Source organism: Oncorhynchus gorbuscha, linkage group LG11 (genome assembly GCF_021184085.1).
Source record: "Oncorhynchus gorbuscha isolate QuinsamMale2020 ecotype Even-year linkage group LG11, OgorEven_v1.0, whole genome shotgun sequence".
Taxonomy (NCBI): domain Eukaryota; kingdom Metazoa; phylum Chordata; class Actinopteri; order Salmoniformes; family Salmonidae; genus Oncorhynchus; species Oncorhynchus gorbuscha.
This window is the reverse complement of record NC_060183.1, coordinates 35,671,873-35,816,051: the sequence shown is the minus strand read 5'-3', so window position 1 is coordinate 35,816,051 and position 144,179 is coordinate 35,671,873. Positions and strand designations below refer to the sequence as shown.

The following is a 144,179-nucleotide window of genomic DNA, read 5'->3' as shown; positions in this document are numbered from 1 at the left end:
CCACGGAAGGAGTGTTGAATGGCATTGAAGCTTGTTTGGAGGTTTGTTAGCGCAGTGTCCAAGGAAGGGCCCGATGTTTACAGAATGGTGTCCCCTATGTGTATAGGGGACAGATTGGAGTGACTGCAAGCCTCAAACCTGTAATGGTTGAGTATTTGCCATGTCCAAATATACAGTGCCTTCGGAGAGTTTTCAGACACGTTGACTTTTTCCACATTTTGTTACATCCTTATTATAAAATGTATTAAATAGATTTTTCAGCATTTTTCACCCTCATCAATCTACAACACAATACCCCATAATGACGAAGCAAAAACTGTTCAGCTTCACCTGAAATGATCTTCCAACAGTCTTGAAGGAGTACCCACATATGCTGAGCACTTGTTGACTGCTTTTCCTTTACTCTGCAGTCCAAGTTATCCAAAACCATCTCAATTGGGTTGAGGTCGGGTGATTGTGGAGGTCAGGTTATCTGATGCAGCACTCCATTCCTCTCTTTCTTGGTCAAATAGCCCTTACACAGCCTGGAGACGTGTTGGGTCATTGTCCTGTTGAAAAACAAATGATAGTCCCACTAAGCACAAACCAGATGGGATGGCGTATCGCTGCAAAAAGCTCTGGTATCTATGCTGGTTAAGTATGCCTTGAATTCTAAATAAATCACTGACATTGTCACCAGCAAAGCACCCCCACACCGTCACACCTCCACCTCCATGTGGAGATCCTCCGTTCACCTACTCTGCATCTCACAAAGACACGGCAGTTGGAACCAAAAATCTTACATTTGGACTCCAGTCTAATGTCCATTGCTCGTGTTTCTTTGCCCAATCAAGTCGCTTCTTCTTATTGGTGTCCTTTAGTAGTGGTTTCTTTGCAGCAATACGACCATGAAAGCCTTATTCAGACAGTCTCCTCTGAACAGCTGATGTTGAGATGTGTCTGTTACTTAAACTCTGTGAAGCATTTTTTTTGGGCTGCAATTTCTGAGGCTGGCAACTCTAAAGAAGTTATCCTCTGCAGCAGAGGTAACTCTGGTCTGAGAGTCCTTTAGGTGCCTTTTGGCAAACTCCAAGCAGGCTGTCATGTGCCTTTTACTCAGGAGTGGCTTCCGTCTGGCCACTTTACAATAAAGGCCCGATTGGTGTAAAGGCCTTATTAGTGGAGTACTGCAGAAATGGTTGTCCTTCTGGAAGGTTTTCCCATCTCCACAGAGGGACTCTGGAGCTCTGGAGCTCTGTCAGAGTGATCATCGGGTTCTTGGTCACCTCCCTGACCAAGGCCCTTCTCCCCCGAAAGCTCAGTTTGGCCGGGCGGCAAGCTCTAGGAAGAGTCTTTGTGGTTCCAAACTTCTTCCATTTTAGAATGATGGAGGCCATTGTGTTTTGGGGGACCTTTAATGCTGCAGAAATGTTTGGGTACCCTTCCCTATATCTGTGCCTCGACACAATCCTGTCTCGGAGCTCTATGGACAATTCCTTCAACCTCATGGCTTGGTTTTTGCTCTGACATGCACTGTCAACTGTGGGACCTTATGTAGACAGGTGTGTGCCTTTTCAAATCATGTCCAGGACAATTCTGATGGCCAATCACGTGAAGCGGATGTGTAAAGAAATCGTGCCGCCCTTTTCCGCCGAAGATATGAATAAAATCAAGAAGTTGTAGAAACATCTCAAGGATGATCAATGGAAACAGGATGCACCCGAGCTCAATTTCGAGTCTCATAGAGCAAACGTTTTGAATACTTAAGTAAATTATCTTAATATTTTACCATTTTTAATACATATGCAAAAAAAATGTAGAACCTGTTTTCGCTTTGTCATTATTTTGTATTGTGTGTACATTGATGAGGAAAATATTAACTTAATCCATTTTAAAATAAGGCTGTAACATAACAAAATCTGGAAAAAGGAAAGGGGTCTGAATACTTTCTGATAAAACTTTGATATGCTATAATATTAAAACACATTACCTAGCAGGCAACCATGCAATTACAGTCAAATACTGTAAAATACAAACCCTGCCTCCTCTCAATGAATTAACACATTCATCCATTAATTCATTACAATTACAATAAAAGATTACAGTAAGATTATCGGTACCATAAATCTGATTACGGTAACATGGTGTACTGTACATTTGCAACATTATACTGGCAGCAGAGTTGCCAGCAATTAACTGTAATTATATAATACAGCTGTGATGCTGTAATGATTACAATAAGCCCATTTACAGTATACTTATGTATTGTATAATACACTACCCTTTTTCTTACTGTAAAACCTTTTACAGCTTCCCTGCTGTAAAGCAAAAAAACTGTATTTAGCTGGCAACTCTGCTGCCAGTATAATGCTGTAAATTTACTGGGAACAGTTTTACAGTTCAACTGTAAATAGATCCATGAATTGATAGATTTACACAATACATGTTATCGCTCTCTTTCTCTTACTTTACTTCTTTATTTTTTATCGTTCCCTTTTTTTCTGTATCTCTTTCTCTCGAGGCCAACAACTTCAGAAAGAGTTGAAAGTGAAACCTGTCTTTTGAGACCTCTACACAAAGCCATTGTCCTCTATCATAAAGAATATGGCCATATTGAGATAGGCCTTTTGTGTTTCTGAAACTTGCTGCAGGAAACAGGTCTTTAAAAAAATAATAATAATCGATTTAACACTTAACAGCAAGTATATTCTCACCAAAAAAAGCCAGGAGGTTTAGTCTATAAAATAGACATCAAATCAAATCAAACTTTATTTGACATGTGCGCCAAATACAACAGATGTTTCTGTGAAATGCTTACTTTACAAGCCCTTACCTAACAGTGTAGACCTTACTGTGAAATGCTTACTTTACAAGCCCTTAACTAACAGTGTAGACCTTACTGTGAAATGCTTACTTTACAAGCCCTTAACTAACAGTGTAGACCTTACTGTGAAATGCTTACTTTACAAGTCCTTAACTAACAGTGTAGACCTTACTGTGAAATGCTTACTTTACAAGCCCTTAACTAACAGTGTAGACCTTACTGTGAAATGCTTACTTTACAAGCCCTTAACTAACAGTGTAGACCTTACTGTGAAATGCTTACTTTTACAAGCCCTTAACTAACAGTGTAGACCTTACTGTGAAATGCTTACTTTACAAGCCCTTAACTAACAGTGTAGACCTTACTGTGAAATGCTTACTTTACAAGCCCTTAACTAACAGTGTAGACCTTACTGTGAAATGCTTACTTTACAAGCCCTTAACCAACAATGCACTTCAAGAAAGAGTTAAGAAAATTATTAGTCTTTAAAGTATACAAAAAATAATTAAAAGTAACACAATGAAATAACAATAACGAAGCTATATACAGGGGGTACCAGTACCGAGTCAATGTGCGGGGGTACAGGTTAGTCGAGGTCATTTGTACATGTAGGCAGGGGTAAGGTGACTATGTATGTATATAACTTGTGACAGTACGCCTATAGTCAATGTACGGGGGTACAGGTTAGTCGAGGTCATTTGTACATGTAGGCAGGGGTAAGGTGACTATGTATGTATATAACTTGTGACAGTACGCCTATAGTCAATGTACGGGGGTACAGGTTAGTCGAGGTCATTTGTACATGTAGGCAGGGGTAAGGTGACTATGTATGTATATAACTTGTGACAGTACGCCTATAGTCAATGTACGGGGGTACAGGTTAGTCGAGGTCATTTGTACATGTAGGCAGGGGTAAGGTGACTATGTATGTATATAACTTGTGACAGTACGCCTATAGTCAATGTACGGGGGTACAGGTTAGTCGAGGTCATTTGTACATGTAGACAGGGGTAAGGTGACTATGTATGTATATAACTTGTGACAGTACGTCGATACATGACATCTACATTTCACTGTAGTGTAGAGACGTGATATGATACTTGTAAAACAATTGTTTTATTATTATTCCACTGTTAACAATTGTTTTACAAGTATCATATCAGGTCTCTATACTACAGTGAAATGTAGATGTCATGTAAATGGAGTAATGAAGACAACCAATTGGACATTTGTTGACATGGCCCAACCGACAAGATCCTGATGCAACAGGATTGGTGAGCCAGTAGTGTTTGCTCTCGACACAGAACTCTAAGCTGATAGACCTCCATGGGACACAGCATTTATGTCGGCTTCCAGCTCAAAGCAAACACTACACAGCCTCAGCCCACTTCAAAAACAACGTGAGAATGTATTCAGAGATCCTACAAGTTTATAAGTAGTATAACTAGATGTACCGTATGTAGTCATATGCCAGTATATTGAGTGTTTAGACATAATTGTAACTCCAACTGACTATTCTAAGGAAAGTTAACTGCTTATTTTATGGAAAGTTAACTTGTTTATTCTATGAAAGGACATTCAGAAAAAGCTATGCAGAAAAAGCATGTTGTAATGCTGATCTCATGTGAGGCTCAGAAGTAGATTAATAATGTTCTTGTCATACTCCTTCACCGATAACAAGACATGGTGTGAGATCAGCAATTAAACCAGAAGGGTTTGAAAAAGTACAGATACATAGTTAAAATGAAACACGAAGTGATCCAAAACTATTCTAATTTTATGTTTGCTTTATGTATGAGCTGATCACAGACATGGAGTTCAATATGCAAAATGCAAAACTCACCTAAGGCAGGTGCATTGCAGATGTCTGTCTGCAATACTGAGATACTCCCACAAAACCATTTATTGCAAAGTCTCGTCTGATATGCATTTTGGAATGTAAGTCTATTTTACCAGCCATCATTGCCAATTGTACCTGGTCATTCACAATCAGTGACACACCTGTAGTAGGCCAGTGTAATTGTTAAACGCCATTGTATTGCACAGGCAAAGTACACAATGAGGTTACACAATACACACTCAGCTCATAAGCGACACACATTAAGCTAATAATAACTTACCCATATGCTACAATAGTAGGCAACTCTACAAATATTATGTGATAAGCATAAAGAACATTGTAACCTATGCATTTATTAATCAAAGAAATAGCTGCATTCTGTTCCTTATTTGTTACGTTATTATTCACTTAAGGTAATAGGTGCTGAATAATTGTTAGAGAATAATCAGAAATGTTTGAAATGTAAGAACTGTTGGAGCTATCATATTGGAAATCTATAAGGCTATAAGGGTACTTACTGTATAGGCTACTATCACAAGGACGCATAGGCTAGAGTGACAGACAAGGGAATGCCTATACAGTAGCCTAGAGTGGGGAGTCCCCAGTCCTGGGGCCTCATTATCAAAGGTGCTATCTGACAAAAAATACTCTTGCGACACTTTTCCTGCAAAGGTTGGTAGGCTATTTATTGAACTTGTTTGATGCACAGGAATTATAACAATGGTAGGCTAATAACAATATTAAAACGCCATTGGTAAAGAGATTGCATAGCAGCATGTAGCCTAAAATGTTACTTTGAGTTTTAGAATCATATGTTTTTCGTTGTGTATTCCTGCAACACAACAAATACTATTTATCCATTGCTCATTCATTAGCTAAGTATGCTCAAATGTAAATAGACCGGTAGCCTAGACAGTTTGAGTAGGCTTGCAGTATTGCTGTGACTGAGATAGAGGCGTGTTGTTGTATGTGTCCAACCGCTTTGCTTTATCTTGGCCAGGTCGCAATTGTAAACGAGAACTTGTTCTCAACTTGCCCACCTGGTTAAATAAAGGTTAAATAAATAAAACATCATAGCCCATTTAATCTCAGAGCCTATACCAAGACAGGTGATAGAAACACAATCATCTATTAAAAAATACAATATTGAACAATAATTCGTATTTTGTATGTGGGCTGCAGCGTTTACTTTTCAATTGTTTGAAAAGACAATCAATCATGTAAAATGTGAAGTTAGTGTTCTGAAAAAATATTAAAACATTCTGCCCACACCTCTACAGAAGTGAGATCACATTTGCTATTGTGCTTTCTTTCAGAAATGGACATGGCCCAGTTCCAACATTTCCAAATTATACTGCAAATGAGGGTGTTTTTGTTACCATAAAAGGTGAATGGGGGGCGTTTTCCAGGCAGGATTGTATAATAGGCCTACAATATGTTTTTGATTTATCAATGAACATTTTTGCCACACGCAAAACATAGAATCTCCAGGTATGCCAGAATGTAGTAAAACATTTACACTTGGTTGATAAATGAGGCCCCTTGAACACTTGTGTTTTCTGTAGAGGAGCTACAATATCTCGTCAATAAGTGCAACAACAAGTCATTATTCCCATACTAGCCTACTGTGAAACCTATAGGCTATCCCTTAGAACTGAGTTGATCCGGTTCCCCCACATTAGCTCTGGATAAAAAGCTAACGGCTGTGTAAGGGCCTCCCTGTTGCCATCGCTCTGTTTGCATGGATATAAACAGGAGACAGCGCGGAGTTCGTTTTTTTCTGTCTTTTTCAGCCCTGCAAGATGGTGCTGTCGTCATGAACTGCACCTTATTTTTTCTACCTCACCAGCCAGCGAGAAGTGTTGTTTCTGTCCTGCCTGTCTGTTGCTCAGCAACACGAAGGCGTGTCCACATGCGATGATTTAAGAAGTAGGAAACCCTTCTCTCGCTGTCACTTTTTGTCGGTTCAGTCTGTACTCCGGTCCCTGCATGGCAGCGGGATTGCTAGGGAGACGAGGGAATCCCCGGGTGTCGCCTCACTCCTGATCAATTTGCATCAGCGGTTCCATGCCTGGTTGTCCTTCTCAGTCTGCCTGTTCCATTCGCTGCGCCCACAAGCATGGCTTGGAGTGAAGTGTAGCGCAACATCATCTCGGATTGTAAACCGGTGTAAAATAGGCTACGTAACCCATGCTGAAACAACCAGTGTATTTTACAGAATAAATTCATCAGAAGAACCATATTTTCATTGATGAGGTGCGGGCTTTTTTAGTTTGACAAAGCAGCATTTTGGATGGCCAATGCCATTATAAAGTGCGCTTGGATCCGAATAGGCTGTTCCTTATTTTGGAAGTAAACGATAAGGATTTACATTTACATATTTTTTTTGTTTATGCAGGCAACCACCAAGTGACTTCGATAATATGGCATTGAGCGGGACGCTTTTGCCATCCATATCCACATTCGCAAGCGGCCCGACTGTCAAGAATAAATCCACGGGACATGCGAATTTGGTGAGTATGGTCATAGCATTTTTTTTATCTCAACAGTCTGGGCTATAGGCATATTTAATGGTAGGTCAGGTCATAATCGGTTTTATTTGTGTATTTCTATGGACATTTGTTTAATTTCTTGACATTATGTCATTGCTCGTAGTTATTCGTGTTGCTACGTTGTATCATGCCGCACTCTAGTAGGGGCGTGCACCAGTAGATAACAGTAGATTTTTCAGCGTGGCCACTGACTGAATGGATGGTAGTCTACTATAAGAATTTAGTTATAATTTACAGCATATACCCAGCAGTGGCATCCTGTATTGCTTTAATGTGCCTTGAACCTTAGTCACTATTCTAGCCGGCTACCACCTGGTACTATACCCTGCACCTTAGAGACTGCTGCCCTATGTCGGCTACATAGAGTCATTGAATACTGGTCACTTTAATTATGTTTACATAGTGTTTACCCACTTTATATGTATATATTGTATTCTAGTCAAGGCTCATCCTACATAACTACAGCTGTACTGTCATGCAGGTAAAAGAGGACCCAAAAGCGACTTAACAGAAACAGAGTTTAATAATGTTCAAAACGGAATAACTGACATCCTCTAGATTTGTAGAGGGGAAAACAACTGGAGAAGCGGCCACAGACTGCAGGTCGCTTCGGGTAGGCGCAGGCCGTAGTCGACTGAGACACCTGCTCACACGCAGCGTCTGATGAAGGCACAAAACACGACAGGACAGGGTGATACACAATCACGGCAAAAAACACGACAGGACAGGGCGAAACGCAATCACAGCATGGTGAATACAATACAAGGAACCGACGGCACAGGAACGGATCACAAAGGAATAAATAGGGACTCTAATCAGGGAAAGGATCGGGAACAGGTGTGGGAAGACTAAATGATGATTAGGGGAATAGGAACAGCTGGGAGCAGGAACGGAACGATAGAGAGAAGAGAGAGCGAGAGAGTGAGAGAGGGAGGGGGAGAGAGAGGGATAGGAGGGAAAGAACCAAATAAGACCAGCAGAGGGAAACGAATAGCATGGGGAGCACAGGGACAAGACATGATAATAAATGACAAACATGACAGTACCCCCCACTCACCGAGCGCTCCTGGCGCTCTCGAGGAGGAACACTGGCAGCAACGGAGGAAATCATAGATCAAACGGTCCAGCACGTCCCGAGAAAGAACCCCACTCCTCTCCTCAGGACCGTAACGAAAAACGATAAAAAGGGAAACTAGGGTACTACTCTAAAAAAAAAATGAGAACTAGGGACAGACTGAGACACAGCAAGGGCAGGGACAAGAACAGGAGAGATGCGATGGCAGGGAACAGACTGAGACCCAGCAAGACCAGGAGCAGAAGCAGAAAAAAAAATTACCAGACTTCTTCTGCGCGCAGTCTGAACACGCAGCCACGAAACGGCGCGTGTCACGCTCCTGAGTCGGCCACCAAAAGCGCTGGCGAATAGACGCAAGAGTGCCTCGAACACCGGGATGACCAGCTAACTTGGCAGAGTGAGCCCACTGAAGAACAGCCAGACGAGTGGAAACAGGAACGAAAAGGAGGTTACTAGGACAAGCGCGCGGCGACGCAGTGTGCGTGAGTGCTTGCTTAACCTGTCTTTCAATTCCCCAGACTGTCAACCCGACAACACGCCCATAAGGAAGAATCCCCTCGAGATCAGTAGAAGCCACAGAAGAACTAAACAGACGGGATAAGGCATCAGGCTTGGTGTTCTTGCTACCCGGACGGTAAGAAATCACAAACTCGAAACGAGCGAAAAACAACGCCCAACGAGCTTGACGGGCATTAAGTCGTTTGGCAGAACGGATGTACTCAAGGTTCTTATGGTCTGTCCAAACGACAAAAGGAACGGTCGCCCTCCAACCACTGTCGCCATTCGCCTAGGGCTAAGCGGATGGCGAGCAGTTCACGGTTACCCACATCATAGTTGCGCTCAGATGGCGACAGGCGATGAGAAAAATAAGCGCAAGGATGAACCTTATCGTCAGACTGGAAGCGCTGGGATAGAATGGCTCCCACGCCTACTCTGAAGGCCAACCTCGACAATAAATTGTCTAGTGACGTCAGGAGTAACGAGGATAGGAGCGGACGTAAAACGTTCTTTTAGAAGATCAAAAGCTCCCTGGGCGGAACCGACCACTTAAAACACGTCTTGACAGAAGTAAGAGCTGTGAGAGGGGCAGCAACTTGACCGAAATTACGAATGAAACGCCGATAGAAATTAGCGAAACCTAAAAAGCGCTGCAACTCGACACGTGACCTTGGAACGGGCCAATCACTGACAGCTTGGACCTTAGCGGAATCCATCTGAATGCCTTCAGCGGAAATAACGGAACCGAGAAAAGTAACGGAGGAGACATGAAAAGAGCACTTCTCAGCCTTTACGTAGAGACAATTCTCTAAAAGGCGCTGTAGAACACGTCGAACGTGCTGAACATGAATCTCGAGTGACGGAGAAAAAATCAGGATATCGTCAAGATAGACAAAAACAAAAATGTTCAGCATGTCTCTCAGAACATCATTAACTAATGCCTGAAAACAGCTGGCGCATTGGCGAGACCGAACGGCAGAACCCGGTACTCAAAATGCCCTAACGGAGTGTTAAACGCCGTTTCCACTCGTCCCCTCTCTGATGCGCACGAGATGGTAAGCGTTACGAAGGTCCAACTTAGTAAAGCACCTGGCTCCCTGCAGAATCTCGAAGGCTGATGACATAAGGGGAAGCGGATAACGATTCTTAACCGTTATGTCATTCAGCCCTCGATAATCCACGCAGGGGCGCAGAGTACCGTCCTTCTTCTTAACAAAAAGAACCCCGCCCCGGCCGGAGAAGAAGAAGGCACTATGGTACCGGCGTCAAGAGACACAGACAAATAATCCTCGAGAGCCTTACGTTCGGGAGCCGACAGAGAGTATAGTCTACCTCGAGGAGGCGTGGTCCCTGGAAGGAGATCAATACTACAATCATACGACCGGTGAGGAGGAAGGGAGTTGGCTCGGGACCGACTGAAGACCGTGCGCAGATCATGATATTCCTCCGGCACTCCTGTCAAATCGCCAGGTTCCTCCTGAGAAGTAGGGAGAGAAGAAACGGGAGGGATGGCAGACATTAAACACTTCACATGACAAGAAACGTTCCAGGATAGGATAGAATTACTAGACCAATTAATAGAAGGATTATGACATACTAGCCAGGGATGACCCAAAACAACAGGTGTAAACGGTGAACGGAAAATCAAAAAGAAATAGTCTCACTGTGGTTACCAGATACTGTGAGAGTTAAAGGTAGTGTCTCAAATTTGATACTGGGAAGATGACTACCATCTAAGGCAAACATGGGCGTAGGCTTGTCTAACGGTCTGAAAGGAATGTTATGTTTCCGAACCCATGCTTCGTCCATGAAACAACCCTCAGCCCCAGAGTCAATCAAGGCACTGCATGTAGCACCCGAACCGGTCCAGCGTAGATGGACCGACATAGTAGTACAAGATCTAGATGAAGAGGACTGAGTAGTAGCGCCACCAGTAGCCCTCCGCTTACTGATGGGCTCTGGCCTCTTACTGGACATGAATTAACAAAATGTCCAGCAACTCCGCAATAGAGGCACAGGCGGTTGGTGATCCTCCGTTCCCTCTCCTTATTCGAGATGCGAATCCCTCCCAGCTGCATGGGCTCAGTCTCAAAGCCAGAGGAGGGAGATGGTTGCGATGCGGAGCAGGGAAACACCGTTGATGCGAGCTCTTCCACGAGCCCGGTGACGAAGATCTACCCGTCGTTCTATGCGGATGGCGAGAGCAATCAAAGAGTCCACATCTGAAGGAACCTCCCGGGAGAGAATCTCATCCTTAACCGCTGCGTGGAGTCCCTCCAGAAAACGAGCGAGCAGCGCCGGCTCGTTCCACTCACTAGAGGCAGCAAGAGTGCGAAACTCAATGGAATAATCCGTTATGGACCGTTCACCTTGGCATAAGGAAGCCAGGGCCCTAGAAGCCTCCTCACCAAAAACTGAACGGTCAAAAACCCGAATCATCTCCTTTTAAAGTTCTGGAATCTGTTAGAGCAATCAGCCCTTGCCTCCCAGATAGCTGTGCCCCATTCTCGAGCCCGGCCAGTAAGGAGTGAAATGACGTAAGCAACCCGAGCTCTCTCTCTAGAGTATGTGTGGGGTTGGAGAGAGAACACAATCTCACACTGCGTGAGAAAGGAGCGGCACTCAGTGGGCTGCCCGGAGTAGCAAGGTGGGTTATTAACCCTGGGTTCTGGAGGCTCGGCAGGCCAGGGAGTAACAGGTGGCACGAGACGTAGACTCTGGAACTGTCCAGAGAGGTCGGAAACCTGAGCGGCCAGGTTCTCCACGGCATGGCGAGCAGCAGACAATTCCTGCTCGTGTCTGCCGAGCATGGCTCCTTGGAACTCGACGGCAGTGTAACGAGCGTCTGAAGTCGCTGGGTCCATTCCTTGGTCGGTTCCTTCTGTCATGCAGGTAAAAGAGGACCCAAAAGCGACTTAACAGAAACAGAGTTTAATAATGTTCAAAACGGAATAACTGACATCCTCTAGATTTGTAGAGGGGAAAACAACTGGAGAAGCGGCCACAGACTGCAGGTCGCTTCGGGTAGGCGCAGGCCGTAGTCGACTGAGACACCTGCTCACACGCAGCGTCTGATGAAGGCACAAAACACGACAGGACAGGGTGATACACAATCACGGCAAAAAAACACGACAGGACAGGGCGAAACGCAATCACAGCATGGTGAATACAATACAAGGAACCGACGGCACAGGAACGGATCACAAAGGAATAAATAGGGACTCTAATCAGGGGAAAGGATCGGGAACAGGTGTGGGAAGACTAAATGATGATTAGGGGAATAGGAACAGCTGGGAGCAGGAACGGAACGATAGAGAGAAGAGAGAGCGAGAGAGTGAGAGAGGGAGGGGGAGAGAGAGGGATAGGAGGGAAAGAACCAAATAAGACCAGCAGAGGGAAACGAATAGCATGGGGAGCACAGGGACAAGACATGATAATAAATGACAAACATGACATGTACACACCTTTTCTATTCATATACTTTGCATACTGTCTTTACACACCATTATATAGTATGTAGGCTATATATAGTTACATACATTATATGTATATATCAGTGGCGGTTGGTCCAGTTTAAGATGAGGGAGGATTATCATTCTTTTTTTTATGAGCCTTATTTCTATTACAGCATATTGGATGACAGTCATTCATATTCCATTTGCCCAGCTCAACGTAACATCGATAGGTTTAGCCTACTACATGATACTCAAATTTTCCCTGTACCCATCATGAGGTTGCTACAACCTAGCCTATGAATGAAAGTTTACAACGTAGGTGCACACGTCAAGAGACAGACAGTGACACATTCAATACCGACGTGCACACTCTTGCCTGCATCTAGCTGATCTAGGGTGTAATCATTAGCCCAAAAGTTGCAAATTAGAGTTTCTATTGGACAAATGCAGATATCTTTCTCCCCATTTTGTACCATTTGCTTCTGTTTAAGAAAATGTTTTCAACAGAATCGTCGGAATGAATACACCCCTGATCACACACAAACACAGTTAACTTTCATAGCAGCCACATAAAAACAGCGTGATCACTCTGCTCGTTGTACAGTATAATTCCTTCTCGCAACTATCTACACGCTCTCCTCCGATCACCTTTTCCTTTCGCTTGTGGACTTCAGTGCACAACACATCAGCTGCCTGTGACCAGGCAAAAAAAACTTTCCAAGAAAAACCTTCATATCATGACTGCTAACTGCTACACACAGCCTACATTGTTGTCATGTCATAGTCAACATAGCTACTAGACCTAACGCGTTAGTAAACCCGCTACAGTCATGCAGTACTGTGTACAGCCAGAAAGCAGTTTAGCAGTTACACCGGCGGGCCCCAGTGGCAATACATGAATTAAACCAAAAGCTAACCTTGACTTGGACAAGTTCTAGTGCTGGATGGACAGAGCCAGCTAGCTAACATAGCATCCCTTTCTGTTTGAGCCGGGTGTTTGAGTAGACTAAACAAGCTAGCTGCATTTGTTAGCTAAGTGAAAGTGAAAGTTTAAAAATCTCTCTCATGCTTCTCCTTAATTTTGTAAGATATAATTTGTTCAAAACTGTTCAACTATTGTCTTTCTCTCTCTTTGAGTCAACTACTCACCATATTTTATGCACTTCAGTGCTAGCTAGCTGTAGTTTATGCATTAAGTAATTTCATGCTGCTAGAGCTTTGATAGGTTGGGGGAATTATGAATTTGTCATAATTACTGTGTAAATCTATGGAAGTGGGTGAGAACCATGAGCCGCCTAGGTTTTGCATTGAAATCAATGTACCCAGAGGAGGACAGAAGCTAGCTGTCCTCCGGCTACACCATGGTTCTGCTGAGGCTACTGTAGACCTTCATTGCAGAACAATGCGTTTTAATAAATTATTTGGTGACGTTAATATATTTAGTAAAGTTTTATCTAAAAATTATAACGTTTTTTAATGTTGCACTATAAAAAATAAAAATAAACTGTGGAGTATGGTCTTCCTCTTCCTCCTCTGAGGAGTCTCCATTGGATATGTATATATTCTGGTCACTGACATTGCTTGTTCTGTAAATTCTTAATTTCTATTTTTGTGGGATTATGTGTGGATCGTGTTTTTTATGTTTTATTTACTGCTAGGTATTACTGCGCTGTTGGAGCTAGAAACACAAGCTTTTTTCTGCACCTGCGATAACATCTGCGAATCTGTGTACACGACCAATGAACTATGATTTGATTTGAATTGATTTAGGCTGTTGATTTATCTATTGCCAATAATGTGAATAGAATAGCCTACCAAATGTGAGTTGTTCTCAGGAAAAGCTTATCCAAATCTCTTGTGTTATAGCATCCTAATAAACTGGAACTAATCCATACATGTCTGGGATTATCGTACATGTCTGGGATTATTGTACATGCCTGGGATTACACAAGCGTATTTGAGACAGAACAATAGATATGACCAAGAATCACTTTCCCATTTCAGTTAGACAGAACAAGAAATGTACAGGTACTTACATTTGGCAATGAAATGTTTTGACCAAGGACACACAGTCTGGGTGAGCAGATTCACCTCAGCCAGTCTCTCAATGGTTTAGCACCGTTATATCAGGCAGTCTTCAGCATCATGTTGATGGATTACCTATTATCTCGGCTCTCTTTCTGTACTCATACTGATTTTAATGTGTGTTTCTCGTCTTCCCTAGAGATGGAAGGAGGAGCTGTCCCACCTGAAGAGGAGCAGCTGTTCTGACCAGGACATCTCCACTGGAATGGCCAAGAAAGAACCTGAAGATCTGGACCTACTGGACTATGACTTTATCCTGTCCAACACTATGCTACAACAGCAACAGCAGGAACAACAACAACAGCAGCAGGCTGAGGCTATGGCAACGGGCGGGTCCCAGCACCTGTCCCCTTCCCCGGGCTCATACTCCTCCTACCAGCTCCCATCTCCCCAGGACTCTGCTCACAGTGACATGCTGTACACTATCCCTGACATCAGCGACGTGTCCCCCTCTGGGGGGTTCGTGGCGGAGCTGATGAGGCCTGAACTGGACACGGCGTACCTCCATCCCACCAGCCTGCATGGCAAGTTTGTGGTGAAGTCCACCATGGATATGGCAGTGGTTGGCCACAGCATTAATGTGAGTAGTAAAGCTGGTGTTGGTATTGGCGCTGCCACGGACCCCTCCTCCTCTTCGTTGCCCTTTATTTGCCATAGGATAAAGCAGGAGAACCCCAGCACGTGCACCATCACCCAGCCCATGGACCTCCAACTAGGGGTGGTGAACTCACACTCCCAGCCCAGGGCTGGTCAGAGGCCCCACCTCGACAGCCACGGCTTCCCCCAAGGGGGGCGCCCTATGACTGCCAGCCGATCAGCCTCATCTCTGTCTCCGGACCACACACTGGCCAGGGACCACCACCCCTCCAGCCAGGTGTTAACCCACCCCCAAATCCCGCTGCCCAGTCCGGGCTACAACCACACCTCTCCGACAGGCTACTCTCTACTCCCACAGCATCGTGGGTCTCTACAGTACCAAGGTAAGTTCAACTTCAATCTAAGTGTTTTTGACCAAGAGCCTTTTTTTACACAACATTACAATTTTCTGGTGCCTGACTCCGAGGAAAACATTGAGGTGATGAGCTCATCACTTCATCCTCTTCTCTCCTCCTAGAGCTTTTGTCCCCCGGTGGCGATAGTCTACCAGAGGAGCCCAAACCCAAACGCGGCCGGCGCTCATGGCCTAGGAAGAGAATTGCCACACACACGTGTGACTATGCCGGCTGTGGAAAAACCTATACCAAGAGCTCTCACCTCAAGGCACATCACCGAACGCACACAGGTTGGTACACATGTTGGATTTCTCATTGGAAAACATTTCAAAAGGTTTTTTGATGTCAGGAGGATTTTTAGAAGGCACTTTTTAATTCTTATTGCATCGCTTGGTTATGAGTTTCATTACTGTAGTTTATGGTTTATGAAATGGTCGGCCTTTAGTGATTCACAGCAGAAAGCTTTAACATTAAGTTTAATACCGGATTAATATTAACTTTACTTTACATTTTTTATTAATTTGGTAATGATTTGGTATAGAGACAGTCTGTAGAATGGAGACACATTTAATGGCTGGAATAATCCATTTAATTTGTTGAAACGGAACAATTTGTAAGAGGCAGCAATGTGACCCTTGTGTGTTAACTGCACTATAGAGCTACTATATGACAGGATGATTTTACTTATTCATGCATTCATTAATTTTTTATTCAGTAGTGCCAGTTAATGTCCCTCAGCAGTACACTATATGTTCACCTATAACTGTTACCTTCCCTGCTACCTACCCCGTGCTGCTTGACCCTGGCATAACGGCTGTTGTAATGCTAGCAGTAAATTACTCTACTGCGTCATCATGGTAAAATAGCTAAAAAGAGAGAACAGCAGCCCAGTTGGCAGGTGTCATGAACGGGCATTTAAACAGCAACAGCAGGTTTATACTGATCACTTTTCAAATACAACTGTAGGCTGATTTGTTTAACCTTCATGCACTGCAGGACAGGAACAAAATCTGTGCTGAGGAGAGGAGAGTTTGGTCTGTTTTAATTCCAGGGTCAACAAACAATATTCTAACGGCCTTGTTTGTGTTTGTGTCTCTCTCGCTCTCTCTGTGTGTGTGTGCGTGCCTTTGTGCACGCGTGTATTGTGTGTGTGTTGTGTCATTACTAGGAGAGAAGCCTTATCACTGTGACTGGGTGGGCTGCGGCTGGAAGTTTGCCCGTTCGGATGAGCTCACACGGCACTACAGGAAACACACCGGGCATCGCCCGTTCCAGTGTGCCAAGTGTGACAGGGCCTTCTCAAGGTCTGACCACCTGGCACTACACATGAAGAGACACCTATGAGACAGGGCCTTCTCAAGGTCCGACCACTTGGCACTACACATGAAGAGACACCTATGGACTCACTGGACGCCATAGACCAAGACCAAGACCTGACCTTGTAGCTTTAAAAACCAAACATTGCCTTCTAGCCATTGTCAAAGCATTAATAAGACAAGTTGTGTGATTCACAACAAAGAGTGTTACACTCGCTAGGTTCAAACCCTATGACTAAAGACTGTTCTTTGTCCATGTATTAGTGATAAGCGAATAACCCGAAATGGTGGTTATTTTTCATTTTTTAAATAACTAATTGCTCAATGCGCACATTGCACAGTATCAAGCCCAAACTATGTGATGTAGCAGGGAGTTGTAGTTTCCGACAGGACAATATTCTGCATAGTTTAGCGCAGTAAACGTGGTCATTAACTATAATGATAATAATCTATTGCACGCCTACTTAGGTGTGGGGGGCAGACACGGAAAGAGAAAGAAGACAGAAGAAAATGCGATCGAGAGGGATAGAGAGCAATTGCTTTGCAATGTATCTCTACCTGAAAATACATAATCTAAGTCAGGGGTATCAAACTCATTCCATGGAGGGTAGTGTCTGCTGATTTTTGGTTTTGCCTTTCACTTAAGACCTAAACAACTAGGTGAGGGGTTCCTTACTAATTAGTGGCCTTAATTCATCAATCAAATACAAGGGAGGAGTGAAAACTCGCAGACACTCTGCCCTCAGGAGAATGAGTTTGACACGTGATCTATGTAATTGATAGTTGGTATTCAGCAGTCATAAAATAATGCCTTATTTAGTTTAAATAACTATAACAATAGTGATTTTGACAAACATAATAGGCAGTAGCTCTATAAGAGATGAGATCATGAATATCCACAGCGACTAAAATATTTTATTAAAGTGAAGTGAACAAATTATGGTTAATAAGTGATAAGAAGTAATGGGCAATCACTGCTATCACGAGACTTTTTTCATAGTTTTATTCTGTGTTGTTACAGCATTCAACCCACATAATTCATAACATCAAAAATAAATAATCAAAACCAAAATCGAAAACCCTAATTATTAAAAAAAAAAAATTATTGAACCGAAACCGAACTGACCTCAAAAAGCACTAATTGCTCAGCACTACCATAAATGGGATCGTGATATGACGTTTGACAAGAGCCCTCGGAACAAACTCCTTTGTGGGACAAAACTGGAATTTACCATCTAGGCTATTTATCGACAAAACTTGGAGGACCAGGTGCCAACGTATGACTGGAAATGTATTAGTTATCAGGGAAACAAGACTCAGACAGACAGAACACAGAAACAACATAACACATCCTAAGAGGCCTTATATCCATTCTATCAGAAACATTGTTTGTCAAATTCATACTGTGTTAGACATTTATATTACTCTTCCAAGCCATTGATTACAGGTACAAATGAATTGATATGTTACAGGAAACTGCTCAAAGATAATGAAGTGTATTAAAAGGTACCAAAGATTTTTTTTTAAGAAAACATAAAAAAAGAGTATCAAGTATCACATGGTTGTCCGTGAGTTTCTTATCTGTGAGTTTCTTGTCTGTGAGTTTTTCTTCTTCCGCAAATTGAACTTTAATCAGGTGAAAACTTTGCTCCTCAATGGCGATGGCAATCTTTCAATGCACTGTGGTTGCAAAATGCAATAATGTTACATGAGACATTCATATCATCTTTAAAAACTCTGAACAATGTTTTTTTTTGTTCAGAGTCAAAGCATGTAATATAATCTGAAGTTTTGTACATTTGTAAAGAAAATGCTTTTTAAAAACTGCTTAAAATGTTTTGTACAACATAAAGAATAAAATGTATTTAAAATTCACTTTGTATGCACTGATCACTGCTGTTTTGATAGCGCTGTTATGTAAATTCTTCCATACCCGTATTAACCTGTAAAATGTTTCGATAAATGTACTTGGGGTGGCAGGGTAGCCTAGTGGTTAGAGCATTGGACTAGTAATCGGAAGGTTGCAAGTTCAAACCCCCGAGCTGACAAGGTACAAATCTGTCGTTCTGCTCCTGAACAGGCAATTAACCCACTGTTCCTAGGCTGTCATTAAAAATAAGTATTTGTTCTTAACTGACTTGCCTAGTTAAATAAAGATAAAATTTAAAAAATGTACCTCAACAATGTAAATCAAAATGAAGCAACATCCGTATCTAGTTTTATTAAACTATATAGTTTGAATATTTACGTAAGTCATAGCACATTTAAAATAATATGAATGCTTAAAATCTTACTTAAGATGCTTAATAATGCTCATCTCCTTTTCTAAAGCTAGATAATACAAGGAAAGTGTACACACTTCATAATCATTGCAAAACATCCAAGTTGTGGAGTTTCTGTTTTACTAGCAATTTCAACACACTCTTTGAAGTAGCGTAGTGTAGCATAAATATCTTACATAAAATAGTTATTAAACTAGTTATACATAAATAGTTATCAAAGGTAGGCGTCCCCATTTACCTAGTCAAATGAATTTGAAATGAATTCATACAATCCCTTTAACATTGTTATTGTCTGTGGTTTCCAAACTCCTACCTGTCACTAGGGGACCTGATCCTAGATCAGCACTCCTACTCTGAGACGCTTTATGAATACGGGCCTAGGAGAAGATATGTTTGACAACAAGTTCGTATTTAAAAGTTATGTGTAGGCCGGCTAACATGAATTCATTATGATCGTAATCGTATCATTTCCACTACATATTTCATTTTCCAATTAACATGGTTTTATTTTTTTATTTTTTTAATGGATCTGAACTTATACATGACATGTTCTATCGGTTATATTGCTGTTAGGCTGTATTTTAGGTTATTATCACTCAACATTTTAGCTCCCAGTTTGTTTTACTGGTACTTTTCTACCGTGACCTGTTGTAATTCATTGGTACTGTTAAAAGCAAATGAGAATGGGACTGTAATTGATATTACGAGTCTGCAAAGCTGTCATCAAGGCAAAGGGTGGCTACTTTGAAGAATCTCAAATCAAAAATATATTTAGATTTGTTTAACACTTTTTTGGTTACTACATAATTCCATATGTGTTATTTCATAGTGTTGATGTCTTCACTATTATTCTACAATGTAGAAAACAGTACAAATAAAGAAAAAACCTTGAATTGAGTTGGTGTGTCCAACATTTTGAGTGGTACTGTATTATAGATCCTACCTATCTTATAAATCAGTTATAAGTGAAGGTAACTGTGTTTTAAAGATACAGTACATACTGTACGTTACTAGATAGAAGTGGTTGGTGACTCATCCGTGTCTCCCTCCTTTGATAATTATGTTTCTGTACCTCCACACCCCTCTTTGTTATTGGCAGTTAGTTAGTCAATGCTTGACCTACATACCAGGGAGGTTAATTAAATTCAGTTATCTTTACTAACCTATACTATACACTCCAACCTGGTCAGCAGACCCATTTTATGAAGACCCAGGCTCTGATTTCACACTCAGGGAACGTCCCCATAATAAATACCTGCTGACAAGACCAGACAGGGGGGCCCAAACCCACACCACCCTTCCCTCACCCCACCCCACCCATCCCCTTCCTCAAACCCTCCCTGCCCCTTCCCCAAATCCTCCCTACCCCTTCCTCAAATCCACCCCACCCCTCCACCCCCTCACCCCACGGCCTCATCCGTTGTCATGTGTGCGCATAGACCACTGCAGCTGTAGGATATGACTCAGCAGGAGGTATGTAGACACAGCGTTTTACAGGTATTGCCGTGGCAGATAAATCCAACATACCTAGACAGGTGTAGACCTAATCTCTAGTGTTTCTGATTTGTTTTCATTAATCAAATGAATTCCTGTAAATGAAGCCCACTTTCTGTCCCAGAATATACTTGATTTTGAGCTGTGAACTGGACACTTTGTGGTGTGGTTCATGTTGTGATGTAGTAAAATCCCAATACCTTAAACCGTATCCCAACTATTCATGTACAGCACAGTACCAATGATTTTTATAACTAAACCAAGATAGACAACAGCCCGTAGTTTCCAATGGGAAAAAATAAGTCATAGTGGGCAGAACAAGCAAAAAGGTGGGAAGTGCCAAGCACCAGCTAGCATGTATCCTATTAGCCCGTTCTTCACTCTGTGAAGTGCGCTTGTGCAATAACTCAATTCGCCTTTGCACTCCTTCCAACAGAGCGATTTTTTAGGTTAAAGTCTAGGCCACTCTGTTCATAACAGATTCTAGTTTTGGGAACAGAAAACTGTAATAAGATCAAATGTTTCATCAATGAGAAAATGTGCCGAATGTCGGCCAACATCCATCTCCTTCCATTTTCTCCCACTGCCGGCCACTGGACTTCCTCTCACTGCCATATTTGTTAGGGAGTGGAAACGCCAAGCAGATGCTTCTTAACTGACCTGCCTAGTAAAATAAAGGTAAAATATTTTTTTTTAAATACACATCCCGGTGAAATACCTGTCTCATAGTTCGGGTTGAAACAGGCTGGGGATTTTAGGGTCTTTGGCTGCCCTCTAGTGGAAAACAGTACAATCTCGACTGGCCATCTTTACACCTACTCAGGTATACAGTCAGCTTGATTACATTAGTGTATACCCTGGCTTGTCAGTTAAACTGTAGGGTATGTATGGACTAGATAGTGATAACGGACTGTAATGTCTTGATTTACTTGAGCTGTTCTCATCTATCAATGTACCGTATTATGTAATATGTTATGTTTTGTGTGGAACCCAGTAACAGTTTTCGCAACAGCTAATAAAATAACAAATAATTAACCACATTACTTATTATGGCTCCTAGTGGAGCAAAGGGCCTCAACAGTTAACCCTTTTCGGGGCAGCTTTCTTAACACAATTCCAGATATATCCTGCCTTCCCACTGGGCACAAACTGGATGAACCAATGTTGTTTCAATGTAATTTGTCAACGTATTGTGACATGAGATCGACGTGGAAAATGCATTGGATTTGCAAAAAATAATCAACTGTTGTCTTGAGGGTGAAATGAGAGTTGAGAGTTGTCATTATGGTAACCGATTTTCAACATAAACCTTGTATAAAATATTTTTGAATTTGTACCTTTGAAACAACGTCATTTCTTCAATGCTATATCAACTGGAGAGTTGATCTATCTACATTTATCCACGTGGTCTCCCATCCAGGGTTTTAACCAAGCCCTGCATAGCAATGTGTTATCTTGAGAATGATTATTGAGAGATCTCTTAATAACTGACTAAATTGATTCACTGTTGCTATTGAAGTCATTCCAAAGGGAAGTTTTAACAAAGCTAATTAAATTTGACCACAGTCAATCAATTACACTATTTAGGCCTATATAGCACTATGAATAAATTCTTTCATTTAGATTTTTGGTTGAAATTGAGACATGCATCCAACATATGTATTATTAAATCAAATTAAACTTTAATTCAAGTATATTTAAAGTTTTATTTGATTTACTCCTATTCGTTAACGTGAATCCAACATTATTAATTTGTAGACAAACTGGAATTAACGTCAGACTAAGTCAGTGGCACAAAATATACATTCACGCCTTCCACACCTTTCTGTGGTTGCGTTGTCGACCTAACACAATTCTACATAGCCTAAAGTTAAGGCTATCTTACAAACTAACATTTTTATTCGATGTTAAAATTAGCAGCTCATCCATGGCCACATTTTGAGGTTACTGTAACTATGAAACTCTTATTATGTAATCATAGAAAGCTAGCATGTTCACAATATATTTTCAAAATATAAATATCAGAATCTTGAACTGCGGATTTCCGGGGGCATGAATGATGTAACACACATTTCACGGAGCTCCGCCAAGCTGTGACAAAGTTTTGTTAATTTAGAGCAGTTTTATTTATTGTTTTATTAATTTTGGTTTACAAAGTATTGTTGACATAGTTTCACGTCTCAATAGCTCTTCCGAACGGCAATAATGTCAGTGAATTGCTGAATGGAGGATTTCTGAAGTAGGCCGCAGCAGAGGACGGCTATTTGTCTGCTCCTGACACAGTTTCTTTTCTCTTCATAACAGTGAAAAAAGGGATATAGTCGATGTAAACATGACGGACATAAGAAGCCCGCATTCAGTTACCGAACTTGTCAGCAAGCTAGCACATCCACAAATTGAGCAAACGGTCATATTTCTGTTATTTAAAATGTCAGTCTAGTCTAGCACTTGACTTCTATTGCTGAGGTTCATTTCCAAAACATAATCTGACTCTTCGCTGTTCCACAAATCCCGAAAATGGCCGATAAAAGAGACACTCAGTCTAAAAGAGACCCTCCCAAAGGAAGTCCCATTAAAGCCCCAGGCTTGCCTAGGCGAGCATCCCCACCAAGCAACTCGCCAGGGCGGGAGGAGGACAGCGATGGACGTGCCCTTAGTTTTAGGAAGTTCACAGAAGCTGTGGATCGGATCAAAAGAGACATACAGTACCAGTCAACAGTTTGGACACACCTACACCTTCAAGGGTTTTTCTTTATTTTAAAGTATTTTCCACATTGTAGAATAATAGTGAAGACATCGAAGACATATTTATATATTTATATTTTAAATTCTTCAAAGTAGCCACCCTTTGCCTTGTTTACAGTTTTGCACACTCCTGGCATTCTCTCAACCAGCTTCACGTGGAATGCTTTTCCAACAATCTTGAAGAAGTTCCCACATATGCTGAGCACTTGTTGGCTGCTTTTCCTTCACTTTGCGGTCCAATTAATCCCAAACCATCTCAATTGGGTTGAGGTCAGGTGATTGTGGAGGCCAGGTCATCTGATGCAGCACTCCATCACTCTCCTTTTTGGTCAAATAGCCTGGAGGTGTGTTGAGTCATAGTCCTGTTGAAAAACAAATGATAGTCCCACTAAGCGCAAACCAGATGGGATGGCGTATTGCTGCAGAATGTTGTGGTAGCCATGCTGGTTAAGTGTGCCTTGAATTCTAAATAAATCACTGACAGTGTCACCAGCAAAGCACCCACACACCATCACACCTCCACCTCCATGCTTCACGGTGGGAACCACACATCCATTCCCCTACTCTGCATCTCACAAAGACACAGCGGTTAGAACCAAAAAGCTCAAATTTGGACTCGTCAGTCCAAAGGACAGATTTCCACCAGTCTAATATCCATTGCTCGTGTTTCCTGGCCCAAGCAAGTATCTTCTTATTGGTGTCCTTTAGTAGTGGTTTCTTTGCAGAAATTCGACCATGAAGGCCTGATTCACGCAGTCTCCTCTGAACAGTGGATGTTGAGATGTGTCTGTGAAGCATTTTTTTGTTTGCAATTTCTGAGGCTGGTAACACTAATGGACGTATCTTCTGTCACAGAGATAACTCTGGGTCTTCCTTTCCTGTGGTGGTCCTCATGAGAGCCAGTTGCATTGTAGTGCTTGATGGTTTTTGTGATTGCACTAGAAGAAACTTTAAAAGTTCTTGAAGTTTTCCGGATTGACTGGTCTTCATGCCATAAATTAATGATGGACTGATATTTCTCTGTGCTTATTTGAGCTGTTCTTGACATAATATGGACTTGGTATTTTATCAAATAGGGCTATCATCTGTACACCATCCCTACCTTGTCACAACACAACTGATTAGCTCAAACACATTCAAAAGGAAAGAAATTCCACAAATGAACTTTTAACAAGGCACACCTGTTAATTGAAATGCATTCCAGGTGACTACCTCATGAATCCAGTTGAGAGAATGCCAAGAGTGTGCAAAGCTGTCAAGATAAAGGATGGCTAATTTGAATAATATAAAATATATTTTGATTTGTTTAACACTTTTTTGATTACTACATGATTCCATATGTGTTATTTTATAGTTTGGATGTCTTCACTATTATTCTACAATGTAGAAAATAGTGAACATAAAAGAAAAACCCTTGAATGATTAGATGTCTCAACTTTTGACTGGCACTGTATTATTACATACTTCACACAAAAATCGTCATTCCCTCCACAACTCTCCCTCGGAAATGTCCTTAATTAATGAACTGAAATCATCTGTAGCTGCTCTACAGGTAACAGTGACTACCATACGTTAACTAAAGCGCTCTGCTGTGTCTTACAGGGATGACCTAACCACCCTCCAGGCCACAGTGAATTCGCTCTTAGTAAAAATGCGAGGACCTAGACGTCAACGCCACCACAACATACGCCTAGTGGGCATTGCTGAAGGTCTGGCCCAACAGACTTTGTTTCCCAACTATTGCAGGACATGCTTAACCTTGAAGAAAAACCCCTCAGACCGTGCCTATAGGTCACTGCGAGCTAGACCCAGAGAGCGTGACCCCCCCATGGCCCTTCATCATTCGAGTGCATTACTACCACGTCCGGGACCAGATCCTGCACCAAGCTGGAGAAGCATCACCCTTACTGTACAGAGGCAAGAGTCTATCCATTTTCCCAGACTTCACTGCCTCCGTGGCCAAGATACAAGTGATGTTTGGAAACACAAAGCGGCTTCTGCACACCTGTCCGGGAGTCAAGTTTGGTCTCTTCTTCCCAGCTGAGCTCCGTATATCACACTACCAAGCGGAGCTCTTCACAAGTTCAACGACCTGACCGCTGCAATTGACTTTATCAACAAGAACTTGAAGGGAACTGCTCCCCCAGACTGACTGGAGCAACTAGATGGATATGTAGCGTATCTGCAGTGTTTGCTAGGTAAGGTCCGACACATGTAGCCTATCTGCAGTGCAGTGTTTGATAGGTAAGGCCCGACACATGTAGCCTATCTGCAGTGCAGTGTTTGCTAGGTAAGGTCCGACACATGTAGCCTATCTGCCGTGCAGTGTTTGATAGGTAAGGCCCGACACATGTAGCCTATCTGCAGTGCAGTGTTTGCTAGGTAAGGTCCGACACATGTAGCCTATCTGCAGTGCAGTGTTTGATAGGTAAGGCCCGACACATGTAGCCTATCTGCAGTGCAGTGTTTGACAGGTAAGGCCCGGCACATGTAGCCTATCTGCAGTGCAGTGTTTGATAGGTAAGGTCCGACACATGTAGCCTATCTGCAGTGTAGTGTTTGATAGGTAAGGCCCGACACATGTAGCCTATCTGAAGTGCAGTGTTCGATAGGTAAGGTCCGACACATGTAGTCTACTACAGTGCCTCCTGTTTTTTAATTTTATCATTATATGTACATTTTCCTCATTGTTGGCTGAAATAGCAAGCATTTATTCTTATAATATACAGTGGGGCAAAAAAGTATTTAGTCAGCCACCAATTGTGCAAGTTCTCCCACTTAAACAGATGAGAGAGGCCTGTAATTTTTATCATAGGTACACTTCAACTATAAAAGACAAAATCAGAAAAAAAAATCCAGAAAATCACATTGTAGGATTTTTAATGAATTTATTTGCAAATTATGGTGGAAAATAAGTATTTGGTCACCTACAAACAAGAAAGATTTCTGGCTCTCACAGACCTGTAACTTATTCTTTAAGAGGCTCCTCTGTCCTCCACTTGTTACCTGTATTAATGGCACCTGTTTGAACTTGTTATCAGTATAAAAGACACCTGTCCACAACCTCAAACAGTCACACTCCAAACTCCACTATGGCCAAGACCAAAGAGCTGTCAAAGGACACCAGAAACAAAATTGTAGACCTGCACCAGGCTGGGAAGACTGAATCTGCAATAGGTAAGCAGCTTGGTTTGAAGAAATCAACTGTGGGAGCAATTATTAGGAAATGGAAGACATACAGTGCCTTGCGAAAGTATTCGGCCCCCTTGAACTTTGCGACCTTTTGCCACATTTCAGGCTTCAAACAAAGATATAAAACTGTATTCTTTTTGTGAAGAATCAACAACAAGTGGGACACAATCATGAAGTGGAACGACATTTATTGGATATTTCAAACTTTTTTAACAAATCAAAAACTGAAAAATTGGGCGTGCAAAATTATTAGTGGCCTAGCCAGTTGAAAGTCTGTGTTGCCCAGCAACAACCCCAAAACATCCCTGCTCTAGAGGAGATCTGCATGGAGGAATGGGCCAAAATACCACCAACAGTGTGTGAAAACCTTGTGAAGACAGAAAACATTTGACCTCTGTCATTGCCAACAAAGGGTATATAACAAAGTATTGAGATAAACTTTTGTTATTGACCAAATACTTATTTTCCACCATAATTGGCAAATAAATTCATAAAAATCCTACAATGTGATTTTCTGGATTTTTTTCTAATTTTGTCAGTCATAGTTGAAGTGTACCTATGATGAAAAGTACAGGCCTCTCTCATCTTTTTAAGTGGGAGAACTTGCACAATTGGTGGCTGACTAAATATTTTTTTGCCCCACTGTATATATATAATTTTTGGCTTTTTTGGCTTGTGGAACAGGTTCCCTTTGATTTTGTCGAGGCCATAAGCTGTCTATGTTATTTGATTTAACACCCTGTTGTCACTTTACTTGGCACTATTGATAAACTGTGCTTTCAATCATTTTTTTTATATATATATATATATATATATATATCTTTTGTAATATAATTGTCACAGCTCTCCACTTGGTAAGCGTTTAGCCTAGTTGCTTGAACCACTATGTTTCCTGGAGAGTATTTAGGCGCTTGTATACTTGGGGGGATGCGCACATCTTGTTTGGGAAGATGCTTCAGCGGGTGGGTAGAAGTTCAACAGTTTTTTTTGTTTATTTTTTTTCTCATATGTCAGGTTCAGTCTTCCACCATGGTGGAAAAAGTACCCAATTGTCATGATTGAGTAAAAGTAAAGACACCTTAATAGAAAATGACTCAAGTAAAAGTGTAAGTCACACAGTAAATACTACTTGAGTAAAAGTCTAAAAGTATTTGGTTTTAAATATACTTAAGTATCAAACGTAAATGTGATTGCTAAAATATACTTAAGTATTGAAAGTAAAAGTATAAATCATTTAAAATTCCCTATATTAAGCAAACCAGACAGCACCATTTTTTATATATTTTTTAAATTATGGATAGCCTGGGGCATGTTCCACCAAACAGACACAGTGGCGAATTCAGGTATAGGCAATATGGGCGGCATCATGCACGGGGGCGGCCTGGGGCACCCGCACCAAAAAAAAAATGGAATGCTGACATTTGCGTGATCGGTTTTCTATCGCTCATTTGCACGTCACGTCAATATCATGTCACCGTGTGGAACTGTGGGTCAATTAACCTTGTTCGAGTGGGCTCCCTGATTCTAGTTTGTGAGCTAGGCAGGATACTGCCTGGGAAGGTCTCCCACTCCGAAGTACGAGATGGGAAGGGGGCGGAGGTAGGTTGACCTCAGGTCTCTCCACTGGAAACCCGAGGTAGGGGGAGCAGGAGAATCTAATAAATAGCGCACCTCTAACTTTGTACAGTACAAATGCAATTAGTGGGGGGGGGGGTTCGTCCAGGGAGGCATACAAGCTAGAACCACCACTGCTCAGACATAATTTACAAACAAAGCGTTTGTGTTTAGCGAGTTTGCCAGATCAATAGGGATGACCAGGGATGTTATCTTGATAAGTGCATGAATTTGGCCATTTTCCTGTCCTACTATTCAAAATGTAACGAGCACTTTTGGGTGTCAGAGAAAATGTACGGAGTAAAAAGTATATTATTTTCTTTTGGAATGTAGTGAAGTAAAAGTACAAGTTGTCAAAAACATAAATAGTAAAGTAAAGTAAAATACTTTCAAGTATTTTTCCTGAAGTACTTTACACCACTGGTCTTCCGCTTACATTTAAAAGGCTACACTCATTTTATTTTTCTCCAGAGGATAACTCAACAACCTAATTTAATAGTGCAGTCGACTGGGAGTATACTTAAATTGTCTAGTTGGAACTGTAAAGGTTTGAATCAGCCAGTCAAATATAGTAAGTAAAGTACTTCATCGTCTTCAACATCTGGGAACATACAGTAGATTGCTTGTTTACAAGAGAACCATCTGAGAGTTTCAGATCACTTTAGATTGCGAAAAGGCTGGGTAGGCCAACTTTATCACTCCACTTTATCACACTCACAAGAATAAATCGAAGGGAGCAGCAATTCTGACACACAAATCAGTGCCCTTTGTTTCTTCCAATGTTATTTCAGATGCCAATGGCAGATATATTATTGTCCTTGCCAATGTCTATGCGTCAAATTGGGATGAAGAAAAAAAAAGTTTTGTCTTTCTGTCTTCACGTCCACGTCCATATGACTCATACTTATTAATCTTGGGAGGAGATTTTAATTGCTTGCTTAATCCTACTTTGGATTGTTCCTCCAACAAAATCAGCACTCCTAAGTCTGCTAAAGTTACCCAAACTTTTCTTGAAGAGTTTGCCGTTACAGACCCCTGGCGTTTTTTTTCAATCCAACTAGTAGGGAATATTAATTTTCTCCCGTGTCCATCACACTTCCCCACTCTTCCTGTGGGCCCTCCCACTGACACATTTTTCACAGCATCCCCAAAATGAAAAGGTATTATTTCTTATAGCTATGATCAAATTGACTCTCAATCCTTAATTCTCAGCTATTAAATGGTCTAGGTGATGAGTTTACTGGTGACACATGGGAAGATATTCTGCACCGTGTCCACTCCTCTTCTATTTGTGCCAAACATGGTTTGATCCAATGCAAAATCCTACACCGCACTCACTGGACAAGATTCAGGCTTTCTAAGATCTATCCTGATTTCGACTCTATTTGCGACAGGTGTCGGCAAGCTCCTGCTTCATTAATACATATGTTTAGGTCCTCCTGTTGTACATACTGTAACTGTTGGTCTGCCATCTTTGATACCATATCTAAAGTATTACAAGTGCCTTTTGCTCCTACTGCCATAACATCATTATTTGAGGTAATATCTGGTACCATAACATCACCAAAATACACATCTGACTTTGCAGCCTTTTTGGGATTGTTGGCAAGAAGATTGATTTTACTTCTGTGGGAGACACCCACTCATCCCTCTCATTGTGTGTGGATTAAAGATGTCTTACACTTGTAAATTGGAGAATATAAAATATACCCTATGGGGTTCTTCTGACAAATTCCACCGAATGTGGCAACCTTTCTTTACCTATGCAGAGACACTGCAATGTCCCTCTACAGTAAACTGCCTACCTAAACTTTGTATTTAATTGATCCACCTTTGTGAGTGTTTAATATTAGCCTGTCTTATTATAGTTTGTCTCTTCTTTTTGAAGGCTAGCCATGGTTTTTTTTTGTGCACTTTGTTGTTCGTTATGAAAGTATTACAGTACTTAAGTATTTCATGTTTTCGTATGGGCGTATGCATTCCTACCGCATTCAAAAAGCATGTTCACATGGTATATCGAATGTGTAAAAACACATGCAATGTACTGTATTTCAAGCATTGTTTACTGTTAACTGAAAGAAAATACCAATAAAAAAAGTTACAAAAATAAATAAAAATCTCGAACATCATTGATCACTTGCGCTACTTACTTTGAATGTAATCTCAACCACAATCCAGGTCATTTACTTGTGCTGATAGATGAAGCATAGTGATAAAACATTAAGTTGTTGTATAAATATAAAATATGACATTGTATCCCATTTGAACTTTGTTGTGCTTTTAAAATTATTGAAAGTGCAGTGATAACACATTTAGATGAACACTAAACCAAAAAGCTGACATTGTTTTTCCATTGGTTCTGCCTTTAGATGCTTGAAAGCATAGTGATACCACATTGGGAATTCAACAAACTTCTGGTTGTCTTTATGAGTGGTTGAATAATGGTTGAAATCTCATTGATCAACCTCTCAACCAAAAATTACCCATATTTCCACGTTGAAATGACATGGCAGTTAACCCACTGTTCCTAGGCCGTTATTGAAAATAAGAATTTGTTCTTAACTGACTTGCCTGGTTAAATAAAGGTAAAATAAAATTAAATAAAATGTTGAGCCCAGTGGGTTCTTTCTTCATCTCTTGTAAACGGTTCTTCATTTTGGTTCTTCGCTGCTTTTTGAATTATGATTTTTGGACAGAACAGCCTACCTTTCCCCCACTTACAAATCTCGAATCTCTCAGGAGTGTTTCCGGTCCAGCTGCACACATCCGCTGGTAGATTATTATAAAGTGCACGAACCAACACCCTAGCAATGACTAACTGTCCCGCACTCCTTAGAGCCAACTGATGATTCATATGGAAGTTGCCCAGCCGGATGGGATGGTAACCAAGCAGAGGAGAGTTTGCCAGTGGAGGTAGGCATGGCTGATCATAAGGAAGTGACTCACGGAATGGTAATCTGTTAAAAAAAATGTTGGAAATGTACTTAACAGGTCAATCTGTATGATTCTGGTCACTCAGAAGAGCTGGTAGGCTACAACATTGCTAAGAATACCAGACAGTTATTTTATTACCTGGCTGACGAACGATCCACGTGACTACACAGGACGATTTTGATAGCTGGTGACAGCAGACTAACAGTTATGTGCATGTGGCTTATAATATGCTATTATTACAGTATATGACTCCCTTTCCAAACCACACCTTTGACTGAACTCTGTACAGCCTGCGTAACATGTCTATGTCAGATCACAAACTGTGCAGGTGGACTAAATCACACCAACCAGGGTTGTGTTCAGGAGGCACCAAACGGAAGAAAAAAGGTATGAAACAGGGAGATACGCTTTTCCTATTGAACAAGTTTAAATAGTGTTTTTGTTTGTCCTAATGAACATGACTCAGGAGAGCCTTGTGGTTCTACCGTTTGAGAACCCTCTGGGATCTCCTCCAGAGAACAGAGCAGCTACATGACAGTACAATAGGTGGCACTGCATTCCCAGACAGGAACATCACCAGGGCTCCTCAACTAAGAATATAGCCATAATGATAGTAGGTAAATGTGCATGGCACAAATGTGTATCACTCAACATCCTAACACACAAAATAAAAGCAAACGTATGCATTTCACAGTATTTTTTATCTATTTAATATGTACATTTTAGTGTTAGATGCACAGCCACTGATATAAACTGCAAAAATCTTCTCTGGAGAATAAAATCAACAAAATCATTTTACCTCTTCATACCACTAGGGGGTCTGTGTGCTGGTAAAAAGGCAACGGAGTCTTTGTAGTGTTTGGCCTCCCAAACCATTTTCAGTTTAACAATCACTTTGGCACTAATTTCAGAACCTTGGCCATTTTTAAAAACTCTAGACACAAAACGGTCATCACTTGTAACACAGGCTGTCCAATGTTCAAAACATTGCAATGTGCATTCATATCGTTAAAAGAAACCATTGAGCTTGCAGAATCATTGGTTCAAATAACTCATTTATCATGAAATACCATAGGACCATCATTTAGATCACCCACACACAAGATACCTGTCACGCACGTGAAGAGAGACAGACCAAGGCGCAGCGGATGTAGAGTTCCGCATATTTATTATAAAGTGAAACTTTAAAAAATCTATTTAAAAAATCAATAAACGAACAACGAAACATGACTACGTGATGCACAAAACACAAAATAATATCCCACAAACACAGGTGGGAACAATAGCTACTTAAATATGATCCCCAATTAGAAACAACGATTACCAGATACCTCTAATTGGGAATCATACAAATCACCAACATAGAAATAATAAACTAGAACTGAACATAGGAAGAATAAACTAGAATACCCCTCAGTCACGCCCTGGCCTACTACACCATAGAGAAACAAAGGCTCTCTATGGTCAGGGCGTGACAATACCGATAGTTTCACTGTGTAGTTGTTCGTACAATCATTAAATATTGTAGTACAAAATATGTGATACATGTTTCATTATGCTACTACACGTAAATACATCACTGTAAAAGGACTAGTAGAGAGAATACTACAGACACAGTGGAATCATTGAACAAAATATGACATTTATTGATGAAATACAATAAAATCACAACATAGGTTTCTTTGAATCAAAGCAAAAATAATTAGCCACATATATTTTATGGAAGTACATTTGCAAGTCTGAATTGTTTTGAGACTGATAGACACTCTGGTGTAATATGAAAAACAAGTATTAGACTTTCTCTGGTTCTTTATTGTCCAATACCAAGTTTGGACAGTAGTCCTTGCATCAATAACTCCTTCTATGAATTTTAGAGTGGTTACATTCCTCTTGTTCCACCCCTCAGCTTTATAACAAAAAAAGTGGTGGGTTGCCCTTTGCCTGAAAAATAAAACAATTCCAGGTCGTCCCTTTAAAGTTAGAATCCTTGATTGAAACAATAACAAAGCCTCAACCCACCTCTGTTTTGGTATAAAAAAAAAAGCTGAGGGATGGACCTGGAGAAATGTAACCACTCTCAAATTCATAGGCAGAGCTGTGGATACAAAATAGCAGTTTTAACCATGTTTTGAGGCTATACAGTGTTTGTTTACATTTACATTACTTACAAACATTGGAGTAGAACAAGCTTATATTGTTGGTTCAGATGAGGTATAATAGTTGCTCATGAGGCATTTATAAGTTATATTTTTCAAGAAACAATGGGGTTATGTCATTAATTTAGAAGTTCATAAATGGATGTAGCAACCAAGGATTCAAGCTTTAAAATTGGTTGGGGATATAGGCATTATTCTCCTCAACAATGACAAAGCTAAAAACGATTGTAGAATAAACAGATACTTCTTCCTTGCACTTTAGACAGACTACTTATAACACATTAGTGATCCAAGAGGGCGTAGCAGTCAGACGTCTTTGGCCTGTGGTGTCCCTTGTATATATCGTTTGACATCTTTTTCATTGCATATTTTGAATAAATACTCTCCTGCAACCCGCCTCACCCAGCTATCTGCTTGCTTGCTAACCCGGTCTGCTAACTCTTGCCATCTGCTTGCTTGCTAACCCGTTCTGCTAACTCTTGCTAACTGCTTGCTTGCTAACCTGGTCTGCTAACTGCTTGCTAACCCAGCCTGCTATAACTGCTAGCTTGCCCCGGTCTACAAACTGCTAGCTGCCGGCTCCGGCCTGCTAACTGCTAGCTTACCTGCCTGGTCTGTAATTGCTAGCACATGCTAACTGCTTGCTTGCTAACCCGGCCTGCTAACTGCTAGCTTGCCCCGGTCTACTAGCTGCTAGCTTGTTTAGCCCCGGCCTACTAACTGTTAGCTTGTTAGCCTGCTAACTGTCTGAATCGCCGTGTCCCCAGCCAGCCCAACCACTCACTGGACCCATATGTTCACTTGGCTACGCATGCCTCTCTCTAATATCAATATGCCTTGTCCATTACTGTCCTGGTTAGTAATTACTCTTTTTTCACTGTAGAGCTTCTAGCCCTGCTCAATATGCCTTAACCAACCATGTTGTTCCACCTCCTACATATGCGATGACATCACCTGCTTTAATCATCTCTAGAGACTTTATCACTCTCTTCATTACTCAATGCCTAGGTTTACTTCCAATGTACTCACATCCTACCTTACCTTCGTCTGTACACTATGCCTTGAATCTATGCTATCGTGCCCAGAAACCTGCTCCTTTCACTCTCTGTTGTGAACGTGCTAGACAACCAGTTCGTATAGTCTTTAGCCGTACCCTTATCCTACTTCTCCTCTGTTCCTCTGGTGATGTGGAGGTTAATCCAGGTCCTGCAGTGCCTAGCTCCACTCCCACCCTCCAGGTGCTCTCATTTGTTGACTTCTGTAAACATAAAAGCCTCGGTTTCATGCATGTTAACATTAGAAGCCTATTGCCTATGTTTGTTTTACTCACTGCTTTAATACACTCTGCCAACCCAGATGTCTTAGCCGTGTCTGAATCCTGGCTTAGGAAAACCACCAAAAACTCTGAAATCTCCATTGCTAACTTCAGCCAAGATAGAACTGCCAAATGGGGCGGTGTTGCAATCTACTGCAAAGATAGCCCGCAGAGTTCTGTCCTACTATTTAGGTCTGTACCCAAACAATATGAGCTTCTACTTCTAAAAATGCACCTTTCCAGAAACAAGTCTCTCACTGTTGCCGCTTGCTATAGACCTCCCTCTGCCCCCAGCCGTGCCATCGATACCATATGTGAATTGATTGCCCCCCATCTATCTTCTGAGCTCGTGCTACTAGGTGACCTAAACTGGGACATGCTTAACACCCCGCCATCCTACAAACTAAGCTTGATGCCCTCAATCTCACACAAATTATCAATGAACCTATCAGGTACAACCCCAAATCAGTAAACATGGGCACCCTGTCGTGGAAATTTCCTGTATTTACCAAATCATGAGAGCAAACCACACACAAGTCAGAGTTTATCACAAAGTCTGTCTTTAATTATATGAGCTCCATCACAACCCTGTGACTCTCAGATCAATTCAGTGTCTATAAATGAATTATCTGAGAGTCCCTTACACATTGCAACTGAAATCCTTTATAGCAAAGACACACATAGCCAGACAGCATTGGCATAATTTATCGTTCAGCTTAGTCTCCTAAACTATGGCTTTTTCTCAAACTCAGAACCTAAACAATTCCTCACATCAACAGGCATATATCAAATCCATCCTATCTTGACAAGATCACAGAGACACATTGACTGGCACACAGACATTGTGGAGCCAAGAGATACACGCTTGACCTCTCCCCTCTCTCCGGCCCAAGCAACTTAGTCTTGACAGAGAACAGATACTGCAACCCCACCACAGTATTATACAAAAAGAAACATTCTGATGAGAAGTAACTTATAAACATATGATGAATATACAGCATCTTACCTATGTTACCAACTAATTTAGATTTTTCCCCAACAACCCTCAAATACCCTCAAAAATCTGTTTTCAATCAATCATCTTAGCGATCACTGCCTCATTGCCTGCATCAGTAATGGGTCTGCGACCAAACGACCACCCTCATCACTGTCAAACGCTGCCTGAAACACTTCTGCGAGCAGGCCTTTCTAATCGACCTGGCCGGGGTATCCTGGAATGACATTGACCTCATCCCGTCAGTAGATGATGCCTGGCTATTCTTTAAAAGTGCCTTCCTCACCATCTTAAATAAGTATGCCCCTCTCAAAAAATTTAGAACTAGGAATTGATATAGTCCTTTGTTCACTCCAGACCTGTCTGCCCTTGACCAGCACAAAAGCATCCTGTGGCGTTCTGCATTAGCCTCGAATAGCCCCTGTGACATGCAACTTTTCAGGGAAGTTAGGAACAAATATACACAGGCAGTTAGAAAAGCTAAGGCAAGCTTTTTCAAACAGCAATTTGCATCCTGTAGTACTAAATCAAAAACGTTCTGGGACACTGTAAAGTCCATGGAGAATAAGAGCACCTCCTCCCAGCTGCCCACTGCTCTGAGGCTAGGAAACACTATCACCACCGATAAATCCACTATAATTGAGAATTTCAATAAGCATTTCTCTACGGCTGGCCATGCTTTCCACATGGCTACCCCTACCCCGGTCAACTGCCCGGCACCCTCCACAGAAACCCGCCAAAGCCCCCACCATTTCTCCTTTACCCAAATCCAGATAGCTGATGTTCTGAAAGAGCTGCAAAATCTGCACCCCTACAAATCAGCCGGGCTTGACAATCTGGACCCTCTCTTTCTAAAATTATCTGCCAAAATTGTTGCAACCCTTATTACTAGCCTGTTCAACCTCTCTTTTGTATCGTCTGAGATTCCCAAAGATTGGAAAGCTGCCGCAGTCATCCCCCTCTTCAGAGGGGGTGACACGCTAGACCCAAACTGCTACAGACCTATATCTATCCTACCCTGTCTTTCTAAGGTCTTCGAAAGCCAAGTTAACAAACAGATTACTGACCACTTCGAATCCCACCATACCTTCTCCGCTATGCAATCTGGTTTCAGAGCTGGTCATGGGTGCACCTCAGCCACACTCAATGTTCTCTGATAGAGGTCAGTGTGTCAAATCGGATGGCATGTTGTCCGGACCTCTGACAGTCTCTATGGGTGTGCCACAGGGTTCAATTCTCGGGCCGACTCTCTTTTCTGTATACATCAATGATGTTGCTGCTGGTGATTCTCTGACCCACCTCTACGCAGACGACACCATTCTGTATACTTCTGGCCCCTCCTTGGACACTGTGTCAACTAACCTCCAGACGAGCTTCAATGCCATTACAACTCTCCTTCCGTGGCCTCCAACTGCTCTTAAACGCAAGTAAAACTAAGTGCTATTCAATTGATCACTGCCCGCACCTGCTTGCCAGTCCAGCATCACTACTGTGACGACCCTCCCACTCTGTCTGCCGTATTCTGTCTTTGTTCTTGTTTCCTTATTAGGATGCCGGTGGGCGGAGTTGAGAGGGTCGTCAGCTACATGGGAAACACCTGGGCCAGGTGTCTCCCAGGATAAATAGACCTCTTCCACATTCATGGAAGAGACTCTCTCCATGCAGACACCTGTTGTAGATTGTGGTGTGGTTCTTGGTGGCCTTTTGTTTGTGTGCTTTGGCACCTTTCAACACCCTGCATTATCACATTCATGCATGCAAAACACTCACTTACACTACGGACTACTGATTACACACACCATTGGATATTTTCCTTAGTTGCTTTAGTTAATAAATATATCTTTTGTTACTCCTTATCTCCACGTTGTCTCCCTTTGTTACGGGCTTTGAGCCGGTTCGTGACAAGTGGGGGCTCATCCGGGATCTTTGAACTATTGGTTTGGGAGACCGTGGAGGTACGTGTTTGGTTTGAATATGGTGTTTGAGTGTGATCGGCCCAGTATTGGTTGCCTTTGTTTGGTTTGTGTGCTGCGTTGGAGAGAGTATAATGGTTAGTTTCCAGGCCTTGCCTAGCCTGGAAACTGGTTCTACTTTCTGTTGAAGTCAGTCTGAGGTGAGTAAATCGGCTGTGTACCTCGGTAGGAGATTTGGGTAGGAGATTTGGGTAGGGTAGTGGAACTTGCTACCCGGAGCTATAGCCTTTTCCCCTGATAGGCTTAGCGACGTGTTTCAATTTTGAACATGTTGGGCATGGTTAAATGTTTGTTAATTTTGTGTGGTGTCTGTGGACTGAGCAGTTGTCTCGGGGGCACGTCCGTGGCTTGGTGGAATTTGCCAGCATGCTGGGGAGTTCTATTTCCTTGCCAGCGGGCTACAGTGCGTAAATACCCACCGCAAATCTGCACGAAGACTAGGGTTGAGTTATTGTAGGTTTTGGGGAAGCTCCGTATCTCATCTCTCTTCTGTGGTGCTCAGGGTGATTGTCATTTCTCTGGTTGTGGTCTGATGTGCTCAGCAGAGGGGTTGAGCAAGATTACTTACTTATGACTATGGTGTCTCATGTATACAAGTTCATTCGCTTTCCATCAGAGGACCTGTTAGAATTATGTACTTAAGAACAGCTGTTGAAGATCGCTGAACACTACAAGCTTAAATGATTGAAATTAGTGAAATTCTGTTTCGTTGGAAGTGACTATGAATCGTTGGAAGTGACTATGAATCGTTGGAAGTGACTATGAATCGTTGGAAGTGACTATGTGTTATGCAGGTGAATGAGGACCCAAAAGCGACTTGGCGAAAACAGAGTCTTTATTCCAGTAAAGGAAATAGGCAATACTCCTAGACAAATCAGAGCAGAAAACAAAACATAAAAAACTAATTCCACTCGTAGTGACGAGGACAGACTGGAGACTCGACCATAAACTGTAGGTTGCCTCGGGAAGGCACCGACCGTAGCAGACTCAGACACCTGCTCACACGCAGCATCTGAGGGAAACAAGACACGACAGGGCGAGACAAAGACACAGCACGGCGAACAATATACAAGGATCCGACAGGACAGAAACGGAAGACAAGGGGAGAAATAGGGACTCTAATCAGAGGGCAAGATACGGAACAGGTGTGAAAAGATTAGATGATTGAGTAGGGGAATAGGAACAGCTGGGAGCAGGGACGGAACGATAGAGAGAGGAGAGAGAGGGAGGGGGAGAGAGAGGGATAGAAAAAGGGAACGAACCTAATAAGACCAGCAGGGGGAAACGAACAGAAGGGAAAGCATAATGACAAGACAATATATGACAAAACATGACAGTACCCCCCCACTCACCGAGCGCCTCCTGGCGCACTCGAGGAGGAACACTGGCGGCAACGGAGGAAATCATAGATCACAAACGGTCCAGCACGTCCCGAGAAAGAACCCAACTCCTCTCCTCAGGACCGTAACGGAAAACGATAAAAAGGGAAACTAGGGTACTACTCTAAAAAAAAAAAAAAAAATGAGACACGGGTAGAGAACTGAAAGCTTTAGAGCAAACAGGACCAAACAGGCCAGGAGAGTAACAACTAGGGACAGACTGAGACACAGCAAGGGCAGGAACAAGAACAGGAGAGATGCGGTGGCAGGGAACAGACTGGGACCCAGCAAGACCAGGAGCAGAAGCAGAAAAAAAATTACCAGACTTATTCTGCGCGCAGTCCGAACACGCAGCCACGAAACGGCGCGTGTCACGCTCCTGAGTAGGCCACCAAAACTGCTGGCGAATAGAAGCAAGCGTACCCCGAACGCCGGGGTGGCCAGCTAACTTGGCAGAGTGCGCCCACTGAAGAACAGCCAGACGAGTAGAGACAGGAACGAAAAGAAGGTTACTAGGACAAGCGCGCGGCGACGGAGTGTGAGTGAGTGCTTGCTTAACCTGTCTCTCAATAACCCAGACAGTCAACCCGACAACACGCCCAACAGGAAGGATCCCCTCGGGATCGGTAAAAGCCACAGAAGAACTAAAGAGACGGGATAAAGCATGAGGCTTGGTGTTCTTAGTACCCGGGCAATAAGAAATAACGAACTTGAAACGAGCGAAAAACAATGCCCAACGAGCATGATGCGCATTCAGTCTTTTGGCAGAACAGATGTACTCAAGGTTCCTTTGGTCAGTCCAAACGACAAAAGGAACGGTCGCCCCCCTCCAACCACTGTCGCCATTTGCCTAGGGCTAAACGGATGGCGAGCAGTTCGCGGTTAGCCACATCATAGTTACGTTCCGACGGTGACAGGCGATGAGAAAAATACGCACAAGGGTGGACCCCATCGTCAGTATCGGAGCGCTGGGACAGAATGGCTCCCACGCCCACCCCCGACGCGTCAACTTCAACAATAAACTGTTTAGTGACGTCAGGTGCAACAAGGATAGGAGCGGATGCAAAACGCTTCTTGAGGAGATCAGAACAACAATCATACGACCGGTGAGGAGGAAGGGAGTTGGCTCTGGACCGACTGAAGACCGAGCGCAGATCATGATATTCCTCCGGCACTCCTGTCAAATCACCAGGTTCCTCCTGAGAAGAGGGGACAGAAGAAACAGGAGGGATAGCAGACATTAAACACTTCACATGACAAGAAACGTTCCAGGATAGGATAGAATTACTAGACCAATCAAAAGAAGGATTATGACACACTAGCCAGGGATGACCCAAAACAACAGGTGTAAAAGGTGAACAAAAAATCAAAAAAGAAATGGTCTCACTATGGTTACCAGATACAGTGAGGGTTAAAGGTAGTGTTTCACATAATATACTGGGGAGAGGACTACCATCCAAGGCAAACATGACCGTGGGCTCCCCTAACTGTCTGAGAGGAATGTCATGTTCCCGAGCCCAGGCTTCGTCCATAAAACAGCCCTCCGCCCCAGAGTCTATTAATGCACTGCAGGAAGCTGCCGATCCGGTCCAGCGTAGATGGACCAGTAAGGTAGTACAGGTACTTGACGGAGAGGACCGTCTAGTAGCGCTTATCAGTCGCCCTCCGCTTACTGATGAGCTCTGGCCTTTAACTGGACATGAAATGACAAAATGACCAGCGGAACCGCAATAGAGACAGAGGCGGTTGGTGATTCTCCGTTCCCTCTCCTTAGTCGAAATGCGAATACCCCCCCAGCTGCATGGGCTCAACGCCAGAGTCAGTGGGGAAAGATGGTAGTGTCGGAGAGAGGGGAGACACAGTTAACGCGAGCTCTCTTCTATGAGCTCGGTGATGAAGATCTACCCGTCGTTCAATGCGAATAGCGAGTTCAATCAAAGAATCCACGCTGGATGGAACCTCCCGAGAGAGAATCTCATCCTTAACCTTAGCGTGGAGTCCCTCCAGAAAACGAGCAAGCAACGCCGGCTCGTTCCAGTTACTGGAGGCAGCAAGAGTGCGAAACTCTATAGAGTAATCCGTTATGGATCGATTACCTTGACATAGGGAAGACAGGGACCAGGAAGCTTCTTTCCCAAAAACTGAACGATCAAAAACCCTTATCATCTCCTCTTTAAAGTTCAGATAATCGTTAGTACACTCAGCGCTTGCCTCCCAGATAGCTGTGCCCCACTGCCGAGCCCGACCAGTAAGGAATGATATGACGTAGGCAATCCGAGCTCTCTCTCTTGAGTATGTGTTGGGTTGGAGAGAGAACACTATATCACACTGGGTGAGAAAGGAGCGGCACTCAGTGGGCTGCCCAGAATAACATGGTGGGTTATTAACCCTAGGTTCCGGAGGCTCGGAAGACCCGGAAGTAGCTGGTGGCACGAGACGAAGACTCTGATACTGTCCTGAGAGGTCGGAGACCTGAGCGGCCAGGGTCTCAACGGCATGCCGAGCAGCAGACAATTCCTGCTTGTGTCTGCCGAGCATCGCTCCCTGGAACTCGAGGGTAGAGTAGAGAGAATCCATAGTCGCTGGGTCCATTCTTGGTCGGATCCTTCTGTTATGCAGGTGAATGAGGACCCAAAAGCGACTTGGCGAAAACAGAGTCTTTATTCCAGTAAAGGAAATAGGCAATACTCCTAGACAAATCAGAGCAGAAAACAAAACATAAAAAACTAATTCCACTCGTAGTGACGAGGACAGACTGGAGACTCGACCATAAACTGTAGGTTGCCTCGGGAAGGCACCGACCGTAGCAGACTCAGACACCTGCTCACACGCAGCATCTGAGGGAAACAAGACACGACGGGGCGAGACAAAGACACAGCACGGCGAACAATATACAAGGATCCGACAGGACAGAAACGGAAGACAAGGGGAGAAATAGGGACTCTAATCAGAGGGCAAGATACGGAACAGGTGTGAAAAGATTAGATGATTGAGTAGGGGAATAGGAACAGCTGGGAGCAGGGACGGAACGATAGAGAGAGGAGAGAGAGGGAGGGGGAGAGAGAGGGATAGAAAAAGGGAACGAACCTAATAAGACCAGCAGGGGGAAACGAACAGAAGGGAAAGCATAATGACAAGACAATATATGACAAAACATGACACTATGAAGTGACTATGAATCGTTGGGAGTTGTAAAAATTAAGAAGGACCCTGATGTTCTTTTCGTTGGAGTTTGTAGCTGTTGGTCTTTTGTGCCATGTTCCTGAATGTTTACGTGACTGACCATTGTTTCGGGTTGTCATGTTCTATCTTTCCTGTCTGTTCCCTCCTGGTCTTGTGTTCTTATTTCCTCTTAAATATTGCTTCCTATGCGCAAAGGTTGCTGAGGTCTGGGGAGGAGGAGGTTGGATGGGGCAGGTGGAGGTGTGAACACATAACCCCTCACCAATTTGGGACGCAGAGGCCTGTGTCAATTTGGGACGCAGAGGCCTGTGTCAATTTGGGACGCAGAGGCCTGTGTCAATTTGGGACGCAGAGGCCTGTGTCAATTTGGGACGCAGAGGCCTGTGTCAATTTGGGACGCAGAGGCCTGTGTCAATTTGGGACGCAGAGGCCTGTGTCAATTTGGGACGCAGAGGCCTGTGTCAATTTGGGACGCAGAGGCCTGTGTCAATTTGGGACGCAGAGGCCTGTGTCAATTTGGGACGCGGGTGCCTGTGTCAATTTGGGACGCGGGAGGCTGGTATGTTGTTCCGGGGTCCTTGTTGGTCCCCGGTTTTATGGGGGGGAATGTGACAACCCTCCCACTCTGTCTGCCGTATTCTGTCTTTGTTCTTGTTTCCTTATTAGGATGCCGGTGGGCGGAGTTGAGAGGGTCGTCAGCTACATGGGAAACACCTGGGCCAGGTGTCTCCCAGGATAAATAGACCTCTTCCACATTCATGGAAGAGACTCTCTCCATGCAGACACCTGTTGTAGATTGTGGTGTGGTTCTTGGTGGCCTTTTGTTTGTGTGCTTTGGCACCTTTCAACACCCTGCATTATCACATTCATGCATGCAAAACACTCACTTACACTACGGACTACTGATTACACACACCATTGGATATTTTCCTTAGTTGCTTTAGTTAATAAATATATCTTTTGTTACTCCTTATCTCCACGTTGTCTCCCTTTGTTACGGGCTTTGAGCCGGTTCGTGACACTACTCTGGATGGCTCTGGCTTAGAATACGTGGACAACTACAAATACCTGGGTGTCTGGTTAGACTGTAAACTCTCCTTCCAGACTCACATTAAGGATCTCTAATCCAAAATTAAATCTAGAATCGGCTTCCTATATCGCAACAAAGCATCCTTCACTCATGCTGCCAAACATACCCTCGTAAAAGCCAATTCCTCCTTTGGTCGTCTTTCCTTCCAGTTCGCTGCTGCCCATGACTGGAACGAATTGCCAAAAATCTCTGAAGCTGGAGACTCACTAGCTTTTTTGCTATATTTTTAATTACTTCGCCACCATGGCCTATTTATTTCCTTAACTTACCTCATTTGCACTCACTGTATATAGACTTTTTGTTTTCTTTTGTTCTACTGTATTATCGACTGTATGTTTTGTTTATTCCATGTGTAACTCTGTGTTGTTGTATGTGTCGAATTGCTACGCTTTATCTTGGCCTGGTCGCAGTTGCAAATGAGAACTTGTTCTCAACTAGCCTACCTGGTTAAATAAAGGTGAAATAAATAAATAAAAAGTGTCAATAACGTTAATAAGCTTGCAGCACAGCTCCAAGTCCAGAGTCTGCTTCAGAATAATGAATACGTGGTGACATCACACACTGCCCACTTCAAAACACATTCCTTGATGAAAAACATGTCACATGTTTTATAATGTGTTAATAAATGTAGTAGTGTTGGATTTCAAGGTGCTGAATTTGTATGAGACCAGGCCCAAAGACAGGAGTGTCTGGATAAATAATGCAACAGTACAGACAGACTGTCTCAGATCTGACAGAGCCGTGGGGAGATTGTGTAGGAGTCTGTCCACAGAGAGTAGAGGGGATGGAGGGCATTTTCTCTCTCTCTCGCGCTCTTTCTTTCTCTGTCTCGCTCACATTATCTCTCTTTCAGGTAGAATTTGACAGAAAACAACAAAAACCACAACACAAACAATGACACAACTGTCATACAAATGACTGAAGAATGACTGGCCTTATTTGTTTGGTTGTGTATATGATGCCCGAGGGGATGGAGGGCACATTATGTCTGAAATTAGGTGTGAGTTTCATTGGCTTTATTGGCATTGGAAACATATGTTTACATTGCCAAAGTAAGTGAAATAGATAATAAACAATAAAAAATTAACAGTAAATATTACACTCACAAGTTCCAAAGGAGTAGAAATCCCTGAGCTGACAGATTAAAAATATGTTGTTCTGAACGAGGCAGTTAACCCACTGTTCCCCGTTAGGATGTCATGGTAAATAATAATTTGTTCTTAACTGATTTACCTAGTTAAATGTTAAAAATATTTTTTTTATTAAACTCACCGACCACAATTGAATCCCTGCATCTTTGTTACAGTTGCAACGATGTGCAAAGGGAAATAAATATGGCTTGTATTTACAATGGTGATTGTTCTTCACTGGTTGCCCTTTTTCTTGTGGCATCAGGTCACACGTGTTGCTGGTGTAATGGAACACTGTGGTATTTCACCCAATGGGAGTTTATCAAAACTGTATTTATTTTTTTGTGTAATTTGAGGAAAATTTGTATCTCTATGGTCATACATTTGGCAGGAGGTTAGGAAATGCAGCTCAGGTTTCACCTAATTTTGTGGGCAGTGTGCACATAGCCTTGTCTTCTCTTTAGAGCCAGATTTCGCAATAGCATGGCTATGCTCCCTGAGTCTGTACATAGTCAAATCTTTCCTTAATTTTGGGTCAGGTAGTCTACCATTGTGTACTTTCTGTTTAGGGCCAAGGCCAGCATCCCAGAGTCGCCTCTTCACTGTTGATATTAAGACTGGTGTTTTGCGGGTACTATTTAATGAAGATGCCAGTTGAGGACTTGTGAGGTGTCTGTTTCTCAAACTAGACACTCTAATGTACTTGTTCAGTTGTGCACTGGGGCATGCCACTCCTCTTTCTATTCTGGTTAGGGCCAGTTTGCTCTGTTCTGTGAAGGGAGTAGTACACAGTGTTGTATGAGATCTTCAGTTTCTTGGTAATTTCTCACATGGAATAGCCTACATTTCTCAGAACAAGACTGGACTGATGAGTTTCAGAAGGAAGTTATTTGTTTCTGGCCGCTTTGAGCCTGTAATCGAACCCACAAATGCTGATGCTCCAGATACTCAACTAAAGAAGGCCAGTTTTATTGCTTCTTTAATCAGAACAACAGTTTTCAACTGTGCTAACATCATTGCAAAAAGGGTTTTCTAATGATAAATTCACCTTTTAAAATGATAAACTTGGATTAGCTAACACAACGTGCATGTTAAGGGGTGTGTAACTGGTGGCATGGAAGTCAAGCGCAGGAGAGCAGAACTTGGAAAATAGCCGGAGCCATTTCATGTACATAACTACCGGCATACAAAAGTAACAAAACACATGGACACAAAAACCTGTATCACACCAGTCACATAAAGCACACTTACTTACAATAAACAATTCCCGACAAGGACATGGGGGAAACAGAGGGAACATATGCAACATGTAATTAGGGAATTGAAACCAGGTGAGTGGAACAACCAGACAAAACAAATGGAACATGACAAATAGATCGATGATGGCTAGAAGACCAGTGACGTCGACCGCCGAACACCGCCCGAACAAGGAGAGGAACCAACTTCAGAAGAAGTTGTGACAGTGCCATTGGAACACAGGAGTGATGGTTGCTGTACACTGTATTTCTGATCAATTTGATGCTATTTTAACGGACTGACATTGTTAAAAAACAAGGACATTTCTAAGTGACTCCAAACTTTTGAACGGTAGTTTATGTATAGTTTTTTGGGTGCTCTAGGTGTCTAGATGGAATTTGTATTTGTGGTCCTGACATCTGGACCTTTTTTGGAACATCATCATTTTTTCATCTTGAGATTTACTGTCAGGGCCCAGGTCTGACAGAATCTGTGCAAAAGATCTAGGTGCTTCTGTAGGCCCTCCTTGGTTGGAGACAGAAGCACCAGATCATCAGCAAACAGTAGACATTTGACTTCAGATTCTAGTAGGATGAGGCCGGGTGCTGCAGACTATTCTAGTGCCCTTGCCAATTCATTGATAGATATATGATACCTCACATCTCAAAATAGGGCTACTTAATGTTAGATCCCTTACTTCAAAGGCAATTATAGTCAATGAACTAATTACTGATCATAATCTTGATGTGATTGGCCTGACTGAAACATGCCTTAAGCCTGATGAATTTACTGTGTTAAATGAGGCCTCACCTCCTTGCTACACTAGTGACCATATCCCCCGTGCATCCCGCAAAGGCGGAGGTGTTGCTAACATTTACAATAGCAAATTTCAATTTACAAAAAAAAATGACGTTTTCGTCTTTTGAGCTTCTAGTCATGAAATCTATGCAGCCTACTCAATCACTTTTTATAGCTACTGTTTACAGGCCTCCTGGGCCATATACAGCGTTCCTCACTGAGTTCCCTGAATTCCTATCGGACCTTGTAGTCATAGCAGATAATATTCTAATCTTTGGTGAATTTAATATTCACATGGAAAAGTCCACAGACCCACTCCAAAAGGCTTTCGGAGCCATTATCGACTCAGTGGGTTTTGTCCAACATGTCTCTGGACCCACTCACTGTCACAGTCATACGCTGGACCTAGTTTTGTCCCATGGAATAAATGTTGTGGATCTTAATGGTTTTCCTCATAATCCTGGACTATCGGACCACTATTTTATTACGTTTGCAATTGCAACAAATAATCTGCTCAGACCCCAACCAAGGAACATCAAAAGTCGTGCTATAAATTCACAGACAGCACAAAGATTCCTTGATGTCCTTCCAGATTCCCTCTGTCTACCCAAGGACGCCAGAGGACAAAAATCAGTTAACCACCTAACTGAGGAACTCAATTTAACCGTGCGCAATACCCTAGATGCAGTTGCACCCCTAAAAACTAAAAACATTTCTTATAAGAAAGACGATTGGTCGCATATTACGCAGCCTTTCTTTTCGTAACCCTGCGTCTTGGGCAGAACAGCTCCCCTGGGCAGAATACGCTCACAACTCGCTTCCTTCGTCTGCTACCGGGCTATCTCCATTTCAGAGTAGTCTTGGGTACCAGCCTCCTCTGTTCTCATCCCAGCTCGCCGAGTCCAGCGTTCCCTCCGCTCAGGCTTTTGTCCAACGTTGTGAGCGCACCTGGAGGAGGATCAGGTCTGCACTTTGCCGTTACAGGGCGCAGACTGTGAGAGCCGCCAATAAACGTAGGATTAAGAGTCCTAGGTATTGTCGCGGTCAGAGAGTGTGGCTTTCCACTCGTAACCTTCCCCTTACGACAGCTTCTCGCAAGTTGACTCCGCGGTTCATTGGTCCGTTCCGTGTCTCTCAGGTCGTCAATCCTGTCGCCGTGCGACTGCTTCTTCCGCGACATCTTCATCGCGTCCACCCTGTCTTCCATGTCTCCTGTGTCAAGCCCTTTCTTCGCGCCCCCGTTCGTCTTCCCTCCCCCCCAGTCCTTGTCGAGGGCGCTCCTATTTACAAGGTACGGAAGATCATGGACATGCGTTCTCGGGGACGTGGTCACCAGTATTTAGTGGATTGGGAGGGTTACGGTCCTGAGGAGAGGAGTTGGGTTCCATCTCGGGACGTGCTGGACCGTTCGTTGATTGATGATTTCCTCCGTTGCCGCCAGGGTTCCTCCTCGAGTGCGCCAGGAGGCGCTCGGTGAGTGGGGGGGTACTGTCATGTTTTGTCATTGATTATCATGTCTTGTCTCTGTGCTTCCCTTCTATTCGTTTCCCTCTGCTGGTCTTATTAGGTTCTTTCCCTCTTTCTATCCCTCTCTCTCCCCTCCCTCTCTCCCCTCTCTCGCTCTCTCTCTCTATCGTTCCGTTCCTGCTCCCAGCTGTTCCTCATTCTCCTAACTACCTCATTTACTCTTTTCACCTGTCCCCTATTTTGCCCTCTGATTAGAGTCCCTATTTCTCCCTCTGTTTTCCGCTTCTGTCCTTGTCGGATCCTTGTTTGATGTTCGCAGTTCTGTGTCCTTGTTCCGCCCTGTCGTGTTTTTACCTTCTTCAGATGCTGCGTGTGAGCAGGTGTCAATGTCAGCTACGGCCGGTGCCTTCCTGAAGCGACCTGCAGTCTGTGGTCGCGTCTCCAGTCGTTCCTCTCTACTGACAAGTGGATTTCAGTTTTCCTGTTTTTGCATTTACCTAGATAATATCCAGGAGTATCGCTTTTGTTTAAAACTGGAATAAAGACTCTGTTTCCGTTAAGTCGCTTTTGGGTCCTCATTCACCTGCATAACACTTACTGCCTTCCTGAAGACAAACAATGTATACGAAATGCTTCAGTCTGGTTTTAGACCCCATCATAGCACTGAGACGGCACTTGTGAAGGTGGTAAATTACATTTTAATGGCATCGGACCGAGGCTCTGCATCTGTCCTCGTGCTCTTAGACCTTAGTGCTGCTTTTGATACCATCGATCACCACATTCTTTTGGAGAGATTGGAAACCCAAATTGGTCTACACGGACAAGTTCTGGCCTGGTTTAGATGTTATCTGTCGGAAAGATATCAGTTTGTCTCTGTGAATGGTTTGTCCTCTGACAAATCAACTGTAAATTTCGATGTTCCTCAAGGTTCCGTTTTAGGACCACTATTGTTTTCACTATATATTTTACCTCTTGGGGATGTTATTCGAAAACATAATGTTAACTTTCACTGCTATGCGGATGACACACAGCTGTACATTTCAATGAAACATGGTGAAGCCCCAAAATTGCTAGAAGCATGTGTTTCAGACATAAGGAAGTGGATGGCTGCAAACTTTCTACTTTTAAACTCGGACAAAACAGAGATGCTTGTTCTAGGTCCCAAGAAACAAAGAGATCTTCTGTTGAATCTGACAATTAATCTTAATGGTTGTACAGTCGTCTCAAATAAAACTGTGAAGGACCTCGGCGTTACTAAGTTCGAGAGCCGTGCGTCCTCCGAAACACAACCCAACCGCACTGCTTCTTGACACAGTGCCCACTTAAACCGGAAGCCAGCCACACCAATGTGTCAGAGGAAACACCGTACACCTGGCGACCGTGTCAGCGTGCACTGCGCCCGGCCCACCACAGGGGTCGCTTGCGCGATGGGACAGGGACATTCCTGACGGCCAAACCATCCTCTAAACTGGACGAGGCTGTGCCAATTGTGCGCCACCCCATGGGTTTCCAGTCGCGGCCGGCTGCGACAGAGCCTGGACTCGAACCCAGAATCTCTAATGGCGATGCAGTGACCACTGCGCCAACTCGGGAGGCCCCCCTCTTATACCCTCTTATAGCTGTGTGCCATGCCCAGGGATTGTCTATGTGGAAGATTCGGTTGATTGCGTTCCCATTTTTGTAGCAGTCAGCAAAAATGTATCTGGATTGTCCATGGGGAGCTTCTCTTTGTATCACTTCAGTGCCAGTTAATGTTGCAGCCGGGTCTGTTCTTTCCTTGCAAGTTTGGTAGCCTTTTAACTTAGCATTCAGTATTTATAAAGTAAAATATCTAGAAATAATTGTAATGTTGTTTTATTTCTAGGCTTTTGAAGTAGCTTTAGACTGAACATTACTCACTCAGTTCCCGGTTGGGTATCTGTTGTGCTGCTTTTGCTGGTTGCTGGTTTGCCAGAAAGTTTGCTGGATAGTCCTTGGTTGAAAGAATCCTTGGTAATAAAAAGTCCTATTAGTTTGCAAGTTAGTTAGGACACATCCCGATTTCCGGGATGTCTCCTGGTCCGACAAACAGCACTGTAGCTCTGCCATCTTCCAACGCAGATGCAGAAGGCCACCATCGGCAGATGTGGTGGATTGAGACTCATCTCATACAAAACTGATATCTCTAGCTTAAACAGACTTGTTGTGTGTGTGTGCGTGTGTTAATTAGACTCAATGGGGATTAATTAAAGCCTAACATAACATAATTACAGTGCCTTCAGCAAGTATTTATAACCCTTGACCTATTCCACATTTTGTTGTGTTACAGCCTGAATTCAAAATGGATTAAATATTGTTTTCTCACCCAACACAATACCGCATAATGACAAAGTAAGCAATGCTTCTAGAAATGTTTGCATATTTATTAAAAATGAAATATGCATCTCATTTACATATATATTCACACACTGAGTCAATGCTTTGAAGAAGCACCTTTGACAGCAATTACAACTGTGAGTCTTTAGGGTAAGTCTCTAAGAGCTTTACACACCTGAATTGTGCAACAGTGTCCCATTACTATTTTTAAAATTCTTCAAGCTCTGTCAAATTGGTTGTTGATCATCGCTAGACAACCATTTTCAGGTCTTGCCATGGATCTTCAAGTAGATTCTGGAGGAGACGGCACAAATCATTATTGAGAATGTATTCAGAATTCATGGCCTCCCGTTAGAGGACCCGCAATTCATGTCACAGTTTTGGAGGGAGTTCTGTCGTTTGATTGGTGCGTCCGTCAAATTCCAGAAAATTATGTCATGGCTTTAGAAGCTTCTGATAAGCTAATTGACATCATTTGAGTCAATGTGGATGTGTTTCAAGGCCTACCTTCAAACTCAGTGCCTCTTTGCTTGACATCATGGGACAATCAAAGGAAATCAGTAGACCTTGTAGACCTCCACAAGTCTGGTTCATCCTTGGGAGCAATTTCCAAACGCCTGAAGGTACCACGTTCATCTGTACAAACAATAGTACGCAAGTATAAACACCATGGGTGAAATAAATCATTATCTCTACTATTATTCTGACATTTCACATTCTTAAAATAAAGTGGTGATCCTAACTGACCTAAGACAGGGAAGTTTTACTTGGATTAAATGTCAGGAATTGTGAAAAACTGAGTTTAAATGTATTTGGCTAAGGTATATGTAAACTTTCGATTTCAACTGTACAAGGGGTAAATTTTTACTTAACTTTTAAAACTTTTATAAGTGAATTTTTAAATGCAAGCACACGTACGCACAGACGTACATCTGCACGCGAACACACACACACACACACACACACACACACACACACACACACACACACACACACACACACACACACACACACACACACACACACACACACACACACACACACACACACACACACACACACACGTCTTCTCAAATCAGCCCTAGTTATGGTCCTCCAATAATTCTCATGGGTGATGGAAATGAAGAAATGCCAATTTCCTCTGAAATTCACGTTTGTCAACAAAGAAGCACTTCTGTTAAACAGACACAGAGGATTGCTCTTGCAACTAAGCTCAGAAAAGAACGTCTAAACATCACAATTACGTCTTTGGAATCAGGCTAGGAATACAAGTGCCTGTTTAATTGTTATTAGAGTGGAATGTATTAGGTTTTTTCATTTCTTATTCCACAGAAACAAATCTCTATGGCTGTGTCCCAAATGGTTGTGTCCTAAACCTATTCCTTGCGTAGTGCATAGAGCCCTAGTCAAACTATATAGAGAATAAAGTGCCATTTGGGACACATTCTACATTCTCTGTGATGCAACATAAAGGTTGGGAGTTAGAAGACAATATACAGGACATTTTCCATAGGCTTTTTCCCAAGTGTTTGTAGCATTATCTAGAGAGTTTGGTCTTATACGATGTAAACAATGCTGGGAGGGGAGGCATGCAGGGAAGACAAGAGGAGATACTGAATGATGTACAGTCAGATGGCCTGGGACTTTGCGGTGAATCCGGTGTAAATTTTGTGAGCACAAAGTGCACAACTTTACTAAAAACACCCTATTCTATCGTAATTCACATCTTCCTATCCTCCTACCATATGTGTAGTGTGGACCGAGAAGATGATGTCCACAAGCTTTGTGCTGAGCTATGATGGGGGCTAACTGAATGCCCATCCACCCTCCTACTACTGAAGATTAGACAGATTGATGTGATAGTCCTGCAGATGCACACAACAGTCCTTGGAGCCCCTGCCTGCTTATGAGATTGATCCAGCACGCTGCCACCATGTCTGCTGCTGCTGCTGCTTCGTGATAAGTATTATTTCATTGGTATTTCTAACAAAGTGTCTTCACAGTCATTGTCGTGCATGTTATAGAATGCCATTTGGCAACCATTTCTATAATTATGAGAAAGACCACGGTCAAATCCAAGTGTATTTGTCACATGCACAGAATGCAACAGGGGTAAACAATACAGGTACAATTTTGCGTTCAAGCTCTTCCTCAACAGTGCAGTGTCAATGTCAAAGGAAAGAAAATAGAAAATCCAGAATAGGATCTTAAAGAGAGATATACTCAAATGAAAACTAATTAGACATAAAAACACAATAATTAATGCCACATACAAGGCCAGTACCAGTATCATATCAATGTGCAGGGATTAAGTGGTAGTAGAGGTAGATACAATATGTACATGAAGGCATGTATAAAAGTGACTGGACAGCAGTGTTTCTGAGTGACGTTCAATGCAAAAGTGTCAGTGTAAGTGTGTGTGTGAGTGTGGTTAGAAACCTGTGACTCAGTGCAGTCAGTGCTGTTCAACAGTCTCATTGCTTGGAGATAGAAGCTGTCTCTGAGCCTGTTTGTCCGAGCGCTGATGCACCGGTGCAATTTTCCAGGGGGTAGCGGAGTGAAAGCCCATGGCTGGTGTGGCTGACATCTTTGGCAATTTTCAGGTCCTTACCCAGATCAGGTAAAGTAGCCCAAGGTGAATGTAGTTACTGTACCACAAACACATCTTCTGTTGGAAAACTTCCACAGCACAACTGAGTTACACGAGTGAGTGAGTGAGTGAGTGAGTGAGTGAGTGAGTGAGTGAGTGAGTGAGTGAGTGAGTGAGTGAGTGAGTGAGTGAGTGAGTGAGTGAGTGAGTGAGTGAGTGAGTGAGTGAGACAAGGAGAGACAGAAAGAAAGAGAGGGTGGAGAGAGAGGGACTCCGACTGGGCCCCCAGGGTGGTCCACAGGAAGTTGCAGGGCAGGGGTGGAGGAGGGAGACAAGGAGGGGTGAGGATTATGAGGGTGAGGATGGAGGAAGAAATAAAGGGGAGGGAAGTGGGTGATCAGACACAGATGCTATTTGTGATTACAGTGTGTAGCATTCATCATCCTCTCCCATGATGCTTGTTATCCATCCAAGATCCACTGTCACCATAACTGATTGAATGAGATGGGTAATGGAGAGGAGAGGGGAGGGGATGTGTGTGGGGCGGCGCACGAGGTGGTGGGATGCAGACAGTAAAGCAGCCATTCTATCTCGAGCTCTCCCAGCATCAGCACCACGGAATTACGAGCAATCTCTGTCTGCTTCTGAAACAGAGAAGAGTATCGGTTTCAAACCTGCCAGCGCGAAATCTAGACAAGGCAACACGGATTTCAGTGTCGAAAGGTGAAGTTGGAAGGCAAACAACAGATGCGCAAACAATCCACAGGTTTGTAGCTATTCGAATGCCATTTTTTCAACACCAGTCAATTTTGTTTCATAATTCATTATTCTCAATAAACTACAATTGTTATTATTTCCCTTCTCTATGAAAATGTAAGACCGAGCTGGTGTCGGAATTGTTCATGATAAAATTAGGCTTGAGACATCGTTTCTGGAGGACAGATGTGATGTGTGCTGCCAACAGGTGTGGTAGACTAGATTTAACCTAGTCGGAATCACCAAGGCTTCTAACGAGAAATACCTGGCTCTTGTTGTCCATAATCATTGTCATGCATGTAAAAGGGAATTGGAATACATGTTAAAGTGATGCTCCAGAACTTATGTATATATATTTCAGCCAGTACTTTTGAATGTAGTGCTCCCTAGCCTAAACGGGTCCCAGTTTTGTGTGTAATACCTCATCCAATTGTGTACGAAGTCATCCATTTCGTATGATACGTTTAGGTCCAATTCATGATATGTTACGAATCCAATTCGTATGATATGTTACGAATCCAATTCGTATGATATGTTACGAATCCAATTCGTATGATATGTTACGAATCCAATTCGTATGATATGTTACGAATCCAATTCGTATGATATGTTACAAATTTGCTGTGATTAAGATCCCAGACTGCGTCTATAAACAACATTAACCTGCCGGGTCTGTCAAAAGAAAGAGAATGGTGGGAGGTGGCATTTCTGAAAAACCCTAACCTCCTCTTCCTTCCCATCGTAACGCCACCGGTTACCGAGATAGAAGTTCTAGAAGTACTTCACGGCACTGACTGCACTGCCCGGTTTGACATTTCCACAGCTGTTGCTGTGTCATTTTGGACACCATGGACGCGCTAATAAAGGGGTTCTCGAAAGCCAAGGATGGGGTCGTGGCTGCAGCGGAGAAGACGAAGCAGGGAGTAACTGGGGCGGCTGAGATGACAAAAGGTGGCGTTATCTTTGTCGGTAGGTCTTGACAATTGTAGCCGACCTGCTCTTTCCTTTAACTTGCTTTTAAATCATTGCTGAGATGTCGAATGCTATAAGTGTTGCTGAGATGAGATGTTGAGATGTTGAATGTTAGAAATGATGTACGAGCATGGTTAATCAGACTATGTAAAGAGATAATTTTATTGAATGACAGTGGTCCCATTGACATCAATGGGATGTTAAATATTTGTCACCCGTCCTTCACGTTTTTGTTCTTTTTCATAGGCAACAAAACAAAGGATGGAGTCACAACAGGTAGTCTACATGTCACCATTACCAACATTACTCAGTTGAGTACAGGCTTAACTGAATTACAGCAGAGACAGAATACGATATGGAATTGTATTGAATAGTTAGGGTAGGCCTTGTCTCCGAGGAATGGTCCTTAGAACAGGGTTCCGATAATGGGCCTTCAGGTTATTATGCTGGTGGTGGTGGGGAGCTGGAAGGTCGTGGGAAGACTGTTGCTGCAAAACATCAAGTCAGAGACAAGGGATAGGTTGACAAATACGCCCTAGATGTATACCTATTGGTTGACAGAAAAGGAAGTGACTATTGCACAAGTGACCCCATAGGTTAATCAGCAAGCGTGGTGGAATTGTGTTAGTGTGCTATACTCATTGGATGAAGTTAATAGGTGAATGACAGAGCTTTCCACACCTGGATTGTGTAACATTGGCCATTATTATTTTCAAAATTCTCCAAACTCTGTCAAATTGATTGCTGATCATTGCTCGACAACCGTTTTCAAGTCTTGCCATAGATTTTCCTATAAATTTAAGTTAAAAATTGTAACTCAGCCACTCAGGATCATTCACTGTCTTTTTGGTAAGCAAATCCAGTATAGATTTGACTTTGTGTTTTAGGTTATTGTCCCGCTGAAAGGGGAATTCATCTCCCAGTGCCTGGTGGAAAGCACACTGAACTAGGTTTTCCTCTAGGATTTTGCTTGTGCTTAGCTCCATTCCATTTATTTTTTATCCTGAAAAACTCCCCAGTCCTAAACAAGCATACCCATAACATGATGCAGCCACCACTTTGCTGGTATATACGAAGAGTGGTACTCAGTAATGTGCTGTATTGGATTTGCCCAAAACATAACACTTTGTATTCAGGACAAAAAGTTAATTGCTTTGCCACATTTTTTGTAGTATTACTTTAATGCCTTGTTAATTAAAAACAGGATGCATGTTTTGGAATATTTTTTATTCTGCACAGACTTACTTCTTTTCACTCTGTCAATTAGGTTAGTATTGTGGAGTAACTACGACGTTGTTGACCTATCATCAGTTTTCTCCTATTACAGCCATTAAACTCTGTAACTGTTTTAAAGTCACCATTGGCCTCATGGTGAAATCCCTGAGCGGTTTCCTTCCCCTCCGGCCTGTATCTTTGTAGTGACTGGGTGTATTGATACACCATACAAAGTGTAATTAATAACTTCACCATGCTCACAGGGATATTCAATGCCTGCTTTTTTTTACCCATCTACCAATAGGTGCCCTTCTTTGCGAGGCATTGGAAAACCTCCCTGGTCTTTGTGGTTGACTCTGTGTTTGAAATTCACTGCTCAATTGAGGGATCTTACAGATAATTGTATGTGTGAGGTACAGAGATGAGGTAGTCATTCAAAAATCATGTTAAACACTATTATTGCACACAGAGTGAGTCCATGCAACTTATGTGACTTGTTAAGCAAATGTTTACTCCTGAACGTATTTAGGCTTGCCATTACAAAGGGGTTGAAGACTTATTGTCTCAAGACATTTCACCTTAAATATTTGTATTAATTTGTAAAAATGTCTAAAACATAATTACTTTGACATTATAAGGTATTGTGGGCCAGTGACCAAAAATCTAAATTTAAATCATTAGAGATTCAGGCTGTAAACAACAACACACAAAATGTGGAATAAGTTAAGGGATACGAATACTTTCTGAAGGCACTGTAAGTAAGTTCCACCAATTTGGTGCCTTTTCAGAAGTGTTACTTGGTCCAAAAAAAACGTTGATTTCATCTCATTTTAAAATTCTGTCATAAAGAGCACGCACATGTTCAACTTGATAAAAAACATGGTTTACCATCTTAAGAAGTTAAACAAAAAAAAGACTAGTAAATTAGCGTAAATTTATTCTTATAAATCATATCTAATTGTATTTGTCACATGCGCTGAATACAACAGGTGTAGACTTTACCATGAAAGGCTTACTTACAAACCCATACTTATCTGTAAATAGCCCACCCAACTACCTCATCCCCATATTGTTATATTTTTTTTGCTCCTTTGCACCCCAGTATCTCTTCTTGCACATTCATCTTCTACACATCTATCCCTCCAGTGTTTACTAAATTATAATTATTTCGCCACTATGGCCTATTTATTGCCTTACTTCCCTACTGCATTTGCCTTACCTCCCTACTGCATTTGCACACACTGTATATAGGCTTTTCTATTGTGTTATTGACTGTATGTTTGTTTATTCCATGTGTAACTCTGTGTTGTTTGTGTCACACTGCTTTACTTTATCTTGGCCAGGTTGCAGTGGTAAATGAGAACTGGCCTACCAGGTTAAAGGTGAAATAAATTAAAATAAAAAATATTAACAAACACTGCAGTGAGAAAAATGAGTCAAGAAAAAATGTACTTAATAAACTAAAGTAATTTTTTTAAAGTAACACAATAATATAACAATAACAAGTTGACCATTTCTTCTTTAAATCAGACAGAATTCCCCTTGTGACTGGGAATGGTAGCATGTTTTTCAGAAATGACTGTCAAAGCAACAAAATAACTAGGGCTTTACAACGAAGGTGAAACTTGGAGAAATGTTAAGATTAAGTGGGTTAAAATCTATCTAGATGTGACCACCACATATGTTCTCCCTCTCCTGGTAGTTGCAGGTAAAACAGTGTCTGGCGTTTCCCAGGTGGGCGGAGCCATGGTAACAGGTGTGACAGCAGTGGCTCACAGGACTGTGGAGGGGCGGGGAATATTGCTGCTGCGACTGGATTGGTCAAGAAAGACACAGTCAAACAGGTGAGAACCTGAGATACCTGACCCATACTCCTACCTTGTTCGTTATTTGATACCATCACTTACACAAACACTTTACAGCTCTCTATCTCTTAGTTTTAGCTCTGCCTCTCTCTCACACAACATTTAAATTGAGATGAATGACAAACAAGTGGGGGTTACTTTTTATTCTTATACACATATACAGTGCATTCGGAAAGTTTTCAGACCCCTTGACTTTTTCCACATTTTGTTACGTTACAGTCTTATTGTAATAATCCCCTCAATCAACACACAATACCCCACACACAATACCCCACTATGACAAAGCAAAAAACGTATATATATATTGTTTTTTTTTTGCAAAAATAATCATTACCAAAATGCAATATCATATTTACATACGTATTCAGACCCTTTACTCAGTACTTTGTTGAAGCATCTTTGGCAGCAATTACAGCCTTGAGTCTTCTTGGGTATGATGCTACAAGCTTGGTACACCTGTTTTGGGGGGTGTTTCTCCCATTTTTCTCTGCAGATCCTCTCAGGCTCTGTCAGGTTGGATGGGGAGCGTTGCTGCACGGCAATTTTCAGGTCTCTCCAGAGGTGTTTGATGGGTTCAAGTCTGGGCTCTGGCTGGGCCACTCAAGGACATTCAGAGACTTGTCCCGAAGCCACTCCTGCTTTGTCTTAGCCGTGTGCTTTCATTGTCCTGTTGGAAGGAGAAGCTTCACCCCAATCTGAGGTCCTGAGGGCTCTGGAGCAGGTTTTCATCAAGGATCTCTTTGAATTTTGCTCCGTTCATCTTTCCCTCGATCGTGACTAGTATCCCAGCCCCTGCTGCTGAAACCACCCCACAGCATGATGCTACCACATGCTTCACCGTAGGGATTGTGCCAGGTGTCCTCCAGACGTGACGCTTGGTATTTAGGCCAAAGAGTTCAATCTTGGTTTTATCAGACCAAAGAATCTTGTTTCTCATGGTCTGAGAGTCTTTAGGTGCCTTTTGGAAACTCCAATTGAGCTGTCATGAAGAGTGGCTTACATCTGGTCACTCTACCATAAAGGCCTGATTGGTGGAGTGCTGCAGAAATGGTTGTCCTTCAAGAAAGTCCTCCCAACTGGTGCTCTGTCAGAGTGACCATCGGGTTATTGGTCACCTCCCTGACCAAGGCCCAACTCCCCCAATTGCTCAATTTGGCCAGATCTAGGAAGAGTCTTGATGGTTTCAAATTTCTTCCATTTAAGAATGATGGAGGCCACTGTGTTCTTGTGGTTTTGCACATGCACTGTCAACTGTGGGACCTTACAAAGACAGGTGTGTGTCTTTCCAATTCATGTCCAATCAATTGAATTTACCACAAGTGGACTCCAATCAAGTTGTAGAAAAATCTCAAGGATGATCAATGGAAACAGGATGAACCTGAGCTCAATTTCTATTCTCATAGCAAAGGATCTGAATATTTATATAAATATGGTATTTCTGTAGTTAATTTTTAATACATTTATAAAAACCTGTTTTTGCTTGGTCATTGTGGTGTATTGTGTGTAGATTGATGAGGGAAAAATAATAATTTTTATCAATTTTAGAATAAGGGTGTAACGTTACAAAATGTGCAAAAAGTCAAGGGGTCTGAATACTTTCCGAATGTACTGTAAGAGAGAAAACAGAAGCAACCTTTGCTATTCATTTTAGTCTTGATACCGACATTTCATCAGAACCTATTGCCATCTGAATGCTGTCCTTTCCTTTCAGCACAGCATTTTTCAACCATTTTATATGTGACAGCTAATTCACTTCTCCCCCCCCCCCCTGTCAAATGAAACCTGACCTTGAGTCCTCTGGCTTGTTGCTTTTTCCTTTCTTATCCTCTTCCTCCGGCGTTCTTAGTTCTCTGTCATAAAAAGCAGGATGGATTCTCACTTGTCTCTCTGAAGGCCTGTTTATATAAAGGCAGAGAAAGATCCAGACAGACAGACAATTTGCAGCCCTGGTGGTCTCTGAAGATGAAAAATGGATTGTCTCTCTTTCAAAACAAAACTAAACAGAATCGTGGACATATTAAAGTAAAGCTTGCCTGCAATGCTGGCCTTGTAATAGTAGTGATGATTAATCTTCAAACCAACAGCAAAGCAACAGGGTTTCTTCAGTCTGCCCTTCCATGTTCTTCCAATTAATGGGACAATCTGCAATATGTACAGCTGTTCAAATGGTCAATTCAATGAATGACAAAACACCCATTGATGCTTGAGGGAAACAACTTGCCTCAAGAGTTTAGTAGAACTGAACTCAATCTATGCATTTGAGAATGGTTGCATTTCTCCAGCCCCATCCATCAGCTTTATAGCAAAAGAAGTGGAGGGGCTGCCATTTGTATGAAAAACAATTGACAGATTGTTGCTTTAACAGTGTTAATCTGCCATGTGAATTAGCCACCCCAAAGCACCCTGCTGACGTCACAGGTACTCAGCAATCATTGCATTCATTATCTGTATATTGTCCTTACACACACACACACACACACACACACACACACGCACACACACACACTGGCATTATTATTAGAAAAAAATCAATGACATCAATCAGAGAGAAAACCTCACTAATTAGGACAATAACTTTAGCTGCCTTCCTCCTTTGCCTGTGTTCGTTTATGACTAGATTAATAAATTGTTACATGACACACACATCCGCACACACAGAGGTTAATAAAGTGTTAAATTGGACATAATTCTAGAGGGATTATACAATTAGGCTGTGGTTATGCTACTGAGAGGAAGTTATAAACAAATAGAATCTCCCTGGGCAGAGAAGAGAACAGTGTACTGCTCAATTGAAGGTTTGTTGAGGAGCTCCTACTGTATGTAGATTTTAGAAGAGGACTGACCACCCCTCATAGCCTGGTTCCTCTCTAGGTTTCTTCCTAGGTTTTGGCCTTTCTAGGGAGTTTTTCCTAGCCACCGTGCTTCTACACCTGCATTGCTTGCTGTTTGGGGTTTTAGGCTGGGTTTCTGTACAGCACTTTGAGATATCAGCTAATGTATGAAGGGCTATATAAATACATTTGATTTGATTTAGGATTTAGAATTTAATGACTGACTGTTAACGTAAATGTTAAACAAATTGAGTAGGTGGCCAGTGTTCACACAAGATTTGGTTCTGGGTTCCAAGATCAAGAACTTCAGAACAATAATTACCGACACACACCCAGAATTGCTACTGATGAATAAGATAAAAGTAGTGGAATTTTTTGCTGCTAAAGGAATAAATATTTTGGTCTGGACAGGAGGCAATGCCTTGGAACCACTCTGGTAATCCGAGTAATGTCTTCAGCATTATATTACATTTACATTTAAGTCATTTAGCAGACGCTCTTATCCAGAGCGACTTACAAATTGGTGCATTCACCTTATGACATCCAGTGGAACAGCCACTTTACAATAGTGCATCTAAATATTTTAAGGGGGGTGAGAAGGATTACTTTATCCTATCCTAAGTATTCCTTAAAGAGGTGGGGTTTCAGGTGTCTCCGGAAGGTGGTGATTGACTCCGCTGTCCTGGCGTCGTGAGGGAGTTTGTTCCACCATTGGGGAGCCAGAGCAGCGAACAGTTTTGACTGGGCTGAGCGGGAACTGTACTTCCTCAGTGGTAGGGAGACGAGCAGGCCAGAGGTGGATGAACGCAGTGCCCTTATTTGGGTGTAGGGCCTGATCAGAGCCTGGAGGTACTGAGGTGCCGTTCCCCTCACAGCTCCGTAGGCAAGCACCATGGTCTTGTAGCGTATGCGAGCTTCAACTGGAAGCCAGTGGAGAGAGCGGAGGAGCGGGGTGACGTGAGAGAACTTGGGAAGGTTGAACACTAGACGGGCTGCGGCGTTCTGGATGAGTTGTAGGGGTTTAATGGCACAGGCAGGGAGCCCAGCCAACAGCGAGTTGCAGTAATCCAGACGGGAGATGACAAGTGCCTGGATTAGGACCTGCGCCGCTTCCTGTGTGAGGCAGGGTCGTACTCTGCGGATGTTGTAGAGCATGAACCTACAGGAACGGGCCACCGCCTTGATGTTAGTTGAGAACGACAGGGTGTTGTCCAGGATCACACCAAGGTTCTTAGCGCTCTGGGAGGAGGACACAATGGAGTTGTCAACCGTGATGGCGAGATCATGGAACGGGCAGTCCTTCCCCGGGAGGAAGAGCAGCTCCGTCTTGCCAAAGTTCAGCTTGAGGTGGTGATCCGTCATCCACACTGATATGTCTGCCAGACATGCAGAGATGCGATTCGCCACCTGGTCATCAGAAGGGGGAAAGGAGAAGATTAATTGTGTGTCGTCTGCATAGCAATGATAGGATTATCTTTCAGCCAATTACAATCTTTGTTTTTCTCTGTTAATCGCCTGTGTGTCGACACAATCCCCTGTCCATTTGATTTGTTTTTAAAGACGTTTGAATGTGGCATTTCCTGTGGCCATTGATTGGCTACCTAGCGGTTTATCTCCAAACCCTGTCTAATGCCTAATCCGTCCTCTGTGTAACACCTTAACGTGTCCTCCGAGTTTGACAGAAGAAACACAGAAATACAGAAACTAAGTCCCAAATGGCACCCTAATTCCCTACATGGGTGCTGTTCAAAAGTAGTGCACTACATATATAAGGAATAGGGTGCCATTTGGAACGAAGCCAGAGATGGTGCACAGAATTGGATTGATCTCATTTAGACAGAGCCTTAGTGCCTGTCTGTCCCTGCTTGAGTTCTGAGCCCCAGTCATTACAGTGTCATTGATATCGACCAAATTCAAAAGGAGCCCATCAAAGGAGCTTCTCTGCCTAGGGGGCTCCGACCCAGGCGCAATATCTCTTTACTTTTATCCCTCTATCCGTCTCTCCATACCTCCTTTCTAAAGCAAGCATGGAACAGCAGGTTAGGGAGCAGAGTGATCAATCTACTTTCATCTGATTGTCCACAGCAGCCAGCCAACTCTCATCAGTTAGTTAGACAGTGTGAGAGATGGGGTGTCTGATGACGAGGGAGGAAGAGCGAGGCTGCTGCCTGTTTGTTTGTTGAATGGAACACCCATCCACCCACACACAAACAACTAGCAGCGCTAGCAGCGATGCTCCGGCTGGTAAATGGATTTGGGCTGATAAGACAGGACAGAGAACACACCTCACCAGCTCCCGTAGACCGACTCATTGCACTCATGTCACAGATGCTGTTCTGTTGTATGTTCGGTTGTTGAGCCACAAGACAAGAGGAACACAATCAAAATCTTGCTAATGTTTCATATAGGAAAGGCTAAATTAAAAGTGAAAAATATGTATGTATTACATAGTTACAAGTTAATACTTACCTGGATAATATATTCCAGTTTTTATTTATAATTTGAAATAACTATATCATGAGGCTTCATGGGTTTGGGTTTCTTAAAAATTATTAGCAGAATAGAAAATAGCACAGTAGAGACAGTATTTATTGGCCACGGTGGGTGTTGAGAGACGCTGTGTGGTGTGCTTCTTTCTATGTGTGTGTGTGTGTGTGTGTGTGTGTGTGTGTGTGTGTGTGTGTGTGTGTGTGTGTGTGTGTGTGTGTGTGTGTGTGTGTGTGTGTGTGTGTGTGTGTGTGTGTGTGTGTGTGTGTGTGTGTGTGTGTGTGTGTGTGTGTGTGTGTGTGTGTGTGTGTGTGTGTGTGTGTGTGTTGCGTGAACAGATGGAGACGCAGTGGGCGGTGTTAAATGGAATGGCAGGAGGAGAGGGCACAAACACACACCTACACATACAGGAGAAGAGGGCACAAAAACACACCTACACACACACACATACAGGAGGAGAGGGCATGGTAATTGCTCTAAGGTTGTCAGCTGGTAGCCATGTCACACACACACACACACACACACACACACACACACACACACACACACACACACACACACACACACACACACTAGGAGATGAGTGGAGCTGTATGTGTCACCGGCCTGTATCTTATGAAAGGTCACAACAATGACAAGCACCAATAAATGCCTTGTATTGTAGCACATGGGATCAAGAAGCAATTTAATGTAATAGGTTTGTTTCCCACAGCCTTCAATTGTTAGCACGCTTGTCTTGGAATACACTGAGTGTACAAAACATTAGGAACACCTTCCACCATCAGAACAGCCTCCGTTCGTCGAGGCATGGACACTACAAGGTATCGAAAGCTTTCCATAGGGATCCTGGTCCATGTTGAATCCAATGCTTCCCACAGTTATGTCAAGTTGGCTAAATGGCCATTGGGTGGTGGACCGTTCTTGATACACATGGGAAACTGAGCGTGAAAAACCCAGTAGAGATGCAGTTCTTGACACACTAAAACCGATGAGTTTGGCACCTACTACCATACCCCATTCAAAGGTACTTAAATATGTTGTCTTGCCCATTCACCCTCTGAATGGCACACATACACAATCCATGTCTCAATTGTCTCAAGGCTTAAAAAGCCTTCTTTAACCTCTACAGGATTTCCCAGGACATAGACATGTCTTATATGGGCAGAAAGCTTACATTCCTGTTAATCTATCTCCAGTGTCCAATTTACAGTATCTATTACAGTTACAAAATACCATGCTATTGTTTGAGGAGAGTACACAACAACAAAAAAACGTTTTTCATGGCAACTGGTTTGATACATTCAGCTCTGAAGGTAAATAATGTACTTACATTCAGTAATCTTGCTCTGATTTGTCATCCTGAGGGTCCCAGAGATAAAAATGTAGCATAGTTTTGTTTAATAAAATCCATTTTTATATTCAAATGTAGGAACTGGGTTCTACAGTTTCGACCCCTGCTCTCTCTGACTCCACACACACCCCACCCAGCCATCTAGATGTGTGAAAGTTAGTGTGTAAGCTACTGATCCATCATGTATGACATTCGTAGGAGTGTGTAAACTTACATTTTGCATTACCATATCATTGTTGTTTCTCTATAATTATTTACTTGAAAATGTATCAATTGACCAATTCGGTACATTTGGGCAGACTTGATAAAAAATATTGTCCAGTATTGAAATGTGACTCAATCTGAAATGTTGCACACACACACTGCTGCCATCTAGTGGCCAAAATCTAAATTGCACCTAAACTGCAATAATACACGATGGTCTTTGTCTTGGTGGAACAAAAAGATGGAACAAATTATTTTTTTGAATTGTTTGTATTATCTTTTACCAGATCTAATGTGTCATATTCTCCTACATTAATTCCACATTTCCTCAAACTTCAGTGTTTCCTTTCAAACGGTATCAAGAATATGCATATCCTTGCTTTAGGTCCTGAGCTACAGGCAGTTAAATTGGGGTATGTCATTTTAGGCTAAATAAAAAAAAGACAAAAAAAAAGTTTCTGATCCTCTCTTTCATCTACACTGACTGAAGTGGATTTAACAGGTGACATCAATAAGGGATACTAGCGTTCAACTGGATTCATCTGGTCAGTCTATGTCATGGAAAGAGCAGGTGTTTCTAATGTTTTGTGTATACAGCAACCAACTAACAAAAGTGGTCATTGTCTACTGTGGATATTTCCAACACTTCCCCACTGTTGACCTGGTCAGTGAATGTGTGTTATTATTGCAGGATGAAGATGCTATGTCTAAAGACTCACCTATCAAGGAGTCACCAGTGGACCCAGAGGGTGGTGATACTGCTGCAGAGGTAGGATATTTACCGACTACTTACAACATCTTCTAGAGCAGTGGCTCCCAACCTTTTTTAAACGGTGGCGCACCTTGTTTTAAAAACAATCGAGATAAAACAGTCAAGATTAGGAAAAGTTTTGGGGCACACATGAGCATAGGGATGTGAAGAGGTCTTCACGGGTTCAAAAAGTTAGACACGTTCCGAAATGGATCTATGGGTTTCCCACCCAACCCGATATGCATGAATATAACATTTATAAACTGAGACCCGTTCCGAATGGACCCGAGGGTAGTCAGACCCATTCCGAAAAGGCTTTTGGAAAACAGAACCAAACAGACCCATGACGGTTCGGATGAAAGAGACCCTTCCAGATCCGAGAGTAGAAAGAGAGAGAGAAAGAAACTTCCGACTGGGCACTGCCAGCGCCATCAATAAACAGGTGATATTGGCCAAAAATTACACAGTTACTTATGTGTCCTTAAAACTGCCTATAAGAAATATCAAAACAACAATTTATTGTGTTTCGATGTTAAAAACTTTATAGACTATTGTTGTATTGGTTTTTACTGTCCTAAAACAATAATTGTCCACCTGATTTGAACGCTAAATGCATCAGGGCATTGTATGCATAGACAATTGAAGTCGGAAGTTTACATACAGTCGTGGCCAAAAGTTTTGAGAATGTCGCAAATATTAATTTCCACAAAGTTTGCTGCCTCAGTGTCTTTAGATATTTTTGTCAGCTGTTACTATGGAATACTGAAGTATAATTACAAGCATTTTACAAGTGTAATAATTGAACCGCTCTCCTTGAAGTTCTAGATGATCCGATAAATGTTTGATTTAGGTGCAATATTACTGGCAGCAATATCCTTGCCTGTGAAGCCCTTTTTGTGCAAATCAATGATGATGGCACGTGTTTCCTTGCATGTAACCATTGTTGACAGAGGAAGAACAATGATTCCAAGCACCACCCTCCTTTTGAAGCTTCCAGACTGTTATTTGAACTCAATCAGCATGACAGAGTGATCTCCAGGCTTGTCCTCGTCAACACTCACACCTGTGTTAACAAGAGAATAACTAACAAGATGTCAGCTGGTCCTTTTGTAGCAGGGCTGTTTTTTGGGGATTCAGTTCATTTGCATGGCAAAGAGGGACTTTGCAATTAATTTCAATTCATCTGATCACTCTTCATATCATTCTGGAGTATATGCAAATTGCTATCATACAAACTGAAGTAGCAGACTTTGTGAAAATTCATATTTGTGTCATTCTCAAAACTTTTGGCCACGACTATACACCTCAGCCAAATACATTTCAACTCAGATTTTCACAATTACTGACATTTAATCCAAGTAAAAATTCTGTGAAATGTCAGAATAAGAGTAGAGAGAATGATTTATTTCAGCTTGTATTTCCTTCATCACATTCCCAGTGGGTCAGAAGTTTACATACACTCAATTAGTATTTGGTAGCATTGCCTTTAAATTGTTTAACTTGGGTCAAACGTTTTGGGTAGCCTTCAACAAGCTTCCCACAATAAGTTGGTGAATTTTGGCCTATTCCTCCTGACAGATCTGGTGTAACTGAATCAGAGTTGAAGGACTCCTTTCTCCAACACACTTTTTCAGTTCTGCCCACAGATTTTCTATGGGATTGAGGTCAGGGCTTTGTGATGGCCACTCCATTACCTTGACTTTGTTGTCCTGAAGTAATTTGCCACAACTTTGGAAGTATGCTTGGGGTCATTGTCCATTTGGAAGACCCATTTTCGACCAAGCTTTAACTTCCTGACTGATGTCTTGAGATGTTACTTCAATATATCCACATAATTTTCCAACCTCATGATGTCATCTATTTTGTGAAGTGCACCAGTCCTTCCTGCAGCAAAGCAACCCCACAACATGATGCTGCCACCCCCGTGCTTCACGGTTGGGATGGTGTTCTTCGGCTTCCAAGCCTCACCCAATTTCCTCCAAACATAACGATGGTCATTATGGCCAAACAGTTCTATTTTTGTTTCATCAGACCAGAGGACATTTCTCCGAAAAGTACAACCTTTGTCCCCATGTGCAGCTGCAAACCGTAGTCTGGATTTTTTTTGTGGCGGTTTTAGAGCAGTGGCTTCTTCCTTGCTGAACGGTCTTTCAGGTTATGTCGTTTTACTGTGGATATAGATACTTTTGTACCTGCTTCCACCAGCATCTTCACAAGGTCCTTTGCTGTTGTTCTGGGATTGACTTGCACTTTTCACACCAGAGAGTAATAGGATACAGCATGTGTCAAAATGATTGATTGATGACAGGTGTCAAAAATATGATTGATTGCTGAACTTATGACCTTCTGACATGTAGTGAATATGTGCATTGTCCCGCCCCCCTGTTCGTGTGGTCATGTGTTAGAGGGTGTGTGTTATTTTGTGGCCCATGCCCCCCTCCACCCCCCAGTTTTATTTCCCTTATGGTTGTTATCTATGAAGCATGAATGTCTGGGTTTATAGATATCTCTGGGGGCCTCAGTATTATAAATGTCCAGAACAAGCCATTTTTTAAGACCTGAATATTAAACATCTAAAATATGTCTACAAGTGTAATTCTCGGAGTGCTCTGTAGCTCATGTCACGAACCCAACGCCAAAAGCTTGGAGGATATTTTGTTAGAGGCTCCCGAATGTTTTAACGGATTTCTGTGTACAAGCGAGGGCCATATTTCGTACATATTCAACCCGGAGGAATCTACGGTTAAGATATTCACAGACAGCGTGTCCCAACCCTTTTATCGTGCAGAACCCGAGACTTATTCTCCAGCGCTAAGGATGCGAGAATGTTTTAAAATAATGTTATCTTTGTGTCAAATGCAACGTGCCCTGAGTGGTTCAAGGCTGCCAGGATATGCGTTGAACAAGTCTGTGGACGCCAGGATCTAATGGCTCTGAGAGTAACTGCCAGGGGGTATACCCCGGACTACCCCTACGTCATGATGACGCGTGCATGTTTAAATATGTGCCCCCGCCCCGTCCCCCTGTTCGTGTGGTCATGTGTTAGAGGTTGTTTGAACTTTTGACCCATGCACCCCTCCACCCCCTGTTTTATCTCCCTTACGGTTGTTATCTATGAAGCAGGAATGTCTGGGTGTATAGCGCTGGGGCCTCAGCATTATAAATGTGCAGAACATGCCATCTTTAAGACCTGTGTGTGTGTGTGTGTGTGTGTGTGTGTGTGTGTGTGTGTGTGTGTGTGTGTGTGTGTGTGTGTGTGTGTGTGTGTGTGTGTGTGTGTGTGTGTGTGTGTGTGTGTGTGTGTGTGTGTGTGTGTGTGTGTGTGTGTGTTGTGTGTGTGTGTGTGTGTGTGTGTGACACAAGGTCCCTTGGAATTGTGTCCATTTCAGGCTTTAAACAACAATTAAACAGCCATCTAAATAATGTTTCTCAGCCTAGTTTCCTATTTAGTTCTCTTTATATGTACAGGCACAGAGCTTCCAGATGGCTCCAGCCTAAGGATTTTCAGGTCATGTACACACAGGGAGATTAGAACCCCAAAGAAAAGATCCTAAAGGTACTTTCAGATTCAGGTTTATCATGACAGCCGCTTTATGAAAGGCCTTTACTTATGGCTAAACAGCTTCTACACAGTTTATTAATTAATGCTGTGGGATGAAATTAGGTGTTTCTAGGAGGTCTTAAACAGATCTACAGTGAAACAAACATGTACACTTTCCACACATATTTATTGACTTTTAAAAAGACCACAGTAACATGACAGAATTTGTGCAAAGGCAACGAAATCTGCTAGGGGATATTAGATGTACAACAGTAGTATTCTGTAACAAGCAATACGTGTTAAACATGAGGCACATGAAATCAGGACAGCCTCTTTATGAAAGGCCTTTAACTATGGATAAACAGTTTTTCTACACATCTTATTCATTAATGATGTGGGCATACCCAGGATTTACAGGCAGGACGTTTGATCTACACAGGGAGGGAAAACTTACGGAGTTATGATGGAGAGGGCAAGCGTCTTTCAGTTGGTGAATTCGAAACGGATAAGGGTCTTGTAGCTCCCTTCAGTAACCACGAGCACAACCGTTCCTTGATTTTAACTGGACGGCTTTATTCTGTAGTTTCAGTGAGAATTATCCCCTTCCGTGAGAACTATAAAGTAAATGAAAAATACAGTTAAGCACACTCTTACAACCTTATCTTACGAGTGACTTATTAGCTTGGTATAACTCTGAAGTGCTTACATACATAACAGTTTAACCGGTGTTATAACGGGTTCAGATTAAACACATGAATAAAGGAAAAAATACCTCATTGGCTGCTTATTACAGAAGGGAGGAAATCAAACTTCACACGTATTATTCATTTACATTACATTACATTTAAGTCACTTAGCAGACGCTCTTATCCAGAGCGACTTACAAATTGGTGCATTCACCTTATGACATCCAGTGGGACAGTCACTTAACAATAGTGCATCTAAAACTTAGGGGGGGTGGGGTGAGAGGGATTACTTAACCTATCCTAGGTATTCCTTAAAGAGGTGGGGTTTCAGGTGTCTCCGGAAGGTGGTGATTGAATTCCTTGCATGAATTCACACTTCATCCTAACATACACTCTTCAACCTTTATGAACTACACCGGATGACATGAAAACTTAGTTAACGCAGCGCAGGGTTGCCTTCCATCCAAAAGTGTGTTGCTACAATAAGGATCCCCGTTACAACAGTATTAGCTACATAGTTCCGCTTGTATTATCATTTCCCCCGCACAGCGGACACATAAACAATTCAAACAAAAGACAACGACATAACCTGTAAGTCTAACTGTCAGTTACAGGTCGGGGCTAACAGGACCCTTTATCTGTAAGAAATAGTAAACATTTTGGAATGTGTTAAAATGTAGGTACTAAATCTTTTGAATTAAATCACTGGTTTTAAAAATGTATCTCACGCTTTATAGATAGGGGCAGAGCTAATTTCATATATCGGTTTAGGGGGTTATTAACTTTATGTAAAACAATATTCACTCAAACAACACCGCTTAGAGCAGCTTGGAGATTATTAGACATGTAAGTGGGGAGCAAAAGAGCGGATTTAACCAACTCTGTACAAACCCCGACAAGGGGTATGATAACTCTGACGCGTACGTCTAATGATTATTGTAGATGTTTACATCTGAGGGAGTTGACAGTAGGTCAATGAGATGTATAAAGGCAAATTGACATAACGGACCTCAAAAGACCAACAGCCTACTTAATAATATAGAATGCAGAGGTGTGTAATGAACATGTAACCACTATAAAACAAAAAAAATGTCTCGAAACAACCCCCTAGTTAGGGACAGAACGTGGAGCATATACTTTAATACAGTTACCACAGCATTAGCGCAAACCCACAGCCCCGAATATTTAGCTGCCATTTCTGAAGGCTACTGGACATAGGGGGTTGGGAAGCGACTGTTAGACGTAGATTCTCAGAAGCAATTTATAGTCTTCCCTACAATGGTATGTTATAAAGTTTGTAATAATGTACAAAGACCTGCATCCAAGGTTTATTTTTATTTTTACATAAAAACAGAACTCTTAGATGTAGAGAAACGTTTGAAACCAAGGTGTGCACTATCATGCATAAGGCATGTCGAGATATCAACCGAACAGCGGGGGTTAAACATAGATATCTCTAATCTGCGGCCCCCACACACCCCGTTTGCAGACAGAATGTCACGACAGCCCCCTCCTGTTGTTTGAATTCACAGCCTGCGTTCTCTAAACCAGACATACATGGGGTGGGGGGGTGTAGCATACATCTCTCAAACTAATTTCGAACTTTTAGATCGTTAGGTACAGAACTATTTTTTAACGTTGTCAGCATTGCTTTAGCGCAAACATAAAGGCCCGAATATTGAGCTGCCAGGACAGATTAAATTAATAATAATAATATTCTGAATAAGTGAATCCCAGCCTAATAGATATTTCTGAAGGCTACTGGACATAGGTGATTGGGAAGCGACTGTACCCGAGTTATTTGTGTTTTAAACAGGGGGGGACAACGTTTTATTTGTATTTTTTATTATTATTTTTTAGGTATGATGGACAACGGACACAACGGGTGACTTGGCTGCATTAGGGACTCTGAACGACATCGGAGTAACCGATGAAACATACAGTATTAGGTATTTTTGGTATGAAAGGTCTACGAACGTTGGAACATCTACAACTATTGAAGATGTAAAAAGGGGTTTTCAGAAATACATTTGGTTTGCAGATATGTATTATTATAAAAATAATATAACATTATTATCATAATATAAAACACTTTAAAGGAGCTCTAATTCAAACATGCAAGGATATATATATATATATATATATATATATATATATATATATATATATATATATATGATACGATTACCCACTTTAAAACTGTTGCTGCAAAATCACTTCTCAATGTGTGTACATGTCAAGCGTTCAACAACAATAAACCAACCAGCTCAATAATGTTTCTCAGACTTACAAACTGTTGAGTTTTCTAGTTAGTAAAGAAACAAACACTAAGCCAAAACACAAAAAAGTTGTAATATAATATGTATACAAGTCATTCTATACGGAAAACAGGTACATTTTGATTGATCAAGAATTCCCAATAGGTTTGTGTCACGCCCGGACCATAGTTTGCTATGTATGTTTATAGGTTTTGTTTGGTATGTGGGGGATGATCTGAGGGGGCATTCTAGGCTGTATGTCTAGTTTGTCTTTTTATGTGTCTGGCCTGATTGATTGAAAACCCTGAGGCAGGTGTTAGTTGTTGTCTCTGATTGGGAAACATATTTAGTAGGTAGCCTTTGTTGTCATTGTTGGGTGATTGTCTGTTAGGTGCTTGTGTCAGCACATTTGATATATAGCGTCACGGTAGTTGTTCATTTATTGGCTTGTTCAGTTTACTTTGTGTTTGCGTCATCCATTAAAACGATGCATTCACACCACGCAGCGCTTTGGTCCGCTTCTTATTACCCATGAAGATCGTGACAGCTTGATCGGATCCTCAACCCTATTACGACAGCATATAATGCACAGTCATATGCAAAACCATAACTCTGACAAGAAAACAATGAAAACCTTAACACGACTACAAACGACTACAAACATTGCCATTATTTTAGTTAACAGCCACCCATGGGTGAATTTGGTACTTTTTCTTTGTACATGCACCAAGCCTCCAAGGGGGGTGACAACCGTATTCCTAATGAGAAATATAGTCTAATAAAACAAATGTCTGCATAATGAAAGACGTGAAAACTCTAGCCAACAATGTATTTTGAGCTGTTTTAAACGGGGATATTGCCAGTAAGGTCACTGAGACTAACAATAGACAATAGTTATTGTGGGAGGTTTAGGGTTAAAATATATGGGAAGGATCAGGAATGTTAGAGATTTGGTCACTGGGGCGATTTTGAAAGAGGGAGATTAGAACCATAAAGTAATAGGGTGGTAAGAGATCCTAAAGGTAATTTCATATTTCAGTTTAGGGGTTATTAACTTTATGGAAAACAATATTCCCACTATGTGTATTATAAACATGTACAGACATAGAGAGCCAACACATCAATATATAACAGGGATGAGTGGGGATTCATAGTAAAACAGGAGGCTTCGGTAACCTGCAATACGTGTTAAATATGTTTGACATACATCCATGACTGAATGGTTTCACAAACTACCTTTAAAGATTTTGTAAGAAAGTTGTAACAGGCCTCATTCACCAGTCTAGAGATGAACACAGAGACACCAAAAACATCAACGTTTAGAGCAGCTTGGAGATTATTAGCTATGTAAGGGGGGAGCAAAGATGACAACCGTATACCTAATGAGAAATATAGTCTAATAAAACAAATGTCTGCATAATGAAAGACATGAAAACTCTAGCCAACAATGTATTTTGAGCTGTTTTAAACGGGGATATTGTCAGTAAGGTCACTGAGACTAACAATAGACTATGTTTAAATAATCTAAATGAAGACTATTGTCTATTGTTAGTCTCAGTGACCTTACTGACAATATCCCCGTTTAAAACAGCTCAAAATACATTGTTGGCTAGAGTTTTCATGTCTTTCATTATGCAGACATTTGTTTTATTAGACTATATTTCTCATTAGGTATACGGTTGTCATCTTTGCTCCCCCCTTACATAGCTAATAATCTCCAAGCTGCTCTAAACGTTGATGTTTTTGGTGTCTCTGTGTTCATCTCTAGACTGGTGAATGAGGCCTGTTACAACTTTCTTACAAAATCTTTAAAGGTAGTTTGTGAAACCATTCAGTCATGGATGTTTAGGGCGGTTTAGGGTTAAAATATATGGGAAGGATCAGGAATGTTAGAGATTTGGTCACTGGGGCAAAAGAGGGAGATTAGAACCACAAAGTAATAGGGCGGTAAGAGATCCTAAAGGTAATTTCATATTTAGGTTTAGGTGTTATTAAATTCATGGCAAACAATATTCCCACTATGTGTATTATAAACATGTACATACATAGAGAGCCAACACATCAATATATAACAGGGATGAGTGGGGATTCATAGTAAAACAGGAGGCTTCGGTAACCTGCAATACGTGTTAAATATGTTTTACATACATCCATGACTGAATGGTTTCACAAACTACCTTTAAAGATTTTGTAAGAAAGTTGTAACAGGCCTCATTCACCAGTCTAGAGATGAACCCAGAGACACCAAAAACATCAACGTTTAGAGCAGCTTGGAGATTATTACCCATGTAAGGGGGGAGCAAAGAGCTGATTTACCTCTATGGTCAAATGCATCAATAGTTTTTAATGAAGGGGTCGCGGCATTCATTTAGATTATTTAAACATAGTCTAAAACCAGTAAGAACATAGATTGAATGATCGGCTTTGTGCTATTGAGCAAGAGGCCTGACCCATTTCTATGGAAGAAGCCATACTTTTTATATTCAGCTTCTGAATTAACTAAATCATAAATATTTTTTTTAATCAGCTTAATAGCTTGATACACTTCAATCATTAGAATCATTTACATAATGTAGTTCAGATAGAGCACGAGCAGCAGGGCGGGCGATAGAGGACACAACTGTATCAACGGCTTGAATTTCTAACAAAATAATATTATCAATGTATACAATATATCGGTTTATTAGACCTACCAACATAGAACACAATAGTGTATATCATGGGTAACTCTCGTTTTCATGGTTCGAGACATTTTTTTGTTTTATAATGGTTACATGTTCATTACACACCTCTGCATTCTATATTATTAAGTAGGCTGTTGGTCTTTTGAGGTCCGTTATGTCAATTTGCCTTTATACATCTCATTGACCTACTGTCAACTCCCTCAGATGTAAACATCTACAATAATCATTAGACGTACGCGTCAGAGTTATCATACCCCTTGTCGGGGTTTGTACAGAGTTGGTTAAATCCGCTCTTTTGCTCCCCACTTACATGTCTAATAATCTCCAAGCTGCTCTAAGCGGTGTTGTTTGAGTGAATATTGTTTTACATAAAGTTAATAACCCCCTAAACCGATATATGAAATTAGCTCTGCCCCTATCTATAAAGCGTGAGATACATTTTTAAAACCAGTGATTTAATTCAAAAGATTTAGTACCTACATTTTAACACATTCCAAAATGTTTACTATTTCTTACAGATAAAGGGTCCTGTTAGCCCCGACCTGTAACTGACAGTTAGACTTACAGGTTATGTCGTTGTCTTTTGTTTGAATTGTTTATGTGCCCGCTGTGCGGGGAAATGATAATACAAGCGGAACTATGTAGCTAATACTGTTGTAACGGGGATCCTTATTGTAGCAACACACTTTTGGATGGAAGGCAACCCTGCGCTGCGTTAACTAAGTTTTCATGTCATCCGGTGTAGTTCATAAAGGTTGAAGAGTGTATGTTAGGATGAAGTGTGAATTCATGCAAGGAATAATAAGTGTGAAGTTTGATTTCCTCCCTTCTGTAATAAGCAGCCAATGAGGTATTTTTCCTTTATTCATGTGTTTAATCTGAACCCGTTATAACACCGGTTAAACTGTTATGTATGTAAGCACTTCAGAGTTATACCAAGCTAATAAGTCACTCGTAAGATAAGGTTGTAAGAGTGTGCTTAACTGTATTTTTCATTTACTTTATAGTTCTCACGGAAGGGGATAATTCTCACTGAAACTACAGAATAAAGCCGTCCAGTTAAAATCAAGGAACGGTTGTGCTCGTGGTTACTGAAGGGAGCTACAAGACCCTTATCCGTTTCGAATTCACCAACTGAAAGACGCTTGCCCTCTCCATCATAACTCCGTAAGTTTTCCCTCCCTGTGTAGATCAAACGTCCTGCCTGTAAATCCTGGGTATGCCCACATCATTAATGAATAAGATGTGTAGAAAAACTGTTTATCCATAGTTAAAGGCCTTTCATAAAGAGGCTGTCCTGATTTCATGTGCCTCATGTTTAACACGTATTGCTTGTTACAGAATACGACTGTTGTACATCTAATATCCCCTAGCAGATTTCGTTGCCTTTGCACAAATTCTGTCATGTTACTGTGGTCTTTTTAAAAGTCAATAAATATGTGTGGAAAGTGTACATGTTTGTTTCACTGTAGATCTGTTTAAGACCTCCTAGAAACACCTAATTTCATCCCACAGCATTAATTAATAAACTGTGTAGAAGCTGTTTAGCCATAAGTAAAGGCCTTTCATAAAGCGGCTGTCATGATAAACCTGAATCTGAAAGTACCTTTAGGATCTTTTCTTTGGGGTTCTAATCTCCCTGTGTGTACATGACCTGAAAATCCTTAGGCTGGAGCCATCTGGAAGCTCTGTGCCTGTACATATAAAGAGAACTAAATAGGAAACTAGGCTGAGAAACATTATTTAGATGGCTGTTTAATTGTTGTTTAAAGCCTGAAATGGACACAATTCCAAGGGACCTTGTGTCTAACACACACACACACACACACACACACACACACACACACACACACACACACACACACACACACACACACACACACACACACACACACACACACACACACACACACACACACACACACACACACACACACAGGTCTTAAAGATGGCATGTTCTGGACATTTATAATGCTGAGGCCCCAGCGCTATACACCCAGACATTCCTGCTTCATAGATAACAACCGTAAGGGAGATAAAACAGGGGGGTGGAGGGGTGCATGGGTCACAAAAGTTCAAACAACCTCTAACACATGACCACACGAACAGGGGGGACGGGGCGGGGGCACATATTTAAACATGCACGCGTCATCATGACGTAGGGGTAGTCCGGGGTATACCCCCTGGCAGTTACTCTCAGAGCCATTAGATCCTGGCGTCCACAGACTTGTTCAACGCATATCCTGGCAGCCTTGAACCACTCAGGGCACGTTGCATTTGACACAAAGATAACATTATTTTAAAACATTCTCGCATCCTTAGCGCTGGAGAATAAGTCTCGGGTTCTGCACGATAAAAGGGTTGGGACACGCTGTCTGTGAATATCTTAACCGTAGATTCCTCCGGGTTGAATATGTACGAAATATGGCCCTCCCTTGTACACAGAAATCCGTTAAAACATTCGGGAGCCTCTAACAAAATATCCTCCAAGCTTTTGGCGTTGGGTTCGTGACATGAGCTACAGAGCACTCCGAGAATTACACTTGTAGACATATTTTAGATGTTTAATATTCAGGTCTTAAAAAATGGCTTGTTCTGGACATTTATAATACTGAGGCCCCCAGAGATATCTATAAACCCAGACATTCATGCTTCATAGATAACAACCATAAGGGAAATAAAACTGGGGGGTGGAGGGGGGCATGGGCCACAAAATAACACACACCCTCTAACACATGACCACACGAACAGGGGGGCGGGACAATGCACATATTCACTACATGTCAGAAGGTCATAAGTTCAGCAATCAATCATATTTTTGACACCTGTCATCAATCAATCATTTTGACACATGCTGTATCCTATTACTCTCTCACACCAAAGTACCTTCATCTCTAGGAGACAGAACGTGTCTCCTTCCTGAGTGGTATGACGGCTGCGTGGTCCCATGGTGTTTATACTTGCGTACTACTGTTTGTACAGAAGAACATGGTACCTTCAGGCTTGCTCCCAAGATGAACCAGACATGTGGAGGTCTACACATTTTTTTCTGAGGTCTTGGCTGATTTATTTTGATTTTCCCATGATGTCAAGCAAAGAGGCACTCAGTTTGAAGGTAGGCCTTGAAATACATCCACAGGTACACCTCCAATTGACTCAAATTATGTAAATTAGCCAATCAGAAGCTTCTAAAGCCGTGACATCATTTTCTGGAATTTTCCAAGCTGTTTAAAGGCACAGTCAACTTAGTGTATGTACATTTCTGACCCACTGCAATTGCGACACAGTGAATTATAAGTGAAATAATCTGTCTGTAAACAATTGTTGGAATAATTACTTGTGTCGTGCACAAAGTAGATGTCCTTACCGACTTGCCAAAACTATAGTTTGTTAAGAGGTTAAATTTCTGCCCGAAGACGTACCCAAATCTAACTGCCTGTAGCTCAGGCCCAAGACCAAGGATATGCATATTCTTGGTTTAATTTGAAAGAAAACACTCTGAATTTTGTGTAAATGTGAATTGAATGGAGGAGAATATAACACAATAGATCTGGTTTAGATAATACAATGAAAGAAAACATGTGTTTTTTCATTTTTATTGTTGTATCATCATCTTTAAAATGAACAAGACAAAACAAACATTCAGATAGGATGATGGGGACAATTTCAGTGAAAAACATAAGAGGGCAACAGTACTTGTGCAAAGTTTCAGAATGATAACTTCCAAAATGAGTGTGCTACATGACATTTATCATGAAGTCACCCAGGTGTCCCACACAAGTAGCCCAAATGTACCCAAGTGGCCAAATTGGTGAAGTTATACATTTTGAATGGAATAACTATATACAAAATACCAAAATGGTATTCTAACACACACCCCCCCCAAAAAAAAAATTTTTGAGAAAAAACATGAAGAAAAGAATATATACATTTACAAAATAAAATGTTCAATATTTGGAAGACCCTCAGTCCTCTACACAATATTGTGCTGCTGGTGCTAGGTGCCATAGCAGTCTCTTTCTGCTGTAAAGCAGAGGGTCACCAAGCATGTGGTTCACGTGATGGGGGACTTCATTTTGCAAAGAACACAGCGACACCTCCATGCTGTGCCCTTTTGGCCCTGAGGCACATCCATGCCTGCAGAAATACATTTGGGCAGATGAATACCACTTGTGGCAGGAGCTGGATGAACCAGCTTCAGTGAGGGATGGACACCTTGGCACTGGGGGCTCCTATTTGGAGTCAGTGTCACTGTGAAAGAAAATGTTCAGTTAGAATAGTTTCACATACAGTGGGGCAAAAAAGTAATTCGTCAGCCACCAATTGTGCAAGTTCTCCCACTTAAAAAGATTAGAGAGGCCTGTCATTTTCATAGGTACACTTCAACTATGACAGACAAAATGAGAAAAACAAATCCAGAGAATCACATTGCAGGATTTTTTATTAATTTATTTTCAAATTATGGTGGAAAATAAGTATTTGGTCAATAACAAAAGTGTATCTCAATACTTTGTTAAATACCCTTTGTTGGCAATGACAGAGGTCAAACATTTTCTGTAAGACACAAGGTTTTCACACACTATTGCTGGTATTTTGGCCCATTCCTCCATGCAGATCTCCTCTAGAGCAGTGATGTTTTGGGGCTGTTGCTGGGCAACACGGACTTTCAACTCCCTCCAAAGATTTTCTATGGTGTTGAGATCTGGAGACTGGCGAGGCCACTCCAGGACCTTGAAATGCTTCTTACGAAGCCACTCCTTCGTTGCCCGGGCGGTGTGTTTGGGATCATTGTCATGCTGAAAGACCCAGCCTCGTTTCATCTTCAATGCCCTTGCTGATGGAAGGAGGTTTTCACTCAAAATCTCACGATACATGGCCCCATTCATTCTTTCCTTTACGCAGATCAGTCGTCCTGGTCCCTTTGCAGAAAAACAGCCCCAAAGCATGATATTTTCACCCCCATGCTTCTTAGTAGGTATGGTGTTCTTTGGATGCAACTCAGCATTCTTTGTCCTCCAAACACGACGAGTTGAGATTTTCCCAAAATGTTCTATTTTGGTTTCATCTGACCATATGACATTCTCCCAATCTTCTTCTGGATCATCCAAATGCTCTCTAGCAAACTTAAGACGGGCCTGGACATGTACTGGCTTAAGCAGGGGGACACGTCTGGCACTGCAGGATTTGAGTCCCTGGCGGTGTAGTGTGTTACTGATGGTAGGCTTTGTTGCTTTGGTCCCAGCTCTCTGCAGGTCATTCACTAGGTCCCCCCCCATGTGGTTCTTGGATTTTTGCTCACCGTTGTTGTGATCATTTTGAACCCACGGGGTGAGATCTTGCGTGGAGCCCCAGATCGAGGGAGATTATCAGAGGTCTTGTATGTCTTCCATTTCCTAATAATTGCTCCCACAGTTGATTTCTTCAAACCAAGCTGCTTACCTATTGCAGATTCAGTCTTCCCAACCTGGTGCAGGTCTACAATTTTGTTTCTGGTGTCCTTTGACAGCTCTTTGGTCTTGGCCATAGTGGAGTACTGATAACAAGTTCAAACAGGTGCCATTAATACAGTTAACGAGTGGAGGACAGAGGCGCCTCTTAAAGAAGAATTTACAGGTCTGTGAGAGGCAGAAATCTTTCTTGTTTGTAGGTGACCAAATACTTATTTTCCACCATAATTTGCAAAATAATTCATAAAAAATCCTACAATGTGATTTTCTTAACTTTTTCTCATTTTGCCTGTCATAGTTGAAGTGTACCTATGATGAAAATTACAGGCCTCTCTCATCTTTTTAAGTGGGAGAACTTGCACAATTGGTGGCTGACTAAATACTTTTTTTGCTCCACTGTATGAGCCCTGTATCAACAGGTATAATAAACAGATAGAGTACAGGGAACATAAGGTTTAATATATTATTATAGACCTGCTAGATCTACTGTCTCATTTATATTATGACAGACCAGCTAGATCTACTGTCTATTTTATATTATGACATTTCAGCTAGATCTACTGTCTCTATTATATTATGACAGACCAGCTAGATCTACTGTCTTTATTATATTACAACAGACCAGCTGTATCTACTGTCTCCATTTCACTTTGGCCATTGTTGTGGGCCTGCCCTCCCCTCAACAGCCTCAAATAGACTATTTCATGTGGGGGTGGGGTGGGGCGGCAGACACACGCATCTCACATTTCATTACATTACATTTTTATATATTGCTACTAAAATAAAAAAATCACAAATAATATTTTATATTATTCATTTCAAACAATGGTATTAGGATGAGAAGAACTTACCAGTCCAAAACGATGTCCTCTATGTTCAAAAAATATTCCTCCGTTTGGGAATCGCTAAATGAATCGACGTCCAACAATCTCTGTCTCACTTTCCCGATCAATTTCTTCTAAAATTGTGTGTACATCTGTATATCTAGACTTAGATTTAGCTTTCCCTGACTTAGTCGCCATACTGATTGATATATAAACAGCTGAAGATGCGCTTTACCAAAACAATGCTGTGCGTAACACGCGTGGCTCCTTCCGGTATGAATCTTCAATGGCGAATGAACCTCTTTACGCCGGAGTTTACTACATGGGTTGGTCTTCCAACACATAAACATTACATATTGCCGTTTACCTCAGCTCATTGGCTATCTACCCAGCTAGATTTCAAGACGATCAAGTGGTCATTGGGTTAAAATACAGTCAATCAACGAAACAGCGGTCATATCATTGGTGCACAATGATGTCATTACTTGTTGTCTTCAAATAGGTTTCTTTCAGTCAATACGTCCCGCGAAATGACCCATCAGGTTTGGTTGTGTTACAAACAAACCAGTTAATTGCAATGAAACCAAACATGACTGGAAAAATCACGTTTAGTGTGTGTATTTACATTGAATGTGTCATCGAAAATGGAATGAGACGGAATTCACGACACAAGCGGTTCACAAAATGTTTCGTGTTAGGCTATAAAAATGGATTTTGTCAAACAAAAGACCATTCATTGTGTAACAATGATCATTGGGATTGCAAACAGAGGAAGATCGTCAAAGGTAAACAATTTGTGATGTTGTTACGCCTGTGCTGGTTGAAATAGTTTTTTTTATGGGGCTTTGTTCTCAGATAATCGCATCGTATTCTTTCGCAGTAAATCCTTTTTAAAATCTGACAACGCAGTTGGATTAGCAATATTCTAGGCTTTCGACCCATGTGAGACACTTGTATTTTCATGAATGTTTAATATGACCATTTATGTAGCGATCACTCTATGTTGTCGAATTTAATCCCGCTAACGGGTTCGGTGCGCAGAGAGGTTAACAAAAAATTTGTGGTGTGGTTGAATTTTTTTTAATGACTTCAACATAAGTGTATGTAAACTTACGACTTCAACTGTACATACATCCGTGGCAATTACATATTAGTTTCGACCCAGATCCAAGGCAAAAGTCTGAATTTAGGACACGGACACGTTCGGAATTTTGGATCTGTTGGATTCGTGAAGACCTCTAGTGTGAACGTTTAAACGTTAAAATATTGAAACGATATTGGGTCCCAATATGTCTGCTTTTATTAACAACTTTGAAATTGTGCAGTTATCACAAAACTACCACTAGCAGGTCCCAATCATCATCATAAAGGGGGGAAATCAAATTCAACAAATACCTAACGCAACAATGCTGTCACCGTAGTAGAAGGACTTGCTCTGGTAGACTAACTTATTGCTAGTTATTTATCACCTCACCTGAATACATACTACCTGTTTAAACTGCATCAAACCAAGAAAAGCCTTCCTAATGTTAGCTAGGCTAAACTGTGCGCTTTCCCCAAAATACTACAGTAAATAACAACAACAACTCTAGAAATCTGTGTCAGAGGCTCTAGTCCAGGGCTCACCAAACCTGTTCCTTGAGAGCTATCATCCTGTAGGTTTTCACTCCAACCCTAACATGCAGACCTAACCGCACGCACGCATGTGTCTGCGTGCACCATTGCACACAAGTTGATTTTTTTCACCCACACCAGATGCGATCAGGACACGCAGGTTGAAATATTAAAACAAACTCTGATCCAATTATATTAGTTTGTAGAGAGGTCAAAAAGCATTAAACATTTATGGCAATTTTAGCTAACAAGCTTACTGTTGCTAGCTAATTTGTCCTGGTGTACAAACATTGGGTTGCTCTTTTACCTGAAATGCACAAGGTCCTCTACTCCGACAATTAATCCACAGATAAAACGGTAAACCAAATTTGTTTCTCGTCATCTCCTTCCATCAGGCTACTTTTTCTTCTTTGGAATTTATATGGTGGTTGGCAACCAACTTTATTGCATTATTACAACTGACCGGAGTGTGGACCACAGATCATCTTTCAATCACCCACGTGGGTATATGCGCCAGCTAAGCAGATGTTCGTTGACACACGCAACCAGTGTGGGTGCAATGATTGAATAACATGGACGTGATGCAAGCAGAGTGGTCAGCATGTAACCACCCTTTGATAAACTGAAGGGTTAGATAAAGCTGGGTTTAGAGCGAAAACCTTTGGGAGGGTAACTCTCCAGGAACAGGGTTCGAGAGCCCTGCTTTGATCTTTTGTGACAATAAAATCAATATTTCAGAGTCTCAAACTGAGTCATTTTCTAGGTTTCCATCCAAAAATCCAACAGATTTTCATGCAAATATTCTAAAATCTTCATCAAAGATGCACATTTTCCCACCAGTGGTGTTTCCATCAAACTTACTTTTAGTGGATAAAAGGCTGTGCGTTATAACGCAACGTTAGTGCACATAGGGGATGAGAGTCACAAAAAAACCAAGATCCCACAACCTAATGGTGGGGAAAAGGGCTGCCTAAGTATGATCCCCAATCAGAGACAACGATAGACAGCTGCCTCTGATTGGGAACCACACTCGGCCAAAAATAAAGAAACAGAAGACATAGAATTTCCCACCCGAGTCACACCCTGACCTAACCAAACACAGAGAATAATAAGGATCTCTAAGGTTAGGGCGTGACACATCCTCCCCTTTTTAGATAGTCATCCTTTTCCATGTTTCATTCATCAGATTGTTTTACATGGGTTTTTGTGTTAAATTGTTTATTTTGGCTGTTAAGATGGGTGAGGTTCCCATTTCCTCACAAGAAGTCCTTTGGGGTTCCATCCACCATCATCATGATCCATCAGCACTATGTATGTATATGATATGATTTGTTAATTCATCTTATTTTTAACATTTATGTACAAATAGGGTAATACTTTACCTTAAGTTACCCTAATACCTATGTAACTACATTTACATTTACATTTAAGTCATTTAGCAGACGCTCTTATCCAGAGCGACTTACAAATTGGTGCATTCACCTTATGACATCCAGTGGAATAGTCACTTTACAATAGTGCATCTAAATCTTAAAGGGGCGGGGGGGGGAAATACTTATCCTATCCTAGGTATTCCTTAAAGAGGTGGGGTTTCAGGTGTCTCCGGAAGGTGGTGATTGACTCCGCTGTCCTGGCGTCGTGAGGGAGTTTGTTCCACCATTGGGGGGCCAGAGCAGCGAACAGCTTTGACTGGGCTGAGCGGGAGCTGTACTTCCTCAGTGGTAGGGAGGCGAGCAGGCCAGAGGTGGATGAACGCAGTGCCCTTGTTTGGGTGTAGGGCCTGATCAGAGCCTGGAGGTACTGAGGTGCCGTTCCCCTCACAGCTCCGTAGGCAAGCACCATGGTCTTGTAGCGGAGAAACTCAATAGAGAGACTCAATAGAGAAACTCAATAGAGAGACTCAATAGAGAAACTCAATAGAGAAACTCAATAGAGAGACTCAATAGAGAAACTCAATAGATACTCAATAGAGAGACTCAATAGATACTCAATAGAGAGACTCAATAGAGAGACTCAATAGATACTCAATAGAGAGACTCAATAGAGAAACTCAATAGAGAAACTCAGTAGAGAAACTCAATAGAGAAACACAATAGAGAAACTCAGTAGAGAAACTCAATAGAGAAACTCAATAGAGAGACTCAATAGAGAAACTCAATAGAGAAACTCAATAGAGAGACTCAACAGAGAAACTCAATAGAGAGACTCAACAGAGAAACTCAATAGAGAGACTCACTAGAGAGACTCAATAGAGAGACTCAATAGAGAAACTCAGTAGAGAAACTCAATAGAGAAACTCAATAGAGAGACTCAATAGAGAGACTCAATAGAGAGACTCAATAGAGAAACTCAACAGAGAGACTCAATAGAGAGACTCAACAGAGAAACTCAATAGAGAGACTCAACAGAGAAACTCAATAGAGAGACTCACTAGAGAGACTCAATAGAGAGATTCAATAGAGAAACTCACTAGAGAGACTCAATAGAGAGACTCAACAGAGAAACTCAATAGAGAGACTCAACAGAGAAACTCAACAGAGAGACTCAACAGAGAAACTCAACAGAGAGACTCAACAGAGAGACTCAATAGAGAAACTCAACAGAGAGACTCAACAGAGAAACTCAATAGAGAGACTCAATAGAGAGACTCAATAGAGAGACTCAATAGAGAGACTCAACAGAGAGTCTCAGTCATTTACTCTATGTGAACTAGGGAGAGAGGGGCTCAAGTAGGAAAATATCAATATGCAGGTTAATATCAATAAGCAGGATAATTATGCAGGAAGGAAATTCAAACCACTGAAAGTCAAACAAGGGAGGAACTGGAAGAGTGACTGATTGGCTGAGTGGACAGGAGGAACTGGAAGAGTGACTGATTGGCTGAGTGGACAGGAGGAACTGGAAGAGTGACTGATTGGCTGAGTGGACAGGAGGAACTGGAAGAGTGACTGATTGGCTGAGTGGACAGGAGGAACTGGAAGAGTGACTGATTGGCTGAGTGGACAGGAGGAACTGGAAGAGTGACTGATTGGCTGATTGGCTGAGTGGACAGGAGGAACTGGAAGAGTGACTGATTGGCTGAGTGGACAGGAGGAACTGGAAGAGTGACTGATTGGCTGAGTGGACAGGAGGAACTGGAAGAGTGACTGATTGGCTGAGTGGACAGGAGGAACTGGAAGAGTGACTGATTGGCTGAGTGGACAGGAGGAACTGGAAGAGTGACTGATTGGCTGAGTGGACAGGAGGAACTGGAAGGTGTATTGTGAGACAGAGAGCAGTCAAACACTTTTGTTCAGACAGTGTATCAGAGAGTACTATTTTTAATACAACGTAGTGTTATTGGAAGCATTAGGATAGGAATCGGGATAGTGTGCTAATATCTCAGTTATCAGCTGTCAGGGACTCCTGGGCACATTGTCCTGTCAAAATGGACAAGGATCCATCAGGTCACAGTGGCAGTCCAGCCACACACAGGTAAGATCTTACAAACAACAACTTTCAACCTCTGCAAATTGCTATGTTAGTTCGAACAGTGTTTCTCAAATCCCGTTATGGTGTACCCCAGTAGGGATGTATGTACAGGTTTATTCTATTCCCAGTATGGGGTACCCCCAGGGATGTACAGGTTTATTCTATTCCAGTGTACAGGTTTATTCCAGCCCAGTACCCCCAGGGATGTACAGGTTTATTCCAGCCCAGTATGGGGTACCCCCAGGGATGTACAGGTTTATTCCAGCCCAGTATGGGGTACCCCCAGGGATGTACAGGTTTATTCTAGCCCAGTATGGGGTACCCCCAGGGATGTACAGGTTTATTCTAGCCCAGTATGGGGTACCCCCAGGGATGTACAGGTTTATTCTAGCCCAGTATGGGGTACCCCCAGGGATGTACAGGTTTATTCTAGCCCAGTATGGGGTACCCCCAGGGATGTACAGGTTTATTCTAGCCCAGTATGGGGTACCCCCAGGGATGTACAGGTTTATTCCATCCCAGCACTAGCACTTTTGATTCGACTACTCAACTCATCATCAAGCCCTTGATTAGTTGAACCAGGTGCACTATTTAAAAGATCAGGTCCAGGTGGTACATAAAGCCCTGAAATCCTTAGATCAGAGAAAGCCTGCAGGTCCTGATCATTCTCAGTGCAGGTGGTACATAAAGCCCTGAAATCCTTAGATCAGAGAAAGCCTGCAGGTCCTGATCATTCTCAGTGCAGGTGGTACATAAAGCCCTGAAATCCTTAGATCAGAGAAAGCCTGCAGGTCCTGATCATTCTCAGTGCAGGTGGTACATAAAGCCCTGAAATCCTTAGATCAGAGAAAGCCTGCAGGTCCTGATCATTCTCAGTGCAGGTGGTACATAAAGCCCTGAAATCCTTAGATCAGAGAAAGCCTGCAGGTCCTGATCATTCTCAGTGCAGGTGGTACATAAAGCCCTGAAATCCTTAGATCAGAGAAAGCCTGCAGGTCCTGATCATTCTCAGTGCAGGTGGTACATAAAGCCCTGAAATCCTTAGATCAGAGAAAGCCTGCAGGTCCTGATCATTCTCAGTGCAGGTGGTACATAAATCCCTGAAATCCTTAGATCAGAGAAAGCCTGCAGGTCCTGATCATTCTCAGTGCAGGTGGTACATAAAGCCCTGAAATCCTTAGATCAGAGAAAGCCGGCAGGTCCTGATCATTCTCAGTGCAGGTGGTACATAAAGCCCTGAAATCCTTAGATCAGAGAAAGACTGCAGGTCCTGATCATTCTCATTGCAGGTGGTACATAAAGCCCTGATATCCTTAGATCAGAGAAAGCCTGCAGGTCCTGATCATTCTCAGTGCAGGTGGTACATAAAGCCCTGATATCCTTAGATCAGAGAAAGCCTGCAGGTCCTGATCATCTGGATCCCTGCTTTTTAAATCTGGCAGCTGATTTCATAGCTGAATGTAACAACTGTTGGTTTGAAGAAGGTGAGGACCAAAGTTACATTTACATTTAAGTCATTTAGCAGACGCTCTTATCCAGAGCGACTTACAAATTGGTGCATTCACCTTATGACATCCAGTGGGACAGTCACTTAACAATAGTGCATCTAAAACTTAGGGGGGGTGGGTGAGAGGGATTACTTAACCTATCCTAGGTATTCCTTAAAGAGGTGGGGTTTCAGGTGTCTCCGGAAGGTGGTGATTGACTCCGCTGTCCTGGCGTCGTGAGGGAGTTTGTTCCACCATTGGGGGGCCAGGGCAGCGAACAGTTTTGACTGGGCTGAGCGGGAGCTGTACTTCCTCAGTGGTAGGGAGGCGAGCAGGCCAGAGGTGGATGAACGCAGTGCCCTTGTTTGGGTGTAGGGCCTGATCAGAGCCTGGAGGTACTGAGGTGCCGTTCCCCTCACAGCTCCGTAGGCAAGCACCATGGTCTTGTAGCGGATGCGAGCTTCAACTGGAAGCCAGTGGAGAGAACGGAGGAGCGGGGTGACGTGAGAGAACTTGGGAAGGTTGAACACCAGACGGGCTGTGGCGTTCTGGATGAGTTGAAGGGTTTAATGGCACAGGCAGGGAGCCCAGCCAACAGCGAGTTGCAGTAATCCAGACGGGAGATGACAAGTGCCTGGATTAGGACCTGCGCCGCTTCCTGTGTGAGGCAGGGTCGTACTCTGCGGATGTTGTAGAGCATGAACCTACAGGAACGGGCCACCGCCTTGATGTTAGTTGAGAACGACAGGGTGTTGTCCAGGATCACGCCAAGGTTCTTGGCGCTCTGGGAGGAGGACACAATGGAGTTGTCAACCGTGATGGCGAGATCATGGAACGGGCAGTCCTTCCCGGGAGGAAGAGCAGCTCCGTCTTGCCGAGGTTCAGCTTGAGGTGGTGATCCGTCATCCACACTGATATGTCTGCCAGACATGCAGAGATGCGATTCGCCACCTGGTCATCAGAAGGGGAAAGGAGAAGATTAATTGTGTGTCGTCTGCATAGCAATGATAAGAGAGACCATGTGAGGTTATGACAGAGCCAAGTGACTTGGTGTATAGCGAGAATAGGAGAGGGCCAAGAACAGAGCCCTGGGGGACACCAGTGGTGAGAGCGCGTGGTGAGGAGACAGATTCTCGCCACGCCACCTGGTAGGAGCGACCTGTCAGGTAGGACGCAATCCAAGCGTGGGCCGCGCCGGAGATGCCCAACTCGGAGAGGGTGGAGAGGAGGATCTGATGGTTCACAGTATCGAAGGCAGCCGATAGATCTAGAAGGATGAGAGCAGAGGAGAGAGAGTTAGCTTTAGCAGTGCGGAGCGCCTCCGTGATACAGAGGAGAGCAGTCTCAGTTGAATGACTAGTCTTGAAACCTGACTGATTTGGATCAAGAAGGTCATTCAGAGAGAGATAGCGGGAGAGCTGGCCAAGGACGGCACGTTCAAGAGTTTTGGAGAGAAAAGAAAGAAGGGATACTGGTCTGTAATTGTTGACATCGGAGGGATCGAGTGTAGGTTTTTCAGAAGGGGTGCAACTCTCGCTCTCTTGAAGACGGAAGGGACGTATCCAACGGTCAGGGATGAGTTGATGAGCGAGGTGAGGTAAGGGAGAAGGTCTCCGGAAATGGTCTGGAGAAGAGAGGAGGGGATAGGGTCAAGCGGGCAGGTTGTTGGGCGGCCGGCCGTCACAAGACGCGAGATTTCATCTGGAGAGAGAGGGGAGAAAGAGGTCAGAGCACAGGGTAGGGCAGTGTGAGCAGAACCAGCGGTGTCGTTTGACTTAGCAAACGAGGATCGGATGTCGTCGACCTTCTTTTCAAAATGGTTGACGAAGTCATCTGCAGAGAGGAGGAGGGGGGAGGGGGCGGAGGATTCAGGAGGGAGGAGAAGGTGGCAAAGAGCTTCCTAGGGTTAGAGGCAGATGCTTGGAATTTAGCGTGGTAGAAAGTGGCTTTAGCAGCAGAGACAGAGGAGGAAAATGTAGAGAGGAGGGAGTGAAAGGATGCCAGGTCCGCAGGGAGGCGAGTTTTCCTCCATTTCCGCTCGGCTGCCCGGAGCCCTGTTCTGTGAGCTCGCAATGAGTCATCGAGCCACGGAGCAGGAGGGGAGGACCGAGCCGGCCTGGAGGATAGGGGACATAGAGAGTCAAGGGATGCAGAGAGGGAGGAGAGGAGGGTTGAGGAGGCAGAATCAGGAGATAGGTGGGAGAAGGTTTGAGCGGAGGGAAGAGATGATAGGATGGAAGAGGAGAGAGTAGCGGGGGAGAGAGAGCGAAGGTTGGGACGGCGCGATACCATCCGAGTAGGGGCAGTGTGGGAGGTGTTGGATGAGAGCGAGAGGGAAAAGGATACAAGGCAGTGGTCGGAGACTTGGAGGGGAGTTGCAATGAGGTTAGTGGAAGAACAGCATCTAGTAAAGATGAGGTCGAGCGTATTGCCTGCCTTGTGAGTAGGGGGAAGGTGAGAGGGTGAGGTCAAAAGAGGAGAGGAGTGGAAAGAAGGAGGCAGAGAGGAAAGAGTCAAAGGTAGACGTGGGGAGGTTAAAGTCGCCCAGAACTGTGAGAGGTGAGCCGTCCTCAGGAAAGGAGCTTATCAAGGCATCAAGCTCATTGATGAACTCTCCGAGGGAACCTGGAGGGCGATAAATGATAAGGATGTTAAGCTTGAAAGGGCTAGTAACTGTGACAGCATGGAATTCAAAGGAGGCGATAGACAGATGGGTAAGGGGAGAAAGAGAGAATGACCACTTGGGAGAGATGAGGATCCCGGTGCCACCACCCCGCTGACCAGACGCTCTCGGGGTGTGCGAGAACACGTGGGCGGACGAAGAGAGAGCAGTAGGAGTAGCAGTGTTGTCTGTGGTGATCCATGTTTCCGTCAGTGCCAAGAAGTCGAGGGACTGGAGGGAGGCATAGGCTGAGATGAACTCTGCCTTGTTGACCGCAGATTGGCAGTTCCAGAGGCTACCGGAGACCTGGAACTCCACGTGGGTCGTGCGCGCTGGGACCACCAGAGTAGGGTGGCCGCGGCCACGCGGTGAGGAGCGTTTGTATGGTCTGTGCAGAGAGGAGAGAACAGGGATAAACAGACACATAGTTGACAGGCTACAGAAGAGGCTACGCTAATGCAAAGGAGATTGGAATGACAAGTGGACTACACGTCTCGAATGTTCAGAAAGTTAAGCTACGTAGCAAGAATCTTATTGACTAAAATGATTAAAATGATACAGTACTGCTGAAGTAGGCCAGCTGGCAGTGGGTGCGTTGTTGACACTACACTAATCAAGTCGTTCCGTTGAGTGTAATAGTTTCTGCAGTGTTGCTATTCGGGGCTAGCAGGCTAGCTAGCAGTGTTGTTTACGTTACGTTGCGTTAAAAGAACGACAATAGATGGCTAGCGAACCTAGAAAATCGCTCTAGACTACACAATTATCTTTGATACAAAGACGGCTATGTAGCTAGCTAAGTAGCTAGCTACGATCAAACAAATCAAACCGTTGTACTGTAATGAAATGAAGTGAAAATGAGATACAACCTGTGAATGCGACCGGGTAGTTGAGTTCTATACAGAAGACGTTGGCTAGCGTTGGCTAGCTGTTGGCTAGCTAGCAGAGTCACCTACGTTAAGGACGACAAATAGCTGGCTAGCTAACCTCGGTAAATTAAGATAATCACTCTAAGACTACACACTCTAAACCTAAACAACACAATTATCTTGGATGCGATGATACGAAGACAGCAAAGACAGCTATGTAGCTAGCTAACACTAAACTAATCAAGTCGTTCAGTTGAGTGTAATAGTTTTCCCAGTGCAGCTAATCAGTGGACGTTAGCTAGCTGGCTAGTGAAGACTACGTTAGGACGGCGAAATACGATAATTACGCAATTATCTTTGATACAAAGACGGCTATGTAGCTAGCTGAGAAGAAATTGCTAGGATAAGACAAATCAAACCGTTGTGATATAATGAAATATAATGAAAAAGTTATACTACCCGTTGGAGCGACGTGCAGATGCGACCACTCGCTCCAACCGGAACCGGAAGCTCAAGTGTTTGTCATTTATTAAATAGAACCGAACACTAAATACAACTGAAACAGCTCCACTAGGTGCAAAACACACTAAACAGAAAATAACTACCCGCAAACACAGGTGGGAACAGGCTACCTAAGTGTGGTTCTCAATCAGAGACAACGATAGACAGCTGCCTCTGATTGGGAAACATACCAGGCCAAACACATAGAAATACAAAACATAGAATGCCCATCCCAACTCACGCCCTGATCAAACCAAAATAGAGACGTAAAAAAGGAACTAAGGGCAGGACTTGACACTGAACCACTTACATCTCTGTTCAATCTAGCCCTGGAATGTAATGAAATTCCAAAGATCTGGAAATCGGCATTTGTCCTACAAAGCTGTCACCCCTGGTGAAAATACTTGAAACCCTTGTAAGTGAACAGCTAAAAGAGTTATTTGCTAACTATTTTATCAATGTACCAATCAGGCTTCAGGAAGAAGCATAGCACAATTATCACAGCCATTAAGGTTTTAAACAATATCACTGAAGCCATTGACAAAAAAAACACCACTGTGTCTCAGTTTTTCTTGATCTCTCTAAGGCTTTTGATACAGTTGATCATGCTATACTAAGGCAGGGATTGTCGAGTGTAGGTCTTTCCGAGAATGAAGTTGCATGGTTTGCTAACTGTCTGATAGAACTCAGTGCACTCAATTTGATGGGCTTATGTCTGTTAAATTGTCTGTCTTGAATGGTGTGCCCCAAGGCACTGTACTTGGTCCTCTCTGATTTAGACAAAAATGTCCAAAATGCACAACTTCATTTTTATGTTGATGATACTGTTATTTACTGTTGTGCCTCGTCTCTTACAAAAGCTTTCCAGAACATGCAAACTGCTTTTTATACTGTTCAACATACCTTATCCTCAATATTGACAAAACTAAACTAATGGTGTTTTCTAATCCAAGAAATAGACCTCTGAACCTTTCGCCTATTACTACCTGTCAGGGCAAGGAGATTGAGGTTGTAACCTCATATAAATATCTTGGAATTTTAATTGATGACAGACTCTCTTTTAAATTGCATATTCAACAACTTACAAAATAATTGAAGCTGAAATTGGGATTTTATTTTAGGAATAAGGCCTGTTTTTCTTTTGAAGCCAGAAGGAGGCTAGTATCAGCTACATTTATGCCTTTACTAGACTATGGGGATATTTTATATATGAATGCTTCCGCTCAGTGTTTGAGAACAATTGACACCCTTTACCATGGCACTTTGAGATTTATTTTAACCTGCAAAACCCTTACGCACCACTGCACTTTGTATACCAGGGTTGGCTGGACTTCTCTAGTCACTCATAGGCTCAGTCACTGGTATACTTTTATTTACAAAGCCATTTTGGGTTTACTACCTTTTTATTTGTGCATTTGTATTGTTCAGAAATGTGGTGGGTACTCTGTTCGTTCGCTGGACTTTATCCTGCTAACTGTTCCAAATGTCCCAACTGAATTTGGTAAAAGGGATTTTATGTACTCTGCGCCATCGTCTTGGAACACCTTGTAAAATACTTTTAAACTGGAAGAACTTGTCCCAATTGGTGTTTTTAATTGGTGATTCTCTGACCTGTCAATGTTTCTAATTTGCTGTTTTACACTCTTGTGAATTCAATGTTTTTTCCTAGATTACTTGTAATTTTTCATGTTGTCTGTCTGTAATCTTTTTGTAATGACTTAGTGCTGCCTATCTTGGCCAGGGCGCTCTTGAAAAAGAGACTTTAATCTCAATGAGCCCTTCTTGGTTAAATAAAGGTTAAATAAATCCAATTAATCAAATTTAGCTGAGTACAAAATGTTGAGAATCACAGGATTTACAAACATATCAGGTCTTCCTGCTTTATTCCATCCTGTGAATTAGCCTTGTCTCCATGTAGTCAGGTGACATCCTGTGAATTAGCCTTGTCTCCATGTAGTCAGGTGACATCCTCTGTGAATTAGCCTTGTCTCCATGTAGTCAGGTGACATCCTGTGAATTAGCCTTGTCTTCATGTAGTCAGGTGACATCCTGTGAATTAGCCTTGTCTCCATGTAGTCAGGTGACATCCTGTGAATTAGCCTTGTCTCCATGTAGTCAGGTGACATCCTGTGAATTAGCCCTATCTCCATATAGTCAGGTGACATCCTGTGAATTAGCCTTGTCTTCATGTAGTCAGGTGACATCCTGTGAATTAGCCTTGTCTCCATGTAGTCAGGTAACATCCTCTGTGTATGTGTGTTGGTATGTATTATGTGTGATTAAGGTGTACTGCTGTTCATGAGTGAGAGTGGGAAGGGTTCTAATGTCTAATGATCATTACAGGAAGGGGAAGGGGTCTCAGGTCTAATGATCTTTACAGGAAGGGGAAGGGTTCTAATGTCTAATGATCTTTACAGGAAGGGGAAAGGTTCTAATGTCTAATGATCTTTACAGGAAGGGGAAGGGGTCTCAGGTCTAATGTTCTTTACAGGAAGGGGAAGGGGTCTCAGGTCTAATGTTCTTTACAGGAAGGGGAAGGGTTCTCAGGTCTAATGTTCTTTACAGGAAGGGGAAGGGTTCTCAGGTCTAATGATCTTTACAGGAAGGGGAAGGGTTCTAATGTCTAATGATCTTTACAGGAAGGGGAAGGGTTCTAATGTCTAATGATCATTACAGGAAGGGGAAGGGGTCTCAGGTCTAATGTTCTTTACAGGAAGGGGAAGGGTTCTCAGGTCTAATGTTCTTTACAGGAAGGGGAGGGTTCTAATGTCTAATGATCTTTACAGGAAGGGGAAGGGTTATCAGGTCTAATGTTCTTTACAGGAAGGGGAAGGTTCTAATGTCTAATGATCTTTACAGGAAGGGGAAGGGTTATCAGGTCTAATGTTCTTTACAGGAAGGGGAAGGGTTCTAATGTCTAATGATCTTTACAGGAAGGGGAAGGGTTCTCAGGTCTAATGATCTTTACAGGAAGGGGAAGGGTTCTAATGTCTAATGATATTTACAGGAAGGGGAAGGGGTCTTATGTCTAATGTTGTCTAGAGGAAGTGTAAGGGGTCTCATGTCTAATGTTGTCTACAGGAAGGGGAAGGGGATGTTCGGGCTGAAAGTGAAGAAGAAGAAGAACATATTAGGTGACCCTTGTATTTCATTTTTGCATTGTCTCTATGCATACTCACAGGACTCTAAACACTCACGCACACTGACACTCCAACACTCACATGTTTTTCCTGACTCTACAAACACGTACTGAGATACAATCAAAATGGTCCACCACCCAAAGGACATCCAGCCAACTTGACACAACTGTGGGAAGTACTAGAGTCAACATGGGCTAGAATCCCTGTAAAGTGCTTGCGATACCTTGTAGAGGCCGTCATAGTAAATAAGAATATGTTCTTAACTGACTTGCCTAGTTAAATAAAGGTTACTTTTAAAAAAAAAAGAAATAGAGTCCATGCCCCGACACATTGAGGCTGTTCTGAGGGCAAAAGGAAGTGCAACTCAATATTAAGGTGTTCCTAATGTTTTTTACACTAATGTTTTGTACGCTGCTGTTGATCATATATCCTGATACCTAGTCACCTTACACCTATACATGACTACCTCTATCACTTCAGTATTCCTGCACATTGTAAATCTGGTATTGGAACTGACCCTGCATATAGCTTCTTACTTTCTGGTGCTCTTCTTATTTCTTATTTTTATTTATTGTGTGTTTTTGTTCTACCTTGTGTTATTTTTAGTGCTACGTTGATATTGATTACTGCATTGTTGTGTTTGGAGCTTGCAAAAAAGGCTTTCCACTGTACTTGTGCACGTGACATTAAAACTTGAAACGTGAAATATCTGTAGTGACATTGTATTAACATGTACTTACATAGTAACCGCTTTCTACATGGTAATAGAGTTTAGTGTTATCAGTTGTTACACAAGTGGGAAAATAATTTCATAATAATTCTAAAAGTAACCTCTCCCCCATCTGTACTTGCAGGAGGATTCCGATGGCTATTAGAAGTACAGCACTGTCAAGTGCCTCATCTTAGAACAATCCAGAACTACTGTAACAATCCAGAATCAACTATCAAAACATTCCATGTCACCCTGCCAAGTCCAGTTGTGCCTCGTTGTGTTCCTTAATGGAGTCTGTACCATGTGTGTGTGTATGACTGTGTGTGTATCTATTAATCACCCCGCTCCTCCGCTCTCTCCACTGGCTTCCAGTTGAAGCTCGCATCCGCTACAAGACCATGGTGCTTGCCTTACGGAGCTGTGAGGGGAACGGCACCTCAGTACCTCCAGGCTCTGATCAGGCCCTACACCCAAATAAGGGCACTGCGTTCATCCACCTCTGGCCTGCTCGCCTCCCTACCACTGAGGAAGTACAGTTCCCGCTCAGCCCAGTCAAAACTGTTCGCTGCTCTGGCTCCCCAATGGTGGAACAAACTCCCTCACGACGCCAGGACAGCGGAGTCAATCACCACCTTCCGGAGACACCTGAAACCCCACCTCTTTAAGGAATACCTAGGATAGGATAAAGTAATCCTTCTCACCCCCCCCCCCTTAAAATATTTAGATGCACTATTGTAAAGTGGTTGTTCCACTGGATGTCATAAGGTGAATGCACCAATCTGGATAAGAGCGTCTGCTAAATGACTTAAATGTAAATGTATTAGTGTGTGTGTTACGTGTGTATGGGTGTGTCTTAATGCTTAGTGTGTGTGTGTGTGTGTGTGTGTGTGTGTGTGTGTGTGTGTGTGTGTGTGTGTGTGTGTGTGTGTGTGTGTGTGTGTGTGTGTGTGTGTGTGTGTGTGTGTGTGTGTGTGTGTGTGTGTGTGTGTGTGTGTGTGTGTGTGTGTGTGTGTGTGTGTGTGTGTGTGTGTCCTGGAGTCTCCGTCAGTCACTCCTGAGTGGGATCTATACGCCCATCTTCAGTAACTCCCTCCCACTCAGGCAGCCACCTGGACACAGAAGGGACTACCTTTATGTTCTGTCTATCTGTCTGTGGACTTTGAAGTAAATACAAATACTGTATACAGGACGGTGTCCGCCCACTCTGCTCCGAGGGTGGGAAAACGTATGTTTTTTTGGTGATGACATGTCACTTTCTTAAGTTATAAAATAAATTAATCCAAGACACATATGATTATTCATGTTATGAATTGTTCATGAAATAACTGCAAAACAACAAACGAGTGATCTGGTGAAACACAAGACAGGTACAATCGCCCATGAAATACCCAGACAAGGCTAATTCCCAATCCGAGACAACGAGAATCAATGTGGAGCCTTTCTCTAACATATCACTAATGATATCCAAGAAGTCGGATTTCCTAACCTAATACAGCCAATAATAAGCACCGCAATCTGTTGACATAGCAAGTTTCTCGTAACAACTTGAGGATTTTACATTTTTTTGGTGGTCGTCCTAAAACTAGTTTTTCCGCAGGTTGCAAAAAGCTAAATTAGCATGGCAAGCTGAATTAAACGTAAAAGGCTTTGAAAATAAAAAGCTTGGTATAAGCTCAGTGTAATGATCTTCCTCTGTTGTTTGTAGAAAGTCAGACCGAAATGCAGCGTGTAGGTTACTCATGACATTTAATGAAGAAAAATGCTGTACATGAAATAACTGAAAATACAAAAAACAACAAACGAGTGAAACAAATACAGCCTATCTGGTGACTAACACTAAGACAGGTACAATCGCCCATGAAATACAACGCGCACACAGGCTGTCTAAATACGGTTCCCAATCCGAGACAACGAGAATCAGCTGACTCCAATTAGGAATCGCCTCAGGCAGCCAAGCCTAACTAGACACACCCCTAATAATACACACTCCCAATTAATACAACCCCAATACGAAATAACAACATATAAACCCATGTCACACCCTGGCCTACCCAAACATATAACAAAAACACAAGATACAATGACCAAGGCGTGACACTCAGTGCTCTGTTGACATTTCACAGATGTACATTTGTTTTTGTGAGAAAACCCCAAAAATTATAAAAGGAGAAGGGTAATAACTCCAATAAGTTTTGAACGGAGTATAATTGAGACATTTAGACCATCCTTCTATCTACACAATTAACATTATTTTTACCCATTGGTCAAAAGATGGGTTTTTGATTGGACACCCGAGATACAAACTCAGCAAAAAAAGAAACGTCCTCTCACTGTCAACTGCGTTTATTTTCAACAAACTTAACACGTGTAAATATTTGTATGAACATAAGATTCAACAACTGAGACATAAACTGAACAAGTTCCACAGACATGTTGTCACGATCGTCGTATTGAGTAGACCAAAGCGCAGCGTGGTGTGAATGCATGATTTAATGAAAAGACGGTAAAAACACGAATTACACTCAAACTAACTAACTAACTAACTAACTAACTAACTAACTAACTAACTAACTAACTTGACTGCTAAAGAAACACTGTGCTAACAAGCAACATAACATAGACAATAACCCACAAACCCAAACTGGAAAACGGCAACCTAAATAGGTTCCCCAATCAGAGACAATGATAAACAGCTGCCTCTGATTGGGAACCAATCCAGGCCACCATAGACCTACAATATGCCTAGACTAGGGACACACCTAGACATACAAAACCCTAGATGAGACAAAAACACACATACCACCCTCGTCACACCCTGACCTAACCAAAATATATAAAGAAAACAAAGAATACTCAGGTCAGGGCGTGTGACTAACAGAAATGGAATAATGTGTCCCTGAACAAAGGGGGGGTCAAAAGTAACAGTCAGTATCTGGTGTGGCCACCAGCTGCATTAAGTACTGCAGTGCATCTCCTCCTCGTGGACTCTACCAGATTTGCCAGTTCTTGCTGTGATATGTTATCCCACTCTTCCAGAAAGGCACCTGCAAGTTCCAGGACATTTCTGAGGGGAATTGGCCCTAGCCCTCACCCTCCGATCCAAGAGGTCCCAGACGTGCTCAATGGGATTGAGATCCATGGGCTCTTCGCTGGCCATGGCAGAACACTGACATTTCTGTCTTGCAGGAAATCACGCACAGAATGAGCAGTATGGCTGGTAGCATTGTCATGCTGGAGGGTCATGTCAGGATGAGCCTGCAGGAAGGGTACCACAGGAGGATGTCTCCCCTGTAACGCACAGCAGAGGATGTCTTCCCTGCAATGACAACAAGCTCAGTCCGATGATGCTGTGACTCACCGCCCCAGACCATGATGGACGCTCCACCTCCAAATCGATCCCGCTCCAGAGTACAGGCCTCGGTGTAACGCTCATTCCTTTGACGATAAATGCGAATCCAACCATCACCCCTGGTGAGACAAAACCGTGACTTGTCAATGAAGAACACTTTTTGCCAGTCCTGTCTGGTCCAGAGACAGTGGGTTTGTGCCCATAGGCGCCGTTGTTGCCGGTGACGTCTGGTGAGGACCTGCCTTCCAACAGGTCTATAAGCCCTCAGTCCAGCATCCCTCAGCCTATTGCGGAGAGTCTGAGCACTGATGGAGGAATTGTGCATTCCTGGTGTAACTCGGGCAGTTGTTGTTGCCATCCTGTACCTGTCCCGCAGGTGTGATGTTCGCATTTACCGATCCTGTGTAGGTGCTGTTACACGTGTTCTGCCACTGCGAGGACGATCAGCTGTCCGTCCTGTCTCCCTGTAGCTCTGTCTTAGGCGTCTCACAGTACGGACATTGCATTTATTGTCCTGGCCTCATCTGTAGTCCTCATGCCTCCTTGCAGCATGCCTGCAGATGAGCAAGGACCCTGCAACCTTTCTTTTGGTGTTTTTCAGAGTCGAGTCAGTAGAAAGGCCTCTTTAGTGTCCTAACTTTTCATAACTGTGACCTTATTTGCCTACTGTCTGTAACCTGTTAGTGTCTTAACCAGAAGGGGACTAGGGTTCCAATTTTGGAACAACCCCCCCCCCCCCCCCCACGTTCAGCTGGAAGGTGGCGCATGGAACGCAAAAATATTCCTAAAAATATTTAACCTCCACACATTAACAAGTCCAATGGCTCAAATGAAATATAAACACCTTGTTTATCTACCCAGCAAGTCAGATTTCTAAAATGTTTTACGGCGAAAACATAGCACATATTTATGTCAAACCACCACCGAAGACACAGCTAATTTGCATAGCCAAGTTGAAAAAAATATGCAATCAACAAACGCAGGATTAAAAGAAAAATAATGCACTAACCTTTTGAAATCTTCATCAGATGACAGATGACATGATCATATAACATGTTACACAGTACATTTATGTTTTTTATGCTAATATGCTATATATATCCATAAATCTCTGTTTACAATGATGCATCGTTCAAAAAATGCTACTCAAATGTCCTGAGAAATGACGATAGCTCCGGCAGATAACGTCAGCTAACAAGGAATACACATCATAAACTTTGACTAAATATGCATGTTCTACATATATATAGTTAGATACACTTCTTCTGAATGCAATCGCTGTGTTACATTTATTTTTAACGTTACAGGTTTCGTTCACTAGGCTATACTATGAGTCGGCGCTCAAAAAGTAGCATTATGGCTCCTCTATCTTGGAGTCCACAAAAACCCAAATTTACCACATAAATATTCCCTTACCTTTGCTGTTCTTCCATCAGAAGACCTGGAAGGAATTATACTTACCAAAAACAGTGTTTAGTTTTGCAGTCTGTGTCTCTCGGTTCTCAAACAAGACACATTTCGGTTGAAATGTAGCCAAAAGTCAAGTGGATGCGCACCAAAACGTCAAACTTACATATTATATGTCGCCTAAACTTATCAAACTAAGTTCATAATCAAGCTTTAACATGTTATAAAGGTGTACAGCAATCGTGAGGACGAACAGAAACACATGCATTGTATAATCGATCTTGGAAAAACGACAGGACCGGAGCAGAGCGCGCATAAAAGTGACCTGTTTTTTCGCGTGACCGAAAGGTTTCGCCCGCCAAAACTCTCGTGAGCGCGCGATTCTCACAATGAGAAGCCCCATTGAAAGTTGAGATCGCGCTGAAGACAGAGAGACTGTTCCCAGACCTGTAAGTGCTTGGGAAGGGTGGGGGCGATGACGTCAAAGTTGGGCCAACTTTTCTGATGACAAGAGAGAGTTTGGGAGAATGACTGCCCGCCCTGAGAGTTCTGTTTACATACAGACATAATTTTTTATTTGCATATATTAGCAACTTTTGACAAAAAAAATTTGTTTACTATGGGCACGCAATTACTCCAGCAGGGGCAGTAGACAGCCCTATCCCCAACAGGTTAACAACCGTTCCACAGGTGCATGTTCATTAATTGTTTATTGAACAAGCATGGGAAACAGTCCTTTACAATGAAGATCTGTGAAGTTATTTGGATTTTTACAAATTATCTTTGAAAGACAGGGTCCTTTTTTTGCTGAGTTTAGTGTACTGTGATAAACCGCTGACAGTCCTGCACAGATGCGATCACTATATGCGGAGTACACTGTATTACAATTTATGAAAAAGCACATAAGTGTCTATAACAATTAACTACATGAATTTGAAAGGAAGTATACTTTACTTTTTGTGTGTTTTTGCACTGGACTACTGCTGTGCTATATGCGGTATTTGTGAATTTATGAACTTGTATTTTTATGTTCTCACTCTGCAGATTAGTAAAATACCAGGTGGTTTGAAACATACCAGCATGGAACCAAAACATTCAACTAACTGTGACAAGGAGTTTAGTTACATTTGTTAAATGTTGAATAAGGTATAATGTCTTTATTTCTTAGTTTGTCTTATTACATCTATTCACAACAGGTGTGTTTGCCTCAGAAATAGAATGCCTAGAAAGTATACTGCTCAAAAAAATCAAGGGAACACTAAAATAACACATACTAGATCTGAATGAATGAAAAATTATTATTAAATATTTTTTTCTTTACATAGTTGAATGTGCTGACAACAAAATCACACAAAAATTATCAATGGAAATCAAATTTATCAACCCATGGAGGTCAGGATTTGGAGTCACACTCAAAATTAAAGTGGAAAACCACACTACAGGCTGATCCAACTTTGATGTAATGTGCTTAAAACAAGTCAAAATGAGGCTCAGTAGTGTGTGTGGCCTCCACGTGCCTGTATGACCTCCCTACAACGCCTGGGCATGCTCCTGATGAGGTGGCGGATGGTCTCCTGAGGGATCTCCTCCCAGACCTGGGCTAAAACATCCGCCAACTCCTGGACAGCCTGTGGTTGGAGCGAGACATGATGTCCCAGATGTGCTCAATTGGATTCAGGTCTGAGGAACGGGCGGGCCAGTCCATAGCATCAATTCCTTCCTCTTGCAGGAACTGCTGACACACTCCAGCCACATGAGGTCTAGCATTGTCTTGCATTAGGAGGAACCCAGGGCCAACCGCACTAGCATATGGTCTCACAAGGGGTCTGAGGATCTCATCTCGGTACCTAATGGCAGTCAGGCTACCTCTGGCAAGCACATGGAGGGCTGTGCGGCCCCCCAAAGAAATGCCACCCCACACCATGACTGACCCACCGCCAAACCGGTCATGCTGGAGGATGTTCCAGGCAGCAGAACGCGTCTCCAGACTCTGTCACGTCTGTCATGTGCTCAGTGTGAACCTGCTTTCATCTGTGAAGAGCACAGGGCGCCAGTGGCGAATTTGCCAATCTTGGTGTTCTCTGGCAAATGCCAAACGTCCTGCACGGTTTTGGCTGTCAGCACAACCCCCACCTGTGGATGTCGGGTCCTCATACCACCCTCATGGAGTCTGTTTCTGACCGTTTGAGCAGACACATGCACATTTGTGGCCTGCTGGAGGTCCTTTTGCAGGGCTCTGGCAGTGCTCCTCCTTGCACAAAGGCGGAGGTAGCGGTCCTGCTGCCGGGTTGTTGCCCTCCTACGGCCTCCTCCACGTCTCCTGATGTACTGGCCTGTCTCCTGGTAGCGCCTCCATGCTCTCGACACTACGCTGACAGACACAGCAAACCTTCTTGCCACAGCTCGCATTGATGTGCCATCCTGGATGAGCTGCACTACCTGAGCCACTTGTAGACTCCGTCTCATGCTACCACTAGAGTGAAAGCACCGCCAGCATTCAAAAGTGACTAAAACATCAGCCAGGAAGCATAGGAACTGAGAAGTGGTCTGTGGTCTGTGGTCCCCACCTGCAGAACCACTCCTTTATTGGGGTGTCTTGCTTATTGACTATAATTTCCACCTGTTGTCTATTCCATTTGCACAACAGCATGTGAAATTTATTGTCAAGCAGTGTTGCTTCCTAAGTGGACAGTTTGATTTCACAGAAGTGTGATTGACTTGGAGTTACATTGTGTTGTTTAAGTGTTCCCTTTATTTTTTGAGCAGTGTAGTTAAAACCTCTCCACAAGGCTATGTGACTGGGAAATTCATGGGTACACTCAATATGGCTGATCTGTATTGAGGAATGCCATTCTAGGGATTCTATTTCTATGTTTTGCCTGCATGCTCATTGTAAAAGTACAGTATTAGTATGTAACAGGAGAGCCAACTTCAGTCTTTTCCAACACCGACTCCGCCCGACTGTCTCAGCAGGATCTTAAAAGAAAATTCCAAGATGCATCACAAGCATCATACTGTGACACTTTCTGTATTTTGAAAGTTCTATATCTTGAAAACTTGATTGCTGACATCCAAAACATTTTGGGACTGCATCAACAGTGGACTAATGAAGCAAACACCAAAATTACATTTTTGAATGGTATTTTTCTTTAAAAATCAAATGCAGCTGTTTTTATCTCTATCAAAGCATTTCTCTGTAACAATTAAGTACCTTACTGTGATTGCTTTCAATTAAAATGGTCAACAATAAATCAAAATAGCTTCTTAGCAAAGAGCAATTTCCCAAAGCAAGAATGTTGCTAGGACTTTTCTAGGAGTGGTCTTAAGTGGGGAGGAGAAAACTCGCTATTAATGGCATTGGTTTGGAACTCTTATTGGTCTATTAACTAATTTACCACCTGGTGATGTCACCAGGCAGGCCAAAACTCCATCCCACCAAAACAGGCTGAAGTCTCAGGTGGTCTTTTCAAACAGCTGTAACACTAAAAGGGCATTAACACAACTTCACAGTTTTATTCCAATGATTGTGGAAATACGACTTTGGCTATTTGCATTTAGAAACGCCCCCGATTAAGCATAATATGGTCAGAATCATCCCTTTAAAGCCTGTGTGGAATATACAACGCCATACCATGAAATAGCCTACAATGGTGCAAAAGAGACTGAAATACATAGCGGTGCTAGTGTCAGAAAGTACAACCAAAAGGTTCGCTCATGTGGTTTGACCAGTAAAAACAGCTACAAAGAGAGGACCAATAGGACAATTCAAGTTGCTTTAGCAATGGCAAAAGAGTAGGCAACAAACCAATAAGCCATCCATCCTCAACAGCTCCCTCTAGGTCTTGCAGAACTTTGCTGTTCTGCAGAATGAACGAGTCCTGCGTTCCACATGGCCACTTCCATCAGCAGCTTTTTTTTGCACATCACATAACCTATCGCCTGCACACAAGACATAGTGGAGTGGTAACGCATGCGTGTGCAAGCTGTCAGGAATGCCTGACAGCTTGAAAGATGTTTTGGACATTACAGTGAAAATGGTTAACTTTGTTAAAGCAAGGCCCCTGAACTCTCATGTATTTTCTAAATTATGCAATGACATAGGCAGCAACCATGCAATGCTTTTACAACATGCAGAAGTGCGTTGGTTATCAAGTATTGACACTTCCTTTTTTTTACATTGAGAGAAGAGCTTAAAGTTTACTGACCATAGTTTTCACTTGTCTGGCCGCTTGCATGATGACAAGTTTCTCACACGACTGGCCTCTTGGGTGATGTTTTTTCTCACCTGAATGATCTGAATCTAGGATTACAGGGATTCTTCGCAACTATATTCAATGTACGGGACAAAATTGAGGCTATGATTAAGAAGTTGGAGCTCTTTTCTGTCTGCATTAACAAGGACAACACACAGGTCTTTCCATCGAGAGTTAGCCATCCCCGAGACTGGGTGTGGTAACTAATATGTCTACAGTTTAGTAAAGATGCAGAGACCCACCTGTTTTGAGCCACAACATTTTTCAATTTGTTGGGGTTGCCTGTTTTGCATGTTATTAATACTGGTCACATATCAGTTTAAAAACAATGTATAAAAAATAAAAATCTTCAATAAAAAATCTTTGAGTTGCTGAAAAGAGCCTGTTGCAAAAAAATCTGAGGGTGGATTGCACTTGGATCTGCAAATGAATGACACGTTTTAGCCTTTTTAAGATAGGTGTTAAATCCTCACAATAATCCTGTAAGAGTGGTTTTAGGAAAAGACATGACAAACCAATATGTACTTTCTGCCTGGGCCACTCAAGGACATTCAGAGACTTGTCCAGAAGCCACTCCTGACTTGTCTTGGCTGCTTGGCTGTGTGCTTAGGGTTGTTGTCCTGTTGGAAGGTGAACTTTCGTCCCAGTCTGAGGTCCTGATCGCCCTGGAGCAGGTTTTCATCAGGGTTCTCTCTGTACTTTGCTTCGTTCATCTTTCTCTCGATCCTGACTAGTCTCCCAGTCCCTGCCGCTGAAAATCATCCTCACAGCATGATGCTTCCACCACCATGCTTCACCGTAGGGATGGTGCCAAGTTTCCTTCAGACGTGACGCTTGGCATTCAGGCTAAAGAGTTCAATCTTGGTTTAATCAGAACAGAGAATCTTGTTTCTCATGGTCTGAGAGTCTTTTAGGTGCTTTTTGGCAAACCCCAAGTGGGCTGTCATGTGAAAGTACTGAGGGGGAGCTTCCGTCTGGCCATTCTACCATAAAGGCCCGATTAGTGGAGTGCTCCAGAGATGGTTGTCCTTTTGGAAGGTTCTCCCAGAGGAACTCTGGAGCTCTATCAGAGTGACCATCAGGTTCTTGGTCACCTCCCTGACCAAGACGCCTCTCCCCCTCTTGCTCAGTTTGCCCGGGCAGCCAGCTTTGGGAAGAGTCTTGGTGGTTCCAAACTTCTTCCATTTAAGAATGATGGAGGTCACTGTGTTCTTGGGGACCTTCATTGCTGCAGAAATGTTTTGGTACCCTTCCCCAGATCTGTGCCTCGTCACACTCCTTTCTCTGAGCTCTATGGACAATTCTGCCGACCATATGGCTTAGTTTTTGCTCTGACATGCACTGTCAACTGTGGGACCTTATGTAGATGGTTGTGTGCCTTATCAAATCATGTCCAATCAATTGAATTTACCACAGGTGTACTCCAATCAAGTTGTAGAAACACCTTGAGGATGATGAATGGAAACAGGATGCACCTGAGCGCAACTTCGAGTCTCATAGCAAAGGGTCGGAATGCGTATATAAATATGGTATGTTTTCTATTTTGAATAAATTTGCAAAATTGTCTCAAAAACCTGTTTTCGCTTTGTCATTATGAGATTTTGTGTGTACATTTTTTAAATTTAATAATAAGGCTGTAATGTAACAAAATGTAGAAAAAGTCAAGGGGTAAGAATACTTTCCGAATGCACTGTATGTGATGTGCAAAAGACGCTGCTGAATGTGGTGGCCAGGTGGAACAACTCCTTCATTCTGCAGAACAGCAATGTTGGCCTTTACGCCTACAGGAGGGAGCTGTTGAGGATAGTATCTTATTGGTGATTGTTGCCTACTCATTTGACATAGGTTATATTTGCCATTGCTAAAGCAACTTTAATTGTCCTAATGGTCCTCTCTGTGAAGCTATATTTTTTATGTGTACTGGTCAAGCGACAACTGAGCGAGCCAAATAAAAACCTTCAGGTTGTACTCCATCTCTGACACTAGCACCTCTATTCCAGTCTCGTAAAAGTTTTTTTCTTAGCTTTTATTGGTTGGGCCGTTGTAATTCATGGTACAGCGTTCAAGATTCCCCATGAGCACTGAGGCTGAGTACAATTGGTATTTATCAATGGTTATCGCCTACCAGTGTGTGTATGACACACTTTTCTATGCTTACACCATTCTAAATTCCATTCGTAAGTACTATTTTAGAATAGTTTCTATGCAATATTGATAAATGAGGCCCCTGTGATTTTCACACGACAGAGTCTAGGGTTTACCGATAACGGTGCGACAAAGGAGAATGGCAAGAATCGTGCAAGCTAACAGGCAGTCCACAAACAGGAAAATGACGGCACAGTACAACAGTGGTGTGCAGAACGACATCTTAGAATGAACAACTTGATTGTCCTTGTCATGGATGGGCCAACCAGACAGGGTTCCACTCCTATCAGCTAAAAAGAAGAATAAGCGGCTCCAGTGAGCATGCGATCACCAACACTGGCCAATTGAGGAGGGTGGAAAACATCCCCTGGTCCGACGACTCCCGGTTCCTGTTGCGTCATGCTGAATGCTGTCAGGATTTGGAGTAAGCATCATGAGTCCATGGCCCCATCCTGCCTGATGTCAACAGCACAGGCTGGTGGGGGTGGTTTAATAATAATAATAATAATAATATATGCCATTTAGCAGACGCTTTTATCCAAAGCGACTTACAGTCATGTGTGCATACATTCTACGATAACAACATTAGACCATAACAACATTAGACCATAACAACATTAGACCATTAGACCATAACAGCATTAGACCATTAGATCATAACAACATTAGATCATAACAACATTAGATCATAACAACATTAGACCATTAGACCATAACAACATTAGACCATAACAACATTGGACCATAACAACATTAGACCATAACAACATTAGACCATTAGATCATAACAACATTAGACCATAACAACATTAGACAATTAGATCATAACAACATTAGATCGTAACAACATTAGATCATAACAGCATTAGACCATTAGACCATAACAACATTAGACCATAACAACATTAGACCATAACAACATTAGACCATTAGACCATAACAACATTAGACCATAACAACATTAGATCATAACAACATTAGACCATAACAACATTAGACCATAACAACATTAGACCATAACAACATTAGACCATAACAACATTAGACCATTAGACCATAACACCATTAGACCATTAGACCATAACAACATTAGACCATTAGACCATAACAACATTAGACCATTAGATCATAACAACATTAGACCATAACAACATTAGACCATTAGACCATAACAACATTAGAACATAACAACATTAGACCATAACAACATTAGACCATAACAACATTAGACCATTAGACCATAACAACATTAGACCATTAGACCATAACAACATTAGACCATTAGACCATAACAACATTAGACCATTAGATCATAACAACATTAGACCATAACAACATTAGACCATTAGACCATAACAACATTAGACCATTAGACCATAACAACATTAGAACATAACAACATTAGACCATTAGACCATAACAACATTAGACCATTAGACCATAACAACATTAGAACATAACAACATTAGACCATAACAACATTAGACCATAACAACATTAGACCATAACATCATTAGACCATTAGACCATAACAACATTAGAACATAACAACATTAGAACATAACAACATTAGACCATAACAACATTAGACCATTAGACCATAACAACATTAGACCATTAGATCATAACAACATTAGACCATAACAACATTAGACCATTAGACCATAACAACATTAGAACATAACAACATTAGACCATAACAACATTAGACCATTAGACCATAACAACATTAGACCATTAGACCATAACAACATTAGACCATTAGACCATAACAACATTAGACCATTAGATCATAACAACATTAGACCATTAGACCATAACAACATTAGACCATAACAACATTAGATCATTAGACCATAACAACATTAGACCATAACAACATTAGACCATAACAACATTAGACCATAACAACATAACATAACATTAGACCATTAGATCATAACAACATTAGACCATTAGACCATAACAACATTAGACAATTAGATCATAACAACATGGACTGCACTAGATTTGCTAGTTAATAATAATAATAATAATAATATAATAATATGCCATTTAAACAGACGCTTTTATCCAAACTGACTTACAGTCATGTGTGCATACATTCTCCCGATAACAACATTAGACCATTAGACCATAACAACATTAGACCATAACAACATTAGACCATTAGACCATAACAGCATTAGACCATTAGATCATAACAACATTAGATCATAACAACATTAGATGTAGTTATGTTAGTTTAATGGTGTGTGGAATGTTTTCCTGGCACACATTAGGTACCTTGATACCAATTGAGCAACCTTTCCATGCCTTGTGCCTAGTTAAATAAAGGTTCAATCAAAAAATAAAATGCCCTGAAGAATTCAGGCTGTTCTGGAGCAAAAGGTGGGAGGGGGTCGACCCAGTACTAGATGGGTGTACATAATAAACTGGCCACTGAATTTATATAAAACCATAGACACTACCTGTGGGTGTGTGTTAGCTGTGCGTGTAGTCATATCAGCTCTCTGTTTGTCGATGAGTGCCAAAGTCATCTTAAATCAACAGAGACACGGGCATGATAAATAAGATTACATTTTTTTATCTAGGAGAAACTCACACAAAGAAAAATGAACATGACTTGCTTGTCCACATTGTTTTTTTTATTGACAAATAGTTTCCCTAAAATGTCAGTCTTATTGTGACCACAGATAGCAATGCACTTTTGTCACTGTATATTATCATATTGACACAGATTGCCATATCTAGAGACAAATGTTTTTTTCCACACCCTTCTGCCACTGTCACTTAAACCTGGAGTCAAAAGGGAAACAGAGCACTTCAACCACCTATAAAAGAAATGTCACAGAAAACACAGTCAGACAATTATCAGTTTCCAGTGGAGGTTAGACCACAAACTTCAGTGACTTATTGTAAATCTGGAATGCGTTAAGTAGGCACACAATGTATCAGTAACCCGCAAGGTGGTACTACCTGAACTCATCACTCCGCCTGCCGTTTATGCTCGTTTTGTTTAAAAAAACTGTTCTCCTCCTCCCTACTTCATCATGACCCTGGACTCCATGCAGTATACTCTAGAGAAACCAAAAAGTTAACACTGTTGCTGGACATCTTAGTGCCACTCCCATATAGACTTTCGGCGGACACAGGAGGAGTCAGTCGCTGCATCCCAAATGGCACTCTATTCTCTTTATAGTGCACTTTTGTCCAGGGCCCCCTGCAATGGGAAACCCATGGGTCTCTGGTCAAAAGTAGTGTACTACACATTGAATAGTATGTAGTAGTGCACACCACATAGGGAATAGTATGAAAGTGTTTGCACTCACAACTGTAAGTAGCTCTGGATAAGAGTGTCTGCTAAATTACTAAAAATGTCTCCATGACTCGTGTCACAGCAGAGGCCCAAGCCAGCCAATTAACAAGCACCCTAGAGATTGAACCTGCTCAACGCCAATGCCCTCACAGGGGAACGAGGCTGACTGGGGCTGGAGGCATTAAAACAGATATTGTACAGAGATAGACCCACACACAGCACACCAATGTTAGCAGCTAGCTAATCATGAATCCCTATTAAATATGTGGTACATTACTTAAATCTTATATCCATGAATGTAGAGGCCTTAGCAGGGGAATGAGTCTGACCTGGGCTGGAGGAGTACAAATAGATAACACCCACACACAGCTAGATAGCAGTGATGATTGGCTATCTACTGAACATGCAGTATTCATTCACCCTCTCTCTGGTCAAGAGAAGACCAAAGATTGAGGCCTTCACAATGGAATGAGTATGGGGTTATAGGCATGGAGGCAGCATACAGATACACCCACATCACACTAATGTCAGCAGAAAGCTAATCCTGACTCACTACAAAACATGTGGTATATCAATGTATTAATTCCTCATTTGGTGAAGACATGTAATCTTATATCCATGACTGTAGAGCCCTCACAGGGGACTGACAACTTGGGCCGGAGGAATCACACAGACACAGATAACACCCACATAGACACAGCACACATCTAGCCATGTAATACATAGCTAATGTTAGCTAATACAAGAGTATTACTTCACCATTTGGCCAACTAAAGTAATCTCATGTCCATGAATGAAGAGATGAGGGAAAATGACATGACAGGAGGGGTTGTAAAAGGGATTTCAATGTGATTTGAGTGTGCGAGCGAACTGTAAAAACTAAAGTAACTAAATTGTCTCGTGAAATGCAGATTTCAATTTTTGACAGTTCAGATTACGACTTTTAAACATCTCCAAACATTTCAATAGTGCTCAGTTGCATGTGCTTTAGACCATTTCACTGACAAATAGTGGTTGTCCATAGTTCAAATATAGGCTTTTCTTACTGTGCACAAATAGAGGCAACTGAATCTAAAATATCAAGGAATAGATTTACTATCATTATAACCCTATTTGTCATAACACATTATCCTGAGACTACATGGAGACTCAAATGAAGCATTACCCTAATGCTCTCCTTAACACCGTTCCCAGCATTAGGAAGACTCTTGTTATTCTTGGAGATGGTTAATTGTTCAAAGAATGTCTCCACTGCAATGATGTCTGACATCTTGATTGTATGAGGGAGGCTACCGTGAAGCTGTGTCGGAAAGTCTTACAGGAAAATCTGTTGCCAAAGCACAGTCACTTCGTCAGTCTTTCCCAATGTGCTAGATGGCCTCCATACCCTCCCGAGTCCCTAGCGGGCATACATCCTCATATCACTATTTCACACGGAGGCGTGGGCCGCACAAACTCCACCCGTCACCGCTACTAACAACGCAATGCTAGCTAGCTAATGAAGACTGTTGTGCTGCAGGTCTTTGGAAGAGAGTGATGATCCACATTTAAAACATGTCAAAACCCTGCGAGAGTTTCAAGGGAGTCCGAGACATTCTTTGTGACCCTATAAAAGACACGGGTCGATCTGAGAGACTGTCAGTACAGTAATAAGTTGGGCCAGCCAGCAAAGAAAGAGAACACAAGAGGCCTTCAAATCCTTTTGGTGGAACTGGAACTATACTCAAGAAACAAAATCTGATCCTAGAACACACTTTGTAACACACTGAGAAGCAAACATGAGAGGAGCTTCCTATTCACAGAAATCCCAGTCACTGCAGGTGAGCGGCTCTCGTAGCAGTACGCGGGTCCAGAGCCCCTCTCCATCCCGGTGTCGCGGTTCCTCGTACAACAACCGTGGACGGTCCGGGCACCAGGGCGGCAATTTGTCATCCGCCGTGGAAATCGGCACAGAGATACACCAGCAGCATGCCAACGAGAAGGAGGAGATGCAGGAGCTGAATGTGAGGTTCGCCGGCTACATCGAGAAGGTTCAGGCCCTTGAACAGAGGAACGCCCAGCTGACTGCAGAGCTCGCCGCCCTACAGGGCCGCTTCAAGGGAGGCCCCACCGGCATCGGAGAAGAGTATGAACTCAAGTTCAAGGAGATGAGGGAGCTGATTGAAGCTTTGACCAATGAGAAGGGAGCTGCTGATATCGAGAGGGGATACATTGAGGAGGAGGTGGAGGTGTGGAGGCTGAAACTGGAAGAGGAGCTGTCACTGAAAGGTATGGTACCAGTCCCACACTGATCACTGGCTGGGGAGATCTACTGATCTCGATCGTCTTCCATAATGACATTATTGTATGATGATATAAACCAAATTTCCATGAAGAACGCAGGATTTCTAGCTATAATTTTATTCCTTGAATAATCAAAATGCCAAATTTGATGACACAATGTTTCTAGACATACCATTGGTTGATCGAGATTGCTTGTACTCGTAGGGGTGTATGATCAGCCAACGTTTTGTCTACATACACCAAGTGAACCTGATCGCAATACTATAATAACATTGCTGTAATGTTTTAAAACATCTACTCACCTCCCCCATTTATCCATCTCCAGAGGAGGCAGAGATGATCCTGAGGGAGTTCCGTCAAGACGTAGACAATGCCACCCTGCAGAAGGCGGAGCTTGAAAAGCGCGTCGAACAGCTGGTGGCCGAGATCGAGTTCCTCAAGAAGCTTCACGACGAGGAAGTCGCCGACCTCATGAAGCAGATCGAGGACTCCAAGGTGACTGCGGAAATTGACGGTGACCGTCCAGACCTGGCCGCATATCTGCGCAACATGCGTGCCGAGATCGAGGCTGTGGCGGCCAAAAACGTACAGGAAGCCGAGAAGTGGTACAAGGGCAAGTTCGAAAACCTCAAAGAGGTTGCCGGCAAGAAAGAAGAGCAGATGAAGTCGATTAAAGAAGAGATCACCACTTTCCACAACCAGGTGACAGACCTCCAGAACCAGATTGATGGGCTGAGGGCACGCAACATGGCCCTGGAGCAGCAGCTGGAGGACATGGAGATGGCCCACATGGATAAAGTTGGAGGCCTGGAGGGCATCATTGCCCAGCTCGAAAACCAACTCTGCGAGACCAAGCTGGAGATGGGCAAGTACCTGGCTGACTACCAGGAGCTGCTGCATATCAAGCTGAAGCTGGATGCTGAGATAGCCGTCTACAGGAAGCTGCTGGAGGGAGAAGAGAGCAGACTGGGGATCTCGGCAGGGAAAGAGCCAGAAGTTTAAGGTGGGTTGATCACCGATGGATGGGTAACTGTAGTGTCCTCAAAGTCTAAGTGGTGCTTTGATGTAGAGAATGAGTTACAGTGAAAGTTGTGTGACTGACTGGATGGCTTTATGGCTCATTGTGATGCTAAGGCTTAAAGGAAAATGTGTTGACATCAGAAAATGATTTGAATATTTACTTGCAACACTAAAGCACTGTTCACACTTTCAATACTGCATAACTGAAACATTATATTTGTAGGTGTCCAAATATCATTCGAGACAGAGAAACTTCAAATAAAAAAAGGTACCCACCTTATTTATAATTTCCATAGTCACTTTCAATTGTGCTGTGTATCACTCAGGCTACGTACACTGTTTACCACTCAGGCAGGCTATGTACCCTGATTCAATCCTCCATATGAAACCTACTTCTCCATGTAGGAGCGGTCAGAGTGAGGACCACCACAGTGTGGAGACCCACACAGCTGCCAGAATGTCTGCCTGAGCACCCTACTGTATCTCCCACCCGTCAGCCCTTCCAGACTTAATTGCCTGTCAACTTCTCCCTCCACTACCCCAGCTCTTCCCGTCCAACCCTTTCAACAGTCCACACTCAGACCCTCAGCACCCTACCTTCTCCCCAAGTCCTACCCACCACAGCTTCCGCTCCCCTGACCAGCCCTCGTCATCGGTCGCTCCCATTCCTGCCTGACCCTGTCAACCACTCTCGGACATTGGAGCACCCTTCTCATGCCCTGCTACTGTTATGGTTAACTCCTCAAACAAAAACATTCCCTTTACTTTAATTTAAACCTTGTGACTCACCCATTTTATGTAAGATAACTAAAGCGGTTTACATAAATGTATACCCACTACTACATAATAAATAAAGCTTAACTTGAGTGCATACAACTGCTGTGTTTTGTTTCTGGTAATCATTTTTAATCTCCTAATAGTTTCCGTCTAAAAATGATGTCTGGGTTTGTCAGAGATATAAGACCTCCCAACCACTTTGTATTAGAATAACCAAAACCTGACTAGAAATTGTTACTGCACACTCTGAAATGTGGGGAAACACTAAAACCTTTCCACTCACACGAAATGAAAACATAAATATAAAGATAATGTTTATTACTTTGAACAAATGCACATCTTTTTTTTATGTACATGGTAAGATTACACAAAGTCAACCAGGATGGTGTCAGAACAGGAATTACAAGATTGTTAGAATACTGTTACTGCATCAACTGCTTGTTTTATGCAACAGAATAGTTTTTTTTAAAGAACACCCATCTGTGTTTGGACTGAAAGTGGGCCTCAGGGAGATTTAACACTGACAGAATATTTACATGGCCTTAGGGTGATAAGCCTAACAAGACCGTATTCCATAGCATGAGTTAATGTTTCTGTACTGGGTACCAAGGGGAGAAGGCCCCAGGGCCAGAACCTGGTCTCAACATAATGAGAAGTTTTTACAGCCAATACTGTTTGCGGAGAATTATTAGTATCCTTCATATGAATCCGAACCTTGTGACCCATTCCATACATCTGCTGTTTTTCATGAGGATGGACTTTGCTATAAAACGCTGTGGCTCAAATCCGCTTGTTGGGCTCTCAACGAATTACCAACGGGGGGGCTCGTTGACAAGCTCCATTACTGCAGGAAATAAATAATAAAGTTGACTTGTTTTGACATTTAAGTCTCTCCATTTGATTACAATAATTCCACGACAAGTCTCAGACTAGACATAACATAGTGAACATATATCCAGGAAACTCTATTTATTTTTGAAATGTTACGTTTGGTATGGTTGCATATAAGACAGAAGGTTACTTAAAGCAAAAACTAAAGTAGGGTGGTTGGTTGGGTGGGTGTATAACGCAAACATCTAGCTCCCCAAAGGTTGCATGTTTGAATCTAACCACAGACAACTTCAGCATTTTGGCAACATTCAACTACTTTGCATGTTAGCTAACCCTTCCCCTTAACCTTAGCAAATGTTAGCCACAACAAATTGGAATTTGTAACAAGTTTTGTAAATTAACATATTGTACGTTTTGCAAATTTGAAACATTGTACATTTAAAAAATGACATTGTACAAATATGTTATACAAATATAACATGAAATGGATGATGATATCCACAAATTAATACAAATCATGCACGTTGTTCTCAGCAATTTTATTTTGCAATGTTTAAAACAAAAGTATAATAGAAAATACTACAAAGTTTGTAACTGACAATACAAAGCCATTTTGAATAGGTCAGTGTCTGCTGTTCTTCCTTCTCTTCAGAGCCTTCCACTCCCCCTCCTGGGTGGCCAGACTGCCAAACAGCTCCTTCACCTTCCTCTTCCTCTCCGCATCCCTACACACAGGGGCAAGAAAAAACATCAGGTCATCTGCACATGAAAAAAGTCCATATATTTTCAAGTATTTAAAAAAATTAAAGGATAAGTGGGGGGTGAAAGGTGAAGGGCACAGAAGAGAAAGTGGCCAAGGCGGGGCTCAAATACCCATCACCAAGGGGTATGTAGTCAGGAGTTGGCAGCGCTACCACTAGACCAGACTCTGGCATGTGTTATAGTGATAAGTGTACGTAATGTCATACAGACCTGCCCATGACCTCGTTGAGTTTCTCTCGGGCCAGGAAGCGGGTGTCTTTACGGATCTCTCTCAGAGCTCCCTTGAACTCTTTCTTATACTTGTGGTTCAACCTTTCCTTCTCCCTCTCCTCCTTTGTGTTCCCTCGCTTTTTCCCATAGTCCAGCCTGGAATTGAGAGGTTTACAAAATGGAAGGTGAAACTAAAGGGGAACATAGTTCTTTTGTACTCCCAATTTTCATAGGCGTTTGTTATACATAAATTAATGTAGTCTCACAATCTTTCTACAATATTTGATGTAAGCCAAATGGGTGCATGTGACACTACAAGGGAATTACAATCCATCGCTATCTTAATCAGGGGTGGCAGGAAGCCTAGTGGTTAAAGCATTGGGCCAGTACCCGAAAGGTAGCTGGATCGAATCTCCGAGTTGACGAGATGAAAATCTGTCATTCGGCCCCTGAACAAGGCAGTTACACCCACTGTTCCCTGGTAGGCCATCGTTTGAAATAAGAATTTGTTCCTTAACTAACTTGCCTAGTTAAAGGTTCAATAAAAAATGACATCTTCAGCGAGGTAATGCTATGCAAATAACTGAATTAAGACGAGTCTCACTCTACAATCTTGGATTGAAGATGACATTACAAGGGAATACAATCACTTTGTCTTCCTTTTTCTCCACACAAATAACTGAATTTAGAGATCTCACTCACACTTCCACAATCTTTGGTGTGAACAGTTTGAGGGGAATGGGTTTCTTCTTCTGAAACACCAGGAGAGGACGTGGTGTCAGTGAACCGGATATGGTCACAAGGATTTCCCCATGAAGGTCCTGGGACAAGAAGATTAAAAAAAAGTGCTCAATATTAGAAAACCTAAAGCATACAATTAACATCAATACTGAACCAGATGGATGAAAGGAAAATATTGAAAGGAAAACAGTTACCACACACACTGAATCAGCTCAAAGCAAATTTAAAATCAAATGTAATTTATAAAGCCATTTTTACACCCAACTGTGACAACGTGCTTTATAGTTACCCGGCCTAGAAGACTCATTTCAATAAGTAAAAAGTAAAAATGTGAATAGTAAAAAACGCTCCTATACAAAAACACCATGTGATAGACAACTTGCAAGTAAACAAATCCTACATCAATTGCAACTAGTGGTGAAATACTGAGTATTTCTGTGAGGGTGAGCAGCTGAACTGTGACAATGCTCCATTGTAATAAGCATCTTGCTAGCCTGTGTGAAGGTAAATGTATATACTGCTTTACCACTATTCCCATTCCAAGATGGATAAAACAAGGACTCACTATAGTGAGGGGTAGTCCAAGTTGGGGGTCAATTCCATTTACAGTCAGTCAACTGAAATTAAAATTCTCCTTATAGAAATTAACCATGACACAGACCATGGGCAGGGTAGTTTACTTTCTAAATGTACCCTGTTATAGTAACTATTTAACAGTTCAAAATGGTTAAATCAGTTAAGTAACTTTTAGGTTAGCCAAACTCAGTAAGGTAATCTGATTACTTTGATAATTTTAGATTACTTTACCCTTAAGAGGCATTAGAACAGAGGTAATTTAAAAAGTTCACACACACACACAGCGGTCTAAGGCACTGCATCTCAGTGCAAGAGGTGTCACTACAGTCCCTGGTTCGAATCAAGGCTGTATCACGTCCGGCTGTGATTGGGAGTCGAATAGGGTGGCGCACAATTGGCCCATCGTTGTCTGGGCCGTCATTGTAAAAAATGTATTATTTACTGACTTGCCTAGTTAAATAAAAAAGGTTACACTTACACCAAAAAGTTATTTTGTTTGCATTTACGCATGTCCCCGCTACCAGTAAGACATAATCAAAACCTATATTTATTTTGCTGACTTGCGGTGCTGTTTTTGTTCAGCCGTTTCATTCTCAATCATTGATGCACGTGTTGTGAAGCTAGCCACAATAAGGATTAGGCATATTAGTGGAATTTGGAGTTCACCTTCAAAATAAGTGTAGCATAATTCTACTATTTGTGTTCATTTGGATCACTGTCAAATCTTTATTTTGAAGGCAAACCGCAGATGCCATTATTGTGTGTAATCCTTATTGTGGCTAGCTTCACAACACATAACCAGGTCCGGTCGAGCCTCACTAGCCAGGTGAAGTTAGCTGGCTGCTTATAACGTTCTGGTCATTGTTTTCAGGCTGGTTGTGTTGGTGCTAGCTAGGTACCAAGCTAAAGCTAGCTACCACAGAAGTTGCTGTCGAACAAAAGATGCTTTATTACCAACGCGGTATTGTAAACACATCGTTCGTGGCCGGTGTTTACTTGTTTGCAGACCTTTTTGTACAGCTTTGACAGTGCTACTGTATCTTTGTTGACACTCAAAGACCCAAACAGCATTCCATAGTATGCATGTAGTACAGCTAATAGCATTAATGTGTAACTCCGGTAGGGCAACATCTGAAAAATAGCACACTTGGTAGTGTGTACCGGTGCTCGACCAGTTGGTAAAAGCCAACATCGTCCACGACAGAGAACGGTGGATTGTCAAGGGCAATGAATTCCATTATCTTGACTTTAATGGATTTCGCCTTTGAGTTGCCTTGCTGAAATGTTCTTGCTCTTTCAAATGACTGCTCGACTTCTTGATCCACACACACACAGCAGACATTGTGGGCTAGGTTAGGAATGCCGTGTTGTACGTGTAGCGCCATTACGTCCTGAACCTACGTTATATTAGGTACGCACGGTAGCTTTGACATGGGTTTTTAACATCTCCGTTAAACTAGACATCGGACCGATACCAATGTCGGCATTTTTTTTAGCTAATTTCGTCCAATTCCGACATCGTGCATACCTAGTGGGAACACCTCGTTGGAAAAGCATTCCAGGTGAAGCTGGTTGAGAGAATTCCAAGAGTGTGCAAATCTGTCAAGGCAAAGGGTGGCTACTTTAAAGATTTGATTTGTTAAACATTTTTTTGGTTACTACATGATTTCATGTGTTATTTCATTATTCTACAATGTAGAAAATAGTTTTTTTTAATTAAGAAAACCCCTGGAATGAGTAGGTGTGTCCAAACTTAACTGGTAGTTGTGTGTGTGTGTGTGTGTGTGTGTGTGTGTGTGTGTGTGTGTGTGTGCAGCATCTTTTCTGCATCTCACCAATGTTCTTTGTGATCCGAACTCCTCAAACTTAAGATTTGTATGTCCATAACTCCCCCCCCCCCCAATCTTCCTCTGTTCAGTGTCTGTTCTTTTGCACACCTTTTCTTTTTATTGGCCAGTCTGAGATATGGCTTTTTCTTTGCAACTCCGCCAAGAATCTGTCTGAATTAGAAGCACAAGCATTTCGCTACACTCGCATTAACATCTGCTAACCATGTGTATGTGACAAATACAATTTGATTTGATTTGAAGAAGGCCAGCATCCCGGATTCGCCTCTTCACTGTTGACGTTCAGACTGGTGTTTTGCAGGTACTATTTAATGAAGCTGCCAGTTGAGGCGTCTGTTTCTCAAACTAGACACTAATGTACTTGTTCTCTTGTTCAGTTGTGCACCCCACTCTTTCTATTCTGGTTAGAGCCAGTTTGATCTGTTCTGTAAAGTGAATAGTACACAGCGTTGTACGAGATCTTCAGTTACTTGGCAATTTCTCACATGGAATAGCCTTCATTTCTCAGAAAAAGAATAGACTGACGAGTTTCAAAATGGCCAGAAACAACTTCCTTCTGAGCCTGTAATCGAACCCACAAATGCTGACGCTCCAGATACTCAACAGTATAAGGCCAGTTTAATTGCTTCTTTAATCAGAACAGTTTTCAGCTGTGCTAACATAATTGATAAAGAGTTTTCTAATTAATCAATTAGCCTTTTAAAACGATAAACTTTGATTAGCTAACTTTGGTTGCTGATAATGGGCTTGTACACCTATGTAGACATTCCATAACAAATCTGCAAGTAATTTACAACATTAACTTCTCTAGGGTAGGGGGCAGCATTTGGAATTTCAGGATGAAAAGCGAGTCCAAATTAAACTGCCTTCTACTCAGGCCCAGAAGATAGGATATGCATATAATTGGTAGATTTTGATAGAAAACACTAAAGTTTCCTAAACTGTTAAAATAGTGTCTCAGTATAACAGAACTGATTTGTCAGGTGAAAACCTGAGAAAAATCCATTCAGGAAGTAGTTTTTTTGTGTGTGTGGTTTTCTATTCAATGCCATTACAGTATCCATTGACTTAGGATTCAAATTGCAGTTCCTTTGCCTTCCACTAGATGTCAACAGTATTTAGAAATAGTTTCAGGCTTGTATTCTGAAAAATGAGTGAGTAAGAGCAGTCTGAATGAGTAGACCCTGCTGTGTCAGAGCTTTTTCATGCGCCCGACCGAGAGAGAGACTTTCTTGTTGACCTTTTATATTGACGACGTTATTGTCCGGTTGAAATATTATCGATTATTTAGGCTAATAACAACCTGAGGATTTATTATGAACTACATTTGAAATGTTTCTACGAACTTTACGGATACTATTTGGATTTTTTGTCTGCCCTTGAGCCTGTGGATTACTGAAGAAAACGCGCAAACAAAATGGAGGTTTTTGGATGTAAAGAGACTATCGAACAAAAGGAATATTTATTGAATAAATAAATGTCGAGTGCGATCATATGAAGATCATAAAATGATTCACGTACCTTTGATCTCTTTCTGACTAGTGTAAGTCTTCTACTTGGCTGGTTAATGTTTGTAATGATTTGTCTGCTGGGCTATGTTCTCAAATAATCGTAAGGTATGCTTTCGCTGTAAAGCACTTTTGAAATCTGACACAGTGGTTGGATTCACAAGAAGTTAATCTTTAACCCTATGTAAAATAGTTGTATCTTTTCTGAATTATTATGAGTATTTCTGTATTTGAATTTGGCAATCTGCAATCTCACTGGATGTTGGCCAGGTAGGACGCTAGCGTCCCACATACCCTAGAGAGGTTAACAATGTCTACACTGTATTTCTGATCAATTTGATGCTATTTTAACAGAATTTTTTGTTTCAAAAACAAGGACATTTCTAAGTGAAACCAAACTTTTGAACAGTTGTGTGAGTGTGTGATATGTTGAACTGAAAATACAAGATCCCTGAAAAGTTGTGTATGGAAATGATTTCACTCAAATTTAGTGCACAAATTTGTTTACATCTCTGTAAGTAAGCATTTCTCCTTTGCCAAGATAATCCATCCATCTGACAGATGTGGCATATTAGGAAGCTGATTAAACAGCACGATCATTTCACATATGCACCTTGTGCTGGGGGAACAATAATAGGCTACTCGAAAATTTGCAGTTGTGTCCCACAACACAATTCCGCAGATGTCAAGTTGAGGGAGCGTGCAATTGGCATGCTGACTGCAGAAAAGTCCACTAGAGCTGTTGCCGGATAATTTATTGTTAATTTCTCTACCATAAAGTTGTTTTAGAGAATTTGGCAGTATGTCCAACCGGTCTCACAACCGCAGACCACGTGTAAGCACGCCAGCCCAGGACCTCGACATCCAGCTTCTTCACCTGCGGGATCGTCAGACCAGCCATCTGGAGAGGTGATGAAACGGTCTCAGGGAAGCTCATCTGCATGCTCATCGTCCTCACCAGGGTTTTGACCCAACGACAGTTCTGCTCACCTTCGATGGCCATTGGCACGGTGGAGAAGTGTCCTCTTTACGGATTAATCCCGTTTTCAACTGTACCAGGCAGATGGCAGAAAGTGTAAGGCGTTGTGTGGGCAACCAGTTTGAGGTTGTCAACGTTGTGAACAGAGTGCTACATGGTGGCAGTGGGGTTATGATATGGGCAGGTATGAGCTATGAAAATCCACAATTGCATTTGAACTATGGCAATGTTAATGCAGAGATACAGGGACGAGATCCTGAGGGCCATTGTCATGACTTCCATCCGCCGCCATGCCCTCACGTTTCAGCATGATAATGCATGGACCCATGTGGCAAGGGTCTGTAGACAATTCCTGGAAGCTGAAAATGTCCCAGTTCTTCCAAGGCCTGCATACTCACCAGACATGTCAACCACGGAGCATGTTTGGGATGCTCTGGATCGACGTGTATGATTGTTGATTATTTCATTTTTTCTACTCAAACCCCCCGCAGGCCAGATTGGAACCCCCTGCATTAGAATTAGACAAGGAGGATCCATCAAACATGGTCAGACTCGCTTAGGTTGAACAAACAAAATTGGCAACTATTGGGCCTCCCGGGTGGCACAGTGGTCTCATCGCAGTGCTAGCTTTGCCATCAGAGACTCTGGGTTCGTGCCCAGGCCCTGTCGCAGCCGGCCGCGATCGGGAGGTCCATGGGGAAACGCACAATTGGCCTAGCGTCGTCCGGGTTAGGGAGGGTTTGGCCGGTGGGGATATCCTTGTCTCATCACGCACTAGCAATTCCTGTGGCGGGCCGGGAGCAGTGCACGCTAAACAGGTCGGCAGGTGCACGGTGTTTCCTCCGACACATTCCTCCGACACATTCCTCCGACACACGCGGCTGGCTTCCGGATTGGATGCGTGCTGTGTTAAGAAGCAGTGTGGCTTGGTTGGGTTGTATTTTCGTCTCTCCCGAGCTCGTACAGGAGTTGTAGCGATGAGACAAGATAGTAACTACTAACAATTGGATACCATGAAATTGGGGAGAAAAGGGGGTAAAAAAAAAAAAAAAAACTACTGAGAAAACAAAAGGCTGGCAATGTTTTTTTTTTGCAAACACCCTTTCTGAATTTGAAAGTTACCCAAGAACTAATCTAGTTTTCAAAAGTATTCATATTTCTTCTGCTAACAACTTATTAGTTCGTTTTCCCCCGTTTTTTTTGTAATCAGATGTAAAAACTCCAGGGTTCACCGCCCAGTGGAAGGCATGTAAAGCCTTCAACCTCCTAACTGTTACTATTAAATAAGCCTGGTAAGTGTTTCAATGACAGATGAAGGGAATGAACATGCTCAACTATCCTCTTAAAAAAGTAATTAAAACAGTGCTTGATTGACTAATTTAACTAATCACTGATTTGTAAACCACAACACTTTGTCATGGTCTTCAAATGTTTTACTGCAGCAACATTTGCCCAGGGCAGCCCAACTAAGTTGTCTTTGGATGACACTACAGTTCCACTCACCTGTAATGCTGCAGGATACGTTTTGATTGGAAGATGTTTGGAGAGCAGGGTTGTGATTGGCTGAAAGATGTGCGAGTAGGAAGTCAGTTCTCTGTAGAGTGAAGAGCAGTGTTTCAGCAGGTCCATACAGGTGGCCACAGCAGACAGCCTGGGGGGGGGTCATCATTAAGACAGAAGACACTGGTTAAATGACCACACTCAGACAAACATGCAAAAACACACACATGGACACACACTGACTCTGTTTATAATCTATGAATAGTCATTTAAATAACTATGCCTGCATGTAAATATTACCCCAATTAACCTGTGCCCACAACCATCGACTCGGTACCGGTACCCCCAGTATATAACCTCGCTACTGTTATTTTACTGCTGCTCTTTAATTTGTTATTTACATTTTTTACTCATCTATTTTTTACCTAACACTTACAAGCCCTTAACTAACAATAGTTAAAGTAAGTAAGCAGTTCACTATAAGGTCTACACCTGTATTCAGCACAAGTGACATAACATATTTGACACAGCCACATACAATGACCCACTCATAGGGAATGTTGAGATTTCAGACACACACTCCTATTCACCTGGGGTGGATTCTAAGTGTGTGTCCCGTCCACTACCCAACATACGGTTTCTCTCTAGTCTCCACGCATGAAGCCTGGAAGCTGACACAGCGTTCTTAACTACAATGGCACTGAGACACTTCTCTCTCACACACACACACACACACACACACACACACACACACACACACACACACACACACACACACACACACACACACACACACACACACACACACACACACACACACACACACACACACACACACACACCTGCATCTGTCTCTGTAAGCCCCACAAGAATGTCTTCCTGTGAAGACCAGAAAGCTTTCTCAGCAATGACCTCATATGAGCAGTGGCTATGATGGGTGTAGATAGTTTGTGGTAGGGGTGGTATGTGTGTGTTATAAAGGAAACAATCAACTGATTTAAAAACAGGGAGGTGGGTGCCAGTCTAATTACTGCTCAAATAACCTAACAAAACTTAAGCATCTCTGGAAAGATCTGAAAATAGCTGTGCAGCGACGGTTCCCAAGAATGGGAGAATCTCCCCAAATACAGTTGTGCCAAGCTTGTACCATCATATCCAAGAAGACTCAAGGTTGTAATCGCTGCCAAAGGTGATTCAACAAAGTACTAGGTAAAGGGTCTGAATATTTGGGTAAATGTGTTATTTCTGGGTAAAAAAAATAAACCTAAAAAATTAGCAAACTTTTAAAAACTATTTTTTCTTTGTCATTGTGCGTAGATTGATGAGGAAAAAAAAAAACTTTGATAAAGTTTAAGGCTGTGATGTAACAAAACGTGGAAAAAGTGAAGGGGTCTGAATACTTTCCAAATGCACTGTACAGCCTATTGGCGCACCTGATAACGCACGGCCAACTAGGACAGGAGAGGTGCAACTGAACTTGAAGCAGCGAATGATGTGTGAATAGTGCAACAGAGGTGCTTTTAATACAGTTGTTTGGCTAACGCATAGCCTACAAAACAGAAAGACGACCGCTTCCAAGTTGCCTAATAACGTTTCATCCCAAAGTTGCCTGTCTGCGCGTGCTAGTGATGTGCAGATCAGCTGTTTGTTCACCCACACCCACCCACAATTTCAAATTACCCATTCGCAACTACCTGATGTGATGTGATAGTGAAAATCTGAGCTCTGCACAGAACCTAAACTGCAAATATAGTAAATGTGTTGTACAGTCAGAGATGGCAGAACAATTTATGACATGTCTTTTTAGTTACGTCTGTTTTCACTTATCATTTCCCATTTAGGTAGGCTATTTGTTAGTCCACTTGTCTAGAATTAGATAGGCTATATGCTGCTTCTCTTCTATCTAATTGTTGCCCTAGAAGACAAAACAATTGCTCACCGGAATGTCATAAATTGACCGAATAAATGCTGCAATCTAGTTGACATTGGTAAGGTTAGTTTTTTCTTTCATCTCTGCTTCTCTCGCCCAGCATAGACATTTAGAGACCGGGGACAAAATGCTACAAAAAAAAACAGGAAAGATTTTGCCAACATTTTCTAATGACATCAGCTTGACCAGTTAAGGATATTAAACTGTTAAAACAAGTCAACATGTTTTTGATAAGATTTCAGTTTGGCTTGGATGCATATTTTGTGATTGAAATACTATCAGCTTCTATGATGCTGATAAAGATAGCTCCTTTACAAACACACTCATTCTTTTAAGATGCAGAAATAATTTCTCCAGACTAAAAATATACATTTGGTGTATGATTTTATTGTAAGAAAAATGCTTTATTCTGCAGGAGTTAATATTATATTAGGGTATGTGAGGTGTTATAGACCTACAGCCAGTGTCCAAAAGTTCAGTTACCTTACTCAATTTAACCCATCTGAACAATATATAGTAACCTTGACATGCCATTCTGAAGTCCCCCATCGTGTAACTGTTGAATTTGTATAGCAGCTCAAACATATTTTACCACGTCCTCAAATCTTTCCCAAACAGACTACTGTTCTGGCCCTCCTACTTATTTTCAACTCTCCGTTTTGCAGCTTTTGTCTTATTGAATTAAAATCAGACATTGTCCTTTTTGCCTCAGTGGATCGAAGTCAACTCTTTCTGCCCAAGCTCCCAAAAAGCATTTGGTGGGTATTTGGCACACTGCAGTTTGGCCCTAAAGCTTAGGCTACGCACTAACTTCAGATAAAAATAATGAAAGATATGAATTGCGCAACAATTATACATTTAAGGATTTTTTAAATGAATTGTTCTCTTTATTCAACCCACCACTACCTACCTGCCCTTCATCCACACAATACTTCATGACCCTAAACCCACCGTCCTGTGGATAACTGCAGGGACTGTAGTGGAATGTGATTTGTGGTTCCCGAACAGGCAAGTGAAATGTTGTCCCTCGTGTTCCATTTGTACACGTGCAACAAAAAAGAAAGCAAGCTTCAAACAGTTCATCTCCCTAAATTCCCTTTCCCCTCCATGTCTCTCACTCAATTGCGTTCGACCACTCCCTCTACACGTGTGCGCACACAAACTCCTGTAGGTCTACAGAAATACATTTCTATAAAAACCTTGTGTTAAAATACGCTACATTGCTTGCTTTTTATTTTACCCCCCTTTTCTCCCCAATTATGTGATATCCAATCGCGATCTTGTCTCATCGCTGCAACTCCCCAACGTGCTCTGGGTAGGCGAGCATCGAGTAATGCATTACTCCACGAGACATGAAGCGCCAAACCGCGCTCCTTATCACCCACCCCCTTAACCCGGAAGACAGCCACACCCATATGTTGGAGGAAACACCGCTCGTCTGACGATTGAAGCCAGCCTGCAGGCACCCGGATTGCCACAAGGAGTCGCTAGCGCATCATGAGCCAAGTAAAGCCCACCTGGCCAAACCCTCCCCTTACCCAGACAAAGCTGGGCCAATTGTGCGCCGCCCTATGGGTCAACCTGGTCACAGCTGGTTGTGACAGCCTGGGATTGAACCTGGGTCTTGTTGAAACAGTCCAGTTCCACATTGAAAATATGCAAAAACCTTTGACAAAGGGATATTTTCATTACAATCATTAAGCCTCGACCTATTCATCAAACAGATGTCGTGGTCATAATTCTTCACCGTAGTATTGTTAATCACTTAACAAAATTCTAAAGAACAGGCGGAATAAACTAAATCGAACATCTGTATCTAAAAAGAAAAACAGAATTAGCTTTTGTAACCCCTGAAGAAATTGTCTTTCAACTCACCAAATTGAGCCCGGTTTCAAATGATTACTGAGAATAACTGACCAAGATGCGAGATACACATCACACTGGCAACTTTTTCCATTCTACTTTGTATTCAGGGCATGGATCTGTCTCAGGGTACAGATATTAAATCACCAACATTTTTCAAGGAACAGAATCAGAAGCGGGAACAAAAGTTATCTATACTGTTCCAGAACAGAACCCTTTATTTTAAAAGCATGGGAATTGGTTAATAACTTTCTTTTACGTTCCAGGCATTTTTTCCCAGCCCCCCACAAAAAAAAGAAGAGCAAAAAGAAAAACCGCCTATGCCTTCCCGCTGTCGATCAGAAACTTCTTCTTGCTTCTGCCTGCCAGCTGAATCTGCCAGTGTGTGTGTGCGTGTAGGGTACCTGACCCTTCTCAGCATAACTGTAGCCTACTGATGTTACAAGCGTGATTCTGCATATACAAGCTTGTTAGCTAGATAGAATGTCTTGAAACTACAGTTGTCTAAGTTCCTGCATACAAGCTGCCCCTCTGCATGTATAATTCTGTGGGCTTAAATCAGATAATGCAAGTCATCACAAGATGCCAAGCGTTTCAAGCCAAGCCTCCTCTTCCACCCTCTCTCCCCGCACACAAATTTTCAGTTGCATCTCGCGCCGGACACTTGTCTTCCCATCATGCATGTAAACAACTCGCTGATCTATAGCTTGCTCGCTCCATATCAAGCTGCTCTTTCTGCAATGCATGGCTGGTGAAGTATTTGAATGTTGAGTTAATGTTGTTGTTTTTTAATATTAAAACAATTAGTTTTTTTGGTTCAGGACTTAATTGGAAAATAATTTGTGCCAACCCTTGGTTTTATTACTTTTAAAAAAAATTGGTGTTTTTTTTACATATAAAATATGTCTTGACTGCGACAAGGGCTCGATAAATCAGTGTCTAGTCTGCTGAATTGACAAAAAAAAAAAAGTATATGCCACTGCACAGCCGTAGGCTTCTACAAGCAAGCAACACTGCTTAAGGATCGGACACTTTAAAAAAAAATTGGTGCTCTCTATCTTACCTGTAGTGGTCTGTGTCCAGGTCAGTGGTCAGTGTGAGTGTCTGGGTGGCAGATAGAGGTAGGGTCTTCTTGCTCCATGTCTGGCTGGACTCTGGGTCTGACAGCACCAGCAGGTCACTGACCTTACCGTTCTGCCTGAAGGGTGGCACCACTGAGTAACCTGGCAGGAAAACAACACAGCAGCCAGTCATGGTAGGGCCCTAGGTGTCACACGGTCTACATCAGTGGAGTCTGCTGAACAGCTCTTAGTCATTTTTTATTTTAACTTTATTTAACTAGGCAAGTCAGTTAAGAACAAATTCTTATTTTCAATGACGACCTAGGAACAGTGGGTTAACTGCTAGTCCAACGCTCTAACCACTAGGCTACCCTGCCGCCCCTGGAACAGAGTGAATGGAATGGCATTAAACACATGGAAACCACGTTTGATGTATTTGATACCATTCCACTAATTCCGCACCAGTTATTACCACGAGCCCTTTCTCCCCAATTATGGAGCAACCAACCTCCGGTGGTCCTCATGTCAAATAAATACAGACAGGGCTCCAGTCTTTTACATGACAAATACACCCACTAGAACAACTACGGAGGAGACATATACTTTTTTAGAAGAACAAGCGAAGTGGAACAAGGCAAACAAATTATGCGTAACAGCATGATTTATTTAAATTCCACTAAATCCAATCCGCATCAACGGGAGTTGAGATCTTGACACCTAGCAGAGGTTAGCTTTCATTCTGCCGATGACTTGGCATGGCGGTGAAACTATTTCACAGGGCACCGCTACTGCCATGGTGCCCTGAATGCACTCTACAGCATTGTGCAGAATCATACTGTAGCTGGCAGAAACACAGAGGCGATCACAAACAGGTAGGTGGGCAGGCAAACGTTTTTTTGGTTATTTAGAAGTGTTCATTCGGACCTCTGCTCACGTTTATTTGAATATTCGAACTGATATTAGTATTTAACATCAAATCAACATTTATTGGTTGTGTACACAGTTTAGAATACGAAAAAATATATATATATATTTATGTGTTTCATGTCGGAACAAATCCAATGAATAACCCAAATAGGACTGTAGCAAAGTATTTCAAACGCAATCTACACAAGATATACTAAGAATATGTACAGCAGTAGATATTAGAACGAGCTATGTCAAGAATCCAATATATAAATACATGTGGTGAGTTTAAAGTTAACTAAAATCTACAGTAAGTGGTAGAATTAACTCAGTCGAGAATACAGTATTTAAATACACAGTACAAAACCCCCATGGCAAAATTGACAAAATTGCAGGAAATTTGCATCCGGACCAGAGTCCGACGCTCAGGTGGCTAAGGCCCTTGATCTTTCTGGCCTTCCTGTTACACTGGGTACTGTAGATGTACTGGAGGGCAGGCAGTGTGCCCCCGATGATACTTTGGGCTGACCGCACAATCCTCTGGAGAGACCTGTGGTTGCTAGGAGTGGAATTGCCATAACAGGCAGTAATACATCCTGACAGGATGCTCTCGATGGTGCATTTGTATTAGTTTGTGAGGGTCTTCGGGGGAACGCAGAATTTCTTCAGTCTCCTGAGTTTGAAGAGGCGCCGTTGCACCTTCACCACACACAGGTCCTCTGGAACTTGAAGCTTTTGACTCTCCACTGCGGCCATGTTGATGTGGATGGGGGAGTGCTCCCTCTGCTGTCTCCTAGAGTCCACGATCATATCCTTTTGTTGACGTTGAGGGAGAAGTTATTCTCCTGGCACCACTTTGCAAGGGCTTTCACCTCCTCTCAGTAAGTTGTCTCGTCGTTGTTGGTAATAGGGCTTACCACTGTTGTGTAGTCAGCAAACTTGATTGAGTTGGAGTTGTGCATGGTCATACAGTCATGTGTGAACAGGAAGTGCATGATGGGGCTGAGCACACATCCCTGCAGGGCCCACATGTTGAGGATTAGCATGGCAGAGGTGTTGTGTTGCCTACCTTCACCAGGTCAGCCCGTCAGGAAGTCTAGGACCCAGTTGTACAGGGAGGGGCTCAGACCCAGATCTTTGTAATAAGCTTTGATTACTTATTGAGCATTCATTTTTGAGAAATAAATGATATGCCTATTTTAACAATGAAAAGGCATTGCCTAAATTAAATGATCCATGTTACATAGATAACTCATTTGCTTCCAGGGCCGAAACACATCTGGTTTATTTTTCTACCTGGTAGTTAATTGCACTTACCTGGTGTCCCGGGTCTAAATTAGTCCCAAAAAGAAGGAGAGAATGAAATCCAGAACGGTTTCGGCCCACCAAGCCCGGAATTGGGCAGCCCTGCTCTATAATGTACTGGACGGGCAGGAAGTGTGCCCCCGGGTTTATTGGGATCAGGATCACTGGTCACTCGCTGACCAGTGATCCTCTCTCTCGCTTCGTCTCACCTGCAGTGGTCGCAGAGCGCAGTCACTCCATCGCGCAGCAAGTGCTCGGGTTAAAAACATAGCCAAATAATATTTTAACATATTTCGAACAGCCCCCAAAAAATCCTGACATTGGGTGTGGCTGCTTATGGGACTGTGCTGAATACCGTGAGAAGGCAGGGACTGAGCTGTATTGGGGTCAATTTAATTTCAATTCAGGAAGTAGGCTCTAATTCCAATTATCCTCATAAGAACTGACTGAATTAAAATGGAAACAACCCCAACCCTAATGGAGAAAACTAATAACCAGTTAGGCCTAGTTGATGAGGAGATATGACAGTAGCCCATTAACAGAAAGGCTGTACCTGTAGAGGTCTTATCTTGCACGGCCAGGTGTAGTACTCCCAACAAGAAGTTGATGAGCTCAGGACAGAACCTCTTGGAGAAGGAGACGTACTCCACCGCAAGACAGCACAGCACCAGGCCTGATGTCACATCCTCTAATGACATCACAGGACACTGATGACATCACACAAACACACAGGGAAAATAGGTCGAATTTAGGCAGAAATCACCACCTCAAAACTACTTTGCCTACTAAACATAGTACACATGCATTTACACACACACTTGAAGGGGACAATAATGTGCTTTCAATCCTTTTTCCTTCTCTATGACCTTGTGACACTTCTGTGCAGCCTCTGCTTTTTCTGAAACAAAGCCATTAGCTTCATCTAGCTAGCCAGTCTGCTTTCTTTTTCTAGTGTGTGTGTGTGTGTGTAAATGCATGTCTGTGCGCAAATCACGTTGAGAAAGTAACTCAAGAGGTTCTCTTGCCTGTTTTCACCATTCGCATAGCAACAAACTCATTGTTGGCGTGTAGATGTTACATAAGAATACAACTTCACATTTTCCCCTGGCAAGGTTTGCTTTGACATCACCACCATATTCAACACTAAGAAAGGACATGACTCCACAGGTTAAAAGCTTAGTGAAAATGCAGGCATGTAGCAACAGAAACAGTGTGTGTGTATGCATGCATGTTCCTTTCCATTGAGCAAAATTTGGAGCTGAGCCATCTACATAAACACCATGATTAAACAAAGGGTTGGTGGCAGGAAGGAAGGATAAAGCCCTCTTCTGCAGACCCGGGTTCAACTACTACTTTACATTTTTTCAAATTGTTTGAGCATTTGCTCTAACCTGCCTAGAGTGCCAGAGCAGCTTTGGGAATATTCTAATGATCCGTTAAGACAGCCAAGCTGTCGGGATGAGTTGAACCGCAGAGACTGTTGGAAAAGCATTCCAGGTGAATGCTGGTTGAGAGAATGCCAAGAGTGTGCAAAGCCATCAAGGCAAAGGGTGGCTATTTGACATAAAATATATTCTGACTTGTTTAAAGCTATTTTGGTTAAAACATGATTCCATGTGTGTTATTTCATAATTTTGATGTCTTCACTAATATTCTACAACGTAGAAAATAGTAAAATAAAGAAAAACTCTTGAATGAGTGGATGTTATAGAACTTTTGACCTGTAGTGAGTGTGAGTACACACACACTGCATTCGGAAAGTATTCAGATCAGATTCAGATTCCTTGACTTTTCCACATTGTTATTCTAAAATTGATTTCCCCTCTCTCAATCTACACACACTAACACATAATGACAAACCCCCCCCCAAAAAAATAGTTTGCAAATGTATTAAATATGAAAAACTGAAATACCACATTTAGATAAGAATTCAGAACCATTACTTAGCACTTGTCAAAGCACCTTTGGCAGCGATTACAGACTCTAGTCTTATTACATGTATTTGGCAACTTTCTCCCATTCTTCTCTGCAGATCCTCTCAAGCTCTGGCAGGTTAGATGGGGAGCATCGCTGCACAGCTATTTTCAGGTCTCTCCAGAGATGTTCGATCGGGTTCAAGTCTGGGCTCTGGCTCAAGGACATTCAGAGACTGCACCGTCTTGGCTGTGTGCTTAGGGTCATTGTCCTGTTGGAAGGTGAACCTTTGTTTAAGTCTGAGGTCCTAAGCACTCTGGAGCAGGTGTTCATCAAGGATCTCAGTACTTTGCTCCGTTCATCTTTCCTTCGATACGGACTAGTTTCCCAGTCCCTGCCGCTGAAAAACATCCCACAGCATGAGTCTGCCACCACCATGCTTCACCGTAGGGATGGTGCCAGGTTTCCTCCAGACGTGACGCTTGGCATTCAGGCCAAAGAGTTCAATCTTGGTTTCATCATACCAGAGAATCTTCCTTTTCCTGGTCTGAGAGTCCTTTAGGTTACTTTTGGCAAACTCCAAGCGCCTTTTACTGAGGAGTGGCTTGCGTCTGGTCACTATCATAAAGGCCTGATTGGTGGAGTGCTGCAGAGATGGGTCTCCCATATCCACAGAGGATCTCTGGAGCTCTGTCTGAGTGACCATTGGGTTCTTGGTCACCACCCAGACCAAAGCCCTTCTCCGATTGCTCAGTTTGGCCTGGTGGCCAGCTCCAGGAAAAATCTTGGTGGATCCAAACTGCTTCCATTTAAGAATGATGTAGGCCATCATTAAGTTCTTGGGGACCTTTAATGCTGCAGACAATTTTAGCTACCCATCCCCAGATCTGTGCTCACACAATCCTTTCTCGGAGCTCAATGGACAATTCCGTCGAGCTCGTGGCTTGGTTTTTGCTCTGAAATGCACTGTCGACTGTGGGACCTTATATAGACAGGTGTGTGCCTTTCCAAATAATGTCCAATCAATTGAACTTACCACAGGTGGACTCCAATAAAGCTGTAGAAACATCTCAAGGATGATCAATGGAAACAGGATGCACCTGAGCTCAATTTTGAGTCTCATAGCAAAGGGACTAAATACTTATGTAAATAAGGTTTCCATTTTTTTTATTTCGAATACATTTACAAAAATGTCTAAAACCTGTTTTCGCTTCGTCATTATGGGGTATTGTGTGCAGATTGAGGAAGAAACATTTTTATTTAATCTATTTTAGAATACGGTTGTTACGTAACAAAATGTGGAAAAAGTCAAGGGATCTTAATACTTTCCGAATGCATTATTTATTAACTGCCCGACTAAAACAATCTACCAAACAATCAACCAGTCGACTAATTACGGTCAGTCCCATTGTGAGGGAAGACCATTTTTATCCAGGCAACTTGACACAAGCTCTACACACACACAATCTGTCGGTCATACACAGACACAGGCTCAAACACACCGTGGGATAATTACCTTGGTGAGGGCCTGGCTGATGTACAGTAGGGCTGGGGTGGTGACAGGGTGGCGGAAGTCTGAGGTGGGGAACAGCAATGCTGTTATCTTCAGGTAAATGAGCTGAGAAAAAAAGGAGACGGCGAGAGAGAGAGACGTCACCAACACGTCAACTTGACAGAACAGTCATAGAAACCAATTTACGAACAAGCTTGGTGCTCACTGTTAGGGCTAGTAATTGCCAGGGACCTCACGATACGACATTACCCCGATACAATATGTATTGCAATTCTCACAATTCTATACGCACTCACTATGTCTGCTGCAGAGAGACGAGAGCATGAGAAAATTCACATTGATCAGTCATGGAAATAAAAGTGCTGAAAAAATGTTGGCTCACTATTTACAAAGAAGATTGAGAACAAGCTATAGGGTGAAACATACCGGAGATTTTGCGCAGGTACAGCCGTCTAGCACTAGCTACGGCTGACTAGCAATTAATTTAAGAAAAATATGGAGTCAAGTATCGATATAGTCAAAACTAAATTTGCAATATGTAATTGTATCGATTCTCTCCCCATCACTTCTTTGTATTAAAATATTTTATTTCACCTTTCTTTAACCAGGTAGGATGGTTGAGAACAAGTTCTCATTTACAACTGCGACCTGGCCAAGATAAAGTAAAGCAGTGCGACACAAACAACAGAGTTACACATGGGATAAACAAACATACAGCCAATAACACAATAGAAAAGTCTATATACAGTGTGTCCAAATGAAATAAGATTAGGAAGGCAATAAATAGGCCATAATGGCGAAATAATTCAAATGTAGCATTAGTGGAGTGATAGATGAGCAGAAGATGAATGTGCAAGTTGAGATACAGGTGTGCAAAGGAGCAAAAAAAATGAATAACAATATGGGGATGAGGTAGTTGGGTGGGCTATTTACAGATGGGCTGTGTATAGGTGCTCAGACAGCTGATGCTTAAAGTAAGTGAGGGAGATTTAAGTGTCCAGCTTCAGACATTTTTGCAATTTGTTCCAGTCATTGGCAGTAGAGAACTGGAAGGAAAGGTGGCCAAAGGAGGAGTTGCTTTGGGGATGACCAGTGACATATTCCTGCTGGAGCGCGTGCTGCGGGTGGGTGCTGCTATGGTGACCAGTGAGCTGAGATAAGGTGGGGCTTTACCTAGCAGACATATAGATGACCTGGAGCCAGTCGGTTTGGCATGAATATGAAGTGAGGGCCAGTCAACAAGAGCATACATGTCACGGTAGTGGGTAGCATATGAGGCTTTGGTGACAAAACGGATGGCACTGATAGACTACATCCAGTTTACTGAATAGTGTTCAATGCTATTTTGTAAATGACATCGCCGAAGTCAAGGATCGGATAGTCAGTTTTACGAGGGTATATTTGGGGGCATGAGTGAAGGAGGCTTTGTTGCGAAATAGGATGCAGATTCTAGATATAATTTTGGATTGGACTTCTCACTGTCAGAGAACAAATGGAACAGGATCAACAGATGTCAGAAGGGTAATTCCCTGGCTTTTTTCCTGACATGACATGTAGAGCAGGGTTTCACACAGAAAAAGATAACAGTCCATGGCATTAACGTAACAGAGATGTGGGAAGCAAAACCATTTGAGAGGAAAGTCAAAAGTACCATGTCTAGTTGTGGGAAGGCTGCCCGACCCTTGACCTCCAGTACCTCCTCCATCCTGTGTGCGCTGTCAACCAGAGTTGTCTGCATCGCCTTGGAAGCAGCTTCAGGGAACAGCTGACAAAGACCATACAGCTGCCTGGAGAGCAGCAGGGAGAGACAGAACAAACCAGCACTATCACGATCAATACACCTGGCAGTCAAATCCTAAAGCATTTCAAAACTAGAGACTCACGGTATAATTTTGTCTATTGTGGAAAGTTCCGGTGGACTCCTGGAAGCCAATGCGCCCACATACTCCAGCAAAAAGCCAAATAATTTCTGAAAGAGGAAGTGAGAAATCCACAGCAGTTGAATCAAATAACTATTTTGATCCCTAGCAAAACACCTGCATATCAGTTAACAATTCCATCTTGTGATTCAGGCTGAACACTACTGACTTGTAGCTTGAGTTTGTTCCCCACAGCCAGACTGGGATGGTTACACTTCTGTGTCCTGGCAAGGATGATACACTGGTGGTCAGCAGGATGACCCTGCAGTAGGCTCTTCAGGTCACTGTAGCTCTCTGGAGCTGGGAGGGGCAAGGGGGAGAGAAGGACATTGGACATGGGTGGAGAAGGAAGACAAGACAATGATGGTGTTGTGTCAGGGCATGACCACCAGGGAGAATCATGTTTTGTTTTGCTGGACTGGAGAGCAGTCAATGTTAGCTTTCAATTGAAACATAATAAATCATTTTAGATCAATCCGTCAATTATTTTTCCTATATACCAATATATTCCAAAAACTATCACCTACCGAAAATGATGTCCAGTTAGATCATATCAAACAGGGGTCTTACCTTTGAAAGTGTATGGTAGTTCTGCTTTAGCTGCCTCTGCTTGGGCCTTCCTCTCCTCCTCACTCAGCTGAGATTTGGTTGCAGGCACTTCATCCTTCTCCTCCTCTCCTCCCTCACTCTCCTGCTCAGAGTCGAGGTCTGAGTGGCTATCCTCGCCACTGCCCTCCTCTCCACCAGATTCCTCCTCACCACTAGATTCCTCCTCACCACTAGATTCCTCCTCACCACTCTCTCCTTCACCCTCCTCCTCCCCGTCATCCCCCTCTATCTTTGCTCCTTCCTCATTTATGTTCCATTTCCCATCCTATAGAGGGAGAACGAGAAAATTATGAATTTTGTTATCTGCTCTTCTTTCAGTGAACGCCTGTAAATTTGACTGTGTCACACACTCCCCTATGTATTTATTTGGACAGTGAAGCTTGAATATTTATTTTGGCTCTATACTCTAGAATTTTGGATTTGAGATCAAATGTTCCATGTGAGGGGACAGTACAGAATGGCACCTTTTATTTGAGGATATTTTCATAAATATCGGTTGGGCACAACAAAAACAAATCCCTTCCCCGACAAGGCAGAGCCTGCTCGGTCCCTTACCTGATAGGCCAGAGTCGTTTTGTCATCACCATCTAGGATGAAGCCGTCGTTGAGGTCGTCAGCTGACATGTGAGCCTGGGTCTTGGTGCAGTCTTCTACTACATCTCCCATCATCCTCCTCAGCCTGTCAGCCTGGGGCAAGGGTCAAACCACAGAAAGGAAACAGCTTCAGTACAGTAGACAGGTCAAACCACACAGAGGGACAAACTGTCAGTGTATCAATAGTTAACATCCTTCCCTTTCTCAAGGCCTTTTCGATATGATTACTGTCTGACAGGTCAGGTGAAAGCAGACCCATTAGCCATCAATGGTCATAAAGAAAGAATTACAAGGAAATGGTGTTGAGACACATCCATACCTCTAGTTTCTGCAGGCGTTCCCTTTCTTCCCTGGCCACTTCCTCTGGAGTCTTCATCTTCTCAGATGGTTGAGCCTTCATCTCAAAGCCCAGCTCTCGCACCATCATGTCATATTCATCCAGCTGGAACATACAAGGGAAGAGACAAAGATGAATATGTGTTTGTGACCAATACAATTTGATTTGAGTTGAGACAAAGTATTTTCTCCTTGGGGCACAATAATTTTACTTATCCGGGTTCATCTCACTGAGATAAGGTCTCCTGGAAACATTTTAATTTAACCTTGATGTATACAGGTTAGACTAATAAGATACTAATTATATTTTGTATGAGGGACATGTTTGACTTAGTGGATAATCAATTAAAAGTTCCATTGGAAGCATGTCCTGTTCTTTTACCTTGGGTTTGTCTTCCTCCTCCAGTCTGTCAGCCTTGGGGGCATTCTTGTGAGCCAGCAGCCCCTGAATGCTTTTCCAGTCCTGGTCCAGCTTCTCTGTCAGCACCTGGGACTCCTCCTTCTGGTTCTGCCTCTCCCTCTGAGGACAACCAACAGACCTGTCAGGCATCTGATCTCACCTCAGACACCCGTAGAGCTATTGCTAGTACTGAAAAAGTTCATCAAATATCTGGTGGACCACACTATACAACCAAGTCAAGACGAAGGGTATTAAACCCCTCCTAAAAAGGAAGAAAATGCAGCACACTGATAACCTTAGGATGCTCTCCAAACAATTGATTGGACCTCCCACCAACGTTTCAGTGAATAAACCGTAATACCATTCCTAATGTGTCTTAAGACATTAAGGCACATCCTAGAATGAGACTAGAGGGAGTGACGCTCACACCTTCTCTTGTTTCGACTTGAGGATGAGCTCCTCTATGAGTTCCTGTCTGGACTTGGCTCTCTGGTTCCCCCCGTTATCCTTCTCCCCTTGGGTCTTCCTTCTCAGCAGACCGCCTCCCCCGAAGTGGGATGCAGTCAGCTCAGCTGGAGGAAAGATGGATGAGAAAATAGTCCTTGTTATGGTCACTACTTCAACAGGTGTCACGAATAGTGACACCTTATTTTTTAAAGACAAATACTTAGAACATAAAGATGTACATTGGCTATCGCCACCACCTGCTGGCTTTCCCTCCTCCCCCTTATTTTTCTCTCACTTTCCCCCACTCCTTTTCTCCCTCTCCCTAGTCTACTGCTCCCCCCAATTCGGTGAAGACTGGGGCCGTTGTGTCTCACCTGAGAGCACTCCTTTCTCATCTGCATCATCGTCGCTGTCCACCATGTCGTTGAGCTTCTCCATCTCAGACAGAGACTGGCCATAATGGGTCAACTCCTCTTCCTCATTCAGGTTAAACATGTCCTTCTTGTCTTGGGTACGCTGAAGGGGGACAACATCAAGAGAGGACCATGTTAAGTTATGGAATACGGTACATCTTTATACAATACACATGTATTTGTCCAAATGTTACATTGGAAATGAGTCTTCTCCTCTGGTCTCAACACACAGATTTGAGAGGAGCACAGGGCCAGCCAAAGTGCAGCTCCCCAGACTCGAATTTAATGAATTATTTTATAGTGGACATGCTGTAAATCGACAATGGTAGGGCTGGGGTGGGCAAACGTCTTGGCTCAAGGGCCACATTGGGATTTCGAAAATCAACAAAGAGACACACAGATTTGTTAAAAAATATGTCCAATTTGCGGGGCAGAAAATATCTAAATCCATTATAATTTCAACATTTTGGGGGGGTTTTACTTTTAAAATGAACAGTGTGTCCCATTGAGACCAATGTTTATTTTGCAAGGGAGCCCTGCCGGAAACAGACCTTAGTTTGCCCACTCCCGTTGAAGGAGTTTCAATGCAGTGATAGTGGGGCGAAGAGAGATACTGTATGTCTGTCCGTATTGATCTCACCTGTCTTTCCATCGAAAACCTCTGAAGGATCTTCTCCTCTGGGTCCATCTTGGTGTCATATTCACCAAACCGTTTGTCTATGAACTTATTGGCCTTGTCCTTTGTCTTATATTCCTTCAGCAGGGTCTCTTTTCGCTGGGGGAAGAAATTCATATTTTATAAGCATAATATCTACACTGGCACAATAATAAATATAATCAAAGAAACATGATAATACACATTGCAAACCACTCTAGCTGTGATTTGACACACATATTTTTTTTTACTTTTATTTAACTAGGCAAGTCAGTTAAGAACAAATTCTTATTTTCAATGACTGCCTAGGAACTGTGGGTTAACTGCCTGTTCAGGGGCAGAACGACAGAGTTGTACCTTGTCAGCTCGGGGATTTGAACTTGCAAACTTCCCTGTTACTAGTCCAACGCTCTAACCACTAGGCTACCCTGCCGCCCCTGTAAAGCTTACCGTATGCTTCCCAGTCAAAACAGTTCACACATACATTACTACATTTAGTTGATATGGGCTGCTAACAAGAATGACTTTCAGCTCAAAAAAGCAGGTGTAAAATGCTGTTAATTTCTGTATCATGCATTTTGAAAATGCATCACTGTTTATGGCTGTAATGGCAGGCTACACTTGCACAGCGATTGTGCGCGTGCATTCTCCCTGTGTGCACAAGTATGTGCATGCGCAGGGGGAGTAAGCTTGGATTTTTGGGGGTCGTGGGTAAAAACGTTTAAGAACCACTGAGTAAGCGAACAGATTGCTGATTTGCTGTAAGATTGGGTGGAGTGCAAATGTCATACATGAGAGGATTGTCATACATAAATATCTATCTCCAAAAATGGTTCAGTGAACAATAATTGTTATCGTTTACTTTGCAAGCTCACATAATAACTACAACCTAAAACTTCTTACCTGGGAATATTGAAGACTCATGTTAAAAGGAACCACCAGCTTTCATATGTTCTCATGTTTAAGTTCCTTGCTCAGAACGTTAGCTTTTTTACATGGCACATATTACTTTCTTCAACACTTTGTTTTTGCTTTATTTAAACCAAAGTGAACATGTTTCATTATTTATTTTAGGCTAAATTGATTTTATTGATGCTATATATTAAGTTAAAATAAGTGTTAATTCAGTATTGTTGTAATTGTCATTATTACAAATGTAAAAAAAAAATAGGCCAATTAATCGGTATTGGCTTTTTTGGTCTTCCAATAATCGGTATCTGAGTTGAAAAACCATAATCGTTCGACCTCTACTCGAGACGTTCTACTTGGGACTCGGACCTTCGAATAAGTGACTTTTTGGTCAATTTTAATGAAAAAATGTTGCAGCAACTATTGCTGGCAATTTGTTCCCTTCGCCAAGACGAGTTTTTGCTTGGAGTAAACGTTAGTCTACTAGGGCGTCTTTAGGATCCATCGAGCCTGGTCCCAGATCTGTTTACGCTGTCTTGTTAACTCCTATGGTCAATTTATATGGACAACGACCATAGGAAGTTGGTAAGAGAGTACAAATCTGAAGTCAGGTTAGATACTTTACATCCATCTCAGCATATGTTATCTTCAAAACCCCATGTGTACAAAAACACTTCATTACAACCTTGTTGATGGCTTTAGATCTGGATACACCTGGCAGACCGACGTCGTGCTTGCTTTTTCGCCCGAGGATGTCAAACTTTTTCCGGTTGATTTTCACCTCGAATGGGTTGTTTTTGATCTCGGTGGAAGTTTTGGTCTTGCGAACCTTATCAGCAAGGTTCTTCTTTTTTGGCGGTTTCCCCATCTAGACAAAATAGGTAGCTAGGTGAAGGCAAGAATATGGATGAGAACCTCCTTGCTAATATAACAACCATGTAAAGAAAGTATTGAAATACATTAGCTAGTGTGATAACTGGCTAGCTAACCCAACACGTTCTCAAGGCAAACATCATAAATTGTAATGACATACCTTATAGATTGGATATGGTTCAAGTAAAACACCTCATATGTATTTTCAAGTTAAAATATAACGTTAAATCATCTACTTTGCATTATCCACGTTGTTCCACAGCAGAAAATCCGCGTGCCAGCACGAGGTCAAAGTTCATCATGAGGCGACTCCTCGTCAGTTGACATGGTAAGTAATATTCTGCAGCGTCGCCATCTGGTAAACACTCAGCATTGCACTTAAAGGAAAACGAAAACGGATGAGATGTGAAATAGGTGCTCGTCAGGGCCCCACCTGTTAGCTTTTTTTGTGTGTGCATGTTATTTTGACATTACTACGTGACACATTTCAGTTAGCAGACAATGTAAAAAATACCAGCTTCAGTGCTTTCGTTGGTGGTGAAGCAGCCAGCGTAGGGGTTGGCAATGTTCTCTAGTTGCGCCTGATTGGCTCAGTGCTCTGTCACTCATGGGGACAAAATCTGCAAGGAGTTTGAAAATGCATGCCCCTCGGGTGCTGCCATAGTTACATTATACGTGCCCATCCAAGAAGGCTCAAGGTCATTGGCCACAGATACAATGTTTTCAAATAATGTTATATCTACTGTAGCGTTGAATGGACTGATCATGTCAACATTATACTTTCAAAATCGTAGCTAACAAACTAGCAGTCATCATCAAATCGACAATCTACCGGAAAATCCGTTTTAATCCTTGTCATATGAAGAGAGATTAGAGATAAAACGAAGGTGCTCATCGGCCATAAACATTACGAAAATACAACAATGAGTGGTTTGGAAGGATTCCGTGGCTAACTGTAAGCATTGCAAAGCAATCGCCAGCTGCTATTCAGTGGACTGGGTGTGAGGTCCAGGTCTGGGTTTAAGGGTCTCTTTTCCAAGTTTAAAAGGATAAACATTCAACATTCGCCATGCTGTCAATCCAGCGTAATTTCTACCCCGTTCAAAACAACTGGAGACTCAGAACTGGGAAATCTCAGATTTCAGTGAGTTCAAGACAACTGGGAACTCTGAAAAAAAAAACAGCTCCGACTGGGAAAATACGTTTTGAACGGTCATCGAACCCGGAATTCCAAGTCGGGAACTCAGGCCACTTTCTGAGCTCCAACCTGAACATCACTGACGTCATGAATCAACCTTGTTTTTTCCAGAGTTCTCAGTTGTCTTGAAGTACCATAAATGTGTCAGAGGAAGGCCCTAAAAATTGTCAAAGATTCCAGCCACCCTAGTCATAGACTGTTCTCTCTACTACCGCACGGCAAGCGGTACCGGAGCGCCAAGTCTAGGTCCAAGAGGCTCCTAAATAACTTCTACCCCCAAGCCATAAGCCTCCTGAAAAGCTAATCAAATGGCTACCCAGACTGCTGCTACTCTATGTTATATATATGCATAGTCACTTTAATAACTCTACCTACATGTACATATTACCTCAATTACCTTGACACTGGTGACCTCGCACATTGAATCTGTACTGGTACCCCCTGTGTATAGCCTTGCTATTGTTATTTACTGCTGCTCTTTAATCATTTGTTAGTCTTATCTCTTACTTTTTTAAGGTATTTTCTTAAAACTGCATTGTTGGTTAAGGGCTTGTAAGTAAGCATTTCACTGTTTTATTTGGCGCATGTGACAAATACAGTGGGGCAAAAAAGTATTTAGTCAGCCACCAATTGTGCAAGCTCTCCCACTTAAAAAGATGAGGCCTGTAATTTTCATAAATAGGTACACTTCAACTTTGACAGACAAAATGAGAAAAAAAATCCAGAAAATCACATTGTAGGATTTTTTATGAATTTATTTGCAAATTATGCATTTCAAAGTGCTGAAAGTAATACTAAGTGAATGTTGTATAGTAAGCTGTTAGTAGGCCATGTGCCTCACCCTAATACTTTGGTCCCTTTTCCCCTCATACCTTAGCCTACTGTTTTAACTTGGTGGTGCAGTTAGCCTATAGCCTGTTTTAGTGAAATGTCATCATCGAATATGGTAAGAGCTTTCATTGTCTGCTTATATACCATCTTTATTTATCCTACGGTTCTGACTTGGTGTACAGGGATATTCTTTCTAAATTGAGCAGCTGCTGAAAAAATGAGCTCCTGTATATATTGAGATTTAAATGTTTTTTTAGAGTGAAGTACATAGAAAAAATCAAGAGAACTGCAAGACTCAATAGAAGACAAAACAAGGAACAAACCAAAAAAGACAGGCTTTTGAAAAATTAACTATTTTTCATAAAATTGTACAGTTATCTTAGCTAGCTGAATTGCTAGCAGAATTGTTTACTTGTTGCTAAGCAGTTGCGAGGGACTCTCCTGGAAGAAGCTAGCTAGCTTACAAAGAATAACAACAAAAAATATCTAGTTAACAGAAGAAAGGAAGACAAAATAAGGACAAAAGAAGGACAGAAGAAAAAGGAAAAGAAAGAGGACAACAAAGTGAAACAGTCAGCACTTCTATTGCAACTTCGTATTTCGTCGTCCTAACGTAGTCTACACTGCTATCTGCCCAGCAGCTAGCCAGCTAGCAAACGTCCACCGTCTACCGAATAGCAGCACTGTAGAAACTATTACACTCAACTGAACGACTTGATTAGTGTAGTGTTAGCTAGCTACATAGTTGTCTTTGCTGTCTTCGTATCCAAGATAATTGTGTAGTTTAGAGCGTGTAGTCTTAGAGTGATTATCTTAATTTACCGAGGTTAGCTAGCCAGCTATTTGTCGTCCTTAACGTAGGAGACACTGCTAGCTAGCCAACAGCTAGCCAACGTCTACTGAATAGAACTTCCGCACTCAACAACCCAGTCGCATTCCGCTTCGCTCCACAGGTAGTATCACATTTTTCATTTCATTTCATTACAGCACAACGGTTTGATTTGTTTGATCGTAGCTAGCTACATAGCTAGCTACATAGCCGTCTGTGTATCAAAGATAATTGTGTAGTCTAGAGCGATTTTCTAGGTTAGCTAGCCAGCTATTGTCGTTCTTTTAACGCAACGTAACGTAATCAACACTGCCAGCTAGCCCCCGAATAGCAGCACTGTAGAAACTATTACACTCAACGGAACGACTTGATTAGTGTAGTGTCAACAACGCAGCCACTGCCAGCTAGCCTACAAAGTCAACAACGCAGCCACTGCCAGCTAGCCTACTTCAGCAGTACTGTATCATTTTAATCATTTTAGTCAATAAGATTCTTGCTACGTAAGCTTAACTTTCTGAACATTCGAGACGTGTAGTCCACTTGTCATTCCAATCTCCTTGCATTAGCGTAGCCTCTTCTGTAGCCTGTCAACTATGTGTCTGTCTATCCCTGTTCTCTCCTCTCTGCACAGACCATACAAACGCTCCACACCGCGTGGCCTCTGCCACCCTAATCTGGTGGTCCCAGCGCGCACGACCCACGTGGAGTTCCAGGTCTCCGGTAGCCTCTGGAACTGCCGATCTGCAGCCAACAAGGCAGAGTTCATCTCAGCCTATGCCTCCCTCCAGTCCCTCGACTTCTGGGCACTGACAGAAACATGGATCACCACAGATAACACTTCTACTCCTACTGCTCTCTCTTCGTCTGCCCACGTGTTCTCGCACACCCCGAGAGCTTCTGGTCAGCGGGGTGGTGGCATCGGGATCCTTATCTCTCCCAAGTGGTCATTCTCTCTTTCTCCCCTTACCCATCTGTCTATCGCCTCCTTTGAATTTCATGCTGTCACAGTTACCAGCCCTTTCAAGCTTAACATCCTTATCATTTATCGCCCTCCAGGTCCCCTCGGAGAGTTCATCAATGAGCTTGATGCCTTGATAAGCTCCTTTCCTGAGGACGGCTCACCTCTCACAGTTCTGGGCGACTTTAACCTCCCCATGTCTACCTTTGACTCATTCCTCTCTGCCTCCTTCTTTCCACTCCTCTCCTCTTTTGACCTCACCCTCTCACCTTCCCCCCCTACTCACAAGGCAGGCAATACGCTCGACCTCATCTTTACTAGATGCTGTTCTTCCACTAACC

At 42.4% G+C, this 144,179-nt stretch overlaps 3 protein-coding genes, 2 long non-coding RNA genes and 1 pseudogene across 6 annotated transcripts; 4 read left to right on the top strand and 2 right to left on the bottom strand.

Annotated features, from left to right (window-relative positions):
- Nucleotides 1-6,588: 6,588 nt before the first annotated feature.
- LOC124047769 (Krueppel-like factor 4) lies at nucleotides 6,589-18,491 on the top strand. Its single transcript, XM_046368077.1, has 5 exons — nucleotides 6,589-6,899; nucleotides 7,042-7,156; nucleotides 14,448-15,288; nucleotides 15,423-15,590; nucleotides 16,469-18,491. The coding sequence occupies exons 1-5, from the start codon at nucleotides 6,895-6,897 to the stop codon at nucleotides 16,642-16,644; spliced, it is 1,305 nt and encodes a 434-aa protein (XP_046224033.1). The 5' UTR covers nucleotides 6,589-6,894; the 3' UTR covers nucleotides 16,645-18,491.
- A 35,639-nt stretch (nucleotides 18,492-54,130) lies between these two features.
- Nucleotides 54,131-65,029, top strand: LOC124047650 (annotated as a pseudogene).
- Nucleotides 65,030-68,684: 3,655 nt separating this feature from the next.
- LOC124047767 lies at nucleotides 68,685-69,323 on the bottom strand. Its single transcript, XR_006841126.1, has 2 exons — nucleotides 69,289-69,323; nucleotides 68,685-69,130 (listed from the first exon to the last, which is right to left on the bottom strand). It is a non-coding gene; the product is annotated as an uncharacterized LOC124047767 (long non-coding RNA).
- A 5,441-nt stretch (nucleotides 69,324-74,764) lies between these two features.
- Nucleotides 74,765-95,292, top strand: LOC124048553. Its single transcript, XR_006841252.1, has 4 exons — nucleotides 74,765-74,994; nucleotides 75,152-75,311; nucleotides 94,098-94,150; nucleotides 95,011-95,292. It is a non-coding gene; the product is annotated as an uncharacterized LOC124048553 (long non-coding RNA).
- A 15,603-nt stretch (nucleotides 95,293-110,895) lies between these two features.
- On the top strand, nucleotides 110,896-113,446 carry LOC124047649 (vimentin-like). Its single transcript, XM_046367964.1, has 5 exons — nucleotides 110,896-110,962; nucleotides 111,115-111,609; nucleotides 111,950-112,627; nucleotides 112,868-112,912; nucleotides 113,050-113,446. Exons 1-3 carry the CDS (start codon nucleotides 110,896-110,898, stop codon nucleotides 112,624-112,626), a joined length of 1,239 nt encoding a protein of 412 aa, XP_046223920.1. The 3' UTR covers nucleotide 112,627; nucleotides 112,868-112,912; nucleotides 113,050-113,446.
- A 1,326-nt stretch (nucleotides 113,447-114,772) lies between these two features.
- nop14 (NOP14 nucleolar protein homolog (yeast)) lies at nucleotides 114,773-140,341 on the bottom strand. 2 transcript variants are annotated; one of them, XM_046369462.1, is made up of 19 exons: nucleotides 140,183-140,341; nucleotides 139,835-140,017; nucleotides 138,226-138,360; nucleotides 137,547-137,688; nucleotides 137,155-137,297; nucleotides 136,708-136,845; nucleotides 136,309-136,431; nucleotides 135,951-136,082; nucleotides 135,357-135,660; nucleotides 134,956-135,086; nucleotides 134,751-134,836; nucleotides 134,519-134,654; nucleotides 132,871-132,972; nucleotides 129,994-130,147; nucleotides 127,232-127,391; nucleotides 122,379-122,526; nucleotides 115,927-116,045; nucleotides 115,225-115,380; nucleotides 114,773-114,977 (listed from the first exon to the last, which is right to left on the bottom strand). In XM_046369462.1, the coding sequence occupies exons 2-19, from the start codon at nucleotides 140,015-140,017 to the stop codon at nucleotides 114,875-114,877; spliced, it is 2,595 nt and encodes an 864-aa protein (XP_046225418.1). In that variant the 5' UTR covers nucleotides 140,183-140,341; the 3' UTR covers nucleotides 114,773-114,874. The 2 variants fall into 2 exon arrangements, with proteins under 2 accessions (XP_046225418.1, XP_046225417.1); XM_046369461.1 differs by having other exon boundaries at nucleotides 139,835-140,034; nucleotides 140,183-140,337.
- Nucleotides 140,342-144,179: the final 3,838 nt, after the last annotated feature.

What these genes read in the sequence shown, in the direction of transcription:
- LOC124047769 (XM_046368077.1), top strand. An exon ending in CCACGGGACATGCGAATTTG is followed by an intron (nt 7,157 to 14,447) that starts GTGAGTATGGTC and finishes CGTCTTCCCTAG; the next exon opens with AGATGGAAGGAGGAGCTGTC. An exon ending in ACATCACCGAACGCACACAG is followed by an intron (nt 15,591 to 16,468) that starts GTTGGTACACAT and finishes TGTCATTACTAG; the next exon opens with GAGAGAAGCCTTATCACTGT.
- LOC124047649 (XM_046367964.1), top strand. Translation starts at nt 110,896, where the DNA reads ATGTCAAAACCCTGCGAGAGTTTCAAGGGAGTCCGAGACATTCTTTGT. An exon ending in TGACCCTATAAAAGACACGG is followed by an intron (nt 110,963 to 111,114) that starts GTCGATCTGAGA and finishes CACACTGAGAAG; the next exon opens with CAAACATGAGAGGAGCTTCC. An exon ending in AGAGGAGCTGTCACTGAAAG is followed by an intron (nt 111,610 to 111,949) that starts GTATGGTACCAG and finishes ATCCATCTCCAG; the next exon opens with AGGAGGCAGAGATGATCCTG.
- nop14 (XM_046369462.1), bottom strand. Translation starts at nt 140,017, where the DNA reads ATGGGGAAACCGCCAAAAAAGAAGAACCTTGCTGATAAGGTTCGCAAG. An exon ending in AGGAGGAAGACAAACCCAAG is followed by an intron (nt 136,432 to 136,707) that starts GTAAAAGAACAG and finishes TGTATGTTCCAG; the next exon opens with CTGGATGAATATGACATGAT. An exon ending in GCAAGATAAGACCTCTACAG is followed by an intron (nt 127,392 to 129,993) that starts GTACAGCCTTTC and finishes TTTTCCTGCCAG; the next exon opens with GTTACTCAGTGGTGCCACCC.